At 37.0% G+C, this 144,179-nt stretch overlaps 2 protein-coding genes across 3 annotated transcripts; one reads left to right on the top strand and one right to left on the bottom strand.

The window, feature by feature from the left end:
• Window positions 1-9,363: 9,363 nt before the first annotated feature.
• Window positions 9,364-90,763, top strand: Fbxl4 (F-box and leucine rich repeat protein 4). 2 transcript variants are annotated; one of them, XM_026402525.2, is made up of 9 exons: window positions 9,364-9,515; window positions 21,105-21,222; window positions 21,844-22,427; window positions 29,252-29,597; window positions 41,296-41,540; window positions 49,036-49,249; window positions 81,915-81,986; window positions 85,967-86,279; window positions 90,237-90,763. In XM_026402525.2, the coding sequence occupies exons 3-9, from the start codon at window positions 21,916-21,918 to the stop codon at window positions 90,398-90,400; spliced, it is 1,866 nt and encodes a 621-aa protein (XP_026258310.1). In that variant the 5' UTR covers window positions 9,364-9,515; window positions 21,105-21,222; window positions 21,844-21,915; the 3' UTR covers window positions 90,401-90,763. The 2 variants fall into 2 exon arrangements, with proteins under 2 accessions (XP_026258310.1, XP_026258311.1); XM_026402526.2 differs by having other exon boundaries at window positions 21,987-22,427.
• Window positions 90,764-126,797: 36,034 nt separating this feature from the next.
• Window positions 126,798-128,129, bottom strand: Pou3f2 (POU class 3 homeobox 2). The gene has a single exon (XM_077802127.1). It carries the CDS (start codon window positions 128,127-128,129, stop codon window positions 126,798-126,800), a length of 1,332 nt encoding a protein of 443 aa, XP_077658253.1.
• Window positions 128,130-144,179: the final 16,050 nt, after the last annotated feature.

The following is a 144,179-nucleotide window of genomic DNA, read 5'->3' on the forward strand; positions in this document are numbered from 1 at the left end:
AAAAAAATGGAGCAGCCAAAACGAAAGCTGGCTAGCCAGCGCTGGGAGAGGGGCAAGCAGAAAAAATCAAAGTGATAGAGTGCCAGGGATCCCAGCAGCCTGCAGCAGGGCCCCGGAGATCCAGGCCAACTGATTCGCGTGGCCTGCCCTGCGGCTACAGAAGGCGTGGCGCCTCAGTGAAGCCATTAATTGGCAAGCAGGGAGGTTAGGGAAGGCCATTAGGTGGAATCCCACCAGCCAAGCCCACACGGACCCTTGGGCCGAGCACGGGATCTCAGAAGGGGAAGGAAGCGGTACAGTCCCATCCCCCACAGCGGACACTCCACCGAGGCAGTCAGCGGCCACCATCCGGGAAAGCTGAAGGATACACCGCCACTCTCCTTCAGAGTGCAACATCAAAACAGCGGACACTTCATCCAGGCAGTCAGCGGCCACCATCCGGGAAAGCTGAAGAATACACCACCACTCTCCAACAGCTTGCAACATCAAAACAGCCAGCAGCAGGACCCCGGAGATCCAGGCCAACTGATTCGCGCGGCCTGCCGCGCAGCTACAGAAGGCGTGGCGCCTCAGAGAAGCCATTAATTAGCAAGCAGGGAGGTTAGGGACTGCCATTAGGTGGAATCCCGCCAGCCAAGCCCACCGCCCACGCCCGGAACAGGCCCAGCGACCTGCCAGCATTGTAGTCACGACACCCCAATTGGAATAGGGACAGAGCAGAGCCGCCTTCCACTCCCGGAACAGGCCCAGAGAGCCGCCAGCGTGGTAGACACGTCACCCCAATTGGAGTAGGGGCACAGCCGCCGCCCGCACCTGCAAGGGAGACTTTTCAAGTATACAGGAGCAACATAAATAAATAGGGGGTAAATTTCAAAACACAACAGTTGCACCAAGCAGATAGAAACGCAAGCAGTATGAAAAGACAAGGAAAGAAAGGACCACAAGCAATGCAGGTCAACTCAACTTTAGAAGAGGTAATAGCTGCAACAGATGGAATATCAGATAAAGAGTTCAGGATATATATGCTTCAGATGATCTGGAGTCTCAAGGAAGACATGAGACAGCAAAATCAGACAATGAAAGATCACATTGACAAACAAATCCAGGAAGTAAAAGATCAATTCCACAGGGAGATAGAGGTAATAAAAAACAAACAAATTGAAATTCTAGAAATGCAGGATACAATAAACCAACTTAAAAACTCAATTGAGAATACTACCAGCAGAGTAGATCACTTAGAAGAGAGAACATCAGACAATGAAGACAAAGTATTTCAACTAGAAAAGAACATAGACAGCTCAGCAAGTCTGCTAAGAAACCATGAGCAGAACATCCAAGAATTATGGGACAATATCAAAAGACCAAATTTAAGAGTCATTGGGATACAGGAAGGCACAGAGCTCCATTCCAAAGGAATAAACAGTCTATTCAGTGAAATAATACGAGAAAACTTCCCAGAATTGAAGATTGAGACAGAATCCCAAATCCTAGAAGCCTACAGGACGCCGAATGTGCAAAATCATAAGAGATCCACACCTAGACACATTATAATGAAGATGTCCAACATACAGAATAAGGAGAGAATTTTAAAAGCTGCAAGAGAAAGAAAGCAGATTACATTTAGGGGTAAACCAATCAGGATAACAGCTGATCTCTCAACACAGACTCTGAAAGCTAGAAGATCCTGGAATAACATATTTCAAACACTGAAAGACAATGGGCTCCAACCAAGAATCGTGTATCCGGTGAAATTAAGCTTCAGGTTAGAAGATGAAATTAAAACCTTCCACAATAAACAAAAGTTAAAAGAATTCGCAGCTAGAAAACCATCTCTTCAAAAAATCCTTGGCAAAACATTACAGGAAGAGGAAACGGAAAATAACATTGAAAACCAACAATGGGAGGTAGGACAGTAAAGGGGGGAAAGTAGTCAAAGAGGATAACAAATCAGGTTTAGTAACATCAATAAACAAATATGGATAGAAGAACAAACCATATCTCAATAATAACCCTAAATGTTAATGGCTTAAACTCACCAATTAAGAGACACAGGCTAGTAGAATGGATCAAAAAACAAGACCCAACAATATGCTGTCTACAGGAGACGCATTTGATAGGAAAAGATATTCATAGACTGAAGGTGAAAGGTTGGGAAAAATCATATCACTCATATGGACCGCGGAAACAAGCAGGAGTGTCCATACTCATATCTAATAAAATAGATTTCAAGCCAAAGCTAATCAAAAGGGATATAGAAGGACACTTCATACTGCTCAAGGGAACCATACACCAACAAGACATAACAATCATAAATATATATGCCCCAAATAATGGTGCAGCTGTGTTCATCAAGCAAACTCTTCTCAAGTTCAAGAGTCTAATAGACCAACATACAATAATCATGGGAGACTTCAACACACCTCTCTCACCACTGGACAGATCTTCCAAACAAAAGTTAAATAAGGAAACTATAGAACTCAATAACACAATTAACAACCTAGACTTAATTGACATATATAGACTATACCACCCAACATCAAGTAGCTACACTTTTTTCTCAGCAGCACATGGAACCTTCTCAAAAATAGACCATATACTATGTCACAGGGCAACTCTTAGACAATACAAAGGGGTAGAGATAATACCATGCATCTTATCTGATCATAATGGAATGAAACTGAAAATCAATGATAAAAGAAGAAAGGAAAAAGCAAGCATCACCTGGAGAATGAACAATAGGTTGCTGAGTGATCAATGGGTTTTAGAAGACATCAAGGAGGAAATTAAAAAATTCCTAGAGTTAAATGAAAACACAGACACAACATATCGGAATCTATGGGACACATTGAAAGCAGTTCTAAGAGGAAAATTCATTGCTTGGAGTTCATTCCTCAGAAAAAGAAAAAACCAACAAATAAATGATCTCATACTTCATCTCAAAATCCTAGAAAAAGAAGAGCAAAACAACAGCAAAAGAAGTAGAAGGCAAGAAATAATTAAAATCAGAGCTGAAATTAATGAAATTGAAACAAAAGAAAAAATTGAAAAAATTGACAAAACTAAAAGCTGGTTCTTTGAAAAAATAAATAAAATTGACAGACCCTTAGCCATGCTAACGAAGAGAAGAAGAGAGAGAACCCAAATTACTAGCATACGGGATGAAAAAGGCAATATCACAACAGACACTTCAGAAATACAGAAGATAATCAGAAATTACTTTGAATCCTTATACTCCAATAAAATAGAAGATAGTGAAGGCATAGATAAATTCCTTGAGTCCTATGATCTGCCCAGATTGAGCCAGGAGGATATAGACAACCTAAACAGACCAATAACAATAGAGGAAATAGAAGAAACCATCAAAAGACTACCAACTAAGAAAAGCCCAGGACCGGATGGGTATACAGCAGAGTTTTACAAAACCTTTAAAGAGGAACTAACACCAATACTTTTCAAGCTATTTCAGGAAATAGAAAAAGAGGGAGAACTTCCAAATTCATTCTACGAGGCCAACATCACCCTGATTCCGAAACCAGACAAAGACACATCAAAGAAGGAAAACTACAGACCAATATCTCTAATGAACCTTGACGCAAAAATCCTCAATAAAATTCTGGCGAATCGGATTCAAATACATATCAAAAAAATTATACATCATGATCAAGTAGGATTCATCCCTGGGATGCAAGGCTGGTTTAATATACGGAAATCAATAAATGTTATTCACCACATCAATAGACTTAAAAATAAGAACCATATGATCATCTCAATAGATGCAGAAAAAGCATTCGACAAAGTACAGCATCCCTTTATGTTCAAAACGCTAGAAAAATTAGGGATAACAGGATCATACCTCAACATTGTAAAAGCAATCTATGATAAGCCACAGGCCAGCATCATTCTGAATGGAGAAAAATTGAAGGCATTCCCTCTAAGATCTGGTACAAGACAGGGATGCCCTCTCTCACCACTTCTGTTCAACATAGTCCTCGAAACACTGGCCAGAGCAATTAGACAGTCAAAAGAAATTAAAGGCATAAAAATAGGAAAAGAAGAACTTAAATTATCACTATTTGCAGATGATATGATTCTATACCTAGCAGACCCAAAAGGGTCTACAAAGAAGCTATTAGAGCTAATAAATGAATTCAGCAAAGTGGCAGGATATAAGATCAACACACATAAATCAAAGGCATTCCTGTATATCAGCGACAAATCCTCTGAAACGGAAATGAGGACAACTACTCCATTCACAATATCCCCCCCAAAAATAAAATACTTGGGAATCAACCTAACAAAAGAGGTGAAAGATTTATACAATGAAAATTACAGAACCCTAAAGAAAGACATAGAAGAAGACCCTAGAAGATGGAAAAACATACCCTGCTCATGGATAGGCAGAACTAACATCATCAAAATGGCGATATTACCAAAAGTTCTCTATAAGTTCAATGCAATGCCAATCAAAATCCCAACAGCATATCTTGTAGAAATAGATAAAAGAATCATGAAATTCATATGGAATAATAAAAGACCCAGAATAGCAAAAACAATACTAAGCAGGAATTGTGAATCAGGCGGTATAGCGATACCAGACTTCAAACTATACTACAGAGCAATAGTAACAAAAACAGCATGGTACTGGTACCAAAACAGGCGGGTGGACCAATGGTACAGAATAGAGGACACAGTAACCAATCCACAAAACTACAACTATCTTATATTTGATAAAGGGGCTAAAAGCATGCAATGGAGGAAGGATAGCATCTTCAACAAATGGTGCTGGGAAAACTGGAAATCCATTTGCACCAAAATGAATCTGAATCCCTATCTCTCGCCGTGCACAAAAGTTAACTCAAAATGGATCAAGGAGCTTGATATTAAATCAGAGACATGGCATCTGATAGAAGAAAAAGTTGGTTATGATCTACACGCTGTGGGATCGGGCTCCAAATTCCTCAATAGGACACCCATAGCACTAGAGTTAACAAATAGAATCAACAAATGGGACTTACTCAAACTAAAAAGTTTTTTCTCAGCAAAAGAAACAATAAGAGAGATAAATAGGGAGCCTACATCCTGGGAACAAATCTTTACTCCACACACTTCAGATAGAGCCCTAATAACCAGAATATACAAAGAACTCAAAAAATTAGACAATAAGATAACAAATAACCCAATCAATAAATGGGCCAAGGACCTGAACAGACACTTCTCAGAGGAGGACATACAATCAATCAACAAGTACATGAAAAAATGCTCACCATAGCTAGCAGTCAGAGAAATGCAAATCAAAACTACCCTAAGATACCATCTCACTCCAGTAAGACTGGCAGCCATTAGGAAGTCAAACAACAATAAGTGCTGGAGAGGATGCGGGGAAAAGGGCACTATTGTTCATTGCTGGTGGGACTGCAAATTGGTGCAGCCAATTTGGAAAGCAGTATGGAGATTTCTCAGAAAGCTGGGAATGGAACCACCATTTGACCCAGCTATTCCCCTTCTCGGTCTATTCCCTAAAGCCCTAACAAGAGCATGCTACAGGGACACTGCTACATCGATGTTCATAGCAGCTCAATTCACGATAGCAAGACTGTGGAACCAGCCTAGATGCCCTTCAATTGATGAATGGATAAAAAAAATGTGGCAGTTGTACACTATGGAGTATTACTCTGCATTAAAAAATGACAAAATCATAGAATTTGGAGGGAAATGGATGGCATTAGAGCAGATTATGCTAAGTGAAGCTAGTCAATCTTTAAAAAACAAATACCAAATGACTCCTTTGATATAAGGGGTGTAAACAAGGACAGGGTAGGGACGAAGAGCTTGAGAAGAATATTTACAGTAAACAGGGATGAGAGGTGGGAGGGAAAGGGAGTGAGAAGGGAAATTGCATGGAAATGGAAGGCGATCCTCAGGGTTATACAAAATGTCATATAAGAGGAAAGGAGGGGCAAGTCAAGAGAATACAAATGGAAGAAATGATTTACAGTAGAAGGGGTAGAGAGAGAAAAGGGGAGGGGAGGGGAGGGGAGGGGAGGGGGGATAGTAGACTATAGGACAGACAGCAGAATACATCAGACACTAGAAAGGCAATATGTCAATCAATGGAAGGGTAACTGATGTGATACAGCAATTTGTATACGGGGTAAAAGCGGGAGTTCATAATCCACTTGAATCAAACCGTGTAATATGATGTATTAAGAACTATGTAATGTTATGAACGACCAATAAAAAAAAAAAAGAAAAAAAATGAAAAAAAAATAGAATAAAAAAAATGTAATGTAGAAAATAACATTGAACTATACTCTATTTTTGAGCAAAGTGTACGACACATGAATTATATATCACGAAGTTTTTTTTTTGCATGCTTAGTTTTTAATGAATTGTAAAGTAATCTGTTATCATAAAACAAAACTCTGATTTAAAGTTGGGAGAACTAGGTTTTTTGAAAGCTCTAACAGAGATTTGGGGAATTTGTTTAACATTTTCAGCCTCAGTTTCCTCATTTGTTAAAAAAAAGAAGTTTGGGCTTCATGAGTTTTGAGCTTTGTTTTTGCTTAAAATTCTGGTTTTCTATTCATTGGCTTCGACCATTTTTAGATTAGTGTTGTGAAAGATTAATATTAAAATGCAAACTTTTAGGGTCTATAAGAGTTTTAAAATAAACTAGATATCTAGTTTTTAGATAAACTAGATGATTATTTCCACTTGCTATTATTCATGCTTTTTGGCTACTGGCATATTAAAAACCTAGAACTGATATCATTGACCTTACTGACTGAACTCCTCTTTCTAACAAACTAGTTAGTTTAAAAAATCATGGAGTGGTTCATGATTTTGGGCTGAATTGTGTATAAAATGTATTTTCTGAAAGGTCTTTTCTAGAGAAAACTTACTTGGGAACTAATGCTAGAGAACCAAAGGGTTACTGTAAAGACATTTTCAGCTCTCTTTGCAGTATTCTGAAAGATATATATATATATATATAAAAATGATATGGATTTTTATTGTTATGAATGCTCACAATTCAGAAAGTTTATGGTTGATAAACATCTCATTTTAAATAAAGAAAAATCACTTGAAAATAATGAAAATACAATGGTCAGTGTTTCAAGAGTTTGGGACAAAGAGGAGTTTTGAACCTGCTGCTTCTTTGGCTGCCTCCCCACTTGAGTAGAACATTGTAACTTTTGAAGCCAACATAGAATGGATCATAACTAGCTTGCTGAGCTGGTGACTTTATGCACAATTAAGCCTTGTTGAGACTTTCTTTATTTGTAATAGTGCTGTTACAGCGTGGGATGCTATTCAGCTCCAAACAACATTCCATTTAATAACTAAGCAGTAGTTCAGCCACTAAATCAGGACCATCACAAACTGATAAACATCATCCCCCCCCCTTTTTTTTTTCTTTTTTGACCTCGCTTGGCTCTCCTGCCTAGCAAAGTAAGTATGGCCACAGCTTGAGATGAGAAATTTGGAGGAAGGGTCAACTGAACAATAATGATCAAAATTCCATCTAGTTACAGAAATGGCACTTCCTCTTAGGCTTTTCTTTTCTTTAAATTTGAAATTATCTACTTTCTGAGCAGTAATTTAAATGCCATTGAAAACAAGACTATACAAGGCCCTTGGTTTGATAACTAGTACAAAAAACAAGCAAACAAAACAAAACAACAATAAAAACTGGACAAAACAACAACAACAACAACAACAAAAAACCCACAGCATTAACTACCACATCTCTTAGACATTGAGGAGATCAAAACCCAGAGGGCCATGTAAAATATATACAACAAAAAGATATGAACGAGAATGTTAATAGTATTTTTTTGCAATAATCAAAAGTAAAAACAGTTCAATGTCCATCAGGAATAGAATAAATAAATTAACTCTAGTATATTTATTTACTAAAAACTCAAGCTAGAAAAAAAGAAAGAAACTTCATAGAAACCACACATAAAAGCCCACAAAAATGAAGGTAAACAAATCATTGATTAGAAAGGCAGAACCAAACCAAAACTAAAAACTCAACTAGCTTCTGAACACTAGTAAATTATCAAGTTTTTGATGTGATTGGTGAGTACACAAATGCATTCACTTTTCGTCAAACTCTACATATTTTGTGCCATTTTCTGAATAAATTTTACACATTAATAAAAAATTATTTAGAAATTATGTTAGAAATGAGAAACTGCCACGGTTAAACAGGACTTGAGTGCCTTAATAGCCATCAATTCAATTAAGACTCATCAGCAAGTATGAAAGGGTCAGTATTAATATTATTAACTTATTAATACATTAACTTATTATTTTAATTCAGTTTTTGTTTTAGAGCAGATTTAGGTTTACAGAAAAGTTGCAGTGACAGAGAGTTCCCATATACTGCTCATCCACTTTCTCCTATTGTTAAGGAGGTAAAATGCCCTTCTCATAACACCATATCCGAGTGCATGTTATCGAGTTTCTACTGATAGTCTTAACCTTTGTCTGATCAAGGTTATGTTTATCAGGCTCCTGAAATAAAACTATTTTTCTCACCTTTCCAATCCTGAATCTTTAGGAAGAAAGTCATTAAGTGCTGGTCACACTCAAGGATGAGGGTTATGGATTAAACTTCAATTCCTTTTTAAAATTTTCATTTTCGTAAACAATTTACATTACATATTATATATTGGGTCAGCTCATTTACATAATTTATAAATAAATATCCTTACTATGTTGCCTTTTTACAAGCAATTAGACAGCAAATAATGTGTGATTCAACATATTGTTACAAACTTTCCATTTTAACGGAAACTTTGTAACAATTTAAATATGTCCAAGCTAAAGAAAGGGTCATACTTTAACTAATGAAAATAAATGAAAATGACTAAAAGAGAAGGTGAGAGCATCTTCTTTATCAGGGGTAATGGTTATGGGCTAATCTATGTTAAGATGGAAATGGGCCTGCAAATTGGGGCTGAAGAGGTTTGGTGAATTATGCCTTTAGAACACTTATGATGCATAGTCTACTTTTCCTCTGTGGACGGGTCTCACGCATACCTATGCATCACCTTAGCCACCAACTCTGGGTTGAAGAAGCCCTAGCAGAACTTCTACACGGGCTGTTATTTGGAAGGCATTATTCCATCAGAGGATTTGTTGCCAGCGTACCTGGGCCATTTCTACGGCACTACATAGTACGCTAGGAAACCAGCAAGAAGCTCCTCCCCGCAGCGTAGAAGAGGGCGTTGCGGACGCCTGCGAGCCCCTCGGGCCGGAGCAGCGCTCGCTCGGCCCCCAAGCCCCGCCCCACTTCGTCTCTGGGCCCCGCCCCGAGTCCCGCTCCTCCTCCAGCCCCGCCCCTCCCCGCGGCCTCAGTGTCTTCCTTCCGGGTCGCGCTGGGCCGGGCTTGCCGCGGTGGTGCCGCAGCGCGAGAGCCTGGGAGCGGCCTCGCGCCCAGGCCTTCCCGCGCCTCCTGGTCGGGGGTGAAGCCCTCGGCTCGTGCCACTCCCGGACCCTGCAGGGTACGGCCCTTCCTTTACTTCTCCCTCCTGCGGGTCTCCGTCTTCCTTCGTCGCTGGGGCGGGGCCGGGCGGCGAGCTGTTTGGGGGGAGCGTGGGCGTGAGGCTAAGGCCCCCACCACTCGCGCCTCCGCCTCCTGCTGCGTGGCGTTTGCGGGGCTTGCTGGGACCTTTGAACTCTGCTTAGGTACCAAGGGCGCAGCTTCCCTGCACCAGTGTCCCTGCAGGGCTTGAGTCGTAGCACTACGCAGGGTTGTTGACACCGGGAGTCTGCGGGCTGCCCACACCTGCCGCTCCTTCCTGACCTGGTCTTCAGCCGGAGTCACTTGCCTGCTGAAGAAAGCTTGTTGCTGGTGTACCTGCTGCCATTATTTCCCTGTGATATCTGATGGTTTCTGCCCATGCCTTTCTTCTGGACTGCCACACGATGACTGGTTGCAACCTTGTTTCCGTGTTTGGGGGTGCACCTAGAATCTGATGATGACCATCCACTTGTCCTTATGCACATGTTTGCAGTGTGGGTCGTTTTGTATTTCCTTGGCCCAAAAGCTCATTGCCACAAAGACACCCCCCCACCCACAAGTTACTTGGAAAGAAGTTAAGATGATATAAACTTGTGGTCAGGTAGTTGCATTGATAGTTGATACTGTGTCTGGCTTTGTGCCCTGGAGGTCTCACTACTTCACCAGGTGTAGGTTTTTTGCTTGTGTCTGTCTCAAGATACAAGCTGACTTTTCTGCTTTCTGCATGCATTCCTGGGTTTCTTAAGTTCAGAATATGGGTACCTTTTTCTCGTCAAACTCACCTCATGTCTCTCTTTTATTACATATTTACCTGTTGGTTGAATACAGGGGCCTTTTTCCAGTTACCTCAAGGCACCTATAGTCCTTTATCAGATATTAAGTTCTTGAGGGAAAGTAAAGTTTTCTTTCTAGTGGCAGTATGCATCACCCCATAGTAGGCACTCTTGAGTTGTCATTGAATTGGATTCATTTCATACTTTCAATACCAACTTTTACTTGTTACCTGCTGTCCCAAATTTTGGGTTTTCTGAACCCTGCATTTTCATATCCTTCCTTTTGTTACTGACTTGAAAATCAGAGAGTTCAGCTGAGTATAAGGTGGTTAATTTCTTTTGCTTATGCCATGATACAGTAAAACAAAACAAAACAAAACAAAAACAATGTTAACAGATTATCTTTCACTTCAGTGTGTGTGGTTATCTAACAAAAACTGCCCTTTCTTTTTCTGTGTTAGTATCATTGTCTTACTCTCATAATTTTGGGGTAGTGTACAATTGCCATTTAACTTCATGAATTTAACTTTGGTGTCCTCTTAGGCCACTTATCTTCTAAATTTATATGATATCCTCGTCTTATTTCTTCTAGTACTCTTATTGGTTTTATTCATATATAAGGTAGGAAGCAAGACTACACCTTTTTTTGTTGCTGTTAACCAGTGATGCCAATATCATTTGTTGAATTCTCTTTTTCCCTTCTGATAAGTACTATATATATATCACTAACTCCTGTGTATTCTTGGGACTCTTTCTGAACTGTTCAGCAGCGATTCTGACTTTCTGTGATGATGCCACACTACTCTTGTTACTCTAACTTTGCAATATGTTCTAATTTCTAGTAATTTAAACAATGTATATTGTACACATTCCTAAATATTTGGGGAATGAACTAATTTAGTTGGGACAAGTTAAGTCCCCTTCTTTACATCTTATGCCCCCTAAGTTTCTTGCCTATGTTTGGACTTAATATTTTTGGTTTGCCTTTACCACAATCAGTTGAATTAGTAATGCTTGTTAAATAAATCCCTTCTGTTGCTCAGTCAGTATTCACTATGTAGAGTTGCTCCCTAGAGTTGTACATAAGAGAAGCAGCCTGATTCAAAATGTGCAAATCTTTTGACTTTGCTTTTTTGTCTTAGTACCTGTGGTATGTCTCTTTGTCAGTTACAAAACAGGACATTCTATACCTGTTTTCAGTATCTGTAGGTGATAGAAGTGATCCCTCAGCCTTGTGTCCATTTTTATATTACCATCTCAACTGGATATCCCAAAATAATACATTTTCAAGTGTTGCTTATTAATAAATACTTAAAAACTCTACTAAGTCATAAATAAATATGTATGTTCTCTTTAAAAATTAAGCAGTACATAAATAGCCAAAGGAAAATGTGAAAGTGTTCTGTGCCCACCTGTCCAATAACCATGTTCCACAAAAGTAATCACTGTTTAATAATTTATTCTTACATTCCAGATTTTAAAATGAGTATAATCTACATTTGTTTCATAATTGGCAGTCTATTCTGTGTAATTTTTTGCAAGTTTTAGTTAGTCATAGTTGAGGAACATCTTTTTGTGTCAGTTCATGTAACATATTGTTACATGATACTGTAGGTTAAACTCACGAATGCTCTACATCTGAGCTACATTCATAGGTCTTTAAAAAAAATTTTTTTTTTCAGACAGGGTCTTGCTAAGTTGCCCAGGTTGGCCTCAAGCTTGTGATTCTCCTGCCTTACCTTCCTGAGTAGTTGGGATTATAGGCATGTGCCACCATGCTTGGTTCAATGTTATCTTGTCTCTAAAAAAGTCTTTTTGGTATTTAATTGTATGAATAATCCAAAATTTATTGAATCAATCCTCTGTTGATATTTAGTATAAATTTATATTGTATTTATAATATAAACAAAATTACAGGATCATTTTGTTTGTGCAGTAGTTTCCCCTTCAGTTTTATTTTCTAATGGTTTCAGTTACCTACAGTCCAGTCTTAGTCAGAAATTATTAAATGGAAAATTCTAGAACTAAACAATTCATAAGTTTTAAATTGTACACTATTCTAAGTAGCATGATGAATTCTTATGCTTTCTTACTCCACGAATCATATCTTTGTCCAGCACATCCTTGCTGTATCCACCATCCACTTGTTAGTCATTTGGTAGCATTATGGTTATTAGATCAACTGCATAGTTTTGCTATACTTGTGTTCAAGTAACCCTTTTATGTATGTATGTATGTATGTATGTATGTATGTATGTTACTAATGGCTCCAAAGCTCAGTAGTAGATGCTGGGAATTCAGATATGCCAAGAGAAGGTATCAAGTGTTTCCTTTAAGTGAAAAGGTCAAAATTTGTCATAGATAAGTGTACATGAGAAAAACAAGTATATACATGTGTTCCCTGCTATTTGTGGTTTCAGGCATCCACTGGGATCTTGAAACTTATTCCCATAGGTGAGGGAACATTTTCTTTAGTGCAGATACTTAAAATTGCTGGGTTAAAGACTATATATATTTTTAAATTCTCAGAGATTCTGCCATAGTGCTCTTCAAAAAGGTTGTTAAGAGTAGACATGTACAGTTTATAAAAATGTTCCTTTTGCCATCATATATCATTGCTAAGAATGGCCAAGAGTCTGCAATAGTATCCAGCTTGCAAGCTAAGAGTTTGCTGGCAGAAGACATGAGTCTTCTGGGTCAGAGACAAAGAACACAGCAGTAATGGCAGCCAGAGCATATCATCTTGTGCTGAGCCCTGGTGCCCCAGTTTCTACAGGATGATGTGACAAAGGCCAGTTAACACTAGCACATGCCGCAGGTTTCCTCCTGAGTTTAGAGAATCTGAATTTTTCATAGTAAAATTCAAGTAAACATGCCTGATTTTTGCCTTAGAGGGAGACATCATTTTTCTGTATAGTAAACTTGCCCACTGCTCAAGAGGAAGACCTCTTTTTATATCCCAAGGCTGTTTGCTATATAAATGATATAGAAAAGATAATCTGAAATGAAGATGATCAGTGCCTCTGTTAAGACATGTAGAAATTGATATATCTGTAAAGTATTATCTCATATAACAGTTACTATCAAGATGAAATGGTCATTTGCATTTCTTTGCTTAATGATGGGGTTGAATATCTGTATGTTTACTGGCCATTTGTATTTTTTGTTCTTGCATGATCATATCCTTCTTTTATTTTTCTGTTGAATTTCTCTTTTATTGATTTATAATAGCTCTTACATATTGTGACTATTATTGACTTGGTAAATCATTTATTAGTATTTTTTCATATTTTTTAATAATGTGGTTATTGGGAATTGTTGCTACATATAAATCTTTAGATTGTTTGTTTTTGTTAGAACTCAACAAACTATACTCTTGAAATATATGTTTTTTTGGAATGCAGTTATGTCCTGAAGTAAGTTTTAATAGTATTACACCATTTTAAGTAATTACTCTTTTAGCTATAATGGCTATCCATGACAGACTTAAAATATTGTGTTTTGAGTTTTAGTTAGTCAGGATAACTGTAAATCCTCTATATTTTTGTTAGGTAAAATGTTCTCTTGTTTTAGTATGTAAAAAATGTACAAAAATATGTAGATAGTATTTGGCTAAAGCAAATTCATATAATTAGTATGCTTTTAACAGAGATATCATTTTTTTCCTCTTCAACCAGATATGATTCATTTAAAATGTTTTAGAAAAACATATAGTATGTATTTATGAAAGATTTAAGATTCTTTTGAATTCACCAGTCTCCTCATTCCTATAGTTTATTCTTATCTATTATGAAAAAATGAAGAAAGGGTAAGATGTAGTTAATATACCATAATAGTATGTGTATCTAAGACACCTTGTAACTAGAAACATATCCTTCCTTGTCACAGTGTGAGATAGTATTTAGGTGGGAAGTGTATTTCCAGATCCATTATGTCAGAAAATCGCCATTCCACTAATCCTACAATCTGCTTGCTTTTTTTTTATCATTGATTTCTCTAATTCTTTTTTCTGCTTTTCTTGCTACTAAAGATTGATGATGAATATTTCAGAAGTTTTAAATATGCTTGTTAAAGAAACTCTAGGAGAAAGGAGAGAGAACAGTTTCTGCAGTACTCACTGTTGCCAATTTCTAATTAAATGGAGTCTAAATCCTGACTTTGTTTTCTGATAAATCATTTCTAGTCTGACTTTGTATACATCTCTTGCTTAGTCCCTGCCATTTTCATCAACACAGAAGAAATTTCTGAAGAAGTTAACCATGTTCCAGATTTTTTGTGTCACCTCCTTACATTTTTGAGGGTTACATTGATCCCTGAAGTGAAAGACGGATTGTTTCCTTCTGCCCTTAGGGTTTTTATCTTAGTTGGTTCCTCTACCTTCTCCCTCTACCTTCAGATGCCTGGAATTTCAAGAGGCTTTGAAGCTGATTAGGAATGTTTAGTCTTCATGTTGATCTACTTAGTTCATTTAGAAACTCCACCTGTTTATTCTGTATTGGGGCCTTGTGTCAGTTAACATTCCAGCACTATAACTTTGGACCTGCAAACATGAGGATGGATTTATTTTGGCTCACAGTTTCAGAGGTTTCAAGACATGGTCATTTGGCACTATTGTGGCACAGTCCATCGTGCTAGGACAGTGTGGCTGAGGAGGCCTGTTCACATCATGGCATCCAGGGAGCAAAAAGAGAAAGGGGCTGTATCTGCTTCAAGGCCCTCTCAATGACCTAACCATCTCCCAGTAGTCCACACCTCTTAAAGGTTCTACTACTTCCCAGGAGCACCAGAGGCTGCAACCAAGCCTTTAACACCTGGGCCGTTGGGGGACACTTATCCAAATCATAGCAAGCCTTATTGATTAAAACACTAATCATAATAAAAATGTTTTAACTAAGATGAATTTACTTAGAGGAAAAGAGAGGTACATAAAATCTTAAGATGCTCTCCCTAGTAGTTTCTGTACTGGGCTGATAATTTCTCAATATGTTAGTTTTAAGCATATGGTGCATTTGGAATGTAAGTAATTATGATGAAGGCAAAGTGATACTTTTGCTAATGTTTAGCATGTGCTCCCCCACAGCATGTCTAATACTAGATCGATATTAAACCTGTCTTTTTACCCTTGCTGTTATATTCTCGTCTCTGTCAGTCTGTCTTTTCTCTTAGCTCTTAGGTTATCTCTTTTTTTTAAGAACTTCTTTTTTATCCATAGTTTTTCTGTTCTCTATAATCAACCTATGGTCTTAACATAGATTTGGAATTTTTAAGAAATCATCATATTTGAGAAAATAGCTTTCTTTTCCCTCTCCAATCATCTCTTTCATGAATCTTTCTTTAATTTCAATCAGAGTTTCTTTGTGGCCAGAGTCAGTCTCTTTTATGTATTCAGGGGCTGCTTTTATACTAACGGAAGTTATACTTTTTAATATTTTCTTTGAACAGTAAAATTTCAATATGTATACTATTCCTTCTTGGATGGCTTCAAAGACATTCACACATTTGATTCTTAACCATTGTGTTTCAGTTTTTATTATCCATTTTCATCCTCTTTTTCTCTGTACCAAGATAGGGAAATTTTTTTTCCACATATATCTTACTTATAGAGTCACTGGTTTCATTTCTGTGTTTATTTTAAACATGTTTATTTTAATTCTTTCATGCCACCTTTCTGCCAATTTTTGTAGAACAAGAAATGGTTATTGAGCCTAAATTGGCATGCTTTAGGCCTTAAGGATATAGTTATAATTAAGGTACATTCTTCGAACTTGAGGAATTCATAGTCTGTTGGGGTAGAAAAATATATCAGCAGATAAGAAATAGCAGATAATATGTGACATGTAAGTGCAAATGAAAGATGAATGGTGGGTAAATTCTGAACTTGACCTTGAAGGATGGGTGAGAGGGTGTCAAAGCGGAGGAGGAGGGAGGGTATTCCATCTAAACTCTTTGAAGACTCAACACTGCTGAGCCATCAAAACCCAGGTGCTGTTGAGGGCATTGTGGAGGTTCTGGGGATCTGTAGCAAAGGTTGTGGGCATGTGAAGTGAAGAGGAAAGAGGGAAGATAGGTACAAAGGTAGGTGGACCTTTCTTGTATATCATTATTATTAAAAAGTCCTTTCTTTAAATGGTATATCTGTGTATTTGAGAAGAATGAAGAGAAAAGACCCAGGAAGGAATCTTAGAAGAAGTTACCAGAGAGGCAGAAAGGGGTATGAGTATGTTATTTTCTATAGAATCCTAAAGGGGGCCGGTCAGGAAAGAGGGCTGACATGATGGTTGGATCAAATTAAAATGTAGTTTGGTGAGTGCTACTTCAAATTCACATATAATTTCACTCTTTTGATTGACATATTCCTTTATTCACCTGCTTTTGATTTCTAGATTTGTCCAGAAAAGTCCTTTCTATAGAATTGAATCTCTTGACCAGTTTCAGTAGGATTGAAAAATGATAAGCATTAGGTTTGGACTTTTTTTTTCTTGATTTATTACCACATTATACATTCTGTTGCATTTTAGTACTGTGCTACAAAGCTGTCTAAATCCTCCTTTTGGGGGGTGAGGGGGATACCAGGGATTGAACTCTGGAGCACCCAACCACTGAGTTACATCCCCAGCCCAATTTTGTACTTTATTAGAGACAGAGTCTCACTGAGTTGCTTAGCACCTTGGCTTTGCTGAAGCTGGCTTTGAACTCGAAATCCTCTTGTCTCAGCCTCCCAAACTGCTGGGATTACAGGCGTGCACCACTGTGCCTAGCTAAATCCTCCTTTTTTCTATCACTTCACTGACTTGTCTCTATGGATTATTTCACAAGTAAATTTTGTGTTTTGATCCCTTTATTATGCTATATTGCCTATGCTATATTGCTTGCCATTTTCATCTTTTTTCCATATCTTTTCACTTCAAGTTGAGAATCTTCCTTTGAGTTTTAAACTTGTTTTCCAGGTTCTTTCATCACAGAATCAACCTAGTCTTTGGGTTGTTCTAACTCTAGATCAGTTTATTGTCTCTTTTTTGTTTATTTCATGAAAAGTCCTCTTCTTTCCTCCTTTTCCCTCTGTCAAAGCACAAGCCGTCTTCTCTGCAGTTCCTGCCATCCTGCTTCTCTCCGCCTCATCGACTCCCCATCTCACTTCAAATCTCAGTAGTAAACATATGTTCTCCCTTGTCTATACCTCTTAATTTCTCTTTTCCACTGTTATTGCTTTCTCTGTAATTGTATTATTTAACTTTGTTAAGCATCTATAAAATGAAAGATGTGTTTGAAAATAAAGTTGTATTATAATAACATTATGTCATATAAAGCAAGTTGTTTCCCAAGGAATAAGAAAGTCTCAAGATACAAATTAAAATGGCTGTTGTTTTGTATTCCTTGATTATGCTAGTATAAAAGTTCAGTGTGTCGTGGAGAATTTCTCAGCTTATATTCATTGTTAGTAAGTGATTGATTGGATAAAGCCTTCTTGAAACTTGGAAAATAATATTTTTTGTGTCATAAGAGTCTCTAAAATTGAAATAGCTTTTTGAATGGACTAGAAAAGAGAATGACTCCCAAAACATAGATTTTATAATCATTCTTTTGGAAAATTTAGTTTTCCAGGTTAATATTTATTTATTTGCACCATAAGGGAAAAATCATTTTGTCTTTGTATCTCATTCTCATAAAAAATAGAATTATTGTATCTTTTGTACTTGGTTCATTGCCCACTGGGATATTCATCAGTTATCACAAATTGTCTCTATTTACTGGCAAAAGTCCATATAGTACATGGACAATTTGGACTTCTGCTTTGGTCATTGTTACTCATGTGAATCCTGAGACAATGATTCTATTCCCCTTTTCAGCTTCATTTCCCAGAGAAAAGTAGAGAAAACGACCTTTCTTTCTCCATATGTCTTTCCCTACCCCCAAACACTTTTATGTGTCATCTTAACATAATGAAAAGAAGTTTAGAATTGGTGAAGGGTGTTAGAGAGTTTGTATAATTTCTCTTTTTTGTTTCTTTGCCTTGTTTACTTTCAAAAAAACAGGATTTAACTTCTATAACATTATCTAAGTAGCATTGATGAAAAAAGGATAAAATAATACCTTTTTAGTGTACTGTACATTACTTTTTCTTTCAAAAATTTCTTTTATTATTTTTAGTTTATTTCACAAAAAATAACTAAGGATCGTTATTAAGGGTTGTAAAAAAATCATCCATTTTATATTTCTGCACTGAAGAAGCTTGACTGTTTAGTAATATTTATAGTTTATAATTCACTTTTTAATATATTGCTTCCATGAAAATTTTATTGAACTTTAATAGGTTTAAAATAGTACTGCCAAGGCTAAAATTTAGCTCAATGACAGGGTGCTTGCCTACCATGCACAAGATCCTAGGTTTGATCCCCAGCACTGCAAAACATTTTTTAAAATAAAAAGATAAAAATAAATAGTAATGTTTTCCATGTGACAGTCTTGCTGATTTTGATACTCTATAATCTTTAATAGCAAAATCTCACCAAGAAATAGTCATAAAACTTATGACTTGGTAGGGTAACCAAAATTTGACAAATTTGTCTCAATCTTTTTGATAAGAATGATTGTGAAAGTTCACATGAAGGGTGATATCTTAATTTCAGATAATTCTTAGGTTTTATAAACTGTTTCACTGATACACACAGGTTTTTAAAGGAAATTGGAAGGAGTGTAGTTGTGAAGTTAGAAGAGATGTCCAAAGGTCATATAGTCAATTCCTTGAGGATGTCTAGGTTGACCAAAACGTCATTGTGTGACACACCACTATATTTTAATGAATGCTTTGCTATTCTTTTTCAGAAAAAGTTTTGTTCTAGTTGTTCTAATGTATTTCTTGTTCTTGGAATCTTTATTGAGTCTGACCCTCATTACGGTTAATTTTCATAGGGTCCTAAAATAATTTACTGTGATGCATTTTTGGTAAGGGATTGGTTTGTTCTGTGCAGAAACATCCTTGCCTAGAGATTTCACATTTATGCCCATCAGGTCCTAAAGTTCTACTAGTTAGAGACCATTTTCTCTTTTTCTGGATGGGGGTGGGTTGGGATTTTTAAATCATGAAGGTAGTGTGAATTTAGGCCCACACTATGCTTGCACCTGCATAATAGTGTTCTGATTTCCCATGGTGACTTCTCCATTTCTTCAGTCAATGCCATGCGTACTTGAGCTTCCCTCAGTAAATCTATCTTTAAGTCCTGGTTTTAGGGTGATCCTTTCTGAGTTTTAGCTTCATGAGGTCCTTCCATGCTTCACTATGCCTGCATGGGTGTTAGAAAGTTCCCTTACAACCATGATGACCAGTAGCTGATTCTATGAGTAATATTATCTTCATCCCTTTGATGTTCCTCTTTATTTTTCACCATTTTGTATTCTTTTTGATTTTCTGCACTTATTTGAAGCCAAGCCCTTTATTTACTGTTTCACTGATTATATTTTGTCAAGCATCTCAGTGTTTAGACTTTATTGAAATTGAGAGACAAAAGGATACCATTGCATAATTTTAAGTTATTTTAGGTTCATAATGTTTTTTGTTTGCTCATCACTTTGCTATCAACGGTGTCAAACATTTTGTGTCTCCTGTATGCTGAATACATTAAGATATGAAAATCTTCAACTTTCTTCCTTCAAGAAGCTTACTCCTAATATAGACCTTAGTAGAGCTAGGTCTGATACAAATGAAGTTCCAGAGAGTAAAACTGCTAATGTAGAATAAAATGATTGGAAAAGAAACAATAGTACAGTCAAAACCTAGAGTAAAACATGAACAGTGGTTAGAACTTGACTGGGTTTTCTGAGTTAGATAAAAAGAGATCTGTCTACCTTGAGGAGAGCCTTGAAACACGAAAAAAGGAAATTAGATTGTATCTTGTATGTCAGAAAAAGCCATTGATTTTTGAGTGGGAGGGACATTTAATGAAAATAATGTTTTTCAGTTTTAGTGCTAAAGTTTTGGAAGGTTAACACATTGCTTTATTAAAGAAATTGCTATATTCATCTTCCTTTACTTAGGATAAATTAAATTCAAGACTTCACAGGTACCAGAATAAGTGTTTGATTTTCTGTTTATATTGACAAGAGATTGCCTACTCAGTGAGGAACATGGGCCAGGTGTATGTTATAAATTATAAGTAGAGCTGGCTGGGAACTAGAGTATTCCTTGGGGGACTGCCGGCCTTTCAAGGTCTTCTGAATTGTTAAAGGTTATAAACTAAACATTTTTTTGTTTTGTTTTGTTTTGTACTGGGGATTCAACCCAGGAATGCTTTACCCTTAACTACATCACCAATATTTTTCACTTTTTATTTTGAGACAGGCCTTACTAAGTTACTGAGAATCTTTCCATTTTGCTAAGGCTAGCCTTGAACTTGCAATCCTCCTTCCCCAGTTTCCTGAGTTGTTGGGATTACAGGCATGTGCCACCACACTGGGCTAAACTAGACCAAGTTTTTAAAAACACAGTTTGGTCCCAATAAAATATGTCTGCTCACATAGTTTGAAGCAAAACTATGAGTTTGCAATCTCTGTATAGATAGGGTTCATTATCATACTTTCATTATAGTCTGTTTTAAAATGTAAAAAACAAACAAAAAACTCAAAGAAAAGAAAAAGACTCTAATTCAAAATTGTCCACAATGTTTAGGAAAATTTACTCTGTTTCATTTGAAAGACTTGTGTCTTAATAAGTAGCTACTTGTTTATAGTAATAATCTTTTTTGGATATTTGACTTCCTGATTTGGAAATAAAAATGTTTTCTAAAACTCTTATCTTACAGGTAAAATAATGTCACATTTTAGCATTTGTACCTGAAAGCAGCAAGCAGATTTCAGGCCACATGGATGAGTGCCAGCTTCTACATTTCCCTTGTGTATCCTGTGACCATTCTATCTGGGGTGAGTGATTTCTAAGAGTAGCTGGCAACAAACCAGATGCTAGACAGCCAAGGACTGCCCTAACAAATAATGCTAAGAGTTATAAATTAAACACTGTCTGGTGATCTGTGATGTGTAAGGCAGTTAATTTAGTTGGTCTGAATTAACTGTCAGCTCCAAAAACTATATTCCCATAATGTGAAATCTGTACTAAGCATGTTTGGAAGAGAATAATAATTAGCAACAGGGAATCCTTTGTAAAAATGTGAAATTATGGCAGAGCCTAAAATTGAATTTATAGCTATATTTTAGTGGTGTGCCACATATTACTAATAATTTTTTAAAGCTCTAGGACTTCGTATTTCTTGAACAGTGGTTATAATTTTATATAAAATCGGGCTTTTAGATTATACATCTTCCATTGCCTTATAACATCAGGTTTGCTTTCCATTTAGCATAATATAAGATAAATTTATAATATTTAAGTTTCTAAGAAATATCAGAGATTCACAGTTTTTGTTTAAAACTTATTTTTCAAAGTTTCATTCTTGGAAACTTCATTAGGGTAAAGCCTGCTAACTTCTCCATTCATTTTTCCACTTATTTAAATTATTTTACTTCACCAAGCCATTCATTTTTTAGAACATCCTTCAAAGAGTTCTTGCATCTTACTGAGGACACCTGACCTTTTGAAGCTTCATAATTCACATCTAGATGTCACCGGTCTTTCCCATGTTAACAGTTCTGACTATGTTTTATTATATGTGCCTTCGGCGCCGAGCCAGGACAGCTACAAGAGGAGAAATGATGAACAGCCATAGAACTATAGAATCAAACAGCCGGACTTCCCCTCTCAATGCAGAGGTGGTCCAATATGCCAAAGAAGTAGTGGATTTCAGTTCCCATTATGGAAGCGAGAATAGTATGTCCTATACCATGTGGAATTTGGCAGGTGTACCAAATGTATTCCCAAGTTCTGGTGACTTTACTCAGACTGCTGTGTTTCGAACTTATGGAACGTGGTGGGATCAGTGTCCTAGTGCTTCCTTGCCATTCAAGAGGACACCGCCTAATTTTCAGAGCCAAGACTATGTGGAACTTACTTTTGAACAACAGGTATATCCTACAGCTGTTCATGTTCTGGAAACCTATCATCCTGGAGCAGTCATCAGAATTTTGGCTTGTTCTGCAAATCCATATTCTCCAAGTCCCCCAGCTGAAGTAAGGTAAATCTCAGTTTCAATGACCTAAATTATATGGTTCAAGGATGTTTTTTTCCACTGAAAGTATTATCTTAAGCAATTTGAACAAATCTAATTTTGAAAATTGTCCTGAATTTCCTGTGGGGAAGAGTGATCATGCTTGGAAGATTTAATGCATGTTTTCTATCTAAGTACCTCACATAATAATATTCATAGATTGTGACATTTGCATGACACAGAATTTATAAATGAAAAGCACAATTTGAACTAATAGTGATGTGGTATGAACCAATCTGAGAAGTTAGTAGAAAATATTACTTCTAAAATATTTCCAAACTCACATTATGTTACTGCTTTTAATTACCATGAACAACTCAAAATAGACCTAAGGAGTGATGCTTTAAAGGATATCTTTAGGAGATTAGCTTTGATTTAGGTAGATGCATTTGTAACATGCATCTTGATTTAAAAGTAAGTGTTGCTTTAAAAAATTCTTGAATTTTCTTTACAATCCTATTTACATCATTAATTTGCATAGCAGCTCCTCTCATTTTTATGGTTCATCCTTCTTATTTTTAAAAATATAATTATTTGACTAGATGAAATAATCACATAGGTTAATAACCTAGAAAGTACATAATGTGGCCTTCCACATACCCTGTTCTCCATGTGCTCAGGACTCACCCCTTCCTAAAGAAACCACTTTTATCACCTCTCTTTGTATCTTTTCAGAGTTTCTTTGTGCAGATATAAGCAAAAACAAATATATTTTTATTTTCTTTATTCACAAAAATAAGCATACTGTTTATATTGTTTTGTACCTTATTTGTTTCACTAAGTAGTATATATTGATTATGTTCATATAAGTCAGAGAGACCTTCCTCATTCTTTCCTATAACAGGAAGTAGTGCATAATATATAGGTACTCCAGTTTATTAACTTGTCAATAATTAGTGGGCACTTAGTTGTTTCTAATATTTTATAATTGTAAAAATTAACTCAGGGAATAACAAAATCATAAGTCACTTTAGCTGTGTGCATGTATATCTATCTGTGGGATGAGTTTCCTGAAAGAGTTGCTTGGCCAAAGAGATACACATTTGTAATTTTGAAATACAGTAACAGATTTCCCTCCAAAGGGTTTGTACTTGTTTATATTCTCATTGGCAGTGTGTGAATGTGCATGCGTTGTCGCATTGTCAAACTTCACCCACAGAGTGTGTTGATAAATCTCATTATTCTTAAAACTTAATAGATTAGAAATTGTATTTCATGTCAATTGTAAAAATCCTTATATTATCTCTGAGGTTAAATATCTTTTCATTTGTTTAAGAACCATTTATATTTGCTTTCTTTCAAACTATCGGATCATGTAATTTGTTAATTTTTCTATTACTTGTGATCTTACCAGTTTTTAGATCTTTATATAATTGTTAATTCACTCACTCATTAATTTAGTGTCTACCATGTGCTAAGCATTGTTTCAGATATTGAGGATAAATCAGTGAACAGAGTACAAAATAAACACAAATTCCTGCCCCTAGGAGAATATTCTATCCTGAGAATAGTTCATGGGCACCTATTAAATGTAGAACCCTAGCTGTTACCAAATAGGAGGAGTGGGGCAAGGGTCAGCTTCTACCCTGTGACATGCTGCTCCCTTGGTATCTCTCCTCAATTCTAAGGGAATACCTTCACAGCTTCCTAAAAAACAAGTACAAAGTCTCAACTCAGGTTGGAGACTGCTGGTATAATCTTTACTTGTTCTTTTCAGGTATACTTTGATAATTCATTGTGTACAGTGTAATTTATAAGTTATTAAAAAAGAAACACAGACTGGGCACAGTGTAAGTGCCTGTAATTCTAGCAGTTTTAGAGGCTGAGGCAACAGGATTCCAAATTCAAGGCCAGCCTTGGCAACTTAGCAAGTCCCTGTCATAAAAAGTCTCTGGGTTCAATCCCCACTATCCACCCCACTACACATGCATATACATTCACAAAGAAGAAAGAAAGAAAAGACAGAAATTGACATCTTCTAATGTACATTTTTTTTTCCTAAAAGGAAATTAAGTAGAAATTTGGACCAGTTATTTTCTTATGTGAGAATTGTTTTATTAGGACTTTGTCATTCTTATAGAGTTATCCACATTTCTTTCTAAAAAGCTGAACAAATTTGGGGATAAGATCTGTGAAACATGTAGTATGTGTTCTTCAATTCAAAACAATGCCTGCTGAGTTGAATATAAGTCACAGTTTTGGGTTCCTGAAAGTTATAGTTCACATTTGTGATGAAAGTTAGAACTTTATTTACAGATGTGTTTCTGATTTTCTTTATTGATATTTAGCTCCATTCCTCAGAAAATACCATTAAATTTTGAGAGAAAAGGAATCTGACCAATATATATTATTGCAGTATAAGAATATGCATTTTTAAATTTTACTAATTATGAAATCAATAAATGTTTCATTATAAAAAATGTTAGAAAATACAAAAAAGAATATATACATGGAAAAATATCTATAATTCTTTTGCCCAGATTTAGTGACATTTTGGTGAATTTCTTTAGACCGTGACAAACATTCATTGAATGCCCTCTCTGCCAGTTCAGTGCTGAGAAAAAAACAGAGCCAGACAAAGGTGGCTCTTGTTCTCTGGGCTCACAGGCCTGCTTGCAAGAGGACCATGGGATCATAGGGAACGTGTTGGCAGAGGGGAGATCCTAACCTATGTGCTTCAGAGGAGGACCACGGGATCATAGGGAACGTGTTGGCAGAGGGGAGAACCTAACCTATGTGCTTCAGACATGGCTTCTCTGAGGAAGTGAGTTCACTGAGAATGAGGATCAAGAGAGGTTCCACTGTGACTTAGAAAGGTGGAGAGAGAGAGAGAGCACATTGAAGGTGAAATCATGGTATTTGAAGAAGCGAGAAAAGTCCAACAAAAGTGTAAAGAATAAGTTATGGGGGTCTGTAAGCATGAGACAGATATTAAGATCTGTACTAGTGGTTTCCCAGAAGCTAAACTTGAGGTTTCTGTTTCTGCGCAGATGTTTATTATAGAAGTGCTGTAGGGGAAACCAGTAAGGAAAGGAGAAAGCATAGTACAGAAGGGGAAGTCAGGAAGGATGCAATTTTAGATGAATTTTCAGTCTGCACCAGTCCATCTGCATCAGTCAATCTTTGGCATGGGCTGGAGTGATGAACAAATGAACTAAAAAATCTTTGGGCACTTGACATGCTCTAGAGGAAGAGACCCCAGGAACCCAAGGAAGCTCTGTGAATAGGCTTAAAGGTATAAGTGACAAAGGGTGAATCAGTCCTATCTAGAGGATGAGCACAAGGACTACCAAGGAATCTAAGTGAAGCATGAGTGAGATGAGTCAGCTGCAATAAACTAATAAACAAAATAATGGTTGTAAAGATTAGAGAACTCATATTGAATTGTCAGATTATTGCTTTGCTGAATAAGCAGACATTTAAAAGACATGAAATACTAACATCATTTATCATCACAATCATTTTCATAAAAGAAACTTTAGTATATACCAAGAAATCAGTATAATCAGATCTTGAAAAAAGAACAGTTAGCGATTTTACAAGAATATTTGTGCTTGCATACATGTATGCTTGTTTGTATATATCAATATACTTTCCCTTTTCACATGTTTTAAAATATTTTTTAGTTATAGTTGAATACAATACCCCCAATTTTTATGGGGGTGCTGAGGATCGAACCAGCACATCTTACATGCCTAGGCGAGAGAGAGAGCTACTGCAGAACCACAATCCCAGCCCTCTCTCTTTTAACATTTATTCATAGAAAACTCCATCATGCAATACTGCATAGAAATCATTGGATTGTGTTTCCTATCACATTAATTGAACACACAATTTTATCCAAACACGTATGTTTGGAATAACTCCGAAATTTATTTGTAGAAAATGGATTTCTTACAGTCCCAAACATTCAGAATCTAAAAGTAGTCTTTTAATGATTTCATCTGATTGCATTTCTTTGTTCAGCCAATGAAATAGAAAAGTTATAGGTAGTTCTACCAGATCTAAGTCTTTGCTACTTCTTGCTTAGTGCCATTATTAAGAGAAAAAGAAAAGAGGCAGTATTGAGTGTCCTGATAAGGTCTTAATAGATGCTGGTGCAGGAGTCACAAATATGCTAGCTCAGGGTTACAATTTGGAAGAGACACAGGGAAAAGGGGAGGGAGAAAATGACAAGTTGAAGTCATATTAAAGAAACTGATTGGAATTACATAATTTGGGGATGAAATTTATTTTGGTGTGGATTTTTTAAGCACTAAAAGAACTTTAACTGGATAATGAAGTTTAAGAAGCAGGGAGAGCTGGTGTGGTGGCACATACCTATAATCCCAGCAACTTAGGATGCTGAGACAGGATAATGGCAAATTTGGGGACAGTGTAGGCTATATAGTGTTACCCTGTCTCAAAGAAAGAAAGGGCTCAGTGGTAGAGCACTTGCCTAGTACACATGAGGCCCTAGTACCATGAAAGGGGAGGAGGAGGAGGAGGAGGAGGAGAAAGGGAAAAGAAAGGATGTCATAGAATTGGTAGCCAAAGAGAGTTGCTTAAGCAACAGTTTCACAAATTTATCATAGATTAGTGCCCTTGACTTTGTGGGCCCAAGAAACACGATTTTTTCATTTAAGTTAGAATTAACCAGCTCCTTCACACAGAATGGCATTTTGTTAGTTTCCAAATAGAGATGGACTGAGATGTTGTCTCTGAATACAAATAGAGGCTCTTTATATTTGATGCATTTTATTACTGATTTTCAGGAGAGAATGTTCAAAAATAATGAATATGGAATGATTTTAAAGGTTCTAGAAAATGTGTAAGTTTCTACAGAATAGTGAACTATTCTGTAGTTCCTGATTCTCTTGGTGATGTTTACTAGAATTCCCACTGAGTATTCCACTTCTGGGAATACATCCAAAGAAAATGATGTCAGCATACCAAAGAGACACCTGCATACCCATGTTTGTTGTGACCCTATTCATAATGTCTAAGATGTGGAGTCAGCCTAGGTGCCCATCAATGGATGAATGGATAAAGAAAATCTGGTATATACAAATAATGGAGTATTATTCAGCCATAAAGAGGATTAAAATCCTGTCATTTGTAACAAAATGGGTAGAACTAGAAGACATTAAGTACAATAAGACAGACACAAAAAGACGGGTGCTGCATGTTCTCTCTCATATGTGGAAGCTAAAAAAAGACAACCTGGAAGTTGAATAGTGATTACTAGAGATTGGGAAGGGTGTTAAGGGTGAGGGTGGAAAATGGACATTGGATTTTATTGGTATATTCAACATGCATATTTGGAAATATCATACTGAATCCCATTAATATGTATAATTAATACATATTAATCAAAATGTTTAAAACTAAAAAATAAATTTAAAAAAGAAAGAATTTCCAGAGAGCATCTGTCTTACATGTTTATTCCTGTAGATAAAAATTACCATATCTCCTTTTTCCATTCTTCCAAGATTAGAGCTGTATGACCTTGTTGACCTAAAAGCCATTAGGGTACCTATATGTCAGTGACTTTTATCTACTTCAGCTTCTTATGTGTCTCATAGTAGTTTTTTGCTACTTCTTTTTTTCTTATATTTCAGTAGGTTATTGGGTTAATGAACCAATAGTTTATTAGGGGTTGAAAAAAATCTCATGTTTTTTATATATAAAAACATTATATATATAAAAACATTTGAAGTTCTATTAATAATCAGTGAATTATAAATTATATTCCTAAGGAGGTGTGACTCACTATGAAATTAGAGATTATTTTAAAAATTAGATAGTGCTTTTAGTGGTCATGTTTATATATATTGGTGTAGCTTTTTTTAAAGCAGTCTGTAGTGTTTACTGAGAGACTTTAAAATATTCTTTATTTTTCAGTATAAAATTAAAAATTCTTCTAGCCAAAGTAAACAATTAGAAATAGAGGAAAAATGTTTGTAAAATATTTTTATATTGTTTTAAATTTTCTCTGCTATATTAGGAAATAATAATTAGAGAAGTAGTTAATTATATACATGAGAATATTAGCTTTAAAGAAGAGATAGACAAATAATAGTAGTAGGTTAGGCATTTCATTGGGGGAACACAACATGAGCAAAATCCCAAAGTTAGAAATAATTTACTGTGTAAAAGTAGTGACTAAGTTTCCTGGGAAGTGGGAGTTCATTTGGAGGAACAGGACTTGCTAGGTACCAGAGATAAAGAATGACTAAAAATATGAAAAAATGAAAATTCTGGAGAAGGACATATATAAAAGAATTTCCTGAAAACTTTAGTAAAACCTTATGACTGCATTAAAAAATGAGAAAAATCAAAGATAAAAACCATTTTGAGTTTGTATGAGGCCAGTAACAGGAATGGAATGCTGGACAAAGAGACCTTTGTATGGCAAGATGAAGGTGTAGTTCCTGCAGTTGGTTTGAGATGCAGTGCACACAGGACAACATTTTCCTATGTGCTTGATCCTTACTTAGGATTCACTTATTCTGTAAAACTGAGTGCTATTCTTCAGTTACCTCTACCAAGTTTAGTCTTTAAGTTGATCAATGTGAAATCTGCAAAGAAATAAAAAGAACTTTGGTGTTTTTATAAAAATAATTTAATTATATGTATGACATTTAGCTTTTAATTTTTTTTCATATCCTGGAAACAATTCTTGTGTTTGATTCTATTCACCTTACTTGACATGTTTCTCTCTGTGGTATATTGGGCATGGGGCTGTAATCTTAAGGTACTGGTAGATCTCATTCTAAACTGTATTATAGGGAAGTTTCTTTCTTTGGCAGATGGGAGATTCTTTGGTCAGAGAGACCTACGAAGGTGAATGCTTCCCAGGCTCGCCAGTTTAAACCTTGTATTAAGCAGATAAATTTTCCCACAAATCTTATTCGACTGGAAATAAATAGTTCTCTTCTGGATTATTACACTGAATTAGATGCAGTTGTGCTACATGGTATGAAGGACAAGCCAGTGCTTTCTCTCAAGACTTCACTTATTGACATGAATGATCTAGAAGATGATGACTACGAAGAAGAGGATGGTTGTGGAATGGACAATCTTAACAAAAAATTTAGCAGTACTGCCCTCAAGGAAGGGCCAAATAATGGATATTTTGATAAATTACCATATGAGGTAAGCCAAAAATGTTCAGTAGCAATATTAGATACAACAGTATAGATCTTTAAATGTTTGGAAGTTACTGTTTATTTTGCTAGCTATCAGAGGAATTGGAAGCATTCTAGGTAAGGGAGTATTCCGATGTGTTGCATATTTTAGTTTTGGAAAAACTAGACGAAAAAGTAATTTTGCTACTTCTTTTGGATTAACTTCAGTAATTCTGGATAAACTATTAAGTATACGTTGTTATATCATTAAATAGCAATAGCCAAATACACAAGCCAATAGTAAGAATAATAAGTTATACTCTAATTCACAATTATACATTATAAGTATGGGCAGCATGTGCAGTTTTATATGAGTTACATTAAAGATAAGAGAAATAATGATTGTGAGATGAATGTTTATACCATTTAATAGTCCAGAGCTTTCCTAAGTATCACTTGTTCTTCCATACTAACTCTGGTATATATTCTTCTAGCTCTAAATTTTGGTCTAGGCAGGTCCAGAGTGCCTTCTCCTGGAAATACTTTTTTTTTTTTTTTTTTTGTATCTTGTTTGAAATCTTTTTTTCAGTGTACTTACAGAGGAACAGTTGTGTAGGATATTTAGCATCCCTGGGTCCCAGGTATCAAATGCCAGTAAGTATTTCCCAGCAATGTGACACTAAAACCTTTCTCCACCTGTTTCCAAATATCCTTGGCAGTGAGAGTGGGGCCAGGCATTTAGACCTCTACAAAAAACAATGTATTCCTAAAAATGATATAATCAGTTTTTTTAAGAAAAAATTATAGACTCAATTTTTTTTTCTTTTTCTTTTTTTTTTTTTTTTGGTGCTGGGGATTGAACCCAGGGCCTTGTGCATAGGAGGCAAGCACTCTACCAACTGAAGCATATCCCCAGTCCTAGTCTTAAATTTTAACCAACCTATATATCCCCCTTCCAAAATGTTGGTATTTAAAATTTCACTGTAGTAACATAGAAAGCTTAACTTGCATGGAACAATAAGGCAGTCTCTTGAATACGTAACAGTAGTTATAATGTCTGTATAATATTTTATGGCTAAAATACTGTGATGTATCTGTGAAGTAGCTATTAAAATTGCTAGACATAGATGATTTAAGGTCAAGAGTTCAAAGGTCAAGTCTTGTTTTATGGAAAGGAAGCTTCACAGATTGGATAAGACCTTCTTGGGAGAAGGGAAGAAAGATGAAGCAGAGTTGAATTGGGGCAGAGAGAGAGGAGTGTGAAATACTGAGAGTGTTCTTCCTCAGGACTCAGGGATAGCTGTTTATCTGGAGGAGAATGAATCACTTCTTTGATTTTTACCCATTTTCTAAAACTAGAAAATAGAAATTTAAAGTCAGTAAATATATTTTAAACAGTTTGTTGAACTTTATTCAGGCCTAATAAAATGCTTGACATATAGCATTTAAATGGAAACGGAGGGAAACCTTAGGCAGAGAGAAAAGAATATAGAAAGGTGAGAAGTGAAACTTTGTGACTTGATTGGAAATTACAGTATTTCAGTATGGCTGAAACATCAGATTTGACTGCAGAGGCTGCATGAAATTAGATGGAGGCTTAGGGCTGTTGCAGTGTACATCTCCATTCACATGGACGACAATGATTGGAACACCCTAGCCTTGGCAGTGTACATCCTACTCTGCTGTACTATAGAGTAGGTTTTGCCACTGGGTTTTACCAGCAGATTTGCGTTTTAACCCTTTACCCAGCGGTCTTCAGGGTACTATCTTATTCTGGTTTATAGCAAAGTTAGTTTGGGAAATCAAATACTTTAGATTTTATAAATAATTTATTTTTGTTAAAATATTAGAGCAGATTCACGATTATAATTTAATACTTTCTTTTGTTATTCTTATGCTGTCTTTGAGTGGGAGGGAAAGATGTGGAATAATAGTTAATATTCCAGAAATTATCCATAGTATTCAAGCACTTTTGCACATGCTTTGGCCCACAATTAGAATAATTATCCAGATGTTTTGGGTTCATTTGAATTTGTCTTTCAAATGGCTTGTGGCATAAAAAATGATTGTGAACATTGAAGGTTTGTTTACTTTAAGGAGGAGGATTGTAAAATGAGATTTATGTCTTAGATTAATCTGGTGAATGGAGAATAGATCAATAGGAAGTTAGGGTGGGAGGCAGAGGTCCCAGATAGGAAGCTACTGCAATAATTTAGACAAGAAATTATGAAGCCTTCCAAGTTGGAATGTTTGAAGAAGACATTAGGTGGGAGAAATATTTCAGAAGTTCAAAGGTTGTAATCAAAAGTAACTGGTGAATGTGGAGATGAAAAACATCAGCGGGACTTTTAGGTTTCAAGTTGGAATGACATGGTGGGCGGACATGCCATTAATTTTAAAATAGTAGATGAAGGTAGGAAGGTGCCTATGATTCATCAAAGCAGACTTGTTTGTGGAGAATAGTGGGCACTTGCTATTTGAGTTGGAAACTCATCAGGAATGTCTGAGTTTACATTTGAACAAGTCACATCTAAATAGAGGGGCACCATGGTAGATGAAGTTGACAAGTGAAATACTGTGAAGTTTGAATAAAGAGCCAGGAGTAGAATTCTGGTTAACATTAATTAAGACATCCAAGAGTTCCATAGAGGAAAATAAGCTAGAAAAGGGACTTGGGATAAAGATGAGAGAGTCTTAAACCAAACCATTAAGAAGTTGAAAATGTCTGGAAGCCATAAAAAGACATCAACTGTAGAGGGTTGTTTCAAGTGCTCATTAGTTTTGGTCATTGGGAGAACTTCAATATAGTATTTTACCATGATCAATTTTTTTTTTCTTTTTTTTTTTTTTTATTGTTGGTCGTTCAAAACATTACATAGTTCCTCATACATCATATTTCACAGTTTGATTCAAATGAGTTATGAACTCCCAATTTTATCCCGTATACAGATTGCTGTATCACATCAGTTACCCTTCCATTGATTGACATATTGCCTTTCTAGTGTCTGATGTATTCTGCTGTCTGTATTATTCTCTACTATCCCCCCTCCCCTCCCCTCCCCTCCCCTTTTCTCTCTCTACCCCTTCTACTGTAAATCACTTCTTCCATTTGAATTATCTTGTCTTACCCCTCCTTTCCTCTTATATGTCATTTTGTATAACCCTGAGGATCGCCTTCCATTTCCATGCGATTCCCCTTCTCGTTTCCTTTCCCTCCCACCTCTCAACCCTGTTAATGAAAATCTTCGTCTCAAGCTCTTCGTCCCTACCCTGTCCTTGTTTCCTCCCCTTATATCAGAGGAGTCATTTGGTATTTGTTTTTTAAAGATTGACTAGCTTCACTTAGCATAATCTGCTCTAATGCCATCCATTTCCCTCCAAATTCTATGATTTTGTCATTTTTAAATGCAGAGTAGTACTCCATTGTGTATAAATGCCACATTTTTTTAATCCATTCATCTATTGAAGGGCATCTGGGCTGATTCCACAATCTTGCTATCATGAATTGTGCTGCTATGAACATCGATGTAGCAGTACTACAACTATCTTATATTTGATAAAGGGGCTAAAAGCATGCAATGGAGGAAGGATAGCATCTTCAACAAATGGTGCTGGGAAAACTGGAAATCCATTTGCATCAAAATGAATCTGAATCCCTATCTCTCGCCTTGCACAAAAGTTAACTCAAAATGGATCAAGGAGCTTGATATTAAATCAGAGACACGGCATCTGATAGAAGAAAAAGTTGGTTATGATCTACATACTGTGGGAGCAGGCTCCAAATTCCTCAATAGGACACCCATAGCGCAAGAGTTAACAACTAGAATCAACAAATGGGACTTACTCAAACTAAAAAGTTTTTTCTCAGCAAAAGAAACAATAAGAGAGATAAACAGGGAGCCTACATCCTGGGAACAAATCTTTACTCCACACACTTCAGATAGAGCCCTAATAACCAGAATATATAAAGAACTCAAAAAATTAGACAATAAGACAACAAGTAACCCAATCAATAAATGGGCAAAGGACCTGAACAGACACTTCTCAGAAGAGGACATACAATCAATCAATAAGTACATGAAAAAATGCTCACCATCGCTAGCAGTCAGAGAAATGCAAATCAAAACTACCCTAAGATACCATCTCACTCCAGTAAGATTGGCAGCCATTAGGAAGTCAAACAACAATAAGTGCTGGAGAGGATGTGGGGAAAAGGGCACTCTTGTTCATTGCTGGTGGGACTGCAAATTGGTGCAGCCAATTTGGAAAGCAGTATGGAGATTTCTTGGAAAGCTGGGAATGGAACCACCATTTGACCCAGCTATTCCCCTTCTCGGTCTATTCCCTAAAGACCTAATAAGAGCATGCTACCATGATCAATTTAATGGAGCCATTATTATAGGGTGATGAATGAGGAATGTTACCATATTTGTTCCCACATGTAGTCTCTGTGGAAGAAACCAGGCGATAGAATTGATATTCTTGGAAGGACATTGATTAGCTTTGATGAAAGCAGAGTACCATATCAAGAGTTAATACTGCAGAGTACAGTGAATGAGATTAGGTGTGTTTTGGGAGTTCTGCTCAATGTGTCACATCCTGTCTTCATTGTGTTATACAAATATACTTTATACTAGGATCCCCTCCATGCCAAAAAACCCACATTTTGACAGACAGTATATATTACGTGAGTAGTGATTAATGGATATTGTCTTGTAGACCTAAACCCTATATCTTTTATTTAATCAAAATCAAAACTGCTCTTTCACATTGTCATTGTCATGGTTTTAATGACTCTTTATTCTTTTTATATTTTAATATTTGCTTAAAATTTAATATTCAGTATCAGAATGTTTTCATATAATATATACCTTTTAATACAGTGCTTTTTCTTTGGAACTGCACCAAAAGTTTCTGGGAGTTTTTAAAGTAACCATCTGGAAAAAGTAAATTATTTATCTTCTGATACAGGATTTCTCTGTACTAGCTGCTTAAAAATTCTACAATAACTGAAACAATTTGAGTTAATTCTACAGATTTCAAATTATTACTGTTGTCAAGCTCAGATTACTTGTAGTTTTCTTTCAAACATTTATGAGACAGACAATTCTTGTATTATTTAAACTCTGTTTCATAGTATAAAGAAGACATTTTCAACTCTTGTATGAAGCTAGGGTAACATTAATTAAGATAGCACACAAAAAGAAAACTATCAGACCAATTTTACATATATGAATAACTTAAAACAAAGGAAGTTGAATTGTTTTAAAAGGATAATACCAGAAAGTCGTTTGAGATTTCTTCCTGAAATTTGAGGGTGTTTTCATGTTAGAGGGTTTATGTACTAATACCATAGTACTAGGTTAAAAGGAGAAGAATCTTAAGATCATTTCAGTAGATGTGTAAACCAGTTGATAAGTGACAGCTAAATAGATAATCATATTTTAACCATTTCTTTTAAATTGTACATATTTTATTAAGCTGTCTTACCAATTATCTACTAACAACTATCATAAACCAAGAACTAATATCACATTTAATTATCAAACAATAGAAATGCATTGTCCAATATGGTAGCCACCAGCCATATGTACTATTGAGCACTTGAAATGTGACTAGTATGAATTGAAATGTGCTAAAGTGTAAAATAACACACAGGATTTTATTTATTTATTTATTTATTTATTTTAATTGGTTGTTCACAACATTACAAAGCTCTTGACATATCATATTTCATACATTAGATTGAAGTGGGTTATGAACTCCCAATTTTACCCCAAATGCAGATTGCAGAATCACGTCGGTTACACATCCACATTTTTACATAATGCCCAATTAGTAATTATTGTATTCTGCTACTTTTCCTATCCCCTACTATCCCCCCTCCCCTCCCCTCCCATCTTCTCTCTCTACCCCATCTATTGTAATTCATTTCTCTCCTTGTTAATTTTCCCATTCCCCTCACAACCTCTTATATGTAATATTGTATAGCAATGAGGGTCTCCCTTCATTTCCATGCAATTTCCCTTTTCTCTCCCTTTCCCTTCCATCTCATGTCTCTGTTTAATGTTAATCTTTTCTTCCTGCTCTTCCTCCCTGCTCTGTTCATAGTTGCTCTCATTATATCAAAGAAGACATTTGGTATTTGTTTTTTAGGGATTGGCTAGCTTCACTAAGCATAATCTGCTCTAGTGCCATCCATTTCCCTGCAAATTCTATGATTTTGTCATTTTTTATTGCTGCATAGTACTCCATTGTGTATAGATGCCACATTTTTTTTATCCATTCATCTATTGAAGGGCATCTAGGTTGGTTCCACAGTCTAGCTATTGTGAATTGTGCTGCTATGAACATCGATGTGGCAGCATCCCTGTAGCATGCTCTTTTAAGGTCTTCAGGGAATAGTCTGAGAAGGGCAATAGCAGGGTCAAATGGTGGTTCCATTCCCAGCTTTCCCAGGAATCTCCAAACTGCTTTCCAAATTGGCCGCACCAATTTGCAGTCCCACCAGCAATGTACAAGAGTACCCTTTTCTCCACATCCTCGCCAGCACTTGTTGTTGTTTGACTTCATAGTGGCTGCCAATCTTACTGGAGTGAGATGGTATCTTAGGGTGGTTTTGATTTGCATTTCTCTGACTGCTAGAGATGGTGAGCATTTTTTCATGTACTTGTTGATTGATTTTATATCCTCCTCTGAGAAGTGTCTGTTCAGGTCCTTGGCCCATTTGTTGATTGGGTTATTTGCTATCTTATTGTCTAATTTTTTGAGTTCTTTGTATACTCTGGATATTAGGGCTCTATCTGAAGTGTGAGGAGTAAAAATTTGTTCCCAGGATGTAGGCTCCCTATTTACCTCTCTTATTGTTTCTCTTGCTGAGAAAAAACTTTTTAGTTTAAGTAAGTCCCATTTGTTTATTCTTGTTATTAACTCTTGTGCTATGGGTGTCCTATTAAGGAATTTGGAGCCCGACCCCACAATATGTAGATCATAGCCAACTTTTTCTTCTATCAGGCAAAGAGTCTCTGATTTGATATCAAGGTCCTTGATCCATTTTGAGTTAACTTTTGTGCATGGCGAGAGAAAGGGATTCAGTTTCATTTTGTTGCATATGGATTTCCAGTTTTCCCAACACCATTTGTTGAAGATGCTATCCTTCCTCCGTTGCATGCTTTTAGCCCCTTTATCAAATATAAGATAGTTGTAACTTAACACACAGGATTTTAAAGACCCACTTTGGGGAAAAAAAAGAATGTGCAATATCTCAGTAGTAATTTTTATGTTGATTACATGGTAAAGTGATAGTTTTGTTTTAGTCAGCTTTTTTTGCTGCTGTGACTAAAAGACCTGATAAGAACAATTAGAAGAGGAAAAGTTTATTTGGGGGCTCACAATTTCAGAGGTCTCAGTCCAAAGATGGCTGATTTCATTCCTCAGGGCCAGAAATGATACCAAACACCATGGCTGAAAAATGGGTGGAGGAATGGGACTCAGGACATGATCAGAAACAGAGAGAACTCTCCTCACACGACAAAATATAAACCCCAAAGACATGCCCCGAATGACCCACCTCCTCCAACCACACCCTACCTGCTTTCAGTACCACTCAGTTAAACCTTGCTAGAGGATTAATTCACTGATTGGGTTAAGACTCTCATTTCCCAATCATTTTACTTCTAAACCTTCTTGCATTGTTTCACACATGGGCTTTTTGGGGACACACATCTGAACCATAACATACATAAACTAAAGTGAAACTATTTCTTTTTACTTTTTAAGATGTAGTTAGTAAAGAAATTGGGAATTATATATATGCTGAACTTTCATGGCTCACATTTGAATTAAAGCCATGAATAGCAATGTAATTTAACATTATTGCAGAAGTATTAGCCAGAGCTGGTAGACATGAGAAAGAAATAAAAGGCATAATTTTTGGAAAATCATTTGCAGAGAAAATGTTTATATGTCTAAAACACAGGAGAATAGACCAAAAAACTGTTAAGAACAATGAGTAAATTAGCAGGTTACAAAGTTAATAGACAAATCAATTGCAGTAGGAACTCTAGGAACAAATAGATCATTTAATGATGAGTCATAGCATGCTCTCAAGTAGAAAGATACAATGAAGCAAAAATGTCAGTTTTCTTTAAAGTAACTGTGTGTTTAACCAAGTCCAAATTAAAATTCAAATTGTTAAATTGAAAAATTCACCTAAGAAATATGAAAATAATTAGGAAAATTCCAGAAAAGAAGAATGATAGAGGGGTATTAGTCCTGATTTTCATTTGCAACCAAATGATCTAGTGCATGCCAACACATACATTGAAGAGGTTAGAAAAAGAAATATATTTAGCTTGGAGTCAATACCCACTTCTAGTTGGTGGTCCCAGTTGTGGTGATGCAGCACCAGTTTTGCTATCTTCTAGTAATGGAGTTATAATAAACTATATTAGTGTAACTAGAAGAAAAGTACATTTGGCTTGTAAAGTAAATCAAGGTAACAAAGAAATGCACCACCTCTAATTCAGAAGATATCAGTATCAGCCTCTAATAGAACTATATAACATTCTGAGAATGCTGCAAAGACTAGAATTAGAAACTCCCAAAAGTTTGAATCATAATAGCCAATTGTCCTATTTTTTTTCTGTAAATCAATGTACTTATTAGTCAATATCTTCTGATCCTTGTTCACATACTATTTAGTTTTTATTGAAATTAATCATACACTTAATGTAAGGACAGAGATACCTGCAAAAAAGCAATGCTTTTATGAAAAAGAGTAGTCCTCACCCCCCTCACCTAAGCCAAACCTACTTCTCTTTTTAACTCCAGTGCCTGATCCTTATAGTCACACATCATACTTTTATATAAAATATACATATTAGTTAATGGCTATGAAATTGAGAAATACCAATTGTCCTATTACATATCCTATTATATATACACATGTAAGGAAAAAAATTTGACCCATGACTTTCTGAATTTGTCTTATTTTACTTAACATAATATTCTCAAATCCCATTACTTTCCTGCAAATGACATAATTTCATTTTTATTTATGGCTGAATAAAACTCCATTGTCTAACATATACACTTTTTTTTTTTTTTTGGTAGGTACTAGGGATTGAACTCAAAGGCACTTGACTATCAAGCCACACCCCTAGACCTATTTTTCGTATTTTATTTAGAGAAAAAGGGTCTCAATGAGTTGCTTAGCACCTCACTTTTGCTGAGGCTGGGTTTGATCCTCCAGCCTCAGCCTCCTGAGCCGCTGGTATTATAGGCGTGCACCACCATGCCTGGTTCAACACATACACTTTTAGAAATTTAGAAGAAAACTTATTTTACCTTGAGGGTTATTGAAATGGAAGAAATAATGGATAGATATATGAAACAGAATAGAGTCCAGAAATATATTAAGAGGAAAGAAGTAAACATTAGCAGCTCACTTGGAAAAAAAAAAAAAGAAGATAAGAAGAAACCACAAAAGTAGTCCCATACTTTCTTGTTTTGATACAGCGCTGTCTATGAAGTAGATGAATGGGTCCTTTTTTACACTGTGGATATATAAAGTGATGTAAACATTTACAAGGGCAGTTTGTCCTTATATCAAAACTTCTAAATGCATGTAATTTACCCTAACAGTAAATTTTCAAAGTTTACTAAGATGAACATACATACATAATGTAACACATAATGATATTGCAATATAATTTGTAATAAGAGAAAATCAAGAAATCCATCAATAAGAAACCAGTTGAATTATTATGTCACATGTATGAAATGGAATGAGGTGGACCTGTTTGTGCAGATGAAGAACCATCTCTAGTATGTATCATGAAATGAAAAAGCAAAGTGTTGAACAGTATATATCATATCATTCCTTTAGTGCATATCCAAAAATACAATTTCATACACATTTATCTGGAAGATGTCAGAAAAAAACGTTAACAATGCTTATTTCTGGGGAGAGAATTGTTAGAATTGACTTTAGAGAGGGAGAAACTTATCATTTTCTATTTTTCTTCAGTGTTTGGGTTTTCTGATTTTTTTACCAGAATTTTTGTTAATTCATCTTTTACATGTCAACAGGGTTATCTCATTGATGAGATTTGCTAAAGAAAATGCAGTTGTGGTAGGGATAGGAACCACAGCAGTGAAATTTTGCAGTAGGAGAGAGAGATTGGGCTAGCGGCAAATACCTCATGGGGTAAGTGGGAATTTATAGCCAATCAGCATGTTGAGGGTGTGTTGATGGAAAAATTACTAAGAAGAAACATCAGGAGAAAGGGGGGATTTGGACTAAACTGAATGAAAGGATTCATCCTAGAGATAGGTAATCAGGCATTCCCCGGGGGATGGTAAAGGGTGAACATTCTTGCTAAACTAACTTAGGAGGAATCGTAAAGCTTTTTGCTGGAACTGGATTTTGATAACAAAGTGCACAAGGGAGCCTAGAAGGTCTAGAAGCCTAACTAAGTTTTTGACCAAGTGGAGAATTTTTGTCAGCTTTTGGACAAATTATTATTTTCCTTCTCTTTCCCTATCTTCAGAATAAACATACATATATCCTAACATTATTTTTAAAGCCTAGTTCAGATGTTAAAAGTAAATAGCAAGAATACCCCAAACCTTATGAGCATCAGATAATTAATAAATATATCACATTATATTATATATGTTCTTTTATTTTGAAGTGTTTTTGCCAAAAAAAGAGAAATTCTTACCTAAAATTTATACTGAACCTAGATAGTAAATTGAAAAAAGATGATTTATATTACAGGGTATAATTACAAAAAAGAAAATTTATTAAATGCCCTGCATTAAATTTTAAAAAAACAGTCCTCATCTAAATAAGATTTGAACATTTAGCAATTATTTAATTTTATTTTTATGATTCTTGGTTCAGTATAAGCTATTTAAGCAGTTGTTCTTTGTAAACTAGTTTAAAAGCCCCCAATTGTTCATTAAGAAAAAACAAATCTCGGATTAGTTCAAGGAGATAATGAGAGAAAAAGATCTTTTTGATTCCGTGTGGCTTATTTTTATGTATGTTCACTACTCCATCCTTGCTGCTTTAAATGCCCTTTTTTCTTTTTCCTGGAATTCTACATTAGTTCCTTGGTTTGTTGTTCTTCCTGTCTCCCTTGCCTTTCGTCAGAATAAATCTAAGCTCCTCTGTGAGGCTCTGTGTAACTGTGTCCTTAACACTATTTTCACCTAGTTTGCCCCTCTCCCTTTAAAGCTGAGTCCTCCTGGCACAAGTACTTTCACTTTGGAATTAGGTGCGTGTCTTGTGTTAGGCTCTAGTAGTATTCTATGTTGCTTTCTATTAGTGCTTTTAAAGTACATCCTTGTGCTTACTAGTACCCCCACTGGACTATAGCACTCTGAGAATGAGAACTTTTTGTTTTCTATCACATGTAGTAAATGCTGAGTCTATGAAAAATTGTATTAGTCAACAGATCACCAAAATGTATCTTTGTACCCTAAGGAAGAAGAATTGTCAGCATGAGCTGAATATTTAAACATTTTTGAAATACAGTATATTTATCTGTGTGTATTTTTTTTCTATTTGGATATTTTGTTAATTGTTGATTTATTTGCAATATGAAAATGTTGTTATAAAATGTGATACTGTTTATTATTAGGCCACATTATATGTTTAATAAAATAATCTTACTCTTTTTCACTCTTGATGATCTTGGTTTCTCTGTTTTGGGTAGCTTATTCAACTGATTCTGAATCATCTTACACTACCAGACCTGTGTAGATTAGCACAGACTTGCAAACTGCTACACCAGCATTGCTGTGATCCTCTACAGTATATCCACCTCAATCTGCAACCATACTGGGCAAAGCTAAATGACACTTCTCTGGAGTTCCTGCAGGCTCGATGTACCCTTGTCCAGTGGCTTAATTTATCTTGGACTGGCAATAGAGGCTTCATCTCTGTTGCAGGATTTAGCAGGTTAGTGCAAAGCCTTATTGAGTTTTTTATTATTATTATTATTAGCAGGCTACACTTACTGTGTAATAGTTTTTATAATAAATGTAAAGTTCTATACTATGTGTCTTACAGAAATTAAAAAATAAATATGGTTTATATGTAGAATGTTGCTGTTTATAAACGTAAAAGTGTTTCAGCATTCTCTTCAGCTAAACTATAGAGAAACTGGTGCATTCCTGTAATCCCAGCTATTTGGGAGGCTGAGGCAGGAGGGTGGCAAGGTGAAGGCTAGCTTGGGCAACTTACTTAGACCCTGTCTCAAAGTAAAAAAGGGTTGAGGGATGTAGCTCAGTGCTAGAGCACCCCTGGATTCAGTCAGCTATATAGAAAAAAAAATTGTTCACCTTTTATTTTTTAAATCCCAACCGACTTTCAACAGAACTTTTTTTTTCCATTCCCATATTTTCAGCTGAGATGATTAACACATTTAAAAAAAACTATTTCCAAATCAAAATCTACCTCTCTAATGTGATTTGTCAGAAATGGAAAACAATTTATTACAGAACATTTTTAATTAAATCTTAATTACATGTGCAATACATCACCCAAATTTAGAAGCTCATTTAAACTAATTATGTTGAAAATGCAATTGCATGCTAGACGACCACACTTGCAGACCTGCCCAGGTGTTTCTGCTCCTTTCTATTTAAGCATTTTGTCTCCTTACTATTAAATGTCACCTGTTAAACATTTGAAAGCTTGCCACAAGTGCATATTCATTTAGTAATGCCATAGTAATTTTTCTTATGATACAAACAGGTGCCTCTCTTAACCTTGATGATAGTTGTCCTCATTGTATGTTATATATGATTCCATTATTTTCATGAAATTAAATAATGAATTAGAAACTTTTCAGAAATTACCTGTTATTTTTAATTATTGAACAGAGTTTCATCCTGTTTTTTTACAAACTAAAAATGAACTGCAGCTATCCCTACACATATCCCCAATAAAATGCATTTTTGTATGCTGTTTTAGAATCAGAAATTTATACATGGAGCCTTGTTTTCACTTGACTCAGATTATAAAAATAAAGATGCAGTTTCAGAAAGAAATTTGATAACATTAGATTTCAATGAAGTTCTAATGTTTGAAATAGTAACAATGTGTTAAAAATGCTAACAATGATAGTTTTTACATCAAATTAAAAAAAATACAAGTAGTAAGGCTCCCAGGTTGAAACCATGGATGCACTGAGTTTCTTTTCTGCCAAAAGTAGATTTTTGGGAAAAGGCTCATTGCTAGATATATGACCCCTGTGCAGTGGAACACATTATAGCGCCAGAAAGAGGATGATCCCTTTTCTTCCCATCATAAAGGTCACAGCTAATACCCTATATCAAAAGATAAACAAACAAACAAACAAAAAAAAAAAAGTTAAAATTTTTATTTAGTCATAGTTTTACACGATACAGGACCTTTCAGAATAAAGACCCAAAGATACATGAAAAACTATCTAATGTTATGCTTAGGTTCAGTGAAGCAAGGACAGGCATGTAGAAATGTGATTGGACAAAAAGTGTATGATCCTAATAGTAATGGATTGAGTGGGGAAAACTAGCAAGTCTTGTCTATTCAGATTCTTCTTTCGTTTGTGTTGTAGCATTTCTTCTTCCTAAATATGGGGCAGGACTTCTCTGGAATGAGATTATTATGACCCAGTATTGGATAAGGGTATGTCAGAATTTCTTTATGACCAGCTCCTAGATAGAAAGGCAGGGGAAGGTTAGAGTAATATGTTAAAGTTTTATGGCATGCTTCAGGGGAAAAAAAATTCTGTCTATGTCTTATCTTGAGAAAGAAGAATTCTGGTTTCTTTGACTTGTTCTGGGGGGTGGGGGGGGTGGGCAAGAGACAGGGCAGGAGAAAGTCAGAGAAAACTTGGTTCTGAGGCTGCTTCTGAGACCTTCCAGTGTCTTTTAGTTCAGAGTATTCAGCATGGCAAAACTCCATACTTTGAAATATCATTTTCTGAATCCTAGCAATAGCTTAGTTCTTTTTATTTCTCTCTACCTTAAAAGTACCCACATTGTTTGCAAATTTCCCTCTCTGCTAATGGGACCAAGAAGATCCGAAACTAATGATTATGATTTAGAGCATATATTATTAATAATAAACCAAAACCAACAGAATATCAGACAGATAGAACACTTGATGTCAGTAAGCATTGTTTTACAATATACAGATGTTTAGGGCATTTTAATTACTCTCATAGCTCTTTCCACAGTGTTTTCCACTGTTAGGAATTTGTTTTTATCTTTCGTGGCAAGGCAGGGTAGTGGATATTTTTGACCATGTAAAAAGATATATAAGACATACAGTTTCTTCCTTCAGCAGGGAAGACAGTTATAAAAATAAATATCTTGTTTAAACATATTATTTACATAATTTTATAAGTAAAATAACAGGGTGGCAACTAATGATTCTAGACCTTAGATAAAATGTTGGTAGCAAACAGCTAAGGTCCAGTTTCTTAGGCAAAGTACTGCGTATAATCATGATAATGAGTAAAATGTAAAGGCAATACTAAATAATTTTTTTAACATTCTCTTTTTGTAGCTTATTCAAGTGCATTAGAAGAAACATGAGTTGTGAGAAGAAAACTAAGCAGTTATTTTCTTAATTTTAGGCTAGTAATGATAAAGATTGTCTTTTGAGAAGGTACAGTTTCAGCCACTTTCTCACAAGCAGTTTTCTACCATTTTTATATTCAACCAGATGAGTTTCTGTAGGCCTATTTGAATAATCACAAAAGTGCATATATAAATTCTCCATATTTTGCTATAGTATTTTAGTCAATAAAACCATAAATTTTGCTAGCATTTTTTCAAGCCTAGTCACTGTTTCCATTAAGAAAAGAAAGTTAAAGTAACAGGAAGAGAAAAAAATTGGGGGAGGGTGGGGGCATATTGGAGGTTTGCCTGCTGATTGCTATTGGCCCCCTCAACTTGACTACTGAATTGACAGTCATTATAACTCGTAGGCAGCATTCCCAGAATAAACAATAAATATTCATGGCTTGATTATTAATGAATAACCTATGAATAAGTATGGCCTATTTATGCTCATTACTGTGAAGAAGACTTATTTATAATACTTTAAAGAAAAAAATGTACATTTTAAAACTAGAGACCAATGATGATGGTGAGCTGCTTTTTGAGCAAGTCTTTAGGAAAAAGTTTGATGTAGTTACTTTGGTGCCTAAAAACCTTGTCTTTACAAATTAGAACTGTTTAACTGGATTTTAAAGAACTTTTTTTTATGAATTTGTATTATTCAGAATAGCAGAGAAATAGGTTAAATTGGAATAACAAGAACATAAAACTTTTAATCAGTTATTAAAAATCCCGTTCCATCCACAGATTTGTGATTTGCAACTTTGAGTACTGCTCATGAATATCATTACTCATTAAAATTACATCCATTGTAATTCCACTTTTATAATACAGTTCTCTAAAGTCTTGAATATTACTTTGCTTCCCTGCCAGTTTGTGCTTTAAAGTTTCATCACTTAATTTTGTTGAAAAGGCTTTAAGTCCATTTTTCCACTACCATTTTTTTTTTGAATAGGTGCCAAATCACCCTGATTTTTACCTCAGTGATTGCAGGTTTTTACCTTTAAACCCTTTACTTATTCTAAATAGTGTGTATTCATTTCTTAAAAAAAAATTCTTGGGTGCTTTCTAGAATCAAGAACTTTTTTAGGGGCTGGGATTGTGGCTCAGTGGTAGAGCACTTGTCTAGCATGCACGAGGCACTGGGTTTGATCCTCAGCACCACATAAACGTAAAATAAAGATATTGTATCCACCTAAAACTATAAAAAAAGTAAGTATAAAAAAAGAACTTTTTAGATGTTTCACACACAGAATTATAATTTTGTAATATAAAGGACTTATTACTCATTCATATATTTATTTAGTTGCCTGCCTATATTTTATACAAGGTTCCTCTTTTAGATTGTCAGCTCCTAGACAGTAGAAACAATTTCTTTTCCACTCTTTCTACCATTACTGGATAGCACCATAATCAGTTAAGCAAGAAGTTTTGTTTTTAATGACTTTATTTTGAGCCATATATATTAAATAATGTTCTAAGTTATTTGGAATCAAAATTATTTTAAATATACTGTTTTATAGAACTGAGTGAGGTTCAACTAACAATACCTAAGATTAGGAATTAGAAGCCATGGATATTTTTATCTAATTCTCCCTTACTTCCATACTTCAGACAGGTTGTGAGGATTAGTGCCTTTTATTTTGTGATGAGTAAACTCAGATTAAATTATTCATTCATGGGATGTTAATTATTTTAGGGTGCAAGTTACCATTTAGTAAATTACTTCTCATGTACTTGTATTCTTCTGGACAAATTAATTCACCTCATAAGGATAAGCAATTTACTTTATCCTCCAGAGACTCCTTTTCTCATAGCAGGAGACATAGTTTAAATTTGTTTATCTGAACTTAGGTGTCCTCATAAAACCTTCAATTTAAAAAAAATACTTTTAAGAATTCACAATGTAGAATGAATAGCTGTAAGAATAATGAAGCTGTAGTTCTCCTTTCAAGTGACCCATGTCATAGTTGAGATGAGTAAACAATTCACCAAGACAAAAGCATACATAGAACTCTGCATTAAAATAAAATTTCCATGAGGAACATTAAGGAAAGAAATTATTCAGTGAATTGAGCTTACTGTTGCTTCTGCCATTTTAGAATGGAGGTATCATGAAAAGGCAAGTAGAAAAGATCTTGTAAGAGATCATGTAAGGAAAAGAGAATATAGGTATATTGACCAAATAATCTTCTCATAGTGGAGGTATACAATTTAAGAGTATTGAGAGTGAAAAGAAAATTCAGAAGACTAGTATAAATATGGTCATTGTCTTTATTTTGCTTTTACATTGTATCATTCATTAAGTCAACTTGAAAGTTGGCTTTCTGGTGATTGGATTTATAGCACTCAAAATACTTTGGAAGAGAAAGGTTCAATAATTAAAGGAAAAAGAGAAGGAATGTTAAGTCTCCAAGTCATTCTAAGTTAAATATGAAACAGAAATGCAGATCAAAGTACTTTGCCAATAAAGGAGACCATATGAAATAAGATGCCTTAAAGCTTTTAATTCTAAGGGAATTAATAGACATATTTAACTTTTGTAATTTGTGAATAGTTTTAGAATTATCAAATAGGATATTTTTTAATTCTCCGAAATGCTATATCTGTTTTTAGATTTCTAACTTTTAAATAATAAAAAACTCCCAACTCCCTACTTGTTACCTTACTCAACGTAAGGTAAACATGTTAATTTTATCCTATTTCTTGGGTATACCTTAACCTTATTAAAGGAAAAATACTGAGTGTTTATCACCATGTTTGTTAATAGCACCTGGATCTTGTGTGTTCTCCTCTCTTTCCTGAATATTGAAATGGTCCTCCCTTTCTGCCTGCTTTCCTCTCAATCTCATAACACAAAAACCATAAGGATTCTGGTAAAACACAAGGAAGTGGTGACACTCCTCTGCTCAAAACCTCTAAAGATTAGGAATTCCATTTCTCTCAAAATAAAAGCTGAAGTCTTTATAATGACATGGTACCTCATCTCTCTGATCTACTTATTTCCCCCTCACTGTGGGCCTCCTGTGTCAGCTTCCATATTCTTCTTTGTTCTTGTCTTCAAACCAGTGTATTTGCCCTTTAAACCTTCACCTGGAATGCTCTTCTTCCAGACATCCGCTTTGCTCACCCTCTCATTGAAGCTTCTCTAATCAAACTTCCTGTTGACCTTCCCTGCATTTATTTGCTCCTTATTGCTTTTCAGCCTTTAAAATATTATTTATTTTATTTGTGTCTAGTCTCCTTCTGTCACTAAAATGTAAGTAGGCTGTGTGAGAGTAGGGACTGGGCTATCTCCCCAGTGTCTAGGCTACTGTCTGGGGCACAGTGGAAACTCACTATCTGCTTGCTGAATGAATGGAAATGCTTTATGCAGACTGCAGTTTAACAAATAACCAGCACAGGTAATAATAGGAAGACCTGTTGGAGGAGATCCAGGAGAAGAATTCACAGGAGGAGCGTCAGAGGTTTAAGGGAGTAGTGGGCAATTGTATGAAATGTCAGAAATAAATCACATAATACAAATACTGATAAGAGAGGGCACTGAATTTAGCAATTAAAAGGAAAGGGTAAATTTAGGGAGAGCAGAACACAGACTGCAATGGATTAAAAGTAAATGGGTATTCAAGCATAATACGTATGGAAACTGGGTTATTTGCAATATTTAAAATAAATCTGAGGCAACTGAATTCTGTTGTTTAAATATGAGCTAACCAATATTTAACTGACATTTTAATATTTGTGGGGTGCTTTGACCTTTAAAAATTGCTTTCACATATTATTTGATGATCGAAACCATGAGGCAATGTAGTGAGTGTTGTTCAAGTTTTCCTTTCACAGCTAAGGAAATGTGAGATTTGAAAGAATGCCTTTTCTCATGTCACTGCTAGAAAGTAGTAGAACAGTGTAAAAAAAATCCCTATTTTTAACTTCTACTAAAGTATTGTTTCCTTTATTTACACAAGGATTCAATTTGGTTCAGTTTTATTTTGTATGTTCCTTTATCAGCTTCTTAAATCATTTAGGAAAAAAAGATGTGGCATCAATTAATAGTAGTAATATTGCTGATGTGACACTGATGTACAAGATTATGTCAAGAGAACTGAACAAGAATAATTGGTTCAATTTGCTTATTTGATAAAGTTCCATACATTCAAATGCTCCTAGATTCATTTTAGTTTTAGGTTTCTAACAGATGGTGGTTATGGACAGGACTGTTTTCTCCCCATCTGTAATGTAACTAATATAAAATCGTGACCTACTCTGATAAAGCATTTTCTGTCACCTTGGATTATTTCTGAGTAGTTTAGTTACTAAATAGTTAGAGCTACAAGAAACATATCACAACTGTGCACTTAAACAAATCTAGAAATTTTCTGAGTTGAAAGGAGGCTTTTCTGATTGTTTTGAGGTCATTTAATTGAAGATGTCATTTCATGTGCAGTGTTCCAAATATATTACCCAGTTCTGAGTATTGTTACTGGGGAAACATCTTCCAAGAGTTTAGAGTTTTTTTTTTCCTTTTAATTTTTACCAACTCAGTTGTGCATTATAGGTAAGTAGGAGAAATATATCCTCTGCTTTTTAAATTTTCCACTTAGCATTAGCTGACTTTTTACATGATGTGAATCCATTTTGTCTTCTCAGGTTGATTTATTTTAACCTAACCATGCACATTTTAGCATGCAGTGAATGAGAATTTAAGTGAAAGATGTCTTATGTTTTTCATAATATAAATTCATTTTTCTAAGCCTTTCTCCTTAGAATTAATATAAGTTCCAAGTCCTTATAAAAAATATCTTTTAATTTTATGAAATTCATGTGGAATGTTGTTTTTACAGGTTTCTGAAGGTTTGTGGATCTGAATTAGTACGCCTTGAATTATCTTGCAGCCATTTCCTTAATGAAACTTGCTTGGAGGTTATTTCTGAGATGTGTCCAGATCTACAAGATTTAAATCTCTCATCCTGTGATAAATTACCACCTCAAGCATTCAACCACATTGCCAAGTTATGCAGCCTTAAACGACTTGTTCTCTATCGAACAAAAGTAGAGGTAAGAATAACTCATTTATCTTTCCTTGTCCAATAACCAACTGAATATTTGTTTTCCTTTATTTGTTCTTATTATTATGATCTCTGATTTTTTAATAAAGGTTAGTATGCTATGTGATTACTCTAAAATCATTAGAGCTATTTCAGTCATTTCAGTGTTAGAGTCTGTTATGTTTCTAAATTGTAAAGAAATGTTCTTTTTCTGTTAACTCTTAAAATGTTTATGGTGCTGTGCTCTTTGTGTTCCCAGATAAAGAAACAAGCAGTGGGCTAAGGTACACTGAAATATTGGCAGGGAATGAATTAGAGAAAATGGTGGCAGGATAGTGTTTAAGAGAACATCTATCAGAGGGGAGGAAGCAAAGAGGAATTTATCCAGGCCCAGACTTAAGGGTATAAATTTCTGATGGCATAGTTCATGAGGCTCATTTAAAAAATAATAGATTCATGTCATATATAGTAGTCTACTACCATTTTTTATATATTATTTCTAGGACATCTTTCCTGGTTAGAACATGTACTGTCCAGTTCTTTTCATTAACTCAGTACTATAAGTCATACCATAATCTAGTTAGCATCCTCAAAATGATCAATATTGAGTTTTTCCTAGTAATTTTTCTCTTACAAAATATCTAGCAACAACATTATTCTGAACATAGTTTATGTATGCATGCTGTTATTGCTGTAGGATGGAGTCCTAAAAATGCTATTGTGGATTAGAGTGTGTGTGTAGGCCTCTGTTGTAAACATACATTTTCTATTATATACTTGTTTCCTATAAAACAGACATGTTAGCCTGCTTTCTAGTCCTCAAATGTTATTACATGTTCCAAGAATTTTGTTAGATTATCAAATATTTTAATGTTTTTCTAGCTCATTAAATATTTCTATAAAGATGGCTTCTTGGACCTGATAAATGCAGGCTCCCTTATTATCTGTTCCTATCATATAATCTGGTTTTATTTCCCTGTTACTCTCTGAAATGATATTTGTTTTCTTGCTTATATTATTTTTCCTCATGGTAAGGATACATAACGATAGGTACCACATCTATTTTTTTATGCTATGTTTTTAGCATCTAAAATAGGATTTGGTAAAGACTGGCCAAAAATATTTGTTAAGGAAAAGAATAAAGATAATCAAATTACTTTTCCAAATGACTTATCAATGACTTTCCCACTCTCACTCAGTATTTCAGTTTCTTTTTTTTTAATATTTTTTTGTTGTCAATGGACCTGTATTTTTTAATTTATTATTTATATGTGGTACTCACAATCGAACCCAGTGCCTCACACATGTTAGGCAAGCGCTGTACCACTGAGCCACCACCCCAGCCCCAGTATTTCAGTTTCTAGGTATCTAAAATGGTAATATTAAAAATATAGATCTTGCCGAGTGCAGTGGCACACGCCTGTAATCCCAGAGGCCAGGAGATTGAGGCAGGAGGATCACGAGTTCAAAGCCAGCCTCAGCAAAAGCAGGGAGGTAAGCAACTCAGTGAGACCCTGTCTCTAAATTAAATACAAAATAGGGATAGGGATGTGCCTCAGTGGTTGAGTGCCTCTGAGTTCGATCCCCATTTATCCACCCCCACAAATACAGATCTCATTTAATCACTATGTACATGTACATGTACTTAGGTAGTACCTGGAACATAGTAAGTTCAATATATACTAATAAAGGTAGTAGTAGTAGTAGTACTATTATCATGGCAGCTTTGTAGTATGTTTTACTATCTGTAGGAGAAGATTGTTTTCATTGTTATTTTCAAACATTTTTTTGTGGGGGGAGTGTCCTTATTTTTTTGGATGTATCTTTCAGCAAGGATTTTATTAGAAGTGTACTCATTATATTTCATTTTGCTTTCTAATAAGATTTCCCATCTGTTCATGTAGGTCTTGTTTTATATCTAACAACATGTTGTAGTTGTCTTCACTTAGATCCTAAATCTTTCTGGTTAAATTTGTTCATTGCATGTTAAATTTTCAGGTGCTATTTTTCCTTTCATTTAACTTTAACTGGTTATTGTTAGTCTGAAGGATAATTTGTTTTTCTAAAAAAAAATCTTTTATCTGTTTACCTAAGTGAATACATATAATTATGCTAATGATTTTTTTACTTATGTCTTTCGACTTTCTAATGCCTGTATATAATCTGGAAATTAATATGCTTTTTATTTCTTTTCCAATGTTTGAAGTGTTACTTCTAATAGGTAGAACTTCACAAATAATGTGGAATAATAGAGTTACAGCAGTTTTGCCAGCGTTATTCTTAATGTAATGGGAATGTCTTTAATATTGTCTTTTCTTTTTTTATATTTATTCAACAAATGTTTGAGTATCTGTTAGGTACGTGGAACTGCTTTAGACACTTGGACTTCAGGAGTGAACTAGACAGTTTCTCATGTAGCTTACTATTTTTACATGTTTTTGGTGTTACTTTCTGATTAAGTAGTCTTTATCATCCTTATTTCATAAAAATATTTTATGAAAGACATATATTGTTTTTAAGCCTTGTTAACACTCAGTTCTTGTATTGCCAGGTTTTGTTTTTTGGTACTGGGGATTGAACCAAGGACCTTGAGCATATGAAGCAGGCACTTTACTCCTGAATTGGACTTCCAGTCCCCAATCCCGATTTTTTTTAAATTTGTAGAATGAAAGAACTAATGTCCCAAAATGCTATTTTAAATATGGGTTTAGCCCATGTTTTCATTGGTCTGTGGTGAAATGATTCACAATTTGTGTGGGTGTAAAATTTGTCATTTATTTTCTCTTAGGTAGAATTGTCCATTCTGAAATAATGCCATAATTGTTTTTCATTGCTACCTTTACTTTTTTTTCTTCTTCTTCTTCTGGATGTATCTTTCAGCAAGGATTTTATTAGAAGTGCACTCATTATTGAACCCAGGGCCTTCTGCATGCAAAGCAAACACTCTACCAAGTGAGCTATATCCCCAGCCTCATACCTTTACTATTTTATTGGCCTTTACGCTGTATTGGCTGATATCCTCTGAGCAAAATAATACCTTATTCAAAAATTTTCTGAATGTTAAACTTTAAGAATAAATAATTATTGAATGAGCCTTTAAGAAGAAAAACCAAACTTACTAGGCATCATACATTTGTGATGATTTGTGAAAATATTATCCCGTGAGATGCTTTTGAAATGTTACATATTAACATGATCTAGAGAATCATGAAATAGTGTACAGTTTTCTTAATTCACCTCAAAAGACTGATAGAATATGACCCCAGTTTTTTAAAGTGTGATTTATGATAATGAGAAAATTTCATATCTCAAGAGTAGAAATTTGTACATGTATCCTAAGTCTAGATACCATTAATTCTAGCTCCCTCAATTACTTAAATGTAGATATAAAGTCATGGTATGTATGCATTAAATAAAATTAGGTAGTACCCTATGTTACTACTTACAAATTCTTTAAAATATGGTATCTTCTATGATAACATAAAAATGAATTTCATACTGTATGTTTTTCTGATGTTGATATGTTGGAAAAAAACATAAAATTGATTTTCATTGATCTAAAGTTAACATAATAAAATTTAAAATGATATTTTAGTAATAAAAAATGGCAAATTTAAAATTGATAAAAAATTTTTACCCAGGTTTACTATTAATGTTTCTCAAGTCTATTCACTGCTGTCTCCCTGTACTTTGCTTGCTTCTGTTATGTCATCAATCGTGAGTGGTCATCAGAGTTCCACATATAACTCACAGGGAAAAGGGAGAAAGTAATACAATCAGCTGATTTCTTTTAAAACAAGCAGAAGCCATAGTAGCACTGGTATTCATATCAATCTGTGAACACCTCCCTTGTCACATAAGCAAATACTTTGCTTCAAAACAAAACAAAACAAACAAACAAAACAAACAAACAAAAAACACTTCTCCCTTATATCCACATTCCCATGGATCCTCAACTTCATAACGTTGCTTAATGGGTACAAACAGTGAATGAGAAGACAAGATTTAGGAGACTAGTCTTTCTCAAAACCTTCTACATAGGCATTGGCTCTGTTTTGAAAAGAATGAGCAGCACCTGATTTCAGATGTTTCTGCTTGCTCTAAGGAAATAAGAAAATACGAATTTGAACTTTCTAGGAGAGATTATTTTGTTTTTAAAGGACTGGAAATTATCCAGTGCTGCTTTTATTCATTTCTCTAAACCCTACAAAAACAAAAAATTAGCAAAAATTAATATTACAAAATATTGACTCTAATACATTAACCTCAGAGAGGTCAAGTGTATGCTATAAGATTTACACTTCATGTGCCTATTTATATTAATAAATAGAGTACATCTATGTCATTTTGTAAGATTTAAGCAATCTATATGTATAATTAATAAGATTTGGATGATTTTGTAGACCTGAGTTTTACTTCCAAAGTTTGGTGAAACTTAATATATTCTGTTTGCTGTTCTATACATTTTGCATTATTTAATTCTTTACACCAGTCCAATGAGAATAGGTTGTATTCCCATCTCAAGATAATCAAATTAAGATCCCAAAAGGTTAATATATTGCCAAGAGCCACAAAACAGGATTCGAACAGGTCTAGTGGCCTCAATGATATAGTTATCATTGTAAGATGATGTAAGGAATAATAGCTATTCTAATGGCCTGGCTGCCTCCATCAAAAACAGTGATTTTTCTTTATAATTTGTTTCTTTTCTAGTTTGCAATTGGTGAAGAAATATAATATTGCAACTAGCATACACACATATATCTAGTGTAAAATACAGACTATTAAATTATGTCTTATGAATATCTTCTAGTCTGAAATATTTTCTATAGAAAAATTGAGTTTTTGTCTTTTATTTTTATTATTAACAAATTTGGTTTGAAGTTTAGTAGTTCTGGTAAATCATAGTTATTCAAATTGCATTATAAACATTTAAGTGAAAGTTTGTAGAATCAATACATAATGAACTACTTCAAGCAAATTGATATAGGTGTACTCTCAATTTTATGCCATAATGGAAAGCAGCATTAGGATACATAACCCTCAAAAAATTTAGGCACATAAGATAATGTGCTGTTGCTGGCTAAGTGTTGAATTCTTAAGTGGTTAGCAGTATCCACGCATACTGCAGGCTTGATTACTCAGTAAGACCTCAGGAGAACAAAACTGCATTATATACTGGTAGGTAGATCTGGGATTCTGATGTGGCCTGCCCCTGCATAAGTTATTATTCAGAAATTTTAGTCTTATAACATGGTAAAATATAGTTCAATTGTTTTCTTAATTTATTTCATAAGCTCTTTTTCTTTCTTCAAATGTGTTTAGAATTGCAAGAAAAAATAGCTTCATCAAATAAATAACAAATGTCTTCATCAGCTAAAATAAATTACAGAATAAGCTATGAGCTATTTTTAGAATCAGTGGCATATATTTTTTTGAATTTCAGTAGGTACAAAGTAATAAACATATGCCTAGTAAAAAATGAAATACTAGTACATTAATGACACACAGAATAGATGGGTAGATGATAAGCCCAAAAGCATACTAGTATTTCCCTAGGTTTGTGCTTGGCTGAAAGATACCTGTGTTAGGAATCCATGGTAAAAGAAATGACCCTCAAGCTGACATGTGGGATCTGTGTGATCCCAGAATAACTAGAAATGAATTGATAGATAGGGTAATTTTTAAAAACTGAATTTGGTTGAAAAATAGGAAGATAGAAACTTAGGAAAGAAGCTATGCTTTATTTTTTCAACTATTTATGGCAAGCAAATGACTATACTTGTGTTAGGTATTATAATGATTGGAATGAGTTGAGTTCAATCCCTTTTGGTCCTTTTCTTCTCTATTCATAATATTTGTATTATATATGATAAACATTGATTGAAAACCTCACTTTAGCCTTTCATGAGGATTTTTTTCCACAAAAGTAGGGCTATAAAAATCAAAATCATTAAATAGACTTTTAAATACTTAAGAAAACAAGTTTTACTTCACACTTTCAGAAAAGTCTTTAGAAACAAATGAGATTTTTTTCAGAGTTAAAAAAAATTACCATATACTTTCATCCAGATTCCCACACTATATGCATAACTGTATTTTTGAACCATTTGAAAAATAAGTTGAAAACATAATGACCCTTTACTTCTACAGGGCGCTATAAGTATAGGCATAATTAACTCCTCTTCTATTCTTAACTACTGTAATGGGCTGAATTGTGTCTTCCCCAAATTCATATGTTAGTGTCCTAAGCCCCAGTACTTCAGAATGTGCCTGTATTTGGAGGCAGGATCTTTAAAGAGATAAGGCAAAACAAGGTCGTTGGGGTGGGTCCTACTCTAACATCACCAGTGTCTATATCAGAAGAGGAGAGTAGAATACAAACATACACAGGCCAGACCATGTGAAGACACCAGCACAAGGTGGCACCTACAAACCAAAAAAGAGGTCTTAGAAGAAAACAACTCTATTGACACCTTGGCCTCAGACTTCCTAGCCTTCAGAATTATCTAAAACAATCTGAGTTAGTTTTAGAAGTTTGAGCTTGTTTACCTTTTCTTTGTTCGTAAAAAAAAAAAAAAAAACTGGGCTGGAGAATGAGAGTGGGGTATGACAGGTAGCTCAGTAAGAATGTCATTCTGTTGCTTAGCAGCAGACAAGAAAACCAAGAGTGTTTTTTAAAAGTTGGAGTTATAAATGGAACACCTGCATCCAGTTTTGATTGCCTCACTTCAAGAATGATAGAGCATAAATTGAAAGAATCTGAAGAAGTGAAAAAACTGATTATAGGTATTGTGGGGGACTAGTATATGACAGTAATCCACAAGCATGGTTCAGCAACTGTTTACTTGGTCTGCTAAGCTGTCGACAGTTTCAAGGATCCCTCTGCCTTCATCTTCATGAAGTATAAGATAACAAAAGTGGTTGATCTTTATTTCTGTTAGTTATCAACAATCATATTTTCTCTTTTTTTGTGCCAGTTTATTCAGCAGAGCTATATATAAGTAAAAATTCTTACCACCCTGACTGTTGATGAAAGCTCTTGGACTTTCCTAGTATATAAACTTTAATTTTTGAAAGGGAGTATGATTTGATTTGGTTCCATGAATTTTGCTTCTTGTCATGCAGATGTTGTGGTCTTTTTACCACATTCTTATTTGACTTAAATAACACATTATTGTACACTTGCAGGTCTTTTAGTCAGCTTTTTTGCTGCTGTGACCAAAAGACCTGACAAGAATGATGTAGAGAAGGAAAAGTTTATTTGGGGTTCAGAGTTTCAGAGGTCTTAGTCCATAGATGGCCAACTCCATTCAGGGCCAAAGTAAGACAGGACATCATTGAAGAAGAGTGGCAGAGGAAGGCTGGTTAGGACATGGTCACCAAGAAGCAGAAAGAAAGAGCTCTGCTCAACAAGGACAAAATATATACTCCAAAGACATATCCCCAGGGATCCACCTCTTCCATACCCTACCTGTTTACAGTTACCATCCAGTTAATCCTGTCAGAGGATTAATGTACTGATTAGGTTAAAACTCTCATAACCCAATCATTTCACCTCTAAACTTTCTTGCATTGTCTCACACATGAACTTTTGGGGGACACTTCATATCTAAACCATAATAGCAGGGATGGCCTTTCCCTTAACAGAGTCAGTGCAACTAACAAACTCCAACTATTTGGAACAAACCATGAAAGGAATGTCCTCTCACTTAACAGAACTAATGTTGATGACTAAGACCAAAAGGAGAAGTTAATAGGAAGAACCTACTTTGATTACCTGCGTAGACTAATGGACACTGTCATTAGCTGTTATCTAAAATGCAGCCAGTTTCAGATTAATTTAACTAAACAATACATGAAACAGAGGTTATTAGTAATTATTTCATTCTTAAGCAATCAAGATTTTTAATAAGGGCTGGGGATGTGGCTCAAGCGGTAGCGCGCTCGCCTGGCATGCGTGTGGCCCGAGTTCGATCCTCAGCACCACGTACAAACAAAGATAATGTGTCTGCTGAAAACTAAAAAAAAAAAAAAAAAATATTAAAATTTAAAAAAAAAGATTTTTAATAACTATTGAAGTTTCATTTACTATTTATTTACTATCATATGATAAAACTAGAGTCCTTGGCATATGTGTTCAAGTAAGAATATATCTGTACTTCTCTCTCCTGATTGGCCTTGTAGAAGTTCCTACGGAATTACATATGAGACTTTTGGTGGTGATGGTTATGTGTGACCTTAGTGAATAGGTTGTGGTTTAGTCAGTGTCACGAGGCCTGACCTGTCAGTGCACTGAGTGGAGGTCACCTCTTGGAAGAGTAGGTGACCACAGTCATGACAGGAAATCAGGTATAAAAATCTACCTGGAAAGGACATCATTATTAGAGATGGCTAATTAGCCCATTCTCTCATAATTAGCCCATTCTCTCACTGTTGGCATGTCATAAGGGCAGCTAAAGTAGAGTTATAAGACTTGCTGGTGACCATGGAATATAAACATTGAGCATTAGTTATGCAACCTAAGTCGCCTAAGTGCTTAATAGCATCAGCACAGAAACAGGTTGACATCTCTATCTGAATAGAGAGGAAAGAAGTGCTTTTTAAGAAGATAAAGAATCTTTGGACCAGAACACTCTCTTAACTGGGCACTGTTTAGATGACTAGTGTCAAGCAGCGTATGGCTTAGACTATTCTTGCTTCCACAACAGCCCAACCCTTACCCCTCTGATTGAAACATTGTTTTTATATATTCAGTAAGGTTCTTGAAGAGTCCAGCTGGAGTATAAACTGATATGTCCTTTCTACTGCAAATCTGTGCTATCATCCATTATGGGTTGATGATCATTTAGTCGTTTGTAAGAGAAGATATACTCAACTATATTGTTGTAGGAGAGATCTATTACAATGATTTTAAAAAAAAGTTCTGAAACAAGGGGGCAGGGGCAAGGTGTATGTGTGTGAACACTTAGACTTAGATGTATTCCTATTAATACCCTGTATTATTGGAATTTGACAAATTATCCAGACCTTATCCTGAAAAGCTAAAGTTCTGAATCTGTGATTCAGGGTAGCTATAAAACACCTTGAATTGAGGTTAGAGAACTTTCCTTTGTTCTCCTCAAAGGCATGTGCAAAAAGCTTTATTAATCTATGTCATTTATGATCTTTTCTTTTAGACATTAGTAAGAGTTCTAACTTCTACCACAATTACAAATTTATGAACTTTCATTTAGTGAATATATTTTGATAAAATTCCAATTTATTGCTTGGAGATATTGCTCTTATATGTTTGAAATGTATTATGTGATTAGTGAAGTTATATTTGTGATCATATGATGTCAATAGTCTATATTTTAGCTAACCTAAGTCTAATAAATAAACTTGTTATAGGTCCCATTGTCAATATGCTTTCTAGGAATCATGTTTTAGAGTAGAGAATAGTAATTTGGAATCCTACCTTATGTTGGGTATATAATTAATGGTTGCATTCTTTATTGAAGATAAGTAACAATTTCTAACATTAAGCAAATAGATTATAAATAGTTATAACAATTAGAAATGTATGTTAATGTAAAATATGGAACAAAGTCCCACATACATTGATTATAAAGTACTTTTTGGGGGAAGGCAATTGCTTAAATGCTTTATTATTTAAATCTTTCTCCCTCTTTGGAACACTTTATTTTGTAGTCATTTCAAAGTGAAGAATAAAATGCTGCTCCATAATACAAGTTTTACTTGCTGTCTTAGGTAGTAGATAAGAGCTGCTTTTTTTTTCCTTCTGTGTTTGTAGTTCTAGCAAATTATCTAGATGATTAATTGTTAATAATACTTTTTGTTACATCTTTAGAAGACATTTTATCAATAAGTCAATGAAAATGTTTCCCTTCCACACAATTCAAGATATTTATTTACAGAAAAATAAGGTGAATACAAATAACTACACTGTACTGAATATGAATTTTGCATCTCTTGGATTAAAGTGCAAGCCATAGTGGGAGCTATATTGTGGGCACAAGATATTATTTTGGCTGAGAGATGTGCTTTTATCACTTGCTTCTGCTCTTCTGCCATGAACAGGGCTCTATATTAGATTCTTTTCTTCTTCCACATTTTTTATTGGCACATTATAATTGTATATATTGATGGGTTTGTTATTTGATATTCGAGTTGCCAAAACTTCCCCCCTCCCTCCCTGCTTCCCACCCTTTGGTCCCTTTCTTCCACTGATTTCCCTTTGATTTTTAGGAGATCTACCTTCACCTTTGTTTTCTTTTTTCCTTTCTAGCTTCCACATTTGACTATTAACCTTCTGAGTTTGACTTATTTCACTTACCAAAATGGTCTTCAGTTCCATCCCTTTTTCTACAAATTCCATAATTTCATTTTTCCTATGGCTGAGTAAAAGTCCATTGTGTATATATGACACATTTTCTTTTTCCATTTATCTGTTGATGGACACCTAGGCTGGTTCCATAGTTTGGCTGTTATGAATTCTGTTGATATTAACATGCGTGTGCATGTATCACCATAGTAGGATCACTTTAATTCTTTAGGATAAATACAGAGAGTGTTATAGCTGGATCATATGGTGGTTCCATGCTTAGTCTTTTGAGGAGCCTCCATACTGATATTCATAGTGGTTGTACTAATTTACAGTCCCACCAACAGTGTAAAAGTGTTCCTCCATAACCCCTCCAGCATTTATTATTACTGTATTCTTTTTTTAAATTAATTAATTTATTTTAATTAGGTATATATGACAGCAGAATGCATTTTGATTCATGGCAGCACAACTTTTCATTTATCTGTATACAGTTTAGCATCACATTATATATGCAGTCATACATGTACCTAGGGTAATGATGTCCACCTCATTCCACCATCTTTCTATCCCGCATTCCTCTTCCCCACCCATCCCTCCCCTTTGCCCAATCAAAGTTCCTCTGTTTTCCCCATGCCCCCCCCCTCACCCATTATGGATCAGCATCCACTTATCAGAGAGAACATTCGGTCTTTGGTTTTTTGGGACTTGCTTAATGTCATAATTTTATTCTCTTTTAATGTTGAGTAATATTCCATTGTGTATATGTACCACAGTTTCTTTACCCATTCATCAATTGAAGGGCATCTAGATTGCTTCCATAGTTTAGCTATTGTGAGTTTAGCTTCAATGAACATTGATGTCGCCGTGTTACTATATTATGCTGATTTTAAGTCCTTTGGGTATAAGGAGTGTGATAGCTGGGTGAAATGATGGTTCCATTCCCAGTTTTCTAAGGAATCTCCATACTGCTTTCCAGAGTGTTTGCACCAATTGGTAATCCTACCAGAAATGTGTAAGTGTACCTTTTCCCCCACATTTTTTGCCAACGTTTATTGTTGTCTGTATTCTTAGTAACTGCCATTCTGACTGGTTTGAGATGAAATCTTAAGACTAATTTAGATTTGCATTTCTCTAATTACTAGACATGTTGAACATTTTTTCATATATTTGTTGATTGAATGTCTTCTGAGAAGTTATCTATTCAGCTCCTTAGTAGCCCATTTATAGATTGGATTGTTTGTTTTTTTTTGGTGTTAAATTCTTTGAATTTTTTTATATATTCTGGAGATTAGTGATCTATCTGACTTGCATGTGGTAAAAATTTACTCCCAAAATGTAGGCTGTCTTGTCTCCTCATTGATTGTTCTTTATCTGAGAAGAAACTTTTTACTTTGAGTCCATCCCATTTATTAATTCTTGATTTTATTTCTTGCGCTTTAGGAGTCTTAGGAAGCTGGGGCCTAATCCTATATGATGAAGATTTGGGCCTACTTTTTCCTCTATTAGGCACATAGTCTCTGTACTAATTCTTAGGTTCTTGATCCACTTTAAGCTGAGTTTTGTGTATGGCAAAAGATATGGGATTTATTTTTATTTTGCTACATATGGATTTCTCATTCTCCCAACATTATTTGTTGAAGAGGCTATCTTTTCTCCAATGTATGTTTTTGGTGCCTTTGTCTAGTATGAAAGTATTTATGTGGGTTTGTCTCTGTATCTTCTATTCTGTACCATTGTCTACATGTCTATTTTGGTGCCAATACCATGCCATTGTTGTTACTATAGCTTTATAGTATAGTTTAAGGTCTGGTATTGTGATGTTCCTGCTTCACTCTTCTTGCTAAGGATTGCTTTGGGTGTTCTGGGTCTCTTATTTTTCCAAATGAATTTCATGATTGCTTTTTCTATTTCTATAAGGAATGACGTTGGGATTTTAATTGGAATCACGTTGAATCTGTATAGCATTTTGGGTCGTATAGCCATTTTGACAATATTAATTTTGCCTATCTAAGAGCATGGGAGATCTTTCCATCTTCCAAGGTCTTCTGCAATTTATTTAGTGATCTGTAGTTTTCATTGTAGAGGTGTTTCACCTCTTGTGTTAAGTTGATTCCCAAGTTTTTTTTTTTCTTTCTTTGAGGCTATTGTGAATGGGGGTAGTTTTCCTAATTTCTCTTTCAGAGGATTCATCACTGATGTATAGAAATGCATTTGATTTATGGGTATTAATTTTATATCCTGCTACTTTGCTGAATTAATTAATTAATTATAAAAGTTTCTGGTGGAGTTTTTTTGGATCCTCTAAGTATAGAATCATGTCATTAGCAAATAATTAATAGTTTGAGTTCTTTTCCTATTTCTATACCTTTAATTTCTTTTCTCTTTCTAATTGTCTGGCTACAGTTTCAAGGACTATGTTGAATAGAAGTGGTAAAAGAGGGCATCCCTGTCTTTTTCCAGTTTTTAGAGGGAATGCTTCCAATTTTTCTCCATTTGTGATATAGGCTTTGGGTTTAGCATAGATAGCTCTTACAATGTTGAGGTATATTCCTACTATCCCTAGTTTTTCTAGTGTTTTGAACATGAAAGGGTGCTGTATTTTGTCAAATACTATCTCTGCATCAATTTATATAATCATATAATTCTTACTTTAAGTCTATTGATGTGATGAATTATATTTATTGATTTCCATATGTTGAACCTACCTTGCATCCCTGGAATGAACCCTACTTGATCATGGTGCACTATTTTTTAAATGTGTTTTCTATGTGATTTTTGCTAGAATTTTATTGAGAATTTTTGCATCAATATTCATCAGGGATATTGTTCTGAAATTTTTCTTTCTTTGATGTGTCTCTACCTGGTTTTGGTATCAGGATGACACTAGTTTCGTAGAATAAGTTTGGAAGGATTCATTCCTTTTCTATTTCATGGAATAATTTGAGAACTATTGGTGTGGATTCTTCTTGGTAAGTCTTATAGAACTTAGTTGTGAATCCATCTGGTCCCGGGCTTTTCTTGGTTGGTAGGCTTTTGCTGGCATCTTCTATTTCCTTGCTTAAAATTGATGTGTTTAAATTGTGTATGTCCTCTTGATTCAGTTTGAGTTAATCATATGCCTCTAGAAATTTGTTGGTATCTTTGAGGTTTTCTATTTTATTATTTATTTTTTAATTACTTTTAATTTTTAAATACATGACAGTGGAATTCATCACAATTCTTATTACACATGTAGAACACGATTTTTCATATCTCTATAATATAATGTATGTTCACACCAATTTATATCTTCATACATGTACTTTGGATAATGATGTCCGTCACATTCCACCATCATTGCTAACCCTCTGTCCCCTTCCTTCCCCTCATACTCCTCTGCCTTATCTAGAGTTCATCTATTCCTCCCATGCTCCCTCTCCCTACCACACTATGAGTCAGTCACCTTTATCAGAGAAAACATCTGCCATTTGTTTTGGGGGATTGGCTAACTTCACTTAGTATTATCTTCTCCAACTGCATCCATTTACCTGCAAATGCTATGATTTTATTCTCTTTTATTGCTGAGTAATATTCCATTGTGTATATATGCCACATTTTTTTCTTATCCATTCATCTACTGAAGGGCATTTAGGTTGGTTTCACAGTTTAGCTATTGTGAATTGTGCTGCTATAAACATTGATGTGGCTGTGTCCCTGTAGTATGCTGTTTTTAAGTCCTTTGGGTATAGACCGAAGAGAGGGGTACCTGGGTCAAATGGTGATTCCATTCCCAGTTTTCCAAGGAATCCCCATACTGCTTTCCATATTGGCTGCACCTATTTGCAGCCCCACCAGCAATGTATGAGGAGGTTTTCTATTTTAATGGAGTATAAATTTTCAAAATAATTTCTAATTGTCTTCTGTATTTCAATAGTGTCTGCTGTGATATTTCCTTTTTTTCATCACAAATTTTAGTAATTTGAGTTTTCTCTTTCCTCTTTTCATTGCAATGGCTAAGGGTTTGTCGATTTTATTTGTTTACTCAAAGAATTAGCTTTTTGTTTTGTCAATTTTTTGAAAATTTTTTTAGTTTCAATTTCATTAATTTCTGCCCTGATTTTAATTATTTCCTGTCTTCAACTACTTTTGGTGTTGGTTTGTTCTTCTTTTTCTGGGGCTTTGACTTTTCTTCTTTTAATGAATGAACTCCATGCAATGAACTGTCCTCTTAGCACTGACTTCATAAGTGTCCCAGAAATTTTGATAAGTTGTATTTGTGTTCTCATTTACCACTAAGAATTTTTTTATCTCCTCCCTGATGTCTTCTATTATCCATGTGTCATTCAATAGCATGTTGTTTAGTCTCCAGGTGTTAGAGTAGCTTTTCTTTTAAATTTTATCATTGATTTCTAATTTCATTCCATTGTGGTCTGGTAGAATGCATGGTAGTAGCTCTATTTTTTTGTACTTGCTAATAATACTTGCTTTTTGGCATAACATATGTTCTATTTTGGAGAAGGATCCATGTGCTGCTGAGAAGAAAGTGTATTCACTTGTTTATGGATGGAATATTATATATATATATATAAAATCTGTGAAGTCCAAATTATTGATTGTATCATTGAGTTCTGTAGATCCTTTGTTTAGTTTGTGTTTGGAAGATCTATCCAGTGGTGAGAGGGGTGTATTAAAGTCACCCAGTATTATTGTGTTGTGGTCCATTTGGTTCTTGTATTTGAGAAGGGTTTGTTTGACATGCATAGATTGCTTAGGACCTAGATACTTATGATTGTTACATCTTGTTGATGTATGAATCTCTTAAGCAGTATGATATGTCCTTCTTTATCCCTTTTCACTAGCTTTGGTTTGAAGTCCACTTTATCTGATACAAGGATAGAAACCCCTGCTTATTTATGGGCCCATGTGGGTGGTACATTTTTCCCCACCCTTTCACCTTCTGTCTGTGGATATGTTTTCCTGTGAGATGAGTCTCTTGAAGGCAACATATTGTTGGGTCTTTTTTTTTTTTTCCTTATTCCAGTTTGTCAGTCTATGTCTTTTAATTGATGGATTTAGGCCATTCACTTTCAGGGTTATTATTGAAAAATGATTTGTATTCCCAGACATTTTGGTTTATTTTTGGTTATTAACTTGACTTGGTTTCTCCTTTGATTGGCCTTTTCTTTAGTGTAGTTCCTCCCTTTGCTGGTTTTCATTGTTGTTTTTCATTTCCTTCTTCTGGAATATTTTGCTTAGGATACTCTGTAGTGCACACTTTCTCACTGTAAATTCTAAGTTTTGTTTATCATGAAATGTTTTATTTCATCATCAAACCTGAAGCTTAATTTTGGTGGATATAAGATTCTTGGTTAGCGTCCATTTTCTTTCAGAGTTTGGTATATGTTGTTCCAGGATCTCCTGGCTTTGAGGGTCTGGGCTGAGAAATCTGCTGAGATACGAATTGGTCTCCCCCTATATGTGATCTGATTCCTCTCTCTTGTGGCCTTTAAGATTCTATCCTTATTCTAAATGCTAGGTATTTTCATTATAATGTACCTTGGGTAGATCTTTTGTAATTTTTGTACATTTGGTGTCCTTTAAGCCTCTTGTATTTGATTTTTTAATTCATTCTTTGTGTTTGGGAAATTTTCTGATATTATCTCATTGAAGAGATTGTGCATTCCATTGGTTTCAATCTCTGTGCCTTCCTCTATCCCAATAACTCTTAGATGTGGTCTTTCGATGCTATCCCATAAATTCTTGGATGTTCTGTTCATGGTTTCTTACCATCTTTACTGTGTTGTCAACTTTATTGTCCAGTTTGTATACTTTGTCTTCATTATCTGACATTGTCTTCCAGGTGATCTATTCTGTTGGTGTTTATTGTTTCCTTCATTTCAAGGATTTCTGATTTTTTTTTTCTCAGAATCTTTCTTTTTTGAAGTAATCTTTTGCTACTTGCATTTGTTCCCTTATCTTTTAGTTTGTGTGATCAATATATGCCTGTATTTGCTCCCTTCTCTCTTTGTTGGTGTGATCAATGGTTGCCTATATTTGCTCTCTCATTTCTTTATTGGAATTATCAATTTTTACCTGTATTTGCTCATTTAGGTCATTCTTTAATTCATAAATCATTCTAATTATGTGTATTCTGAACATCTTCTCAGATATTTCATCAACTGCACTGTCCATGAATTCTGTTATTGTAGTGTCCTGGTTTGTTTGGGGTACTTTCTTCCTTTGTTTTTTCACATTGTCTATGTGTCTTCCTTCCTTGCAGTACTGATCTGAGACATTACAGTTTCTACCCTATAATCTTGTAGTATCCATGCAGATTATCTGTAACTCACCTTGGTGTTGGGCTTCCAGACCCTGCTGGTGTCCCACAATGGAGGCTATTGTAACTAAAGGTGGTGACGGCAATAGCAGAGGAAACTAGAGATAGCAGTGGGAGTGTCCCAGGATGGATGTAACCTCTTTAAGAGATGAGGCTGAAAGGGTGGGCCTTACCCTGGCTTTGGGATGACTGTTCCGAGATGCAGCTGCTTCTAGGCTCTGTCTGTTGTTTCAAGGTGGAGGCTATTGCGTGGGAGGGTTATGGCGGTGGCTACAGTGTCCCAAAATGAAGGTGGGTTAGGCCTGGGCTCCCAGGTGGCTGGGGGGCAGACCCGGACCTACCCTGGGCCTGGGCCCCCACATGGGTGGCAGGGGTGGTCCTGGGCTGGGGCCTAGGCTCCAGAGTGGGTCTGCATGTCAGTGGGGGCAGTCCTGGTCTGAGACCTAAGCTTCAGCATGGGTCTGCTGGTCGTTGGGGTGGACCTGGGCCTGACCTTGGCCTGAGCTTCCTCACAGGTGGCAGGGGTGGTCCTGGGCTGGGGCCTAGGCTGGGGCCTGGGCTAAGGTGTCTGTTTGTATTCTTGATGTCTGCCATTCTGACTGGTGAGAGATGAAATCTCTGTGTAGTTTTGATTTGTATTTCCCTAGTTGCTAATGATATTGGACATTTTTTTCATGTATTTGTCAACCATTTGTATTTCTTCTTCTTTTGAGAAGTGTCTGTTTAGTTCATTTGTCTATTTATTAATTGGGTTATTTTCTTTTATAGTGTAAAGGTTTTTGAGCTCTTTATATATTCTAGATATTAATCCTCTGTCAGAAAAATAGCTAGCAAAAATTTTCTCCAATTCTGTGGGTCCTCTCCTCACAGTCCTAATTGTTTTCTTTGCTGTGTAGAAAAATTTGTTGTGTCCCATTTATTAATGCTTGGTACTATTTGAACTTTAGGGGTCCTATTGAGAAAGTCATTTTCTGTGACTAAAACCTGGAATGTTGACCCTACATTGTCTTCTAGGAGTTCAGAGTTTCTGGTCTCATTCCAAGGTCTTTGATCCATTTAGAGTTGATTTTTGTGCAGGACAAAAGATAGGAGCCTAGTTTAATTCTTCTACATATGGATAACCAGTTGTCCCAGCATCGTTTGTTAAAAAGGTTGTCTTTACTTCAGTGTATGTTTTGGTACCTTTGTCAAGGATCAGATGACTATAAGTATGTGTGTTTTTCTCTGTGTCTTCTGTTCTGTACTATTGGTCTATTGTCTGTTTTTATGCCAGTACCATGTAGTTTTTGTTACTATAGCTCTGTAGTGTAATTTGAAGTCAGGTAGTGTGATGCCTCCAGAGTTTTTTTTTTTTTTTTTTTTTTTTTTTTTGGCTTAAAATTTTCTTGGCTGCTCTGGCTTTTTACTTTTCCACATGAATTTTAGGAGAGTCTTTTCTAGTTCTATGAAGAATGTCACTGGTGTTTTGATGGGGATAACATTGAATCTGCATATTGCTTTTGTAGTACGGCCATTTAAACAATAGTAATTCTGCCTATCCATGAACACTGCAGGTTCTTCCATCTTCTGAGATCTACTCAAAGTTCTTTCTTCAGTGTTCTATAGTTTTCATTGTAGAAGGTCTTTTACCTCCTTGATTAGATTTATTCTTAGAGTTTTTTTTTTTTTTGAGATTATTGTGAATGGAATTATTTTCCTGATTTCTTTTTCAGTAGGTTCATTGTTGGTGAACCTACTATAGGAAAGCTATTGATTTTTTTGTTGTTGTTGATTTTATAACTTTCTACTTTGCCAGATTTGCTTATTAGCTTTAGCAGTCTTTTGGTGGAATTTTTTGTATTTTCTAGATATAGGATCATATCATCTGCAAACAGTGATAATTTGACTTTTTTTTCCTATTTTTCTCTTGTGGGTTTTTTTTTTGTTGTTGTTGTTGTTGTTGTTTTGGTGGTACTGAGGATTGAACCCAGGCCTTGTGCAAGTGAGGCAAGTATTCTACCAACTGAGCTATATCCCCAGCCCCTCTTTTTCCCCTATTTTTATCACTTTTATTTTCTTCTCTTGTCTAATTGCTGTGGCTACAATTTCTAGCACTATATTAAATAGGAGTGGTGAAATTGGACATCCTTCTCTTGTCCCAGATTTTAAAGGAAATGTGTTCAGTTTTTCCCCATTTAGTATTAGGTTGATTTGGGGGGTTTTATATATAGCATTTGTGATGTTATGGTAAATTCCTTCTATCCCTAGTTTCTTCAGTGTTTTTATCATGAATGAATGCTTGATTTTGTCAAAGACATTCTCTGTATCTATTGAGATTACTAAGTGATTCTGTTAATGTGGTGAATCATTTATTGATTTGTATATATTAAACAATCCTTGCATCTCTGGAATAAAACCAACTTGATTGTGGTGTACGATCTTCTTAATATGTTGTTAAACACAATTTGCTGATATTTTATTAAGTATTTTTATGTCTGAGTTCATCAGGGATTATTGTCTATAATTTTCCTTCCTTGATGTGTCCTTATCTGGTTTGGGCTTTATGGAATGAATTTGGGTATGTTCTATTCCTTTCTGTTTCATGGAATAATTTGAGAGTACTGGCATTAGTTCTAAAGAAGGTTTGGTAAATTTCTGCTGAGAATCCATCTGGTCCTAGGTTTTTCTTTGTTAAAAGGCTTTTTTATTACTGCTTGTATCTCATTACAAGTTATTGGTCTGTTTAGTTTTTCTATGTCCTTTTGATTTAGTTTTGGTAGATCATATTTGTCTAGAGATGGTTTTCCAATTTATTGGAGAATAAGTTTTCAAAATAGTCCCTAAAGATCTGCTGAATTTCTGAGATGTCTGTGGTGATTTGTCCCTTTTCATCTCTAATTTTATTAATTTTTTTTCCTTTTTCTTTTGGTTAATTTGTCTAAGGTCTTATCACTGTTGATTATCTTTTCAAAGAACCAGCTCTTTGTTTCATCAATCCTTTGTATTTTTGTTTTATTCTCAAATTCATTGATTTTGGCTCTGATCCTAATTACTTTCTTCCTCCTACTAGTTTTGGTATTGGTTTGTTTTTCTTTCTCATCTCTTTGAGATGTATCATTAGGTTGTTTATTTGGAATCTAATTTTCATATGTAGGCACTCCTAGCTTAAACTTTCCTCTTAGAATTATAATTCATAGTGCCCCAGAGGTTCTGGTGTGTTGTATCACTCTTCTCATTTGAGTGTAAGAATTTTTTAATTTCTCCCTTGATTTCTTCTGTCATTCATTCATCATTCAAAGTGGTATTGTTGAACCTCCATGTGTTTAGATAGTTTCTGTAGGGTTTTGGTGTATTGATTTCTAATGTCATTCCATTATGACCTGATAAGATGAAAGGAATTATATCAAATTTTTTGTATTTCCTAAGAGATTTTTTGTTATTTTTTTAGTTATACATGATAACAGAATATACTGTGACATAATTATGAAAGCATAAAATATAATTTGTTCTACTTTAGCCCCCAGTATTTCCCCTACCTCTCCCTTCCTCCCATCCACATTTCATTCCCTCTACTCTACTGTTCTTTTGGCTAAGAGTTGCTTTGTGGCCTAAAATATGGTTTATTTTGGAGAAGGTTCCATGAGCCACTGAAAAGAATGTTTATTCAGCTTTGTTGGATGCAATATTCTATTGAGGTCTGTTAGGGCCATTTGATTTATAATATTTTTCAAGTCTAGAGAGTCTTTACTGAGTGTATGTCTGGATGACCTATTTGATAGTGAAAGTGATGTGTTGAAATTACCCAGAATTTTCGTACTGGGGTCTGTCTGGGGCTTCAGTTTGAGTAGTATCTCTTTCTTGTAATTAGTTGCACCCATGTTTGGGGCATAAATATTTATTATGCCCCAAATAAATTGTTTGATTGTCCCTTTACCAATATGAAATGACATTCTTTGTCTCTTCTGATTAATTTAGGCATGAAATCAACTTTGTCAGATATGAGAGTAACTATTCCTGCCACTAGCTATAGTAGCTATTTCTGTGGCTCCATTCACAAAGTATATCAATTTATATTCATTCACTTTCATACTGTAGCAGTCTTTGCCTGTAAGGTGTGTCTCTTGCAAATAGCATATAGGTAGGTCTTGATTTTTAATCCATTCTGCCAGCCTGTGTCTTAATTGGAGAGTTAAAACCATTTATATTTGATGTTATTATAGACAGATATTTATTAATTCCTGACACTTCTCATTTGATTAGCTACTCTTCAAATGAGATGTGTTTTCTTTGTGAGCTCTAAGAGGTTTTTTATTTCTTCTTTGTGCAGTATTTTTTAAAATGAGGCTTTGTAATGCCAGTGTAGTAGTCATAAATTGTTTTAATTTTCTTTTTATGGAAGGTTTTTATTTAATTTTCAATTTTGAATGATAGCTGTGCTGGATATAGAAGTCTTGGTTGACAACTATTTTCTTTCATGACTTGGAACACTTCATTTCAAGCCCTCCTGGCTTGTAGAGTTTGTGCTGAGAAATCAGAAGTGCTTCTGATTGGCTTGCCTCTATATTTGACCTGACATTTTTCTCTTGAGGCTATTTTTTAAAAGCCTATCCTTGTTCTGTATGTTAAGCATTTAATTATAATGTCTTGTGGAAAGGTTCTTTTTTGATCTTATCTGTTTGGGGTTCTGAATGCCTCCTGTATTTGGATATAAATGTCATTCTAAGGTTTGGAAAACATTCTATTATTATTTCCCTGAAGAGTTTATCCACTCCATTAGCCTACATCTCAAAGCCCTCCTCAATTCTAATGATTCTTAAATTTGGTCTCTTCATCTTGTCCCAGAGCTCATATATATTCTGATCATGGTTCCCTTTTTTTTTTTTTTCTTTTCTTTAATACTGTCTCAATGTTCAAGACTGGCCACTTTGTCTTTCACCTTTGTGATTCTGCCTTCAGCATGGTCTACTCTCTAAAAAACTTTCAGCTGAACATTTTATTGATTTATTGACTTTCATTTCCAAGATTTCTGTTTGGTTCTTTTAAAATATTTCTATCTCCTTTATTTCTCATTCATAATCTGTACTGACTTCCTTAATTCATTTCATTGTTGTTTTGTGTGTGTGTGTGTGTGTGTGTGTGTGTGTTCTCTTGGAATTAATTAATCATTTTTATATATTTTTAAAAATTCCTTATCTGATATTTCATCCACGTAAATATTTTTGTGATCATTTGCTGGTGAATTATGACCTTTAGGAGGTGTTGTGTTAGCTTGCTTTTTCATGGGTCTTGTATTCATGTGTTGTGTTTTATGTATCGTTGGAAGGAATCTCTCTTCCACTCTTATGTGTGGACCTTTTTAGGGTACAGTCTTCACTTGCCAAAGTGTCCTGAGTGATAAAAATTGAACCCCCCCATAGGTGTGGTGTCCGCAGCCTTTGTGTTATTTCTCTCTGTTTTTGCTATAGCAATGTATGTCTTTAGAATAGTCAGTGAGAACAACCCTAGCCATTTCTACTTGGGGCCTACTCATTAGTTTGCGTTTTTGTGTCTTCTATTCTTTGTTTTAAAGTATAGCTGAAGACTGAATATTATTAATTTGCTGTGGAGCAAGGTGTGCTGTCTTTTGGTTGAATTTACTTTAGCAGCAGAGTTTCTACCCTGAGAACTTGTACTGTCTCTGTAAGTTCCCAGCATCCCCACAGAATGGGGGGAAACAAAAATAGCAACAACCAATGCAAACAATATACAGCATTACACTAAATATATGGTTCCTACTATGTCGTCTACAATATTAATTGTCACAAAAACCAAAATGGTAGGGTTAGCAGTTGTCAACAGCAAAAACAGTAAGTAGCTATGGACTATGTCTGGCATTAAAACAAACAATAGGTGTCAACTATGTTATCCCATCAGTAATAACTGCAACAGCATTAATGGTGGAGGGCAGGAGTTTTAGAAACCAATTAGTGCTAAAAGATAGTAAGAATATAGTTAATCAAGAGCAAAGAAAAGTGTGATAGGAAGGTAGAAAAGACTTTACAATTTCAAAAAGTGAAAAGATAATGCAGAAGAGATGTAGTATGTCATGGTTTTAAGAAAGGAGGAGAAAAAATAGAAGTAACAAAATAAAAGGAGAGTTAAAGAACAATAGAATTTGACTATTAGCAGAAGAAAAGAAAGAGAAACAAGAGAAAAACAATGTAAAACAAAACCAAAACCTAAATATACTAATCAAGAACTCTAATCCTCAAAGAAAGATAAGGCAAGGAAAAATAACTGCATTTTAAAAAATGCTAAAAATGAGAAAAAAAGAAACAAATATGTATATGTATCCATTAACCAAAAGTGTGTGCGCGTGCACACACACACATACACAAGAAAGAAAGAAAGGAAAAAGATTCTTAATGAAAAATGAAGGAATTATTTCCACTGAAGTGGTCAGAATAGTCAGTGAGAACAAATGGTCACTGTCTATGCCCAGATGTCTTTTTTTCCCATTTCTTCTTGAGCTATGAACTGAATGCAAGAGCAAGGACTAAGGGTTGCTAAACCTTCCCTCTTTTTGTATTACTCACCAAGGTGCCAGTTGGAGTGGCCTAAGACGGAGTCTGGTTCAAATAAGTCTCAGCTGGATGGGAAGTACTGTCAGTTGGAGTTTTGTCTGCCCAGACCAGACTGATGACAGGGTGGGGCTGCTGCAGAGTTCTAACAGTGGGATTCCACAAGTGGAGCTTAGGTCTAATCAGGCCTTAGGGGCTTCATTGGATGGTGTTTGCTCTGGAGAGAGTATATCAACACACCCCTAAGGCCTGGAAGTTGCAGATCGCTGTGAGAAGTTTGGATCTCCAGAACTTCTCAAGGATCATACTTGGGTGAGGGAGCCAATCCTTTACCCCTTCTGCTTCCCATGAAAGCAGCCTTTCCCAGTTTTAGTTCTTTAGTGTATTCACACCCACCCGTTCAGATTCCTTACCCACTTAAGCTGGTCATGTGAGTTACCAGACTCAATGGGGGGAAGTGAGTTGGGCTCCCTTTCACTTTTGCAATTTGAATAAGATATTTGGGTAAGATATTCTGTGTGCTTGTTTTTTTTCCCCGTTCTTCTAGGTACACCCTAGATCACCCAGCAGGCCTTTCAAAGAAACAGTGCACAGTGTAGCCTCTGGATCAGCTAAGAGCAGGCTGCTTTTCTGATCTCAGGTGCTTCTGTGTGTTCTTCCTCCCTCTCTGCCAAATAAGTGCCACTACTGATTCTGACACAACTGGCTTGGCTCCAATGTAGTCTTTTTTTCTTTGTTTAATGTACCCAAATTTCTGAGTCTCTCAGACACTCTGACAGTCCAATATTTAGTTTTAGTGAAATTCTTTTTTCACCTACCTCGCAGAGAAACAGCTCTCCTACTGCTTGAGTCCCGTGCCATGGAGCAGCTAGGAATGCAGTCTTCCTCTAGCTCACCATCTTGAATCTCCCTCCTGAAGTCTTTAATACATTGTAAAATATGCATGATATACATAAGTATAACTCTACTAAGCCATTAATCTGGACTGTCTAAAAGTTAAATGTGAGTATAATAAACAAATCATTTTTTGTTATTTTTGCTTAGAAGTCTAGAAAATGAGAAGTTATAAAGTTTAAGGGTAGCATTTCTTTATAAAACTGTCCATGAACATTTAAATTCATGCCTCCTTTTACCTATTAAAGTACCTTTTTCCTTATAAAAATAAAAGGCATTAATAATAATTCTTTATAACTGTATGGCACTTCATATCTTCTTACACTGAACTTTTATGTCTATTATCCATCATTTTACTGACTGAAACTATTTTTGAAGTTGAAATTGTTAATTTTAGAGTTAGTCACTGGAGCATCTTAATATTTGGAGGCTTCACTAAGGACAGTAAGGGGAATAAATTTGCTAAAAAAAACAAATAGGAGGGCAGTAGTGAAAGGAGGTGAAATAGTCTTCTTTCTATTGTAATCATTGCAATATGGTGTTTATAGACTAATTCCTTTGCAATTCTTTTGTGAATCATGGTAAATTGTCAGGAACTTTGACCCATGAGCATGCTTTTCCATTGTTTTTGTCTAATTGTGATAAACTGTTCACACTGAGCTTGTCTCTTGCTTTTGTACTTCACTCATAACCTGTTATAATATTTTACCATTTACTTTGACACCTTACTATCAGAAATGGTTATCATGTGATCTATTTAAATATTTATTATGTGTTTATTTTTACAGTGGAGTACTAGGTTAAGAAGCTACATATGCTTTCTCACTTCGATGAGTTGTTAATTTATTACTAATAGTTTTCCACTGGGCTTTGAAGCTGCTGAACAGTGTTAGTAGGTAGATTATAGGTAGAATGTAAAAGAATTCTTTATGAATGCATATTTATCAAATAACTGCATTTACTTAGAGTATATTTTGATAATCTATAGAAGAAATTATCATGGATCCAGTCACTCCTTAGTGAATTCCTTTCTGTAATGATTTAAATAAGACTTGTTTTATTTGAAAATTATAAAACATTTGAAAACAAATATGCTGACTTGCATTATTAAAGCTATAACTATTTAAATTATATTTTAATCTTTGGAACTATTCTTGTGATTCTGCTGAATGAGTCTTACAGAACTAACCAACAGAATTTGCAGACTTGGGGATTCAAGATACTTTATGTCTTAAATAAAAGGTTTATAAGATTTTACTTTTTGTTTCTGAATATTTTTTTCATAGTACACTTAATGTAATTGATTCATTCATTTGCATGCTCTAGTTGTGTATAAGTGTTGCAAGTACTTATTATCGTGGAATTGTTTTCTTCTTTTAAGGAGGGATCTATAAAATTTTTCTGTGGATGGCCAGATGGTAAATATTTTACACCTTGCAGGCCATATGTCTCTGTCATGAATAGTGCAAAAACAGCCACAGACATGGGCTGGGGATGTAGCTTTGCAGTAGAGCACCTGCCTACCATGGGTGAGGTTCTGAGTTCAATCCCTAGCACCAGAAAAATAAAAATAAAACAAACAAACAATAGCAACAACAAAACGAGCCACAGACAATACATTAATGAGTGGATGTGTCCGTGTTGCAATAAAACTTTATTTACAAAAACAGCAGTAGATAGGATTTGGCCTGTGAGCAGCAGTTTGCCAATTCCTGCTCTAAACTGTTGAGTCTGTGATTTCTTCAAATAAAACCATTTTGTATTTGGAAATAAAGTGTAAATTTCTTCATAGTTTCTCCTCTTTTCTTTGAAATTTAACAGCAATATTTTGATTCCAAATACTAACAGTATAGAGAAAGAATATTCTAAGATACTTTGGAAGGGAATGAGTTAACTGAATTTTAAAAAGATATGCAACCTGTTTCTGTAGATGTGTTCTCTCAGCACATCTGAGTATGCCTTAGTCTCTAGCTTTTCACTGATGAGCTCTGTGGGAGAAAGCCACAAAACTGGTAATTTGTACTTGCTCACTTCAGTGGTAGCTGTCGACCCTTTTATCTTCATTCAACTCCTTGTTAAGTTCCTCACAGTATCTGTTCCTTTGGTCATCACCTCGTATCCCCATCTAAGTCTTAGCATTTGATCTCACATCTCTTATTCAGCAAAGATGAGTGATGTCATCCAACATGAATCTTCTTTTGTTCTGTGTTCCTTTTCAAGGTAAAGATAAAATATCATAATTCCCTCTAAGATTACATGATTTTCTAATTTCCAGTTTAATTTGTAGTCTGGTTAAGTTTTTTTAACACCAGAATAATTATAGTCAGTCATGAGATTCTTTTCTGACTTAAAAGTTCTCCTAGAGAAAAGAATACATCTACTATTCCACAATATGTTTTCCAGGTACATATGAATAGTCTCTTAGTTATCTTACTTTTGTGCCTTAAAGTTACAGTCTTTAGGATAGACAGTAAGTAATAGATAGTCCTCTAAGGAACATTCCAGGCAAGTTAATAATGGTTATTTTTGACAATAAATATTTTTTTTGTTTTCTTCTTCTTTTTAATTAGAAAAACTGATTCACCAGGGAATTCATCTAAAACTCTAACAAGAGCATCTTGTTATCCAGCCTGGGGATGTTTAATCAGAACTGGGTAGCAGTATTATAAGGCTCTCTCCAGGCCACTTTCAGGGTTTGGATGAAAGTCTTAAGAGAAAGGAGCGGTTTGGGTATAGGCTAATATACCAAGAGTACCTCATGATTTGGCATTGACCATGTTTCAGGGTCAGAACTAAGCTAAGCCTATTGCTGGTTCTGTAGTATTCCTAGTTCCTGTGCAGATCACTGCACCTTCAGAAGTCCTAGTTCAAAACAGAGTGATCTACAAAATCCTGAGGGAGGAATAAAATGTCTAGGTTGGAGGGTGAAGGTTGAAAGAAAGAAATTAAAAGCATCTTTTTAAAAAGAAATAAAAATTATGCAGTATAAAGAAACTAATCAAGAACAAGTAGTTGTAAGAAAGGACTGATTAGAAACCTAGGAAATAAATTGTACTTATTGGAATTTTAATTCCATAGATGAGATAAATTCTAAATTGGATGCAGAGATTTGCTAAATTAGAAAAGAAGTTTGAGGACTATACTTAAGTTTGTAAAAATTGTGAATGTCAGATACTGCTGTAAGTTCTTTATATTTGTAAAATACACACCAGTTAATCCTCAAAGCTACCCTATTCATTCATTTAATAAATATATATTTACTATGTTCTATACACTATATTATTTATCTCTTGTTATATATTAATTACTTTGAAACTTAGTGGTTTAAAACAACTTATATTTATTATCTCACACATAATCTTGGTAATGTTTTATTAACTGGGTAGTGTTGGCTTTAAGGACCATAGAAAGGCCTCAAAGGAAGCTGCCGCCAAGTTGTTACCTGGGACTCCAGTCATCCCAAAGTTTGACTACTAAGGGATCAGCTTCCAAACTCACTCTCATGACTATTGGCAGAGCTGTTCTTTAGCTCTTGGCCAGAGGCCTCTGTTTCTTTCTACATGAGAGTCTCCATAGGTTGCCTGAGTGTTCTTATGATATGGCACATGATTAATGGAGGAAAAAGGGAAGCTAATACAGGACCCACAGCCTTTTTACAACTGAATTAGGGTTCTCTAGAGAACAAAACTAATAGAAGACATGTTACTGTAAGCAACTGGCTCATGTGATTATGGGGGTGTCATGCCTCAAGGTCTCCAGGCTGAGCTGGCAAGCTGGAGACCCAGGAAAGCTAATAGTATAGCTCCACTATGAAAGCCAGCAGGAGTCTCAGGAAGAGCTGATATTCTGCTTACATCAAAGTCAGGACAAAGCCAGTGTCCCATTTTGAGAGCCATCAGGTGGGAAGAATTCTTCCTTATTTAGTTAAACAAAAGGGAAGGCAATCTGTTTTACTCAGTCTGTTAATTTAACTGTTAAGCTCACCCCAAACACAGCCTCATATAAACACCCAGAATAATATTTGTCCAAATGTTTGCAAGCCCAGTCAGGTTAATAAATAAAATTAATCACAATAACCTAATATCCAAAGTGGCATGCCATCACATCTGCTATATACTGTTGGTTAAAAGTAAGTCACTAAATCTATCACACCTATTACAGGGAAAGAAATTAAGCTCTACTCTGAAAGGAGGGAGCCTGGAATATCATATGGACTTTTTTTCAAGCCACTGTAAGCACTGTAACTTGGGAAATTGTAATGTCCATTGAATATCAAAGTTCAGAAGAAAAACTGGAAGAAATGGTAGAAAAGTAATGTTCAAAGAGAATTGGTAAGAATCTGCACTTTTCTTGAAGAACAATGTGAGTCTTCAAATCAAATGAACTCAGAATATCAAGTAAAATTAATGAAAATTAATCTTGAGTGCTTATTTGGAGCTTCTAGCAGGGAACTCAGCTATTCATATACCCTTGACCAAAGAATGGTCCTTCTCTATTGAGGAAGGTCATCCTCTTTGACTGAGTACACAGGTTCAGGAAGGATGCACATGGAGTGGAGAGGGAGGAAGGGGACACCCCTCTAACTAGCCAGATAAGCTGAATCAACCCTTGCAATCAATGGGGTAACAAATGTCTCAGCCAGACCATCCTCACAGCTGAAAATAAATCTTCCTAGACACAATTTAACAAAATTGTGATCTTTAAAAATAAAGAGACAAGAGCTATTGGAGGTGGTGGGCCCAGGGTGGGGGACAGGGGGAGGAAACCACTGTCCGATGTGCACAAAAGAAGACAATTAGATTGGGAGTAGACTTCTTATTAAATAACAGTGGCTAATAATTAATGGAGTAATATTTTCAAAGTAGTAGAAGAAGATAACAGTTATCTTTAAATTTTAAGCTTGGCTAAACTTACAGTCAAGATTGAGGATAAATAACATGTAAGTTGTTTAGCTTTGTGACTCAAATTTCTCACCTATAAATGGTAATAATGATTATAGTTCATAAGTTATTATCTGTTCTGTTCACTGCTATATACCAAGTGTCTGATACATAGTAGGCATTCATGACTATTTGTTAAGTGAATGAATGAATGGAGTTGTGAATTTTAGTTAAAGAATTTACAGCAATGCATGACTTATCAATATGTACTCAATAAATAATTGTTAAGATTTTACCACCCGTTAACTAAAAGAACTGTTAAAAAAAACCCAGTGAGGAGGTATCAAATTAATAAATAATTATAAAAAATGATAAGATGCCAGTAAATTAATTAATGATTATGGGGGGGAGAAAGGGTAATCTTTTTGTATTATTTTGAAAAAGGTAAAAACAAAATTTAGAAGGTGATTCTTAAATTGATGTGAAAGAACAAAAAGGTCAAAAACAGCTGAGAGTGTTGAGGAATGAAGGATGTTTACCCTACTAGATTTTAAGGCTTATTACAAACAATAATGAGACTTAAGAGTTGGTGCAGGGAAAGGCAAATAGACCAGTGAAACAAAATGATCCAAAAGTATACACACACATATATGGAAATGCAACATATGACAGAAAGCATCACAAATCAAAGGATAAAGTAGACTTCAATAAATTGAACTGGACAAGGGGTGAGAATGAAATATTCTGTCATATATAAAAACTGTTCATTAAGAACTTAATGGCAAAATGAAGACTTTCAAGCTGTTATTTTATTAAAAAGAATATTTTTGTTTTGAGTAAAGAACTATTTAAAGGGGCTAGGGTTGTGGATCAGTGGTAGAGTGCTCACTTAGAATGCACAAGGCACTGGGTTTGATCCTCAGCACCACATAAATGTAAAATAAATATTTTGTGTCCACCTAAAACTAAAAAATAAGTATTAAAAAAAGAACTGTTTAAAGACAGCAGAATGCAAGCATAAGGGAAAATAGATTAATATGACCACATTAAATTTTAAAATATGCACATCTCAAAAGATCCTCTATAGAGGATCAGATTTAGAGAAGGTATTTGTAATAACTATAGCTAACAAAGATCCTATTGTATGCATACACATATGCATATATCATACTTAAAGAATTCCTGAAAATTAAGGAAAAACAGCCAGTGGAAAAATCAGCAAAGAATATAATTATGTAATTTACAGAGTAAGAAATATGAGTGGCCAATAAACATAGAAAGACTCTCAGTGATCATACTACTTAAAATTATACCATTCCATATTCATCAGAGGGATAATTGTTAGAAGGGATGAAAAGACAGTTGTGTTGACAAAGATGTAATAAACTAAAAATACCACTTATTTAAATTAGTATGACTCAAACATTAAATAGAGCTATTTTGCTGAATTGTATAAAGTAAGAGCATACCAAAGCATGTAGAAATTGTTACTCTGAGGTGTGCTCTAGAGAAATGTTCTTCTATATGGACAAGAAAGTACATTTAAGAATGTTTATTATAACACTTTTGTAATAGGGAAAATTGTAAACAACTGCTCATCAAATGAGAGTATATGTTGTAATTTATTTCTAAAATGGAATATTATACAACATTTAAAATCAGTGAACTAGAACTATATGTAGCAACGTGGACAAATACCTTACAAAACAAATGAGGAAGATGAGAAATACACATATGCATATACCATGAATACCAATATTAAATACTAACTATGGATGTATCGAGTGTAGTAAAATTATATCACCTGTGTGTGTTTTGGCGTTGGGGGTATCTCCAACATAAGTGGCCTACCACTGAGTTTTAAAAATTATATTTTAAAGTTATGTTTCCTAGGCTGGCCTCAAATTTGCTATCTTCCTACCTCAGCTTCCTGAGTGTCTGGAATTATAGGCATGTACCACAGTGCCCAGCTTCAAATATGTTTTTTAAACACCAAGTCATTATAAAGTTACTTATGAGGAACTTTATGTATGGATGGAGAGATATAAAAATAGAGATATTAGTAAAGAAGGCAAAATGTTAGTTGATAAATTTGAGTATTGACTACATGGGTATTATATTGGATCCTATACTTGTCCATATACTTGAGATTCTTCATAATAAATCATTTTAAAATAAACCACAAAACATGGTTCATGAACTATTTGTAGACCTCCACATGTGTATGTATATATTTTTTTAATTTAAAATTTCTTACTCTTTAGAAAGTCTCTCTAATGTATTCTGGGTCTTGCTCATGGGACAGTCTTATAAAACAACTTTCTTATAAGGATTTGGTATTCTAATAAAAAACAAATCAAATGTTCTAATTTGATAGTAAGTCAGAATGGCTTAAGTATTATGGAGAACCTCAAAGTTAGTTTATCTTAATATACTGTTTCTAATGTTAATATTCTAAGAGCTACATGGGATTGTCTTATAAATGTTATGGTAAAACAAGTGTAAAATCAATGTGAACTTTTTTTTTTTTGCTTAAATTTAAAGAAATGCTCAAGAGGGAAGTAATTAGACTAAAGTCTAATATATTCCTCTGGATCTTATTATAACCATTAATATATATTTTTTCTTTAAATAAACTGATTTTTATGAAAAATTCTTGCTTTATTTTCTCAATGAAAATCTTATCTGAGATTTGACTAAACGTTTTGTGTTACCATTGACACATTCTTTACCCCCCAATGTGTTCAGTAGCTGAACATATTATGTAAGCTTTAACCTAGGTTGTATAAGAGCTCAATTTTGTTAGATATAATTTAGGTCAGATGTTTAAAAAGTGATTTTGCTGTGTAAGTCTGAATAGTTTTCTCCTTAATTTACAAAAGAAATGCTAGAAATTTGGATATTTTACATTGCTTTATTTATTTCTTTTTACAAATTTTCATTGTAGGTGTGCTATAAAATAGGATTTTAAAAATATTTGAGACTGGTATGATTATGTAGCAGTCTAGCACATCTTTGGGTTTCTTTAGTGGTGAAACCGTTTACATTGGACAGGATAAATGGGCTTAAATGGCAAGAACATGACTAGAAAGTGCATGTTAGATACATTTCAGTCAGCATGTTACTACTGACAGGTGCTCAATGGTTGTTGGTATCCTTGTCAGCAAAGAGAATCCTTTGACATTAAAGTCACCAGCTTAGTCCTGATTTGGGGTGACTCTATTGGCAGTTCCATCAGACTGCAACTGATCAGTGAATGTCAGAGCTGCTGCTGTTTTTCAGGAGTGTCACTAGGCCCCTGTGGTGCATACACGTGCGCACTCACTCTTTCTTTCTCTGCATGCTCACTCGCTCTCTCTCATTCTGTCTTTGGAGGGAGGGATGGTTTAATTTGTCTTATAACCAGGCTTTCAAAATGCTTTCCTCTGGGAAATAAACTGAGAGGTTACAGGGAATACAGTATCTTTGGAGCATGCAAAACCATATACAACGTGATGACTTACATGGAGACTAGTAATGATTACCTTGACTCCAAGCCAATCAATGGTGGGCGCACCTGGGGACTCATTAAATGGCATTTGTGGAATCTGTAACTTAGGTTTTGAGCTGTATTTCAGGAAAAGCAGTGACAGCTTTTAATGTCTAATTGACCTCTTCTCTTTGTTTCACTTTCATTCACTTTCCATATTTGCCTCTGATGTGGTCCCTGATGGCAGCAAACAGCACTGCTCAGCATTTTGAACTTCTGTTCAGAGCTTCAGCACCTCAGTTTGGGCAGTTGTGTAATGGCAAGTATTTGAAAATTCTTTATACTCAATTGCTTTTTCTTTTTCTTCCCATGAGTGAATTTCCTGGTCCACTGCACCCAACACTTATTCACAGTTTCTGACTTATGGTTAACTGTTTTGTACCCCACTTTCAAACATTTTTCTTCAATTGGCGAGGATGTCTTTGAAACACTAACATTTATCAACAAGAGACATTTATCAACAAGAGTAAGAAAAGTACAGAAGGTGGAAAAAGTTCAGTTCTGCCCAAGCTAGCTGCTATCGCAAACATACTATTTACCTCTCTAGGTTTCTTTACAAAATAAGATATCAGTCATATCCATGTGTTAATAGTGTAATAATTTTTTACAAAGTTAATTTTAGTTTTTGTAAATTCTTGGAATATTTCCAAGAAATATTGATGATAATAGACTTTTTTGTTTCTATAGAGTTTTTTATTTATTTTAACTGTCCTACTTGGCAAAATAAAAAGACCAACACCTTATATTAGAACTCAGTTGTTTTTGAAATTTTACTCTGTGAAATCCAGAATCCTAGGAACTCTTAGACTAGATAGATAATTTCTAAAATCCTTCAAGATTCAAAATTGTGATTTCACATACCCCCAAAAGAAGTTGTGAGAAAAATTATTTTTTTTTCATCTAAACTACTTAATTATGTGGCTTACAAATAACACTGAGACTTACAAGATAATTGATTCTTAGGGTATGTGTATGTGTGTGTAAATACTCACCAGAAATGAATCTTCCTGTGGAGCAATTCATTTCGCTTCACTTTTTTCAATACCTCTATCCAGAGCAGATTTAGGAGATCCCCAGACCAGTCCAGTTTTGTATCCACTCAACAGAAAGACATGAATAAACAGTTCCTTTGCAATGTTCCAGAGAAATTCTGGTACCCTAAACTTGGAATCAACAGGCAGCATCTCTGACCTAAAAGACATTTCATTTGAGCATCTTTTAGAGCTTAGCAATGGCTTCAGAGATCTCCCAGGATTTGGCAATGTAGGCTAGACAGATGTCTCTTATAGTAACATATTTACCTCCATTGGTCTTTATCCCAATGGTCTTTAATCCTGGCAGTTTGCTCTTATTAAACTTATTAAACTTATTGTCTCAGTCTGTCCTAGTCTTGTGAAATAATTTGACTTGCTGTAAGGAGAAACCACAAGTTTCTCCTTACTGCAAGTCAAATTCTTACCTTTGTAAGCCATTTCATAGCTTTCTTTGGATCCCTGTAGTGGGTTTCTAGATGAGCCCATTGATAGTTGATGGCAGTTTCTGTGACAACAAACCAGCCACTTGGATTTTTGAATATTACTAGCCTTCTCTTGTTAGATTGGTTACAAACAAACAACAACAACAAAAAACCCTGTTTAACTAGATGTTGCTTATTCTGCTTCTTATTTACCTTCTCTTAAACTGGAACAATATTCCCTAGAAAAGCAAGCCTCTAGCCATAGACACTTTTAGAGTTGGAATTATATATAGATAGATAGTTAGAATTACATGTATTTCAAATTAGCATTTTTCTAAATTGGTCTATGGAAAATTGGTCCTGAAGGATATTCAGTTATAAAAAGGTAGGTATGTAAGGGTACAGTGGAGATTTATAGTCAAAATTAGGAAGTGGTATTACTGAGTCCTCCTCTTAAGAGTTTAACTTGCAACAAAGAAACTCTTGCCATCACTAAACCCAGTGTTTTCTAACCTTATTTGACTATTGAACCTGTTTTCCTATGTTACATATATTAATATATACTATACTTTAGATAAATAGGATATTTTTTTAAATTGAAGTATATAGTTACCAGTAAGATTGTTACCATTGTTATCTGTTTGTTAACTATCAGGTACTTGACAGAGGAATTCAGAAATAATGCTAATATTGCTGTTAACATCATGATTAGGGCTTCAATAAATCTCATAGAAATACTGTTTTTATTTCACAGTAGGGCTAGGGTTCACCAGGACAGTGACATGCATAGCCCTTGGTTGATAGTTTAATACCATGCTTATCTCAGTTTCTTTCCTATCAAGTTGATCAAAAGTCAGGATGTTTTACTGGATGTTTTATTTTGACTATCCAAATGGTAGCAATTTACAGATTTGTGTTATTTATGAACCTGTTATTCTTACAGATAGAGCACTGTAATGACTTTGCACAATGCTTATGATTTATTATTTATCTTCCCTGATCATTTTCCTAATAACATACTTTTTCTGTATTGAATATAGTGTAGATACAAATTAATTGTACCACTTTTTTTTTTCTGAAACTAATCTTTGTGCTACAAGTGCCAGCTTGACAGATTTGCAGTGATCTGAACTTCTGAAGAATAATATCTCACCAATAACAAATCTAGATATTTTAGTCACTGCCATAAACATTTTTGGTAGGATTCTGAAATTTTAAATTTTTTCTGTCATTTGGAAAGAGAATTTTTAAAAATTTGTATTGGAATAACTGATTATCTCTTCAGTTTAAAGTTGTATCATCCATGGTAGTGGAAAACGATGAACAAATAGATAACAAAGCCCTTGAAAAGTATTCAGAAGTGTGCTTTAACCATTAGTTTCCGCGCGCGCGCGCGCGCTCGCTCTCTCTCTCTCTCTCTCTCTCTCTCTCTCTCTCTCTCTCTCTCTCTCTCTCTCTCCCAAATCTTTTAGCCAAGTTTGTAAGCAAATGTATTGGTTACAATTAAGTTCAAGTGCCAGCGATAGAAAAATTCCAAATGACTATCTTTAAACAAGAGATTTATTTCTCTTTTATATAATGAAGTGCTGGAAGTGAGCAACCCATGCTCTACTCCTTAGGCTCCCAAGAGGTTCTGACCTCTAGATCTGCAGTCTCTTTATGTCATACATTTGATCTCCTGGTTTATGGTGAAACTCCAGCCATCACATCTCCAGGTCAAGCAGCAGGAATGGAAAAAGACATAATACCTTCCTTTATGGACCCTTTCCAGAAATTGCATGCCTTTTGAGGACTCTTTCCTATTATCCAGAACTTAATACTTGTAGTTTGAAAATCTGGGAAATATAGTTTTTATTCTGGACAGCCTGAATTAATTTTGCCCATTTATTTGTCTCTGTTTTTCCAAAAAAAATGTGAACCAAAAAATCTTTTTTGTTTACTTTTGTTCCTGGTTTCTAGAGTGGTGCTAGTACATAATAGTAGCACAAATATTTATTGAAAATCGAATAAACCAGTGAACATAAGGAAGTAATCATTATAAATCTTCACTATTTTGTTTTCTTTTTGTCTTCTTGTAATAACTTTGATACCTGATCATAACAAAATCAAATGAATCTCCTAAAAGAATATACTTAAAGAAACATTATTAAAGCATATAAAGCCCAAGAACTGAAATATTAAATCCTTAATTAATAGCTGCTTATCCTATAATGATGACATAAGTATTGGATATCTTCAGTAACTGACAATGATTAATGTTATCATTATTTTTGTGTTGTATTTTCAGTCTGTAAAAGCCTCACTTAACCCAGAGCTGCTATCCTAATGAGTACTATTAGAATTTCCACAGTTTTAGAACCTGCCAAGGTGCCACCTTCATTAAAGAGATATTATATACCTACCTAACTATATTAATATATATAAAATAAAAGATACTAGGCCTAGTGACCAGCAACAAGGTCAAAATGGTAGGCATAAAAGAATAACACATAATCCTCCAATTCTCCATGAGAGATTGAAGACTTGAGATTGCTTTGAGATTTAATTCATAAATGTCCTCTGTCAGTTCTGTTAAATGGAGTTTTAAGTAAGTGATTACTCTTGCTGTTTTGTGAAATCATGGCAGATCTGTAAGATGAATGGGTAAATCTATATTAACAAGGATGTGGGTATATTTACATGGAAGCAAACAATAAGAGATGATTAACAATATTCTAACAAGCTCTAAACAGTTTGCATTTCTGAGCACAACATATAAAAGCTTGGAATTGTTTTATTTCCAGATTGAAGACTATGATGTGATAGCTAGCATGATAGGAGCCAAGTGTAAAAAGCTCCGCACCCTGGATCTATGGAGATGTAAGAATATTACTGAGAATGGAATAGCAGAACTGGCTTCTGGATGTCCACTTCTGGAGGAACTTGACCTTGGCTGGTGTCCTACTCTGCAGAGCAGTACCGGGTGCTTCGCCAGATTGGCACGCCAGCTCCCAAACTTGCAAAAACTATTTCTTACAGCTAATAGATCTGTGTGTGACACAGATATTGAAGAACTTGCATGTAATTGTATCAGATTACGGCAACTGGACATATTAGGTAAGGATGCAATATATAAATTTTTTTGAAAGCCTGTTTCCTTGACATAAAACCTAATATCAGATTTTTTTCAAGGAAACCACAAAGAAACGTAACAAAATTTTTCCCAAGAAGACTGCTTGGTTTGATAGAAAATATAAGAAATAAGGAATAATTATATGTGTGTGTGTGTGTGTATACACACTTAAGTAAGTTACAACTATATTGTTGAATATGTCACAAGTTCTAAATAACTATTAATTCTTGGTCTAATTAGAAGAGAGAATTTAGCTAAACTGTGTTCTCCATTTTTCTTGAGGAGAAATGAAGAAATGAATCCATTTTAAAATGAATTCAAGTTAGATTTTCTTTTAAAGTTTCTTAATGTTGAACTGTTAATAAAGGAATGTTGTGATGTCTCCATCCCTGCTAATTTCAGTTTTTAGAAATAGTTCTACCCTGAGGCAGATCTCTTGAAAATTCTTTCCAGTTCTGGGATTCCTTGTGTCCTTATTGCATTCATCAGCCAGGAGCCCTTTGAGATGTCATTACTTACTTCTTATCTTATTCAAAGGTGCTAGTGGTGCCACTGTACTTGTCATTGCCCACACAACTGGTAATTTGTGATCTCACATAGCACTTGAACTGTTTTCTGGCAGTCTGTTACTACTAATTTACAATTGATTAGTCCATAAAGTACATGTGTATCCCTTCCTCTTTATTAAACATTCAACAAAAGGAAAATCTCAAGATTCTCAGTTAAAATCTCTCCACATTCAGGTTTATGATACATTTGTAGATGCTGCTTATGTTGTTGCACATTACTTATTCAAACTATTTTTAGGCCTCTCATGTGCACACTTCGGATTAAATACTTCATCTGTGTGATATTTTATTTGATCTTCACAGCTCGGGAAGTTTTATATCATCATGTTTTCATAGGTGAGGGTACTGGCACCCAGTGGTTAATAAATGGCAGAGAAAAGGTTCAAATCTAATGTCTTTGGTTCCATAGTCAGTACCTTTTTTTTTTTCTTTTTTTTTGGTCACACCATACCTACTCTATGGTTATTTCTTTTCCATCCTACCTATCTTTCCTATTGAATTGTCCTAAGCCTTTTGTAAGATAAATATTTCAAAAAGTTCAAGAAAAAGCTGTGAATTCACAAGAACATGAGTTTCACTTCAGAAGATAGTGCTGTTGCTGGTTAAAATCTATTTTTTATAACTCCTTCCTCAAAAACAAACAAGCAAAAAACCATCATATACTGACTTGCGCAATAGCCAATGTCTGGAGTAGATACTACAGAACTATGAAAGTGTCAGGAACACTGATTCTAAGCAATGCTCAATTGTGATGAGCAGTGGGGTTGGTTGTCAGGTGATCTAAATTTGGCCTGTTAATTGTGTGGATGAGGGAGTATAACTCAGTGGTAGAACATTTGACTGCAAATGTATGAATAGTTTTACAGAGATATAAAAGAAAAATAAGTATAATGACTCTCTTTGGGAGAGTCTGTTCTAACCACTGTGCTGCATTTTCTTTACTTTTGTTGTTGTTTGATTTTCTTTCATTTTTAAGTGTTATAAGGCTTTTTTGAAAATAAGGATTCTCAGTTCAATCAAGGCAATAGTCATTATTTTGTCATTGCTCGATAAAAGTGTTAAGTGGCATACCTGTTTCACAGTGAAAATGCTGCTCATCAGTACAAAGCTGAGTGAGTAGTATATTCCTTCCTTTAAAGAGATTATAACTAGAGGCTGTGGCTGTGGCTGTGGCTCAACGGTAGAGTGCTTGCCTCACACATGTGAGGCACTGGGTTCAATCCTCAGCACCACATAAAAATAAATAAATAAAGTAAAAAGATATTGTGTCCATCTTTAAAAAAAGAGATTATAGCTAGTAAGAAGGAGAAAAATAATCATAATACAAGCCAGAGGCAAGTCCATTTTAATGGGGCTCAGAAAACGATAGCATATATGATTACAGAATAAAGGAAGTTTATTATTATATTATAATTAACCTTTATTTAAAAGGTTCGTAGATATTTTAAAGACATCCTTGAAAAGTGATGAGGAAATGGGAAGGGATGACATTGTAAGCACAAAGAACAGCATGAAGCAAAAATATAGCAGTTGATTTTCAGACTACCTTTAGAGAACAAATCATCGAATTTAATTGTATATATCTATTTTGTTAGTACGATGAAAGCTTTAATGGAGAATTTTGAACACTGGGATGAAAAATCTGCACAAAATTAAGTGAGGAATAGCTATTATGGGATTTTTTAGTTAGGAGAATGAATGACATATTCATGGCCACGTTTTACCTGGGAATGCATAGCAAGTTGATTGGAAAAGGAAGAGATTAAAATCAGAGAAATTTGTTGCAGTAATCCATGTAATGAGGGTCCAAACCAAAGTGATGGTATTGGGAATTAACCAACAAAAACAAAAATACAAGCTACTTCAGAAGCATATTTTAAATTTAAATTTTAAAGTTGAGTTCCTTCACAGAATTCTTTAAAGCTTTACAGAACTCGTTCATCAGGAAACTCAGATTCTATTGGGCAAGACAAGCAAATAACAATCACAATCCTGAGTTTAAGAAAACGAACAACTAAGTATCTAGGGTTGAGGTTGTCACAAAACAGAAAACCAGAAGCCCACTTAAAATAACTTAAGCATAAAGAAAATAAAATTATTATAAAGATACAGTTTTACCGCTTAGATCCCATGAGATCTCTCTTCTTCATTCCTCCTCCCCCTCCCTCCCTTCCTCCCTTCTTACTTTTCCTGTCCTGTATGCTTTAGTTCTGTCTCCTACCTCACCCTCTGCAACTTTGTATTCACAGACTTTTATGTGTGCTTTTCCCTTGACTTTGCTTGTTTTTTCTGATCCTCATAGTCACCTATGCTTCTCTGGGTGTACATGGCCAAATATAACAGGTGCAGCCCACTGTTACCTGTCTATAGAAATAGTAATCTGTGGACATTGAAGGCTTTGCCCAATCCCAATTCTGAATTCCCAGGGGAATCTGGATTGATTTACCTTGGGACCAGTCACAGATGGTGACAATAGAATTTAGCTCTGGAGCCCACAACAGGGAGGGGAATAGAAAAGAGTTATCAGAGAACGAGGCTTAAGTTAACATTTCAGAAATCCTAATGCCCTTCCTACTAGATGTATATATATGATGATTGTGATTGTTTCTCCCCAGAAAAGCGAGAGTTAAAGCAAGGTATGTTTTACAACAGATCATCTCTTAGAATCAAGTGATATTTGGTATTTATTAAGTGCCTACCATGTATCAGATGCTTTACATAATTAATTTAGCATCTAACTAAATATCCCATGATTGCTTCAGTTTTAACATGGACTAAAATAACTCATCACCCATCACCTACCATTCACTGTAAAACTTATCAAATTTTGTTATATGTATTTGTTTTCAATGCTGGTCGGTGAGTTCCTGAGGCACACATGAGTCTTATTCATCTTTGCATTTCCAGTGCCTAAAACTGATACTCAATACTTAACAGAGTAGTTGCTCAGTAATTACATTGCATGGAATTAGAGGTTGAATTATTATAGACATTGCTGCCTAATTTGACCTGTGGGTTAAGGAAAATGAGATGTGAAAAACATTTTACACTAGAGTGATAGAAGTAGGAAAGTCTAGATGAACTGATTAGAAGGGGTCAGAAGTAGAAATATAAATGGCAGGTAGATGACTGACAATATTCAGATCCTGGATGCCACATTGCCTAGGAACACTCAGTGATTTTTTTTGTTGTTGTTGTTGTTGTTATTGTTTTTTTTAGTAGAACTATTTCAATATGAAGACTTTTATTTTAAAAATGCTTTTAATTTTTAAAAGGACATTTTAAGTATATTTTAAATAAAAAGGGACTCAAAATAGGACATTTATAATATTATATTTAAGTTATTTTGTTTGATTTTGTTTTTTCAAACAGGAACAAGAATGGTAAGTCCAGCATCCTTAAGAAAACTCCTGGAATCTTGTAAAGATCTTTCCTTACTTGATGTATCCTTCTGTTCACAGATTGATAACAGAGCTGTATTAGAACTGAATGCAACCTTTCCAAAAGTATTCATAAAAAAGAGCTTTACTCAGTGACTTAATATATATTATGTCACTAAAAGTTGATATGCTTTGTAAGGATTTTATTTGGAGGTGGTTTTGTTGTATCTTTTGTTTTTATAATGGTGAGAATTAAGACATTTGTGGATTTTAAAGAAAAATATGAAATTTCCCATTGAATCAAGTAAAAAATGTGAAGAAATGTTCTCACAAAATACTGTAAGCCATTTTCATCAAGAATATGTTAGTCACTGATATTATTTTTACTTTGTGTTAAAGTGGAATTATGTTTTAATCAATAATTGTGTTAATAAAAGAATAATATGAAAACATTTTAACTTATTTTTAAACGGATGCTTTAAGCATTAAAGTATCATGATATTTATGCAAAATAAAGTTTTTTTCACACTTCATGTAAAGATGCCTCATTAAAGCTTTATGACTCAGCATATATTTTGTCTGGTATATTCAAAATTGTCAGAGCTAGTTGGGGAAAGAGACATGTTTTTCCATCTAAGTTTTTTTTTAAACTGTTCAACAGGAAAATAAGTTTTTTTCACTTCTGATATTTATCTGTTTCATTACTAGATGTTGCCAATATAAAAATCTAGGCATTGGGGCTGGAGTTGTGGCTCAGCAGTAAAGTGCTCGCCTCACATGTGCAACACCCTGGGTTCGATCCTCAGCACCACATGTAAATAAATAAAGGTATTATGTCAACTACAACTAAAAAAAAAAAAACTAGACATAAGCAAGAATAAGAGGTAAACTACTAATTGAAATAACTTTCCAACTGTTAAACAGATGCCATGAAAATTTGCCAGAGGAAAAGGTTTAAGGCTTTTGAATTACATGTAGATTTTAATTACATTTAAAAATCATATATGTGGGTTTTAAAATTTTTTCCTGTGCAATAATAACTTTAATGATTAGAATTCAGCTACAGTTAAGGGGTGGCAAGAGAGAAAGGTCAAAACAACAAAAAAAGCAAATATTATTTGTTAAATAGTGAATTGATTTAATTTTGTTATTAAGAAAGTAGACAGAAAATATTTTGTGGCATGGAAAGGTAAGGCTGGAGAGAAGCACTCGGAGCCTCTGGGAGGGGACCGCGCCCGCTCCTTTTGAGCCCCAGAGCATGCCCGTTCCAGGAGGACAGTTGAGGCCAGTACACTTTTGACTCAATGGGGCTGAATGGGTTACAAAATGTCCTCCTATGCTTGAGACCTACAGACTACATGTCCTACAGGAACTAATCAATGGTTTTTCATCTCCTGGAGGTACATTAGAAACATAAATATGGTGCCAAAGAACTTCTTATATTTCTCTGACTATGGTTTATTTGGACATACTTTTGTATTGAAGAGAGGTATACACACTGAGGCTACTCGTTATACAGAGACTTTGTTGTGTAGGATCATGGACCATCCTAGTAGGGAAAAGGATGAAAGACAACGGACCACTAAACCCATGGCACAAAGGAGTGCACATCTGGCTCTTCGACATCCTCTGGGGTTCTTATGGTAGGACCCAACTTCAGGGTTGGCAAGAAGATAGGGTGTGGGAACTTTGGAGAGCTCAGATTAGGTAAGAAATCGGTTGTCAGTGGCTTCCAGTAACAACAATTGCTATAATAAGCTTGATGTGTTTCAAGACAAGCAGTTTATAGTTTTATGGGAAGTTTCTCTTAAGTAGGACCTGTTGGTATAAGAAATAAAGGATTTGTGAAGGGGACTATAAAAAAAAAAAGGAAAGGTAAGGCTGTTTTGAATAACAAATTAAAACTGTGTAGTGTAACAAACATTATTTGCCACTAAAGGCAAAAATGTTCTACAGTGATCCTATAGAATATGCTGTCCAATTTTTAACTTTAGTTAAATCTAAAATACATTTTCTCATTTGCACATGTTCACTAGTCACATAAGGCTACCTACTAGTTATCATGTTGGACACACAGATATAAAACATTTTTATCATTGCAGAAACTTTGGAGGAGGGGCGGGGACAGGAGTACTCTTAAGTTTCTTGTTATAAGAGCTATTCATTTAAGAAAAAAGCACATTAGCTCTTAATATATATCTTTAAGCAAATTTTTAGGGTTCTGTCAATAGTACATATATTGAAACACTTTTTTCCCTCAAAGTTCTTAAGCTAGTAAATTTGGCAAGTAGTAGACATTCAGTATATATTTACTGAATGTAAATAAACAAATAAGAATATGTTATTTGTATATGCTATTGACTTCTAAAATGTCAGTTTAAAACTGTAAATTTTAAAATTTAATAGTACTATTTAATCTTTTGTAAACTATAAAGAGTATAATATGAAATTTAAAATATTTAAACATTAATACAAGCTGGGCATGGTGCCCTATGCCTGTAATCTCAGGATTGGGAGGCTGAGGCAGGAGGATAGCAAGTTCAAACCCAGCCTCAGTAACTTAGTGATGTCCTAAGCAACTTGGTGAGACTCTCTAATAAAATGTTTGTTAAAAGGGCTAAGAATGTGTCTTGATGGTTAAGTGCTCCTGGGTTCAATCCCTGGTTCCCCCCCAAAATTATACAATCTCTTCTATATTAAAAAAAGTATATATATGTATATATATGAGAATTGCCATCCTGATCAAACCAATAGTATGCCCACTCAGACTTCTGTTTGAGGGAAGAGGTTGGGAGCAGTTGGGAAAAGGGCTTGGTTATCTTTTATCTTTGTACGCTACAATTTTCTTTTCAGTCTTTAATGTATGTAAACATTTCAAATGTCTTATTCAAAAAGGTGAGGAGATGTATAATTTGGTTATCAACTGATTGAAGTCTACCATTATCTTAAGCTGGAAGCTCATATTAAATTCTTTGTACCAGGTACTGATACCAGTGCTGTGCATTTACTAATTCACTTAATCCTCACAGCAACTTTACAAAATAGATTCCATTACTTAGTCCTATTTACAGATGAGGAAATTGAAGCAAAGGACTTTCCTAATGATCATATAGCTGTGGGTGACAGAGCCAGCATGCAAAACCAGGTCATTTGGATTTAGAGGCATTGCATTTAACCTATACTTTTAAGCATCTAGGGTGGCATCTGGTTCTAGAATAAAGGTTGAGAATCCTTTTTCTGTAAAGGACCAGATAGTAAATATGGGACTGTGGCCAAGAGGAAAAATTGAGATTATTGTGGAAAGTAAGTAAATGGAGAGAAAACAGATTTCTACAAAATTTTTGATGAAATTCAAGACATAATAATTGAGAATTTTTTTTTCTGTTTTTAAAATATGACTCTACCAATGAGAAGAATTAAATGACTTTGGGAGTATCCTTTCACTTAACTGTAGTTCAAAGTTAGTATGTCCTATCATCAAAATGATAGGGACTGGAAAGCTGGGGTTGTGGTTCAGTGGTAGAATGTTTTTCTCCCATGCGTGAGGCACTGGGTTCGATCCTCAGAACCACATAAATAAAATAAAGGTATTGTGCCCATCTACAACTAAAAAAAAATCTTTATTAAAAAAAATGATAGGGACTGTGATGTAGATCAGTGGTGTATGTATGAAGCTGTAGGTTCAGTCCTAACAGTGAAAAAAATTTTTTATCGTAGGTATTCATCTGCTAATGCTAAGTTGAAGGATTTTACATATTTCATCTTTTCTTAAAAGTAGGTATTATCAAATACTTAAATTAATCCATGAGAATATTATTTTTGTTGGGCATATCTATCACTTGGAAGGAAGGCATTGATAGAATTAGGTTATTTTATTTCTCTTGATATTTTTCTTTTAGCATGTTATTACATTGTAGATTAATCACTTCCAATTGAAGATTAAGTGGAAACTCCTCTTTGGCACAGTTAAATAGATTTTGGGAAATGGAGGTTTCATTTGCATGGCTTGCATCAAGGCCCCCTAGATTGAAACACTCCTAGATTGAATTACAAATTTGTGTAGTGGAGATCTTGCCACTTGTTTGCCTTTTGATAGTACAGGAAGTATATAAAGCAGCTGGATCTTACTTGTGATTAAAATGTTAATTGCCATCAAAATAATGAAGGGTATTTCACATTTAAACACTGGTTTTTGACACAGTGTCATGCCTGTAATCCCAGTGGCTCAGGAGGCTGAGACAAGAGGATCTCGAGTTCAAAGTCAGCATCAGCAAAAGCAAGGCACTAAGCAACTCGGTGAGACCCTGTCTCTAAATAAAACACAAAATAGGGCTGGGAATGTGGCTCAGTTGTTGAGTGCCCCTGAGTTCAATCCCCAGTACCAAATAAATAAATAAATAAACAAACATAAACAAACAAATAAAATAAACACTGGTTTTGCTTTGTAATATTTGGTTGAATTCATTACAAAACACCATCAAATCAGCAGCAAAATCCAAATTCCAAAACAATTCACTGTGAGATTTAATCCTACAATCATGATTGAGGGCATTTCTTTTTGTACAGAAAAAAATTTTAATATCAGCCCTAAGCTCAGAAACTCATCATAAATCTCATATGACCATTAAGCCATAAACTACTATGTGGGAAAGCAAAGCAAGGATATTCTGTTTCTATATCTGATGAAAGATGAAAGAACTGTTGATGTATAAGTCTGTGAGAGTAAATGATGTTCTCTGTTAACACTATTAGTTCAGTAATATAAGATAGAGTACAATATATTTCACAAAATACTTATTAGTGAATAATATAGTAAGTAACCACAGGTTTTAAACACCTTACATTTTTAAAGGTTTTGCTTTGTAAGTTTAACCTGCTAAATCTTGTTTTGGACCACACATATTTTTACTGCTACCAGTTGTGACATATCTTAGCAGATTCTACATCAGGTTGTATGTAGTTTATGTTTTCTTCTTAGAAAATATTCTTGTCTGTAATTGTTTTACACAGACAATTCATAGGGACCAACTTTTCACTCCCTTTATCCTTGTCATTGATTCATCAAATAAACAATAACTAGGCAGTATCAGTCACATGTAGCCAAGGAAGACCACTCATGGTCATTTGTTTTATTATTTTTTCTTCTGTTGACTGTTGATGTGGTTCCCAGAGTTCTCAGTTCTTCAACTGTTCTTGCCAAAAGTCTAACAGTCATGAGCATGTTACTTTTCTTCAGCTGATGCAATAAAAAGATTGAAATCAGTAAAAGGCTTTCCTTTCTTTATACCAATTCAGTCCTTTACTTTTGCAGCTTGATTTTCATAAATTAATTCTGCTGTGGTGAGTTATCTTGTTTTAAATTTTCTAATTTTTCTGACCACTACATTCCTATAAATTAAGGATTTTGTAATGAGTGTTTAGCTTGGTAATTTTAACACATTCTTTGAGAGCAACTATTTCATCATTGCATGTTAAATACCATTCATTGCCATCAAATTTTATAACAAAATAATCTTCGTTCTATTATGCCTTAAATGTATTATCACTTGAAGTTTTCTTTTGTTTTGACATTATAGGTAGACATTGTTAATAAAGGATTGTGTGTGTTTGTGTGTAAACAAATTTCAGCATCTCATTACCTTACTTTCAAAACTAATTTGTTTCAGGATACTGCTTTAATATAATGGAAGGTTTGGGTATGTACGTGTGTGTGTGTGTGTGTGTGTGTGTGTGTGTATACAATTTGTGTGGTATTCAATATACTGGTAGTATAATTTTTAGTGTACCAAGCAGCAGTGCAGAATGCTGAGAGTATCACATGAGTCTCAACTCTACCACTGTGGTGTGAAAACAATCATAGATAATACATAAATCAATGAATGTGTCCAAATTCCAATAAAAATTTGTGGACAATGAAAGTCAAACTCTACATAGTTTTAATGTGTTACAAAATATTTTTTTTTCTAGCCATTGAAGAACAGCTTTGAAGGGCAGGCTGGATTTGGTTTGTGAACCTAATTTCTAGCCCCTGTGCTAGAGTATTATCAAATCAGTTAGTATATTCAGGTTTGTCCATTTCTAATTTTATAAGCCATATTCAAACATATTCTCAATTATATTTCTCATTTTACTATTTAGATTTTAAGATGGAATATTTTGTTTACCATAACAAGAATTTATGTAGACTCTATACATTAAAATCTGAAGCCAAATGACTCATTGTTAGCTTTTACAACTGTCTTAAATTTTTGCATAATTATTAGTGTTTTGCTAAGGTAAATTATTTTCTCTGTAGCTAGTAACAGAAAAAGATATGTCCCTGATATGTTTGAGAGCATAATATAATGATACTCTTATGTAAATTTCTCTGCAATAAGATCTTAAAAATATCTAATATAGACAATTAATATCCTTAGTTTCCTGTTGAGTGCTTAGTTTTGAGCCAAAATATAGAAAAGAAAAATTTATTGCAAAAGCATTTTGGTGTGTGGGGTTCCTTCAAATTAGCTAAAACAAAAGCTCACCTTTGCAAGTGTAATAATACTAAGCAAGAATAGTAAATTAAAATTATATTTGGATACCAGGTATATTAATTTTGAATGTTTGCTTTTAATTTTTTACTTGAAGTTATTAAAGGATTCCTAATACTAACAGACTAATTTTTATTTTCAAAGCCATTTATCATCTATTTATCAGTGTCACATTAGTTTTCTTCTCATTTTAGCCCATTTGATATTGGAATGTCTGAAGAAGAACTTTTCTTTTTTATCACCTGAAAATCTTGTCAATGACTCTTACTAATAATCATCTCTATTTTCATATTGACAATATACTGTTAGTATACTAAACTATAAGATTAACCATAGCTATTAGAATAGGGGTTTTGGCATGAGCTAACATTCTGTTAAGAGTCTTTTTATTTTAATCATAGATTATGATTTATTGTGTATTTTTATATGTATTGATAGAGACTTTAAGATTTTTACTTTGGCACAGCAAGAATTATACTTAAGATATTTGTAAGTGAATTTGTGGTTTAAATTTTTGAACATATAGATACTATTGGTTTATTTGCATTTTGAAAGGGAAGAGTAGTTCTGTCAAAATTGCTATTTTCAGGGGGAAATCTTTAATTTATGAATTTTACAATGAGTAAAGAAAACTGAAAAATTTTTAAGGAAAAATATAAAATTAACACAGTCATATGATCTCATAGATTGCCTAGAATACACCAAAGATTCCATTTTTGTTTTGTAACAAATACCTGTACAGACAAGTGATTAAGATGTTTAGATTTTGTTTGCATAAAAAGTTGAATGTCTGTTATTATTATTTTTCTATACTTTAAAATAGTAAACTTAAGTAGCTCACTAGCTCACTTTCAGAACTGATCATTTCAGAACACGGTCTTTAGTATAATGGAAAGTTTAGGTCCATAAGTTTGTAACACAGCTCCTATAAGTAAAATAGGATAAGCCTAGAAGATAAGCTATCAAGTATGTGCAGAACACTAACAGTCCATACATATGCTATGAAATGACATCAGAGATGTTATTGTATGCATTTTTAAAACTAAAATACATGAATCTGCAATTTAAATGGAGTTTACACTGTTACTTTTTTCTACTTTCTTAGCAATTTTTCCTAATTAAAATGTATTTACTCAAAAACTTGTTACTTATAACAAGCCAAAGTTTGACACAGTGTTTTCCCTTTTTATTTACAAAGTATCATGTATTAAAAAAAAACACACAAAAAACAAAGTATCATGTATTTGTTTTTTTGTAGAAGGCCCTCTCCTCATTACTTATTATCTCTTATGTTGTTTCACCTTTTTACTAATGCCCATATTTCTGGTGAGCTAAGATAGAATGAATAACACAAGGTAAGACATTCATCCATCTATATAATATAGTCAATATTTATATTGACAACAAAAATATATTGATAGTTTTGTACCTGGCACAGATCGGGCTAAGGGAGCCTGAGTATAAAGAATTATATAAATAACCAACAACCATTTTTGAAGATCAGTGTTTTCCAAGAAAAAAATTCTGTAGTAAAATATTATCGGGTGCTGGGGATATAACTCAGTTGGTAGAGTGCTTGCCTCACATACACAAGGCCCTGGGTTCAATCCCCAGCACCACAAAATAAATAAACAAATAAATAGACAAATAAATAGATAAATAACAAAAACAATAGCATTAGATACAGTAGATTAAACAAAGTTAGGCAGACATCTTTGCTGCTGAACTTGAGGGCCTCTAAGATGCTCTTAGATACCTTGATGGGGTGAGTTAAGATTTGTCATATTCACCAGTCTTTTCTAGAATAAGTCACCATTTCTTAGAAACTTCTGGTTTTCAGAGCACAGTTTGCAAAATGCCACTAAGCAGCATTATGTGGCATAACATGAAAGGTATTCACTAGTATAGCTTTTAACAAACTTGCTAAAGATTATGAATTGTAGTTTATCTCTAATAGAAATGTTTTGTTATTTAAGAAGATTTGAAAGTTGACTAATACTTTGGTCATGTGATTTAAAACATTTGTTTAATATATGTTTCATTTTGTTAAACTTTTTTTAGTGGAAGTTATATTTCTGTGATGTTTTATATAGGATATTTTTTAAGTTGCTAAGATTACAACAAAATTCAGAGAATTTTCAATACTAATAGAAATTCTGGCACACCATTTTTCTTGAGATGTTTTAGCTGACAGATAACTCAGTGAAGAATTGACATAGTTGAAGCTCTGATAGCTTTTAAACATGTTTAGAAGTCCTAAAAGCAATGCCACCTGATGAAACCCAAAATAAATACTTCTAAGTCTTTAAAAAAAAAGACATATTTGAAAAACTGAAAGACCTCAATGTTATGTACCTAGCATATGTTGTCCTCATTGTCATCAGTGTGTTTTTGACTGTGTATGATTACACAGAAAAGAGAAACACTATTGTAATGTTAGAGGACTGTTCTGCCTCTGTTTGTCAAAATGTCTTCTGCTTTCCAATTTATGTGCACTCTTTGCTAGAATCATGGGTATTATTTCCTACGTTAGGTGCATCCATTTTACCAAGGCCTGGAGTAGAAAGGACTTCTGGAGCATCATTAGACTGTTCCTCAGTGCTTTCAGTTCTGCCATACCTCTAGCAGCTACTAGCTTTAGTTTTAACTTTGTAATTTTAAATCTTCCCCCCCATACAACCAATTAGGCTGTTTTTAAAGTATTTCAATTAAAATACCAAATGATAAAGAAGGTGGATTTTTTAAACCTAGTGGTACACTGATAAATATTTAACCAATTTTATGGGAGGAAAAAGCCCTGATTTGTATTGCTTTCCAGTTTTTACTATGTAAATACTCCAACCATAGCTGATTTCAGGCCATCAATGTGAAGTCATTTAATGCTGAATTGGGATGAGATTCACACACTTTGCTGTTTTGAGTTGGTATGAACTAGCTTTAAGCCATCACTTCCAGATGAAGTTATTAAACATTGGTCTCATAGTTTCTTTAAAAAAAAAAAAGCCCACAAGTAGTACTTATCAGTAGTCAGAGTCAAGTAGTAAGTAGTGCTTGAAGATCTATGAAATTCCTCTTTGCAATTGGATACATTGTAAGAATAAAAAGAAATTTTTCTAACATTCAATAATCACAAATAGGAAAATAAGGAATATTAAGAAAATCTCTGAAAAACTTATAAGGAAAGGCAAATTATTTTTTGCTGATGTAAATCTGACATAAATCATATAAGCTGATATAGCATTGAATGTTTGTGGTCTTATAATTTTTTTTAAAAAAATTCTCTTATATTTCCATGGACTTTGAAAATTATATCCCCAGATAAATTGTGACATTTCCTTCCTGCATGTTGGTGAAATTTTACATTATGAAATTGTCACATAAATTCATTAAACCCATTTTTCAAACACAAATGACCATAACTCAAATGTATACCTATCATATACCATGCTCAAAACTACACAAAAGCATTCTATCATTAATGTACTTTAGGAATATTGATAAGGTATTTACCTATTTTCATAAGAAAAAATGCTTGGTCTGGGAATCTCAAAATATTTACTTTGGATATCTTTTTACTTAAGGTATCAGATTTTTGGCCTAGATTTAGGTCCATGTATATATTATCTTTTCTCAGGCTACAGTGAATTCAGTGATGTTCAGCAATACAATTTTCTCATGTGGCTTGTTGGCTCCTGTGAATTGGTTGCTGTGGCTGCACTGCAGGGGTGGTCCAGGTTCACTCCAGCCAGGGCCTAGTCTGTACATGAAGACTCTATCTTGGCCTATACCCTTCTGTGGCAAAGGCTCTGAAGCAAGAGGAGTGGCAGAAATATGAAAGTGTTCCAAGTGGATATAGTGCTCAAGTCTACTCAAGTTCTGTTGGCTAGAGATTATGTGGTCTAGTCATTGACAGCAGAGGTTTTCTTCCTGTCATTGTAAGTAACATCAAAAGGTTTTGGAAACCTTTAATTCTAGTCAATAACACCTCAAGTGCAATAGTCTCCTACAAATATTTGAGCTCATTATAAGTAGCCAAAGTATGTCTAAATAATATGAAAGGAAATAACATCTAATTTTTTTAAATTACTGTATGCTAACTGTGTGGGTTTAAGTTCTGAATTTCTAGAAAGATCTTCATTCTTTGAATTTTTTGGTGGTGGTGGTGGTGGGGGGGATTCTCCCAAATATCAGTATCACCTAATTCTGTAGGAAATAAGCTTAAGTAGTAGAAATGTCCCTGGGTCATTGATGGTACAGCAATGGAAATGATAGGAGGATAGAAGGAAAGCAAAAATCACAAAAAAGTCTAGACTCTGCTACTTCTCAGCTGTTATTTAACTTTGTGTTTCAATTTCCTCAGAAGTTCTGTAAGTTTTCTAAGGTCATTCTTACTATAAAGCTCCATTCTAATGCTATTTTATTGTCATTTAATTGATGAAGCATATCCTCCACTTTTTATTATAGTTTAACTCACTGTTTTTCTTAGACTTTAGAATAGAGTAGTGGAACTTTAGTTTTCCTTAATTCATATCCCATCTTATTATTACAGGATTTGAGATAAGTAGTATATGATCCTCCTTTGTTTTTAATCTTAATATTGAACCTAGTCAGGCTTTAAAACATTCAAATCACTAAAATGCTCTTTTGGTACTCATGAAGTTTGCTTACATCATTATATGTAACAACCTGGGATGTTTTTTAAAATATAAATTTCTATTCCCACCCCTTGGATAGTCTGATACTAGATAGAACCCTCAAAACTACATTTAAACAAATATCCCAGATGTCCAAAGTAGTCTAAGCTATACAAACCCTATATGTTATTTGGGTAATAATGAGAAAAAAAATGCTAGATGCTACATATCTTTATTTGGACTTTGTATTTTGTTTTCTTGAATTTATTTTTGCCACCACATTTAGTGTATCAGGCCTCTATAAGTGATGAAATTTTGATTATTTATGATATGGTTAGGGTAAGTGTCCTCCAAAAGATCATATGTTTTATGGTTGTTTCCCAGGACTGCACCATTTGGAAGTAATTAATCTTAAGAATTGGGGTTTTGCTGGGTACAGTAGTACATACCTCTAATCCCAGCTACTTGGGGGGCTGAGACAGAAGGATTGCAAATTTAAGGCCAGCCTGGGCAGCTTTTTGAGACAATTCCTCAAAATAAAATTTTCAAAAGGGCTTGGGATGTAAGCTCAGTGGGAGAGTGCTCCTGGATTTAATCCCAAATACGTATCAAAAAAAGGTCTCAAGGTCATTGGGCACATGCCCTTCAAGAATACTATGGGACTCCAACCCTTTTATTCTTCCTGTCTTCTATTTCCTAGCTACTAGGTAAGTGGTTTTGCTCCTTCCTATTCTCCCACCATGATGTCCTGGCTCACCATAGGCTCAAAGCTATGGTGCCAATCAGTCATATACTGGAACTTCCAAAGGAAGGAGAAAAAAATAAACCTTTTCTCTTAATCTCAGGTATTTGTGTCAGTGATGGAAAGCTGATTAATACAAATATAAAATTCAGAATTATGGGAACCAAAATAACTTGTTACTTTGAAGTGAAAGTGCTTTGATTAGTATTCACATCCTCCCAGTGCACACAACAGATGATCGACCTCAGGATGAACTACTACAAAATAACAATTATTGTTGGATTATTACATCCAGTCTCTCTGCTGCTTCCCCTGTATCCTTAAAACCTAATCTCTACAGCTATTGTGCTCCTTTTTTAAGTAAATCAGATAATGTTACTTATATGCTTAAAATCCTTCAGAATAAAAGTGAAGGTCCTTACCCTGGCTACTTGTAGGATCTTACACCCTACCCCCATACCTCTTCCACAACATGTCCTGCACACACACATACCTCAGCTCTCTGCACCAGGAGGACCCTTGCTAGGATGCTCTTCTCCATGTATCCTCACTACTCCAACTCTCTCTTTCAAGTCTCTTTAAATATTGCGTATGCTGAGAAGTCCATATTGACCTTTCAAAATGAAATAGCATATTCCCTTCCCCCATTAATCACTATCCCTTGTAACCTGCCATATTTTATACTATTTATGATTATTTGATGTATTGTGTATTCATATGTATCTACTGCTCTATAATTTTAAACCCTGCAAGCACAAAGACTTTGTTTTGTACATTATTGCCAAGGCTTAGATTAGTACCTGGCACATAGTAGATACTCAATAAATATTTGTTGAGCAAATATTGGAGGTTATCCACACCTTGGTCTGTCTCCAGTATAAGGCAAGACTATTAAGATCCAAGTTTTATAAATTAGGCAATGTTTTTAATGGCAGTTTTATTTTCTCTAAATTTCCCATCTATTTTGAAAGTCATTTTATTACTTTTAAATTTATCATCCCTTTTTACAAACAGTATTCCCATCTTTTTCTAGTCTATTTTTCAATTATATGTGACACTTATTTTGAATTATGGCATTTTAAAGTTGATATTTCAACAAGTTTTAATTGATTGAAATGTGAAACTCCTACTATGAATTCAATGTTAGGGAAAGACACTAGATGTACATTCCTATTACACTGGCACTTTCATGGTATATGTATCTGAGATAGATATACAAATGGGTAACAATATTCAGATATTGTGAAAACCAGGAATCTTCTTGATGAAGAAACAAACTGAAGGCAGCTTGTTCCTTTGTATCCTCTGATACATGGCCTCTAAAGCCAGTTGTAGTGGTAGAAGTTTTATGCCATAGAAATCTGACTGGAAGAGAACTGAGGTTTATTTAGACAATAGGTTCAAAGCGTTTTGAAAACTGAAGGGGGAAATGTAACTGTTAAACTGTTAAAATACTTTTAGTCACATAAGATTAAGTCTCATTAAAATAGTCTTATTTGGACACTTCCCCTTCCTGGTCCACACTGCCCTGCCTGGAATGCCCCATGTGTCAGTACACTATTCAATGACTGACAGATCTATTTGGACTCAAACCTGTCCTAAGAATTAAGTTGAACAGTAAGTATTGAATAGTGGGCCAAGAAATTTCTCCAAATTATGTGTAATTATTTAGAGTCAAATTAGGCCAACATATGAAATCCCCTATGTTTAGCACATAAGAAAGTCAATTCCCCTTGGATCTTATTGGTTCTTGCACCATTTTATAGCCAGTAAACATATCCTAAATTATTATGTAAGAGTCTAACTATTGTGTAACCACAGCTGGTGGCAAGTTGATTACATAGGCTCACTTCATGGAAGAGGCAGCCATTTGTTTTTTCTGGAATACACATTTACTTTGGATTTGCATTTGTCTTCCCTGCTTGCAAAACCACCATCATAGTATTGCACATAGCATTGCTTTTGATCAAGGAACTCACTTCACAGCAAATGGATCCAGGGACATGGAATTGCTCATCTTATTTCTCCTACCATCCTGAAGTAGTGGACTTGATAGAGTAGTAGAATGACATTTTGAACACAGTTACAGCACCAGCAAAGTAGCAATACCTGTAATATACGACAGGGTTCTCCAGAAGGCTGTATGTACTCTGAATCAGCATCCAATAATTGTGCTATTTTTTCCATAGCCAGGACTTTCAGGTTCAGGAACCAAGGGATGGGACTGGGAATGGCACCATTCACCATCTAACTGTTTGAAGGCCCATAGAAAATAAACAAACTAGCCTTCTCATGGCAAGACAGAATTTCTCAAACAGATTGCCTTTGAACTGCAAGGTTGACTGTTCCTGGTTCCACAGCAACTGCCTCAGGACTTGAGTTGTAATACCTAGTGCTCCAGCCTGCTGGTCTGGAGATGACAACTCCAGCATGACTTTCTGATCTCCAGCCTGCCAGTCTACTTGCAGATTTTTGACTTGCCAGCCTCCATAGTCATACGAGCCAAGTCCTTATAATAAATCTCTTTAAAATACATATCCTGGGGAGGGGTTGTGGCTCAGTGGTGGAGTGCTTGCCTCACATGGATGAGGCCCTGGGTTCAATGCTCAGCACACATAAAAAATAAAGATATTGGGTCCATCTACAACTAAAAAAAAATTAAAAAAATACATATCCTACCATTTCTCTTTCTCTGGGGAACCCTAACACAGATATTTCCCAGAAAAAGAAAAAAAGAAGGCACGGGACTGACAATTTATTTACAGAAAATAAAGGCATTTTATTCACAGGATTTAAAATATTCTATATATACTAATGTCCGCAACATATAAGAGTATCAGAAGTTTTCATTATGTATTCTTTGTCTTTGAGATGTAGTCATCATTGGGCTTGACATGTACACACTTGAAGTGTCACCATGCTCTTGCCTATCTTATAGAAAACTATTTAAATTTTTTTATTAGAGTCTTATACATAGTATTTGAGTTCTTTCTGACAAAATTATGTATCAAGGAGTTCTGCTTCAATCCAAATTTATCCTCCCTTTTCCTTCCCAGTTCTCTCCCCCTTACTCCCTCCTTTATTCTAATGATCTTCCTTTTACTTCTTTATTTATTTATTTTTGATTGGTACTTTCTATGTATATGTGAAGGAGAAATTCCCTGTAGTGCATTCATATTTGTTCATAGTGTGATTCTGTTAGATACTAGTCAATTTCTTCCCTTTTCCCTTCCTTTCTCCCTCTATTCTCCTACTTCTACTCTACTGATCTTCCCTATATCTCTATGATATCTGATCCCCTTCTCCACTGCCTTTCCCCCCTTATTTTGCTCTAGTTCCACGCATGAAAGAAAGCATTCAATGTTTGATTTTCTGAGTCTAGCTTATTTCACTTCACATGATTTCTCCATTTCCAGCCATTTACAGGCAAATGCTATTATTCATTCTTCTTTTTGGTAGAGTAAAACTTCATCGTGTAAATATGCCATATTTTCTTGATCCATTCACCTATTGATGGCCATCTGGGTTTATTCCATAGTTTGGCTATTGTGAATTGTGCTTCTGTAAACTTTATAGTGGCTGTATCACTATAGTGCTGATTTTAGTTCTTTTGGATAAATACTCAGGAGTCAGGTAGATGAGTCATATAGAGGTTCCATTGCTAGTTTTTTGAGGAATTACCACACTGCTTTCCACAGTGGTTGTACTAATTTGCAGTCCCACCAATAATGTGTAAGTGGACATTTCCCCCCTAACCTTGCTAGCATTTATTATTTTTTGTGTTCTTGATTATTGCCATTCTGACTGGAGTGAGATGAGTTCTTTAATTTGGACATTAATCCCCTGTCAGAAGAGTAGCTGGCAAAGATTTTTCCCATTCTGAAGGCTCTCTCTGAACTCTCAATTATTTCCTTAGCTGTGCAAAAGCTTTTTAATTTGATAGCAACCCACTTATTGATTCTTAGTTTTATCCCTTAAGATTTAGGGGTCTTGCAGAAGTTAGTGCCTGCACCTATATGGTGGAGTGTTGACCCTATGTTTTCTTCTAGCAGATGCATGGTTTTTGGTTTAGTTCCTAAGTCTTTGATCCATTTTGATTTGACTTCTGTGCAGGGTAAAAGACAAGCATCTGATTTTATTCTTCTACATATAGATATCCAGTTTTCCAAGCACCATTTGTTTAAAAGACTGTCTTTTCTCCAACATACATTTTTAGCACCTTTGTCAAGTATCAGATGGCTGTAAGTATGTGGGTTTGTTTCTGAGTCTTCTATTCCATTGGTCTTCATGTCTACTTTGGTGCCAATACTATGCTTAAACTACTATTTTTTTTAGAAACATAGTTTTTGTAGGACTTTTCCTTTTTTATTAACCGAAACCTAGAATATTTCAATTACTTTATCACTGCTGTTAGTTTAATTCTATAACCTAACATAACACTGATACACAATAAACCTAATTTCAACTTTTGTGTATTATCAATAGTGGAAACTTAATTTCTTTTATAAAATATTTTATGTTGTATATATGGTTACCTAATATCTATAGACTGAATACAAGCTAGGAAGAAAATATAAAAATGAGATTTAAATATTCTGGCTATTACATTCATTAAATTAATCATATAAAAAACTGAATCCTAGCGGGGGGGGAAGCACAAAATAATGGGGTATATTCTTAGAATAATTCCTAAAACTTTTATGAGATATTGAGGCTCTGTAGAGCAGTTTACAAAATAAGATAAATTCTAGTATAATATTAGTAGGTTTCCTACAAGAGGGTAAAAAAGCAATTTTTGAAGTTCCTTCAAGGACAAAAGATAATGGATGTTTTTATAGTTTGCATCTGGACTAGCTCTATTAGCATCATTAGTGGTAATGTATTCCAGAAGCCATTAATGTAATTATGCAGATAATATTTTTTTCGTTAAGAATGTTGTGGAATTTCAAATAAGTACATTTTTAGATAAAATCTTTTAATCTTCTAAGAGTAGTTTCCTAGAAAGGTCTATTACCTATACAGTAAGAAATATAAAACTATAGGTTGAGAGACTATTAATAAACTTCACTTTTGTGTCTCACATATAGATACAATCAATTTCTTTACATCACTAAGTCAATATAGAAGTTCTTTTACTTTTAGGTCTTTTTCTAAAGATGTTTACAACATCAGCATACTCTATTAAAAGTATGTTAATTATAGTGAACAGCCACCCACACACACACACTTTTTTTCCTATTCATCCACATTTTAACTCTTCTTGAGTTGCCATTCTTTCTCTAGAACAACTCTTTCAGAGAGGTGTCCATATGTCTCAGAACCTTGAAAACCCTCTCCTGACAGAGTGGTGGTGGTGATACTTCTGATGCTGATGCTGTTGTTGTGGTTAACTGGGGATTTAAATCAGGGGCACTCTACCACTGAGCTACAGCCTTAGCCCTTTTTATTTTTCCTTTTGAGGTAGGATCTCACTAGGTTGCCCAGACTAGCTTCAAATTTGTGATTTCACTGAGTTATTGAGTGGCTGGGATAACAGGCATGCACATTGCACAGGTATTATTTAAACAATACCTGACACACAGGTATTATTTAAAGAGATGGACAATAAAAGTAATTCTGAGTCTCTGGCGGAACTCTTAAGTCTGGGACTGCTTGTAGTATAAAATATAAGCCTAGCATTCTAGTCACCAGAATGAGTTCACCTTCTAGGACATGAAAAGAGCCAGACTCAGTCCTGATGATGTAATTGTCCTCCTGGATCAAGTCATTTCCGAAATCTTGTTTTATAATTCATTGAATTACTTTTCCTTATTAGGACTGGGTAGTTTGATTACAGTTAGTTTTATTTGGTTTCAAATAAAAGAGTCTTGATAGTTATGTATTACTATGTTTTAAAAATATTCTTTTAAGCAACTCTTTCTCCCACCCACTTCCTAAGAAGGCAAGTTATCCTTCTCTTTTCCAGTTGTTCCCTTCACAAAGTGCCTTCCCATTCTTTCCTGCCTGATTACACTTTCTCATTTTATTAAATACTACTAAATCATTCTTATTTTACTCCTTCTAACTTTGAATTCTCCTCCCTATAAGTTTTAATTGAATTAGCTTACATGTAATATATTCTTTCTGATTTTCTGGAAATTGTTATGTATTTGTGTTCATGGATTATAAAGTCCTTGTAGCAATTATAAGTAATATTGCTATCAGAGTAGTTCAGGGTTTTCCACACACTTAGCAATAAGTGTCAAATAGTGTCATTTGTTGTTTGAAAATTTTCAGCCATTATTAAAGTTCTTTCTCATGTTTAAGATACTTCAGAAGACTGAATTGGGTGGGAACTCCAAGACCTTTAAAGGTTCAGCTTTACTATATGACACAGAACTGATGAAACATCCTTTTTGTAAATGTTTTTCTTATATCTTCACTTTATGGTGCAAAGATGCCAAACCTATAACAACGTCATTCTCTTATGACTCTTTTATTTATTGCTGCATTGTAACCACATCAAAATGTATAGCTTAAAGTGAATGATTTCTTATTTCTCAGGATTTTGTGGATTTGGTCAATTCTTCTATCTTGCTCAAGTTCACACGTGGTGGTACGCACCTAGCTAATTGACCGTACTCTAGTTCAGTTGGGTTGTTGGCCAGGTACCTCGTTTCTCTCTCCTCTCAGGGCTTCCAAGGTTGCAAAAATAGAAGTTACAATGTCTCTTAAAGGTTAGCCTTTTAAGGTACATGGAGTCATTTCCATAGCTGCATTTTCTTGATCAACAAGGAGCAGCCCAGCCTAGGAAGGACCAGTGGTGATGGGAATCACTCACTACTTGAAAGCAAGCAAAGGCAGATGCTCATTGTAGGAACCACCCAGGATGGGGATATTGTAGTGACCATATTCAGAAATGATCTACCACACTTTAGGTGCTATTTATAATTAGTATAAGAAAAGAGTACACCTTCTTCCAGATACCCTTCATGAACACAATAGAATTATTCCCAAACCATTTTATACCCATAAAACTACTTAAAATGAAAATTAATGCTTTTTATTGGGAAGTAAATATTTCTGAAGTGGCAACTATTAGGACATACAGTTATTTATAAGTAAGAACACACACATGCTAGTCTATTTCCATTGGCTTATTTATACAATTGAGCTTATAATTTTTAAAATATGTAGGCTTTGGTCATATTGAAAAAGGCAACACATAGGGCTAAGGGTGTAGCTCAGTGGCAGAGCACTTGCCTAGCATATGTGAGGCCCTGGGTTCAAAATAAAGCAAAACATAAATTTTGTTATTATTACCTATTCTGCCTTTTGCTCTGCTCTGGAGCATTTCAATTTTTAAATTTATAACTGGTTTGGAAGATCCATATAGGATTGAGCTGAAACAATGTATTATGTAAGTCTATATATCCAATGTACCTTGTCTTTTGCACCTGAAATACTTTTACATTTTCTATGAATTATGGCTTATTCAAAAGTTTTATATCATTTGTACAAAGTTTTAAAATACAACAGACTTTTAAGAATACAGATAAATGTGTAAGACATAAAGGAATTCATGGAAATGGTTAAATATGAAATTCAGTTGTTTATTTCAGGTAGAGATGATGACCAGGGAGTCATAACTACATGAGGAATAGCATGTTTTATTTCTTAAATAAGTGGAAGATATGCAGGTACTTGTCATGTTTTTTCTTTATATGTTTTCTAGGTGAAATACTGCAAAATTATAAAGAGAATTTTATGTATTATATTTATCATCTGATTAAGATTCCATTCAAATCTATGCCGCATGAAGCTCTTTTAGAAATAAACTTTTTACCAGTTTCTAAAATGTTGCTTCCCTATACAGATAATTCTGATAATTCAGCCCCCATGCAGTACTGATAATACCTTTTCCTCTTCCTTCCAAATTAAGAGATTATGCTAATGACGTTAGAGAGGCAGGAAGCATCTGGCAGATCCTCTGCTGTACACATACATCTTCTAACTCAGAGCCAATAGCCTTCCCAGTCCACTTAGTTGCACCCGACAGGTTTTTTACATGGTACAGTTTGTAAAATATTCGGGGGTGGGGGGAATGTGTGGGATTAGTATGTCTTCCTCTGAAAAAAATGTTTGCATAATGACTACAGAAAACTTTAATTTCATTAACAAATTAGAGCTAAATCTTATTCTGACAAATGTTGCAGAAAATAGTTTCTCATTTTCCCCCAGTATCTTAAAATATTAATCTTTAATAAACATTTTCAGGTAAGTGTTTTTTCTTTCTGAATACCACTTGGAGATTTTCCAAGAAAAAAAATTAAGGTCCTCTGGTTAGTTTGATTTTAAATGGGTAGTGGAAAATAGAACCAACTTAAATCGACTGTCTTAGATAAAGGAGAAATTTTGTGAAAGTTTTATATCATTTGTACAAGGTTTTAAAATATGACAGACTTTTAAGAATACAGATAATACAGGCCATGGCCTGTCTTTATTCCCAACCCCCAGGTTCATTAAGGCATAATTAACAAATAAAAATTGTATATTTTATGGTATATAATGTTATATTTTGATAAATGTATATATTGTGAAATTATTTAATAAAGCTAATTAACATATCTATAACTTTACATACTTACTTTTTGTGTGGTGAAAAAATTTGCTAACATCTCCCAATCCTCAACAGATGTCCCAGTCCTGAGAATTACCATATTCTCTGTTCTGAGTTCACCCCCCCCCTTTTTTTTTTAATTCCACATGTAAGTAAGAACATGCAATATATCCTTTTGTGCCTGGCTTACTTCACACAGCATAATGTGTTCCAGGTTCATCTGTGTTGAATACAAATGACACAAATTGTTATGAATGAAAGGGTTCCTTCTTTTTAAAATACTGAATAGTATTCCATTGTGCACAGTGTATGTGTGTGTGTAATATTTTCTTTTTTGATTATCCATTGTATTTAATATTTTGGCTATTGTGAATAATACCACAGTAAATGTGGGCATGCAGATGTCTCTCTGACATTGATTTTATTTCCTTTGGCTATATGCGCAGTAGTGAAATTGCTGAATCATGTGGTAGTTCTATTTAAAATTTTTTTTAGAAACCTACATACTGTTTTCTTTATTGGCTGCACATATTTGCAATGCCTCCAAAAGTGTACAAGGGTTCCCTTTTCTCATATCCTCACTAGCGTCTTTTGTCTTTTTATGATAATAGCTATTTTAACGGGTGAGGTGATAGCTCATTGTGGTTTTGATTTGCAATTCCCTGATGATTAATGGCACTAGGCATTTTTTTATATACCTGTTGTGTATTTGTACGTCTTCTTTTGGATGTGTCTTTTTAGACCTATTTCCCTTTCTTAAAAAAAAATTAGACTTTCTCCTTTCCATTATTTTATTAATCCCTTATCAGATGTATGGTTTGCAAATATTTTTTTCTTATTCAACAGGTTCTCTTCACCCTGTTTATTGTCTCTTTTGCTGTGGGAACTTTTTCATTTGATATAATCTCACTTGCCTATTTTTGACTGTTGTCTGTGCTTTCAGGATTGTGTCCAAAAAAAAAAAAAAAAAAATTGCCCAGACCAATCAACAAACTTGTGACCTATTTTTTTTTTATTGGTTTGACAGTTTCAGATTTTACTTTAAGTTTTAATTCATTTTGAGTTTTTTTTAATGTAGTGTGAGACAAGAGTCACTTTAATTTTTCTGCATGTAGATATGCAGTTTTCCCATTACCATTTATTAAAGATATTGTCCTTTCCCCATTGCGTTTTGGGCAACTTTATCAAAAATAAATTGACTGTAAAGGCATAATTTATTTCTGGGATTTCCATTCTATTGATCTGTATGTCACTGCATCCCTATTTTGAATACTATAGTTTTGTAATATATTTTGAAATCAAGTAGTGTGATTCCTTCAGGTTTGTTCCTTTTTGCTTAAAATTGTTTTTGCTATCCCTGGTCTTTTGTGATTCCAAATAAATTTTACTATTTAAAAGTTTTTTTCTATTAAAAATGACATTTGAATTTTGATAGGGATTGAATTGATTCTATAGATTACTTTGGATAGTATGGACATTTTAATAATTTTAGTTCTTCTAATACATGAACATGGGATATATTTCCATATATCAATTTCTCTTATTGGTGTTTTATAGTTTTCAGTGTACACATTTAATTTCTTTGGTTAAGTATTTTCAAAATTCTTTAAACATAATTATATTCTTATTCCTTTTTTGGAAATAAAGACGTTTATAAATTGTTCATAGTGTATGTTAATGGTATTGATTTTTATATGTCAGTTTTGTATCCTGCATTCTTATTGAATTTAATTATTAGTTCTAACAGCTTTCTTTAGCATTTTAGTGTCTTTAGAGTTTCCTGTAGTGAGCCGTTTCTGTGTACTGTGGCCGCCATTACAAGATGGCGCTGATAAGCGCCGTGGCCTGTGATAAACAACTCCTTATTTTGGGAGAGTTGGCACGTAGCTGTAAATCACCCTATGAGAAAGATCCACGTGGCAGTTGTGCATTGGGGCTTTATCTGCTTTATTAGGGCTGGGGCACGTAGCAGGAGTAGTAGTAGTAGTAGGAGTAGTAGTAGTAGGAGTAGTAGTAGGAGTAGCAGTAGAAGTAGCAGTAGGAGTAGTAGTAGAAGCTAGTAGACATGTCAAAATAAAGGCCTGAATAAACTGCTGAAGGAAGAATCCTGTGTCGTGTTTCCTTTGCTGGCGAGGGGACGCGGCAGTTTCCTATCTATGAGAATAAGTCATCTGCAAACAGAGACAATTTCACTTCTTTATTTCCAATTTGGATGCTCCCCCTGCCCCTTTTCTAATTACTCCGGCTAGGACCTACCTGGTACAATGAATACAAGTGGTAAGAGTGAGCATCCTTTTCTTGCTCCTGATCTTAGAGGGAAAACTTTCAGCTTTCTCATGCTCTTTGTTTAAAAACTGGGCAGTATCAGTCACTTTTTACTATATTCAAGAGAATATTGACGTGCTTGTATACAGTGGTCCTCCATTCAAATTACTTTGTTTTTTCCTATTTGAGAATAATCCAGTATACCATTCCTACCTTTTAAAGGCTGGGAAATCCTAGAGAGAGGGCTTTTATGCATTAATTGAGAAGTAGTAGTAAATGTAAGTGAATATATTTTCCTAAAAATCTAACCCCTCATAATTTTAGTTGGCTGAATATGTTTTTTTAAAAAAGTTTAATATATGCCCAAATTTCTTTAAAATAGATTGTTAAAGCTATCTTTGAAACAAAGATTTAAATGAACATATATGTAGAAGACACATGAAAAAAGTAAGTGATATGGTCCATGCAGGTCTCATAGGAAGTTTGTAAAAGCCTGGCTGTAATCCTTCTATAAAGTTTTCTCAACCTCACGGATAGTGCCTATAAGACGAAAAAATGTATGGCCTGTGATTTATGTTCATTTTTTTCTTCCTTCATATTCTGTCAGTTACAGAGACATCATTTAAGACAGGATCCAGCATTAATTAATTAGTTAATTAATTAAATTTTAATTAAAGAAATCCTGAATTGGAGTCAGCCTTAGAGGTGGATTCAATGGATAAATGTTGAAAATATGCTGTACTGATGGTTTTATGATGCACGTGTGCAAGTGTGTGTGATTCTAGAGAGAGAAATACATCTAAAACACAATTTTTCCAGTTCCCTTTTATTTTCCTCTATCCTTACACAATTGATTCTCCTAAAATGTAATCATGGTCTCACCTCTTCAAATGTCTCCTTTTTTAGCCCCTCCAGCCATTTAAACACCATCAACTGCATGTTTCAGACTACCTTGACTGACCACTTTGAGTCAGTCAACTCCAATAGCCTCTTGTATAGCTAATGTTCTGTGCTCATCCTCACCCCTTTCCAACCTGATACCCCATGCCAACTCTCTTCTTCCCAAAGCATTATTTTCACCAGATCTCTTCTCTACAATGGCTCTTAATTGCTGTTGGAATCTAATTAAATCTTCTTCTAGACTCTCTACCAATTAACTCCATGAACAGTCTCCCTCAGCAGCCTTCTTATGCTGGCCGCCAGTTTCTGTTCTCTGGCCCAGAATGTCAAACCTGCTCACCCTCTGCCTTTTCCTGCTTCTCTGCCTCTCACATTGTGCCAGTTGCTTCCTATCTAGAGTGCCCACTCAACTTCTTTCTGCCAAACAGTTCTTTCTCCTTTATTTTTTCTTAATTGCTGAATGACCTTTCTCTTCTAACTTTGATTACTCCAACTAAGAATTCCAATCGATTGAACTCAGATCTGTCCTTTTGCAAATGCATGTGTGTTCATGCACCTGCATTATCAACCCAAGACCTTGTAGGCAGCAGGCCCACAAATCTTGGTTCAAGTGTCCCCAAGGTCTTGGCAGTAAGTCCTCTGTTCTTGAAGCTATGGTTTGGCCTCTAGTGCTAAGTCTGGTTCCTGTTCGATATGCCTGCTACCAGAATGTCCTGGTTCCTGCCTCGACTTCCCTCTCTCCCACCCTCCTGTTCTTGGGGCCTTAGGCAGCTATCGCTGCTCTGTCTTCTGATCCTGGTGCTATGGGAAGAAAAGCCTTTGGGGCACAGCCTGGGGCCGCATGGAGCCTCAGATCTTTTCCAGTCAGGCTGCTTTTGGGTTTTTTGCAAGGCTGCTTCGCGGGTGCCTGGGTGTTGGGGGCACTGTGATGCTGACACCCTGTTTGGTGTGGCATATCCAGTCATCCACCTCCTTTCCCCTCTCCACGCTGAACTTCTGAGGCGACAACCCCGGCAGAGCCAAAGCGGCCCTTGATGGCCAATGCGGAGGAAGGGCGGGCCAAATCCTTGAGCCTCCTGGAGAGAAATCCTTCCTCCGCCAGCACAGGGTCTTGCTCGCACACCTGCCTCCTCCACTCAGGAGGAACACAGAACACCTGGCTTCCAAGCGGAATGGGAAACGACCACAGCCTCCCCCCCCCCCCATATGTCAGGCTGGATGCCTGGGGGCCCACCTACTGGGACAAACGGAGGGACTGGCCTGGGCCACTCCTCTGCTAAAGGTTAGGAGGTCCTTCCTCCTCCATCAGAGGAAGGGCACTTAGGCAAGTGAAAGGACTTCCTGAATGGAATGGGATCCCTTAGTGATGAAGGGTACCCCAAAATGGGGACCGGCTTCTCCCCTAGCGCCCCTCCTAGATATTAGAGCATGTCGCAGAGTGCCTGTGGGATCCAAACCATCTTTATTTCTAAGTCCAGTGACTGGATGTAACTCTTTTCACACGTAGGTGGCCCTCAGGGATTCTCCTGTGGTTATTGCCGTTGCTGTGGCTTTGGGTGCGGTTGGTTTTGAGTGTATGATCCCGGTGTTGTCTTCTTGATTGACTCATGCTGCTATAAAAGACACCCAGAGAAAAATGCTGAAACGTTAAGAGATGTTAAAGACATGGAGTGTTTCTCAGAGTACTAGGCTAACTCTCACATCATAGCAAAGCTGCTCTCTCTGCGTTCACTGGTGTGTAGTGCTGGAGCCCCTAATGATGAGCTTTAGCTACAAACTAGGGTCTGAATATCCTAAATGCAGAAAGTCTGGTGAGTAGCAACCCCAATTTGAAACTAATCAAAATTGTGGTGCCTCCCTAAATAATGCAATTGGGACGGCTGTCCTTGAATTTCTTTTTCCTTGCACTGGCAGACATAAGGCTGTATCTTATTTAAGTTAGAAACATTTCTTGCTGGACAGTCACAGTGGAGGCCTCCACTAGAGTTGACAGCAACAGCACTTCACATTAGATTTATACTTTATTTAGTGCTTTCATGTGCATAATGTCATTTGAGCCTTACTGCAACCCTGTTGGAAAGATTAAAAAGTGATATTATCCACATTCTGCACATGAAGAAATAGATTTGCTGATATCCCCCAGGTTGCTGGCTAGCTAAGTACAGAGCTGGTACACAAATGCAGGTGTTCTGACTGGCAAGCCTATTGCCATTTCCATAACTACTGCTGAGTACTGCCTGAAGATCTTGGCCTCTCTCTTCCCCTCCATGTCATGTTATTTGGGATAAAGGCATAGGAAGGAAAGACCACTCACAGTGAAAGTGGCCCGTGTTGTGGGGAAAGGACTAATTCACTGGGCTCTGAAGGAAGCAAAGCTCTACAGACTGAATTGATACTTTTGGTAGCCATCTGCTGCTTTGTCATATTCTCCTGTTTAAGGGCCTCCCAGACTAACACAAAAGGTGGTGGAAAGTACATTGGATCATTTAGAGATTGGGATGCTTTCTCTATTCTGGAAAAATTTCCAAGGATGTGTCTCTGTTCAAGTGGCCCACTTGGGGGAAACTAACAAACAAATAAACAAACTCATTTTGAACCCTAAAATGGGACAAACCTACTATGTAGAAAGAAATATCAGATGACTCCTGGATCGAGTTAAAATAGCATTTTCTGGACTCCCTTTCTCCTAATTGAAGCATTCAACCTGCTTTTAAATTATGGCTTCTAACTTGATATTCTGGTGTTGATGCCCATGGGATGCTGGGACTTCTCTGAGACAACAATACTTGCCTATAACAGTCCTAACCTGTAGAAACGAAGACTTGAGGTTTTTTTTTTCTTCTTCTTCTTCTTATACTTCTTCTTCCTCCCTTCCTTTGGAAACTTTTCTGGTATAGAGTGTATGGTCCCCTTTGGTGATATTTTCCAAATCTCTCCTAAGGAACTACCTAGGACGGGATGTTTAGAAGTCTTTGTATGAGTCATATGCATAGAGTCACCTTCATAATTATTTGGCTGGCAGGGTAAGGGAATGAATGTAGAGTGAAGAGGGAGAGGAGAAGGGGGAAGGTAAATTTGATTTGGAAACAAAACATTTGAACGGATTAGGCGGCTGTAAAATCAAGAGTAGTTACAAGCCGGTGCCACTGTGCGGCGCCAAAGTTCTACTGGGCCAAGGCCTGTAGCCTTCTTGGGTGCGAGCACTAAAGTCCTGGAGAACAGATGCACTGGGGTGGGGTGGGGGGAGGAAGGAGGGTGGGGCTAGGGTGTCCTTTATTCTCCAGTTAAACTAGCTTGGGAGACTTTGTTACATAACAAGTCTCTGCGTGGGGGATGAAGACTTTGTTTGAGGGGAAGAAGGAGGGTGTGAGTGGGGGAAGCTCTTAGAAAAGAAGAAAATCTCCGGCTACTTAGCTGACCTGGGAGCACAAACGGTCCTCTTCGCTTCAGAAATTCTTTGGCTTCTTCTCAAACTGGGGCCACGACCTCTTTTAAAGGGGGCGTGCAAGGAGGGGATATACATTTGGACAGGGTGCACTCTCCTCCCGCCACACACACATACACAACGGCGACCCAGCCCAACTTCCTAGGCCCCCTACTCCACTCCACCACCCCTCCCATGCCTGGGGGCTGCTGCTTTCAGGAAGCCGGGTTCTTTTTCCTCCAGGGCGCCGCGGGGTTGCACGTCTCCATCTGCAGCCCCCGAGGACTCTTCAGCCAGGATAAAGGGCGGTCTCCCCCGCCTGCGAGCGCCCTGGATGCTCAGCCGTCAGCTGCCGAGAGGCGCTGATTTCATTCCCGCGCGGCTTTCGCTGCGGGCGGCGAGGGGCGGAGGGGCAGGGGCTGGGGGGCGGGGCGGGGGCGGGAGGCGGCGGCGCGACCAGCCGAAGCTGAGCGCCCAGCCCGCCAGGGTTTATTACATCCAGCCACCGGCAAAGGTTAGGAACGCGCATTTAGAGACAGGATAATCCGAGTTTAAATATTAAAAGTAAAAGCAGAACCGGTCGAATATTTACCTAGAGACTGAGCAGATCTCCCTTTGAGAGGGGAGAGGACCGCGCAGGAGGCCCAGCAACCAAGCCTCCGGCACTGGCGCTGCGCTTCCCCAGTGGCAGCGGCGGGACTGCAAGGATCCACCTGGAAAGCCTCCTCCGACTGTGGAGGGCGGCGGTCCTCATACCCCTTGCTTTCCCAAGTAGATCGGAGTCTGCGGGGCTCGGTCCAAATCTGCCGCTTTGTCATATTCTCCTGTTTAAGGGCCTCCCGGACTAACACAAAAGGTGGCGGAAAGTACGTTGGATCAATAGCAAAGATTGTTATTTAGATAACGAATTAATCTCCCTGTTATAATACTTTTTATAGTGAACTTTGTACCCCTTCCATAAGAAAAAGGAATTTAAAGGAAAAAAGTCTCAAACAGGATTAAGGTTTTAATTACAATTCCCTATCGAAATAGTATGTTTGATGAGCTGATCTTATCAATTAATAGTAACATTAAAGCTCAAGAAACAGATTCACGGAAAATATGCTTAAGGGAGTCTTTTAAAGGCAGTCGCATCAGGGGACGTAGCAGGGCAGCAGGCCAGGGAGGCTGAGTCCGAGCAGGTTTCGGATCTCTGTTTCCTGGAACTCGGTCAGAGACCGGAGCGCATCTGGGGCGCAGGATGGGGCAGGGGCCGCGGGCCCCGCACTGGGAGACTAGGCTGCGCGGATGAGAGCAAAATAATAAATACCAGACGCCTCTTCCAAGCCCAGGCCCACATCAAAGTTGGGCCCCCACAAGGGCCGTGCAGTTCACTGCGTTTGGGTCACCGTTATATTCTAGGGGCAAATAAAGTGATTTGAACATGCATCAACAGTTTTCCATAAAATACGAGTTAAAAGAAGTAATAGAACTAATCACTGTCTTCTCAAATCAAGTAGAAAACATTTCAATGCACTAATTAGAGTAATTAGAATAATAAGCCTCTGCCTATATGTGGTAAGACAATGTGTACAAACAACTTTATTTAATGTATACTGGTAATCAGCGATGCGTGCCTGCTTGAATGCTTAGCGCAATAAAACTACCCTCCGTCCGCCCAAACAATCAAATACAAATTAGTTTAATGATTGTGCCTGCTGAATGTCTTAGAAATCCACAGGCAGAGGCGAGTAAATAGAAGCATCCTTGTTTGTGTACGACCCCGCCCGGGCTAGCAGCAGAGCGCGGTGAGTGGCCGCGGGCCGGCGCGGCAGGAGCAAGAGGGAGGCTTGGGCCGCCCCTGGGAAGCCAGGCCCGGAGCCAGCACAGACCTGCCCCCCGCGGGAGCCCCAGCCTCTGCCTTTGGTTGCCTTCCCACCGCTCCCAGCCAGCTTCCCGCCTCAGCGGCCAGGACGTGCACCCCCGGATTCAAGCGACCCTGACCCCCAACCGGCCTCATCTCTTACAGGAGGGGAAAGACCGCGTTGGAACTCCCAACACCCTTCTGCAAGGCTTTTAAGAGCCGAGTTTTTTCTCACTGGGAGACTTCTCACAGGAGCCTGGGATAGCTAATAGGGGTGGAGGGGTCCCAAGGCCCTAGGAGTGGCCAACCCACGGAGGTGAACCCCAGACCTCCAGTCCGGGGGCGCGACCCTCTCTACTCACAGCTTTCAGCCCTAGCTTGGGATCATAGGGTGCCCAGAGGGGCTCCCGGGTTCCCGTCTCTGGGGAACTGACTTTTCTTTGCTAAGAACTGACTTTAGGCTCAGCAGGGAGTGGCCGGCTTCTGGGGTTTAGAGAATGGTTTTCCTTCACGCGTCTAGAGGAAAAGTTCCTCTCCATTGGAGGCAGGGAATTGAGGTCAAACAGCCAGAAGTTTGATGGGTGGGAACTGAAGGGCGCATGCTTCAGAACTTTGCTCCCCAGCTTTCCACTGTCCTCCATTCTTTGCCCTCGCAGACCTAATTCTTTTATTTCCCGTGCAGCAGTCCATTTTCTTCCCCAGTTTTCTTGTAGTTGTTTACTCTCCCCTTTTTCTTGGGGCACCGTCTCCCTCAGTTGCCTCTTCCAAGTGGAAGCAATGTCCTGGGCCCGACTTTGCAGAGTTAAGCACAAAAGCACGCAGGCAGAAAGCTAGGAGATTCACTGTCCTCTGAGCCCTCTATTTCTAAGCAACCCCCTGAACCCCACCACATCTCTCTGGTAGTCATGCGTTGCCTTCAGAAAAGCCCTTCCAACTCCTGCTCTTAGATGTCCTTTCCCTGGAACGGCGGCCATACCCAAGGCATCTGAACTCCACCTAACCACTTCTAGCCTCAGTCTCAGCCGGTGAACCCACCAATCGTCCACGCAGTGGACGTCCCCCACATGGGCCTCCCTAGGAAGGGAGAGAGTTGGAATAGTCCACAAAGTCGGAGCTGTCGACCCTTTCCACTGGGGTCCTGGCGTCAGAGCCCCGGGGCGCGGCAAAGAATCCTCGATTTCCAAACAGACACTCCCAGGGGCTGTTTGCAGCATTCTGGACCATAGGCCTGGGCTGCAAGTACAAGGGATGCCCGGTTTCTCTCACTTCTCTCCTCTCCCAGAGCTCTCAAGCCAAGCTTTCTGGGCCCTCACCTCATCTGCCTGAGTGGGGTGGGTGCACGGTGTGAGGGCCTGGCTCCTGTTTAACGGCTGAGCGCAGAAGCTGATGCCCGCTGGCAGCTCAAGGGCCTGCCTTGCCTAGACCCGCCTTGCCCAGTCGCTGCACCAACTTTGAAGGAATATTTGTTAGGGGGACAACATCAACAAAAAGTTATTAATATCAAATAATTCTCTCCAGAATCATGTGCCTTAGAACATGAAAGGTCACATAAAAATTCCTCTGATAGAATGAGATTTCTTAATAGGAGGAGGGAAAGAGCCCCCATCACTTTCCACATGGATTTTCCTTAAAGCCCTGTGATTTACAATGGCTAATTTGTTACAAACCCACAAGAAACTTTCTTTTTCCCACTCTGCTGCAGAACTCTGTGGCCATATTTTTCCATGTGTGGCTTTTCCTTTTCTTTTTTAAACAACAAATCCAGAAGAAATGCTGGTGGGAGGAAAAATATATGACCCAAATAAAAAAGGGCACAGGTTCAAATTTACTCCACAGCAAGGTTTCCTATTGGCGTAGTTTGGCACACTCAGTGTTAATTCATAACAATCAAAATCCCTTCCATATCGCTCAGATGGGGTCCTAACCCTCCCCTGTCTTTCTAAAATCAGTGACAACTACGCCTTTGTGGGGGCATCTCTCTCTCTCTCTCTCTCTCTCTCTCTCTCTCTCTCTCTCTCTCTCTCTCCTGGATGACAACTCCCCATTCTAAGAGCAGAGGGCTGTTTGCCGCCAACTACAGACCCTTTCAGAGCCCAAGCTCTTCATGCACAAGCCGCATATGGAAGTCGCCCCCCCCCCAATTCCAGACAAAGAGCTATAAAAACTCAAAAAGACATGGAAGGAATAAACTTTAAGATATAGATGCACTTTTACTGGTGTATTAAATAACATTTCAGACATTTTTTAAAAAAGGGAAATACATCTTAATGTTACCAACAATCAGAATTCTAGGAACAATAAGAGACCAGGATTGTTTGGATGGGATATGTATGATACTGTTTCTAAAACCTCTAAGAGCTAAGCCAAGCGGAGGCGTTATTGCAGAGGTGTTATTAAGGTAAAGGAAAGGTATTACATGATAAAGTTAATTAACGTTTCTTTTTTTTTTTTTATAAAAGAGGAGGAAACAAATTTCCTAGCTTCCCACCAAACACCAGAACAATGTGAAAATATTCTGTTTCTTTACTCCATAACCAAGCAAAGCCTTAAAGAAAACTAAAAAGCCATTTTCTGGCAATCCCATACTCCTCTCTGGGTAAGGGGGCATTAAAATAACACTAGCCCAAGTTCTGCAAATATGGGCCAGTTGATTCTTTGATTTGCTAACTGGATGGCAGGTCCCTGCCACTTTTACATTGTTTTCCATCCCAAATCAAGTAGTGGGAATAGGTATCAGAAGCCCTGGTTCTCTGCTACTACCATCTGTCCCCTGTTAAGAGGCTACGCATCATTGAAAAAGTAAACTTTCCTAAATAGGGAAAATATTTATATAAAATTTAGCTGTACATCCCATTTCATCATATGGTTAAGATTCATAGTACTTCAATATGCTTCTTTCTCTTTCATTTTAGATAAACACTGTCCCTTTGCCTTATCCACTAAAATATACAAGCAGACCCAAAGAAACCCTCACTTCACCATCCTTTCTCTTTCTGTACAAGCTCCATTCTTTACCTCATTCTTTAACTTCTGTAGGAATTCAATAGAATCTAGAACAGAGTTCTATGAATTGGTTGAAAAAATCACAAAGACATGTCACAGAAAGGAGTGATAAAAGGGTAATTTCATCCCACTCCCCAGCACTATCCAAGATGCTGCCATACTAAGAAAAATAAAAGGCAAGTAAGTGAATGCAACAAATAGACATACACATGTGGGTACCAAGGCACCCAAATGTCATCCCCTTGTTGTTGCTTTTACATCTCTTTATTAGTTGCTTTTGAAGAAATAAGTAGAAAGATGAGTGCTTTTATCAAAATTATTTTACTAGAAAATTTTGCCAACCAGTGTGTGACCTCCCTTGGTAGGAGCAGGAGGGAGAGGAGAAGAGTGCTTTTGTTGCTACCATCTGAAATATAAAGGAGGTTACTTCGTGGGAACCGAGAATGTTTAGAAATGCCAAGCATAATATTATTTGTGGCCATTCCCTCCATCTGACCTTCACATAACTCTTTCCCCCTATCTTATATTATAAATATAAAAAGTGACATATTTTAAAGAAACATAAGAGTTCTATCAGGATGGCTATATTCTGCATTATTGTCTTTAGGAGAAAGAAAGGGTACGTCATTGTGGCTAAGCCCACATCCTAGGAACGAATGCCCTACAGATTTCTCCCAGTGGCCACGATAGTTTTTCACCATAGGTGTAATACCTTCCCTAACTGGAATGGAAACTACCCTAGTAGCTTTAGGATCTGAATGGCAAGCCTGGGTCAAGACCATGATGTGTCCGCTTAACATGTGATGTTTTCCAGTCAGTAGCCCCTGTGGTTAAGAGCAAAAATTCCTTCTCAAGGTCCACTGAAATGCCCTGCAGAGGGCAGATGCTGCTTGTTTTCTGCCTACAGTGAAGGGATATTGACCCAGAACTCAAATCTATACCCAGCTTAAACATTTTACCCATCAGCATGTCTGCGGTCACAAAACACTTCTTCTTTCTGTCACTTCTTGTTCAGACTATTGATAAGATCATTTGGCTGAATCTGTTTGGGACCCATGTAATATTGACTAGGAGTTAGAAAAGATGATCAGATGTAATAAGCCCAGAAACTACCTTTCTAAATGAACATTTATACTTAAACCAATGTTCCAAGGAGGAGTTTAAATACATCAACAAACTTGTAAACTAACTCAAGTCTGCTTGGAATTCTCACTAAGCTTAAAACTGATTTTTTAAAAAATGATAGTGTTCTAAGACTGAAAGAATCTGTTAGCATTATGGCTTAATTTCTCCCATACATGCCCCCTGCTTCTTATTTTAGAGCCCGTTTGTTTGCCTGATAAGAAACAGACACTATAGTATAGACCACTGCAAAATCTATCTTTTCCTGTAAACCTAACATTAATAATATATAGAATCTACTTCTAATCATTTGGTAAACACGCACATAGCATATTGTCCGAGTTATTCTTTGTTGAAAGATATTTGTTAGTTATTAAGAGGAATAATGTTCTAACTAAGCCCTGCTTTTCTGCAGATCCCGAATTATGTAGTTCAGTTGATGTTCCCTCAACAGCCCAATTGGATAAGGTATATCTAACCTGGAAAGAAAATGCAGTAATATCTGCATATATTTACAGGGCAAACATCTCTTTGTCAGACCATGAAATGGCAAACAAATTGAAGCTCAAATCCAGTGACCATTTCAATTTAATGCTACAGGCATAGTGACTGAAAGGTTTGGAACTGATGATAGTTTTGCAAAGAAAAGTAAATCAGAACAGTAGTCTTCATTAAAAAAAAAAAGCTTCTGAAAGTTATAAACATGAAACCTGGCAGTATATGCATAAAATTTATTCCAAAACTTCATGAAGTATAAAGGAAGGGAGGTGTTTTACACACAACTCAACTCAGTCAGTATAAGGTCTAAAGGTTTTTTTTTTCCCCCTTAAAACTTGGCACTATCTTTAAAAATAAAATAAAGATATTTCAATAATTAGAACAAACTATGAAGGTATTGTGCATTTCTGTTTTATGTAATAATAAAATATTACTTTAACATAAATATATAAGGATCTCTGCGCTTTTATTTTCCCCACAAGCACAACCAAATGTACCAAAACAAAGTATTTTTAAAGAGACTGAACAAAAAAATTACATCCCATATAGATTTTGCTCACCTACTCATTTAAAGCTACAGAAAAACAGTTTCCAGAACCTTTTTGCTTCAAAAGAAATAAATATACATTGAGGCAGGCCACTTAAAAATGATATGAAAATACTTCCCTGGGTAGCATTAAAAAAAAGAAAAATAGACAAAGAAACATTTAAACTATTTCTGCATTTCAAAAGACAGATATTAAACATATATACATTGTGGTAAGGTTCAGTGGTAATTTTCATCTTAGTAAACCTATGAGAGCTAGAGGAACTGTAGAAACATCCCCTGAACTCCAGCTTCTGACCTTACCTACTTGGTAATAAGTATCTGAAAATTCATTTCCTCCCTTTACCATTAGCTCTCTGCCCTGCTCTGGATTGCTTCACTGAAGGCCAGTCCTCACACCTCAGGAACAAGCAGAGTGATGTACCCGAAGCAGCTCCAGTGCCCATCTACTTGTGACATTCATTGGGGGAAATGAAATACAGGCAAATAAATATGCCCATTATAAGTCACCATTTATCTTGCAAAAACATTGAAAATGAAACAATCACAGGTGTTTGGAAAGACAATACTGTATAAAGCATATTTTCTAAAACCTTAACTACTAGTGCAATACTAATCTGATGCTGAACCATAATTTTATGTAGTGAAAATTCAACTTTTTAAAATAAACATTTATCTACTACCTAACCAGGAAAAAAAGCCCCAAACTTTTAAGGTTAATAAAAAGTGTCTTCCCTTTTAGCGCCCTTTTGTGCTGATTATTATGTTTAAAAATTTAACTGATCACAGTTTAATGGTATTTATTTTCAATACAGTTACAAGTTTGTTTGTTTTCACCTACACTTTCCAGTAGAGTTTTTTGTGTTGGGAGTTAACTGTTTTCCATCAAGATAAGGTAAAAAAAAATGCACTTAAAACTATTAACAAAGGGGAGAGAGGAAGGATTGAAAATGGCATTTTATTTTCACTTCATTTGGCTTCCTTATTGAAGGGAGGAGCTGTCCAAGTGAAACTGGTATTTTCTGTAATAAGTTAGAGGGAAAGAAGATCTGGGACCCCTAAATATGACTAATAAACAAATGAACTAGTGAGGACAAATCCAGTCTATGGTCTATGTATGCATATGGGTATTTGTGTGCTAAGAAACACGGTATGTGCATACACCATTGAGTTCCTGGGTTATGTTATTTATGCTTTAAAAAAAAGACAATTTGAGGAACAAAGTTTAGTTGCTGCAGTCAGCACAAATAATTTCTCATAATTAAGTTATTAAAACTAAAAGCAGAGAACTATATGGGGGTATCTGAAGATATATATTCACTTAGCTCTCTTCAAAGTGCCACTTTCTTTCTGTTGGACAACTCTGGAAATATATTTAACCTCCACATTTCCTTTGAGCTCTTTCACAATGGGCCCGCCTGATAAAATGAAGCAATCAGTCACTCACTATTGATTTTTCTTTTTCTCCCCTGTATAACCTCCCCCAGAAACACTGCCTGAAAATGAAGTTTACTTTGTGGGTGGTAAGAGAACCAATGCTTGACTCTTATTTTTATATTCTAAACTAGAGTCTTGCCTTGGATAAAGTGTGTAGACCGTACACATTTCCCCAAAGCAGGCAATTAGTTTTTTTTTTTTGTATGAATTCAATCATTTTCCTTTGGTAAAAAGAACAAATAAATGTTACATCAATGCAAAGGGGATATGAAGGTAATCAAACTTCACAAACAGTAAGAAGGGGCAATACAAGATACTAGAAATGGAGAGCGGCCAAGAACTGGCTTCAATTCTCTCTACCGAGTAAGCAAAGCAAAGCAAAACCAAACCAAAACGGCAATTCCAAAATTAACCGTGGGGATTAAAAGAAAAAATGTTTATGAATTTGTTCACGTAAACTTCAGTTTTCTTGCAGTGCAAATTTATGGTTCAATTTTGCCTATATCAAAGAATGTGTGATTTTTTTTTCCTCTTTCCTGATGGGAATCCACATTAAATAAACACAGCAGCATGTCCCAACTCCAAGCATGAGCATGAGGGAGCTGCAGTTTTGTGTTTATCACGGTTTGGTGGGTTTCTTTTACTTTTTGGTAATTTATTTAGTTTTGCCAGGTATTTATCTCAGTGCTTGCCACCTCTCTTTCTCTCTGTCTTTCACGCACACAAACACTCACTCTTCTCACTCTCTCTAGGAGACACTCTACTTCATTGCCTGGGTACTCGCCTGTAAAGGTCAAAACACATCATTACACCTGCTACCGTTTATAGGATAGTCCAGTGTCTTAGTTGCTTTCCTTTTTCCTTATTTTTTTTCTTTTTAAGGGACGGGGAAATAATAATTAAAAATAAAAAGAACAATCAGAAGTTAGAGAGGGAACAGGGGTCCGGAAAGGACCGTGGGCCGAAGGGGAGGGGGAGCCCCGCGCTCTGCCCCTCCCCCCCCTCGAGTTCACTGGACGGGCGTCTGCACCCCGTGGTGTGGTGGCGTGTCCCTACTCCCCCCGTACACATCCTCGGCGCCCGGCAGAGTCCCTCCGGGAGGGGTCATCCTTTTCTCTTTCTGTCTCCTGTTACAAAACCAAACTCTCACCACCTCCTTCTCCAGCTGTAAGCTGTCCGCGAGGGAGGTGATCTCCTGGGCCGAGGGCTTGGGGCATTTGAGGAAATGGCTCTCCAGAGCCCCCTTGACGCTCACCTCGATGGAGGTCCGCTTTTTCCGCTTGCGCCCCTGCGCTGCGATCTTGTCTATGCTTGTGGGGCTGCCCGAGGATGAGTCTGCCTCTTCCAACCACTTGTTCAACAAAGGCTTCAGCTTGCACATGTTCTTGAAGCTCAGCTGCAGGGCCTCAAACCTGCAGATGGTGGTCTGCGAGAACACGTTGCCGTACAGGGTGCCCAGCGCCAGCCCCACGTCTGCTTGGGTAAATCCCAGTTTGATCCGCCTCTGTTTGAACTGCTTGGCGAACTGCTCCAGGTCGTCCGAGGTCGGCGTGTCCTCGTCCGAGTGCGGGTCGTGGTGCGCGCCTGGGTGGCCTGGCGGGCCCTGTGGGGGCGGCGGCGGCGGTGGCTGCTGGTGTGGGTGAGAGTGAGGGTGCGGGTGGTGGTCGGTATGATGTGGCTCGTCGTGCGCGTCCCGCAGGCCGTGGTGGTGCAGCCCTGTCGGCTGCCCGCCGGCGCCCAGCATGCCGTTCACGGTGAAGCTGGGCTGTGAGTAGAGCAAGCCACCGTTGGACGCTCCCATGGAGGGTGGGAGGTGCGCTGCAGCCGCCGCGCTCCTCCATGCCCCGGGCCCGGGGTGGTGGTTGGCAGCGTGGTGCACCAGATGCGGCGGCCGTTGCTGCTGCTGCTGCTGCTGCTGTTGCTGCTGTTGCTGCTGTTGCTGCTGTTGCTGCTGCTGGTGCTGCTGCTGCAGGGCGCCTGGCCCGTGCAGCTCGTCGCCGCGGCCGCCCTGCTGCACCACCACTGAGGGCTTGATGTCCGGCTGGCCCAGGGGGCTGGTGGACCAAGGGGAGCCGTCGCTGCCGCCCCCGCCGCCGCCCCCGCCCCCGCCGCCGCCGCCCCCGCCGCCGCCGCCACCGCCGTGGGACAGCGCGGTGATCCACTGGTGAGCGTGGCTGAGTGGGTGCCCGTTGCTCTGCAGCGCGCCGTAGTCGCCCTGCACCAGGCTCTGCGCCTCGCGGTAGCCCCCCGCGCCTTGCTGCATGCCGCCGGGCGGCTCGGCGTGCACGATGGAGGCGCTGGAGGTGAGCAGGCTGTAGTGGTTAGACGCTGCGGTCGCCATGACTCTCGGAGCCGGACTGAGCGCTCCGGTTAAAGGAGCCGCGCATTTGACAGTTACTTTTTCGCCTCTGGCTCCCTCTCCTCCTCGCCCTCTTTCTCTTTCCTCTCTCTCTCTCCCCTACCGGGCAGCTCCGACGCCCGCTCCGACGCCTTCTGTTGCTGCTCCTGCTATTACTGCTGCTGCTGCCGCCGCCGCCGTCGCCTCCCGCCCGCCCGCCCTCGCTCTCTTTCTCCTCTCCCTCCTTCTCGCTCTGGCTCACTCTGACTCGCTCCGCGCTCCCCCCTCTCCCTGCTCTCTCCAGCTCTCTCCCGCTCTCTTGGCAGCGCTGGCTCGCAGCGGCACGCGCCTGGGCCCCGCCCCCTCCGCCCCCTCCCATTGGCTCCGCGCCCTTTGATTTACGTGGATACCGCTAGCAACCTCCCAGGCCGGCGCCACTGATTGGCGCAAAGCTGCCCCCTCTCCTCCCCCAGGCTCCGAGTCTTCCTAGCCCTCCTCCTAGTCCCCCCTAGCCCGGCGATTCAGATTCTCTCAGTTCTCGCCCCCCTCTTCTTCCCCATCCCCGGCCTCCTCCGCCCCCTCTCGGATGGGACCCGCCCCCCATCTGTCTCCCAGGCTGAGAAGCCGGGCAGGGGGGTGGTTCAGGCTCTCTTATCGACCACAGCCACTTGGAAGACTTGGATAGGGTGTGTGGGGGGGTCCACTTTTTCTTTCCAATAGGGCTTTTGAGGGAGTGAGGGGAGCGATGGAGAAAAAGAAAGGCTGGGTCGCATCGAGCCAGCGGGAGTTCGATTTTCATTCACCTAGGGATACACACACACCAGTGTCGCTTAAACCTAGAGCCAGGAGCCAGAATTGTCCCCCTAGTTGAAGACCCCTTCCTCTCAGTAGTTAGAATTTCAGTGCACAGGTGTCTTTTGCTCCTGACTGTACGGACACTTTTGACTGGAATGAAGGTTCCCTCCTTCATCTCCACCCCGCTAGCTAGCACAGGCTCTTGGTTCCAGGCCCGGCTGCCTCTCAGTCCTTCACCGAAAAGACTCAGCGAGAGGCAAGCTCAGCCTATGCCGCGGCTTGTGAGCCACTCCTCTCAAGGCGCAGAGTTGGCTGCTCTAACAGTACAGCGGTCTGAACTGAAAACAAAACTCTAAAAGTCTGTCAGATTCACAGTCGGGCGCGCGCACAGTTTTTGGTTTAGGAGACTAGGAGCTTGTGTGGGTAGACCTTCGACTTGTGCGAGGCTGCAGAAGTGCTGGCGAGGGGTGCACTTGGTTTGGTGAATATTCAAGAGAAGCTCTGGGAAGCCGTGCTGATGGAGATGTATGAGCTCCCCCTACCCCCACCCCGTGTTCTTTGCGTTTATTGGCGCAACTTTTCCGTTAAGTCACTTCAAAAGGGAAGAAAAAGGTGAAAGTAAATGAGCTGATGCCAGGGAAACCTTTCTCATCAATAACTTTTGCGGGCGCCAGGGGGTGGGGTTAATCTAAGCTCTAGGACGCTGGTCAGTCAAGCTTCCAGCTCAGCAGGCAGCCGTGAACTCCAGAACCAGACCTCGGGACAGTGCACCCGGGGCGTCGCTCTGCAGAGCGCGAGCGAGCGTGTCACGCCTTCTGTTTCTTAGCCCGCAGGAGCAGGTGTCTGCTGCCAGTTTTCGAGCCTGAGAACCTGATATCAGGGATCTAGGGGCGGATTCAGGCTGAAGCAGCGGACCGCCAGGAAGTGTCGGTAGTACAGCACCGGTACTAGTACCAAAGCGAAGTAAAAGTTATTGCCAGGAAGGGAAAGACTCCAGGGAATATGAATAGCTTCCGCACCTCTCATCCCTGGTCCCCGCGTTGTGGTGCTAGCTCGGCAGGCTCTGTCAGCGACGGTAGGCTTGTGAGGGAAGCCAAATTAACGCTCAAAGGGAGCATTTTGGGGCCTCCGAGCATCTTAATCTAGACAGCAGAATAGAGCAGACCAGAAAATTCATCATGACTAACGAGGAGCGGTGCTCTTTGGGGAGTGGCTGAGCTGTTTATAAATCACCACGTTGAGCACCCGCCCGGGCAAGGCGCTTTGGCTGAGAATTTCCACGTGTCCTGCGTTTATGAGGGTGTGTGTGAGGAGAGAGAGAAATGGTTAGGGGAGGGGCGAGCCCAAAGGCAGCGGCAGGACGGACCTACACTCTCGCCACGCGCGCGCACCCGCGGCTGCGATATACAATGTGGAGCGGTGACTCCCAGCGCAATCGCCCAGCCACTCTAACCGCTCGCCTGGGAGCTGCTAGGGATCCAGTAACTTGGCCTGGCCAGGAAAAAAGAAAAAAGAAAAGAAAAAGAAAAAGTCGAAGCCTCGCAGCGTGCAGACTCAGCGGGCGGTGCAGGCGGCTCTCGTACGGAAAGAGCCGGGATTGCTGGGGAGGGCGAGGCAACCTCCTTAACGCTTCAGCCCCGTGTCCCCTACGCTGGGTACATGGCTTTACCCCGCCCTTGGGAAACTCGAAGGCCTCTCGCCAGCAGTGTTCCCTTCTCGCCCCGGCGCCTTTCCTTCCTTTCCTCCCGGGGAGCTCCGAGCTTCTACCTAGGGAAGAATCCAGCTGCCGGGGAAGGCTGCCTCCGGTTACCAAGCACCTCGCACCCCGATTCCCCGCTCCCCCTTTAAAGACAGGCGTCCGTTTTTCTCTGGATTTAATTTCACATTTCTGGAAGGACCTGCCCCTTAGCTGCCTGATGCATTAGAGAGAATAAGTTTCCAGATGCATTTCCGAGGGAACTGAGGGTGCCTGGCTTTGAGCAATTTAAAAGTCCCTCCTCTGGTCTCACTCTGTACCCTCATCTCCCACCTCGGGCTTAAGGCGCTACTGAGTGTGCGGTGGGGGGAGGTAAGAACAGGCAGCACGTGTACATCAAAACTTCCTGTCTGCGATGGGACATCACTGGCGATTAATGCTCGGAGATCCTTCCCACTTTGACGTCCCAGGTCTCCACTCCACCCCCCAGCCCCGCCTCATTTCGCTGGCGTGCGAAAGAGCTGAAACGTTCCCAACAGGGCGAGCCGAGATAGTTCCATCCGACTTAATATGCTCTATAAATCCCGAGAGTATACAAAGCCGTGCCCTACCCGGGGCCTCAGACTGTGCGTCCCCCTCCCCCGCAGTAGGGCTAATCGTTGGGCAGGCAAGCTAGGCGCGCAACACCACTCGGAGTTCTACCTCCTCCCACCCCTCCCAGAGCCACCGCCTGCTCCCTGCCCGTAGCTGGGGGCCCGGTTGGCGCGAATGCCGGCTCCTGAGCAGCTTGGGCTTCCCTGTCCCATTCCCCGCAAGGTCTCCTCACTGGAGATCACGGAACCTAGGCTTTAGTTCCAGACGGGGGATTCTCCACACTTCCCCGCCCCCCCCACCAGTCATGGGCGCAGTCCCTTGGTTTGACCCGGTTCAGGGCAGAGCCGGCGCGAATGCCTGCCTATCTCCGCCCCCATAAAAGCAAGGTGAAGGTGTCTCAGGCAGACACCTCCAGGTTTTGATTCAGCTCATTCCTTTTCACTGTTCAAAGCAGCTGTTCAAATACAGAGGCTGCTTACGTTGACGTGGAGAGGATTTCAAACAACCATAAAAGGCTTTGAACTGACAAGGTGTCTTGATATCTCCCTCACTCCAGCACAGCTCCTCGAGATCACTCGCTAGGACAATGGCTGAACAGGCAATTCCTACGGGCCTCTCTGCCTTAGGCATCTACTGTGGGGTCCCCAAAGCCCTTTCCACAAGACAGTCTTGGAGGCACCCGGTGCAGAGATTCTGGCTTTGGCACCAGCCCAGGATCATCTTCAAGATCTGGAGCAAGATCATTATCTTGGGCTGAACTAGTTTGAAGAAGTGGTGCCGGCTCTCTCCTATTGGGGTGCGCTGCATGTAAGAGAAACAGCCAACACGGAAAATATGCCAATATTCATCTCTCACACTTTTATACTCCTTGATATAGTGTCCCCAGGTTTGGATCTTTCTAGCAATCAGCACCTTGGCCAAGTTCCCTAAAATCTTCAAGATATCAGTTATAGAATCAGCCCATGCACTGTAAGTCGAACTCTAATTTACTAACTTGTCCCTTTGGTAAACATACCCATGTCATATATAAAATATCATTTAAGGTATTTCTGTATACCAGGAGTTAGCAGAAAACTCACCTAATCACTCCCATACATTGAACTGGAAACAGTTACTAAAAGAGAGGGGAGATGGCAATTCACTTGATAGATCTTCATTCTCATTTATGTAATTCCAGGATAAGGGAAACCAGAAAACAACACAAAACAAAGAAAAAAATATTTTGGAGGTGGCCATTGGAGGAGTAGAGTTAACAACTAGTTAAAACTTAAGTAAAATTACTCCTTCATGTTTCTCTTTTAATATATTTACCTTGGGGGAGGTTTGTTTGAGTGTTCCTCTTCCTTCTCTCTCACCCTTGCCTGCATTCATTCATTCCTATGTTTTCTGCTCTCCTGCTAGCCCCGAGCAGCTGTTTGATTTCATGGATAACCACCCCTTGCACCCCTAGACATCATATGAATGGAACTTCTTTACTAAGGGTCCACAGAATGTCAAAACTGAGGCTCCGACTTCAAGGCTATAGCTTTAAGCAGCCAATCCACACAAAGAGGCAGCTGGCTGCTTTAATGAAAACCGCCTTAAAGCTTGAAGAACTGCAGCCTTGGGGAATGCATTTATAAGAAGCAGAGAAACATGCACTTCCAAGTTGCCAGTTCTTGGGAAAGACACACAATAAAGGTTTACCTAAAATACATAAAAACACAGAAATTAACCTTTAATGACACAGCAGTACATTTTCTCCTGAATAAAAAAATCCTCACATTTAGATTTATATATTTCTGTCTATACCTACAGCTTGCAAGTTTCTAAATACACATCTGGCCTCAGTTCATAAAAGGTCTTGAAGAAGGGTAAGTTTTCTGAAAGTTTAAACTCCCTTACTTTACACACTTGGCAACTCTGTCCATGCCTCACATACAAACAATTCTATTTTATCTTCATGACTGTGTAAATCAGTGAAATATAATATTCTAAGTTCGGTAGTATTTGAAATGAAATTATTTGAATTCATGGAAATTAATCTCTTCCCCCTTTTCTTCAAGCTATGGATCTCATCATTACAAATGATCTGCCCTTTGTAGTCTGAAAGTGAATATTTTATAGAAAGGCATGGTTTGAAGACTTTAAACACCACATTGTCACTGAGGCAGTCTAGCTGTTTCAGTGATTACTTTGAGTAATTTATCAAAGGAAGCCTGCTAAAATTTGAGTGGGGAAGTGAGGCCTTTGGAAGGAGAAAGCATAAAGGACACACTCCAGCAGTGCATAAGATAGATACTACTTAGAGGAGTTAATACAACGTGTTTATGTTGAATTCTCAGAAAAAGAACAGGAAGTGATTTGTGGATCCTAGCTCACCTTCCTGGAATTTCATTTTCAAAGGACTAACAGTTAAATGATTTCCTTAACAATGGAATCCAAATGGGTGTGTTTTCCCTTCTCACCTTAAAGCAGGTGAATGGATGGCCACCAGGAGGGGATGACTACTGTTTCATAAATTAAATTGATTTCAATAAAAACCTTAGTTCTAATATATTTGGTGATGTACTGAGTTGAAGCTCCTCCTTCAGCCTCTTGCCTCTTTCATCCTTTGGTACAATCGGAGAAGTGGAAAGGGGGGCACCAGCACACACCTGCTCACAGGCACAAGATGCAGCGGCGGCTGCGGGGGCTGGGGCGGGGGTCAGAAGAGGATGTGCTCAGCTATTTCACTGAAGCTATTTTCAAGGGCTGGGACTTGGTCTCTATCGCTGGGGCAAACACTGATTTTGGTTGAAGTTTCACTTCGGTTCTGGCTGCACGGAGCATGAGTACAAGTCCCTTTTAAAGTGTACAAGTACACTTAATTGCGTCTGTAGAGTCCAGAGGACCGCAGCCTGCGGGGGAGGGGTGATGCACTAGAGAGACATTTTCCTGAGAGCAGTTAACCACAGCGGTAGTAACTGTGGGCCAGGACCTCAGACTAAGTCTGTGAGTTCCAGCTCTGTCATTCTGGCACCCCTCGTGAAAATAAAGTTAAGGATGAGAACATTGTAAAAGACTGGTTTCCAGAATGTGGGACCTGGGAATGTGGAGGCTGACATTGCCAGAAAAAAGACCCAGAAAAAGGAAGCCTTAGACAGGTCGGAGAAGACTCCGTCGCTCCTCTCGTGTTTTTCTGAGAGTTTTTGATGGTAATCTAGGGCAGCCGGGTTCCAGCATTAAATGCAAAATAGGAAAACAGGACAGGCAGAGTCACAGGCCTGATCATATTAACGCCCTAGGTCAAAGAGAGAGAATAATGAATAGGCGCTGAGCTCAGTTCCTAGAAGGGAACTTAATTAACCTTGGGAGACTGAAAGAAAGTCAGAGATCACGCCTAGGACTGCGGTCTGGGGTGTTTATATTTACGTGTGTGTGTGCGCGCGCGCGCGAGGGCGGGGGCGTGTGAGGGAGGGAAGGTGAAGTCTGCTTTATGCATTATTCTAATACACATACACACACAACACACACACACACACACACACACACACACACACACACACACACACACGTATTTGAAAAATGCTTGAATTTGTGCTGCTCAGAGCCATCCAACCACCCTCACAATCCCGCGGAAAAACTCCACCTGAGCCCCAGGGCTCGGCGGGCAGATTCTGTGTCACGGCCTTGGCCTGCATGGGCGAGGAGAGGGAGAAAGGGGCTTCAGAGTGCAGGAGCCCTGGCCTGACCTCCAGAGGGACTGCTAGGAGAGTAATCAGAAGGGGGGTCCGTGCAGCAGAGCGCCCAGGCAGGTCCTGGCTGCTATCCGGGGGAGGGCCAGAAGCGGGAGGCCGGGCCATTGTCCAGGGAGGGCGCATTTTTGTCCGGATGCTGCTGGTTGCTATAGCGAGGAGGGAAATCCAAACAGAAGGGCTCAGTTCGCTTCCCCTGGGCCTGGGAGCAATGCTCCCTCCTCTCAGCCAAAATAAAAGTGCCGCCGGGGGCCTGGCACTCCTTCTCTGAGAGCTGACTGCGGGCTCTAGGAGAGGCGCCCGGAGGACCCCCCGGCACGGAGTAAGGGGGTGTCCCGCCCAGCAGGGAACAGCCAAGCAGGTTACTGCTGGTGCCGAGAAATCCACCAGATACAGCTGTCTTCTCTCTCTCTCTCTCTCTCTCTCTCTCTCTCTCTGTGTGTGTGTGTGTGTGTGTGTGTGTGCATCTCTGTCTCCTCTTGGCCACTCTTTTGCTGTCCTATTTTTTTTTTTTTTGAAACGTCAGACGACGTTCCAAACTCCTAGGACTTTTTCCCACTGTTGAAACCCCTCTCTTCCAGGGCTGATGGCAGCGATTCCGCGTTGAAGGCGTCCTCTGAGGAGAGGGACGAACGCAGCATTGACAGTGAACAGGAAGGAACAACAATCCCTGGCCTTGGAATGCCCCGTTATGAGAGTTTTAAAATCACTCAAAGGAAAACTTTGCTCAAAAGTAGTGTAGATGCAAATTTCTTACATTTAAGAGAGACTCTTATTTTGCAAGTTAAAAAAAAATGCCTTGCTCTTCAACTTCGGAAACAGTGTGTTAAGGAAAGTTTACAAGACGGCTTTTTAGAGCTTATAATTTCTCTAACAGTATAGCTCATAATAGCAAAGGGGAAACAACAGTATTTAATTAATTGTGAACCGTTAGCGTCAGAAAATTTTGTGCTGGTGCTTTTAAAAAGCAAAAATATAATTTACTCTAGGTCAGGAAAATAAGATTTTATTTGTGGAGCTATTTACACCAAAAAGGAGGCAGATAGTAGGAACCTTAAAAAATTCTTACTTCCCTGTTACTTTTAAAGCTAGCATCTCTCTCTCTCTCTCTCTCTCTCCTCTCTCATGCCCTCCTTCTCTCCCAGTTTCTTTCCTTTTCTTGCCTACAAACTTCATGAAAAATGGGACAGAAAAACTTTCATTTGACCCGAGGAAGCCATTTGAAAGGCACAGTCAAAAGCATTTCTCCACTTCCTCTATTTATGATATATCCTTTCCTTTCCAACGACAAGTTTCTTTTTAAAAAAAAGTTCACAAAACTTTGTACGAAGTTCCTTAATTTACAATGATATTCACACTTTCAAAAATGCTTGAAAGAAATCATGTTAATGAAGAGAACATTTGCAGTAATTTGATGATAATTATCAGAATCACCACATATTCGCAGAGACTTGAACAATACGTGTTCAGAGAAAAGCAAAACACATTATTTTAATAGTCTGATATGCAAACTATCGACCGTTCAATTATGTGGCTTAATAATGCATACATGATGTGATCTTGTTATTGGGATAGGAAGGTTTGCAGTGAGTCACTCCTAAGGCTGAGAGTGCTCTCACATCCAGTAAAATCCATTGCCATGGATCAGGGGCCCTGCCAAACTGCATTTAAGAGAATAAAAATTAATGACTGAGAATTTGAGCGTTAAATTAACATTAATTATATGACCTGCATGCTGGAAAGATTAAATTTCTTACGCCCTAATTAGATAACGTCTCCTCATACATCAAACAATTTCTATTTTCATTTCTAGGTTTCAGGAATATAATGCCAAGTGCTGACAGGCAGGACTTGAGGATTTTCCTTATCTGAGGTCAGGGTTTGGAGATGTCTAGTCACCATTCCCACTTCTTTGGCTGCCATCAAGATTGGAGGTCATATTATAGAGAATTAAGCTCATTCTCTACCTTGCACTGATACTATAGTTGGAGAGCTAGGAACTTGACCCCGGGGTCCTCAGGCAGACCAGGAGCATTAAGGGAACCCTTAGCAGCTGCCCCCAAACAAGCCTGGCCCACTGGATAGTGCCTCAGGCCCGGGGAAATTTAAGCAGCAAAAGTCCTGAAAGTCCAGCCAAAATGCACCACGTATCTCTTTATAGTAGAAATGTCTAAGTTTCAAGTGCAAGGTCGCAACTTGATCCAAAATGCTGTGTTTAGAGCAGATGATGAAGAAGAAAAAAACAAAACCCCAAAACCAGTTTTCTTAAGAGGCAAAACCCCAAACAGCACTCTTTCTTTTTCAAGAGTTTTATAAGTTTGTCGGCCATCTCCCTAGCGGTGCACTAACATTTCTACACCTCACACTATACTGACCATAGGCGTGGCTAACTCGGCCTCTGCTTAACCCTGTATGGCTTGAACACGTGGCTAACCTGGGCCACTGTGTAGACAGTCGGTCAGGTTGGAGGGAGGAGACGTTTTCCGCATTTGAAAACCTGTTGCTGATGAGGAGGCAGCAGAGAAAAGGGCAGAATTAGGCGGGGAGGAGTACCCTCCCCACCACAGCAGATGGTCCATAGTGGCGCGTCCTTTCTTTCTGTTTCTAAGTCGTGGCTTGGTAGTTCCAGGATTCAGAAGAAAACTGCCATGTGGATTTGATTTGGAAACAATGCACGAGGACTTAAATTCCTTTAGGATTTGGAGTTTCCTTCTTGATACACTGTGTGGCCTCGGACTTCTCACGTTCGCAGTGCCCCTCCCTCTTTTCTCCTCGCATCACCTTTCCTAGGAACAGTAAAGAATACCGGGACCTTTCGGACCGCTGCCACGATCACTGGGCGGGACGAGGGAACCAAGATTAAAACCTCAAGGAGGCCTATTCTAAGTCGTTGAGAATAGAGTTTTCACGTGTCAGTGTTTCCATTCAGCCACTTTCAGGCTTCTGGAGAAAAGGGCAGGCGTGCGTGAGAGCTGGTCTACGCGGTGGTAAATAGTGACTTACGTGGCGGGGGAAGGGGAGAGGTAGGAAAGTTAGCAGATGCAGAAGAGGAGGGGGCTCTGCCTGCGGCTCGGAATTCGGCGGGGCAGTCCAGAGCGCAAGGGAGGGCTTCGGTGGAGAGAGTGGAGGAGGGCTGAGGCAGGGCTGGCTCTCTGGCAGGTTTAGGGCCCGGTAGGCTGTGGCTGCTGCAGGTCCACCGCAAGCCCTAGTGCCACGAGGCCCCAGCTCACTGCCAAACGCACTTTGACTGGGCGCTTACTTAGCGAACTCCCAGCCCCCTATGGAATCCACACCTAGGGTTAGAATGCACCTAAAGGTTGGCCCATCCCATATCTGGAACTGGAAAGTTTTCACCTCAGTTCCTGGTGAGACTGGAGCCCGGGCACTGTGGGGCTGGGAGGTGGGGCGGGGCTTGGTAGACTGGTAGGGTGCCTGCCCCGAGTCCCGCGTGGGCCCGGGCTGGGGTGGGGGTGGGGGTCTGAACTGACCACGGCCATAGCGCTGCCGGCGCTCTCCCTCCCTGCTCTCCCTCCACTCTTTTTACGCACGGACTTCCGAGCTGGGGGAGTAAGGATCGGAGTAATGGAGGTGAGGTTGGAAAGAATACAAATACAAGATAATCTGTCCTGCCATCTCCAACAATAAGAAATCTCTCCTAAGAAGGCTCAAAACGTCGCAGATGTTGTGGCACGAACTTTACAGCCTCTTTCCTAGAGCAGAGAAGCCGCTGCTTGGCTCCCCACAGCTCCATATCTCCTTCTCCGCAGAGCCGGCAGTTTGAAGTGTTTCTCCTTCACCCAGACGCCTCCTCCCCTCCCCGAGAGTATGCCTTTCCTCAAACTGGTTACTCCTGTTAGAAATTGGAAAATCAATGCTTGTTTAGCATCTTCCGTGAGATGATGCACTGTCGAAACTCACAGCAAGGGAACCCGCACCATCTGACTCTTGGGCGGGGAAGGCGTTGCCCCAGTCCCTGTAGAATTTACATAGAAATTTACAATGAATAATACTCGTGAGCGCCCCTGAAAATATATACTGTGGCTAGTAGCATTATTATAAGCCCCGAGACACACCTCCTACGTATTCTCTGGTAGTGGTTGAAGTTTGCTTAAATGATTGATCAGAAGCTTGAACCGTGTTTATTCTTTCTGTTTTCTTAAACCGCATCTTGGATGGTTTCCTGTCAGTTTTCAGATGCCATTTGCAGCACAGACAGATTTCGTATGCCTACTGCAGATTGTCTTCAAAGTTCTAGTTTAAAGAGCATTATGTAAGCCTCTCTCTATTTACATAAGAGCTTTAACTCAAACCTCTCAGAAAATCATTTATTACCAACGGAAACCCATCCAGGGGAGCAGCATAACCGACCTGTATCTTTATGACACTTTCAAGAACAGCAGTAGTTCATTCTTTTCGGGAAGAAAAAAGTGTATGTACCAAAGAATTGGCATATTTTGCATTTTTATTCAGCTTGGTTTTATATCATTTGAGCATTATTCCTAAGCTTAATTCAGGCAGTGCAGACATTTATAGGATACACTTTTTCTCTGTGTTGGTTACCACTTAACTAGGCCACAGAGATGATCCTGTCTCCCTTCCTTGAATGTAATCCCAATGTGAGAACAAATGTGTTTTAATAGAATCAAGTACAAATTTTACTGATGTCTAAATCATTAAAAGAATTTGTGAATACCTAATCACTGTAAGCAAAGGTCAAGCAATAATAAATTACACATAATTAAAAGTTCTCTTTACTTTTTCATTTCTTCTTCTTAAACCACTTTCACCCTCATCTCATTCCCCTTAATTGGCTTCCCTCCCTCCCTCCCTCCCTTCCTTCCTTCCTTCCTTCCTTCCTTCCTTCCTTCTCCTTCCATCTACTTACTAACCTTTTGGGAGGATTTTTATTGTTGTATATTGTTGTAATTCCTTTTTGGGAAATAGGACTGTTGAAATAAAAAAAACTTAATTATAATGAGTTCAAAACTAGTGCCTGTAAGGAAAACCAATATCTTGCTTCAGATACTGGGAAGCTAGCTTTGAGGTATTGTTCTCTGTTCTTACTGCATTAACTGGGGGAAAAGTGACTTTTAGGCACTGGCACTTTCATGTTATTAAGAAAGATTAAGGGTCCTATGAACTTCTTTGATTATCTATTAGACACTAGAAGGTGAAAATACTTCAAGTTAATTCTTAGAAACTGACAGTCTTCTCAGTGACCATCTTTAGTCAATGTCCCCTCTCTTTGTATATTGGGAAAAACGTCATTCTCCAACCAACTCTCCAATATGGAACTTGTCTTGTTGGCAGAAAGGACTGGATTCTCAAACATCTTCTCACAGGATGCCCTTGGAAGATGTAGTAAAGTGGTATTGTTGGTAGTGTTGTTACCAAGAGAAATTGTGAATCAGGTAGGTATGTTTGGAATATTCTATCACTGGTCACCTCTTTTGTAATTTTTCTCTAACACATAAGTTCCAGGTCTGCCTTTTGTGACATTTCTAGCCATTTGGACACTTCCTTCTGAGGAACTCCTCACTGTTGCCTTCCACATTCTCATCACAAATCAGATAAGGTAATTAATAGTAAGGTGTTAAAAGTTGATAAGTGATAAAAGACATTTGCCTATTTTTCCAAATAAGCTTGGAGGGTCCATGTTAAGGTCCCAAACAATAAATCTCAGTAGTGTAATTGGAATTTTAGGACTGTAGTTAGCAGATGGAAAAGATATTTTAGGAAGGAGAAATTTGAAGCATTCTTAAAATATAGCCACATGGCCATGAGTCACCTTCTTTGTCCTCGCTTTTAAGACCAGCTCTACCTCTGTGAGCTACTCAGACACGACATATCCGATGTAAAAACAGTGCTATTGTGTATGTGTTATTAGTGATTGTGCAGAATTAGAAAAGTTTTAATGAATTTGATATTGTATTGAAGAATCACTCTAGCTCTTCTAGTAATAATCTCAGTAGAACTGACCCTAGTCAGGGAGAACCACTCATCATTGACCAATGTGTTTGTTTCTGTCAGCTTTTTCGCTGCCATGACTAAAAGACTTGACCAGAACAATTGCAGAGAAAAAAAAGTTTATTTGAGGGCTCATGGTTTCAGAGGTCTAAATTCACAGATAGCTTGCTTCATTCCTCTGGGCTGGAGGCAAAGCAGAACAACATGGTGAAAGAATGTGGCAGAGGGAAGTGGCTCTCCTACTGATCAGTAAACAGAGAAAGACTCCACTTTCAAGATACATACCCCAAAGGCATATCCCTAAAGACCCACCTCCTTCAGCCACACCCTATCTCCCTTCAGCCACCACCCAGTTAATCCCATCATAGGATGGATTCACTGATTGAATTAAGTCTGTCAAGATCTGATCCTTTCTCCTCAACCTTTTGTGTTATCTCTCACATGAGCTTTTTTTTTTTTAATATTTATTATTTTTTTTAGCTATACGTGGTCACAATATCTTTATTTTTATGTGGTGCTGAGGATGGAACCCAGTGCCTCACGCATGCTAGGTAAGCATTCTACCACTGAGTCACAGACCCAGCCCTCACACATGAGCTTTTAGAGGATACTTCATATCCAAGCCATAACAGTGTTGTACTCCATAGTGATTGGTTCAAGGAGGGTATTTGAGCTAAGTAGATCAATCAAGATGAATGAACATTAAACTCATAATTTTGGCCAGGATAATAAGAAAAGAAGGGAAAAACATTAAAGTTTTATCTTCCAGGTTAATATACAAGTCTTTACATTCTGGGAGCACTGCTGTGAAAAGAATGTGCTTGAGAGAAACCAATTCAGAGAAAAGCAAAAGGCAGAGTAAAGTGTAACCTTGGATTCAACTGTGCCTAAAATTCTATTCTTGGACCTTTTCATTTTGTAAGTCAAGAAATTCCTTCCCCCACTTTTGATCAAGGCTGACCTGATGCCTTGATAAGTTTATGATGTGAGCTGCCATGTGCATAACCTGAGAGGAAGGCATGTTTGGGCTGCCATATAAACATCTCCTGAGCCAACTGATCTGTCCCTTCCTCCTAGGGTACCTGATGTCTAACTTGTCTCCTGTAATCAATTTATAAAGCATTGTCTTGGAATAATTATTAACTGTGTTGTTGAATAATTACTGGCATTTGTATTGGCATTGTAACCAATGTTCATATTTGACACATATTTTCTGTTAATGATATTTAAATAAAACTTGTAAGTAACAGAGGCAAAATGAAAGAAGGAAATTTCTTCCCTTTTCTTTTGAAATTAGTTAGAGTTTCTGTTACTTGAAATTAAGGTAGTCATGACTTTTATGACTCTTATACTCTTCTGAGTGGAGAGTTGAGTTAGTCGTACATATCAGTGTCTGGCACATTATCATCATGAATTTATGCAAAGCAAGCCATCCTCCCTTCCCTCTTCCTCCTTCCTTTTCTTTTATCCCCTAATCTCCCTCTGATCCTTGTCTCTCTGTCATAGACTATCATTCTAATATGTATTGTATATATTCTTGCAAAATACACGTTGCTTTTCTTAAGGAATTCTTTTTCATTGATATAATTGATATTATGTTGAATATGCCATTTTACTTCTTGTTTTTCACTCAGTACTCTGTATGGATTATTCTTTATGATTTCTATATTGTTATATGTATGACTAACCTGTGTTTCTGCTTATCATGCAGTTCTCCAACATGTATGTATCAGTCAAGTTCCATTAGGCAAAAAAGAAACCATACTAGGTGATTTAATACAGTGTTTAAGGTAAGCAAAAGGCAAAGACTGATGAAAAATGGAGATAATGTAGCAAACAGTAGGGCTGGGGAACAAATATAGGAAATCAATTTTTTTAGTACTTTAAAGTTAGGAGGAAGGGTCTCTGGGAACTAGGACTCAGCCCTCTGAAGAGGGAGTGCTACTTAACTAGTAGAGGTAGCTTGAGGTAAGAGGAATGGGAGACTCAAACTTCAGGAGACATTGGCAGCTGTTGATGATGCTTCTGATGGAGGCAGGGCACGATAAGGTTGCTGCTGGGAGTGCCAAAAAGAGTAGGAGGTTGAAACACACTACTGCTGCCAGGGTGAAGCACCATTGCTCGTAACATTGACAGGAAGGGTGGGCAAACAAAAAGGAACAAGTCCTTTCTGCTTTTTATCTGCCTTCCAGACTCACTCTACAACCCTTTTTTGACAGAATTTAATAAGGGTCCAGCTGATGAAGTGATTTTAAAGAGTCCCAGGCCTGGTTTACAAAGCAAGATCTAGAAGGGAAGAATTGACTTGAAGGACAATACCTTAATAATATGCTTCTACCCTATCAGCACCTTTGTACAATAATGACTTTATGTTTCTGTTTAGTAAGATGCAACTATCTTTTTTTTGGTGTGTGTGTGTGGTGCTAGAGATTGAACCCAGGGCCTGTGCATGTGAGGCAAGCATTCTACCAACCAAGCTATATCCCCAGCTCTGGATACAACTATCTTTTAGAAGACTTCTTTGCCCTCTACTTCTTCCTTCCTGCCAAAGAAGACTCAACTTTGCCAACAAGTACTTTTTCCACATACAGGCAATTAACTAATCCTCTATTTCAGTTACCTAAAGACTGAATTGTCAATTATACTACCATCAACAATCCTTATATAAAACAATAGAAAAAATGGAAATATACATAATAAGCAAGAAGAAAATATTCGAAGCTGCTGTTCTCAATGTTTTTTTTTTTTTTTTTAGAACTGGTCACAAGGGTATAGTTGATATTTGTAACTTTTTTCTACTACCTGTTTCATATTTCTTTGGCTTTTAGCTATCACTCAGTTAGTTCTTTACCTGGCCAAAGGTTTATACTTCCTCAGTGTTTTTACTTCTTCAGTGGTTTTTACTTCAGTGGTTCAGTCATTTTGTGATAACTGTAGTTTTCCATTACTTTTTACTCTTAGAAATAGAAGCTTTAAGATGCACCCCAATGTATCTCTGGGTGTTCACTGCCTGCATTGTGCAGCAGCATCCAAGTTCTTATTGTTAACCATTATCTATCACCTAGTAATTAAAGTGATCTCTTTTCCTTTGGGCTCAGACAGGTGGCCCTCTCAACTTTCAGACCAATGGAACATTTGGTATGTCTACTTGTGGAAGCATTCAATGAAAACCTCTAAATCAGCAGAGCTTAAAGTTGTGGGAGATGGAAAGTTAAATTTTTGCCAGTGTGTTAACCAGATAGGATAGTGACATTGATTCCTAGACTCTTGTATTCTGACCATGGA

Source organism: Urocitellus parryii, chromosome 8 (genome assembly GCF_045843805.1).
Source record: "Urocitellus parryii isolate mUroPar1 chromosome 8, mUroPar1.hap1, whole genome shotgun sequence".
Taxonomy (NCBI): Eukaryota; Metazoa; Chordata; class Mammalia; order Rodentia; family Sciuridae; genus Urocitellus; species Urocitellus parryii.

Coding starts and splice junctions, on each gene's coding strand:
- Pou3f2 (XM_077802127.1), bottom strand. CDS start 128,129: ATGGCGACCGCAGCGTCTAACCACTACAGCCTGCTCACCTCCAGCGCC.
- Fbxl4 (XM_026402525.2), top strand. CDS start 21,916: ATGTCACCGGTCTTTCCCATGTTAACAGTTCTGACTATGTTTTATTAT. Junction 22,428..29,251: donor AGTCCCCCAGCTGAAGTAAG/GTAAATCTCAGT, acceptor TTTCTTTGGCAG/ATGGGAGATTCTTTGGTCAG. Junction 86,280..90,236: donor ACGGCAACTGGACATATTAG/GTAAGGATGCAA, acceptor TTTTTCAAACAG/GAACAAGAATGGTAAGTCCA.